This window comes from Labeo rohita, chromosome 15 (genome assembly GCF_022985175.1).
Source record: "Labeo rohita strain BAU-BD-2019 chromosome 15, IGBB_LRoh.1.0, whole genome shotgun sequence".
Lineage (NCBI taxonomy): Eukaryota > Metazoa > Chordata > Actinopteri > Cypriniformes > Cyprinidae > Labeo > Labeo rohita.
The window spans coordinates 12,412,740-12,556,918 of record NC_066883.1 but is presented as its reverse complement, the minus strand read 5'-3'; the positions used below and the strand labels follow the sequence as shown (position 1 = coordinate 12,556,918).

The following is a 144,179-nucleotide window of genomic DNA, read 5'->3' as shown; positions in this document are numbered from 1 at the left end:
CACTTACACTACGAAAACAATCTGAACAAATTCATTTTCGACTAAAGCTCAGTTTAAATTTTTCAGATCCCATTTACACCAGTATTTAACAATGTGCACTTGTGATTGGACTGACCAAAAAGCATCTTAATGCCAGGTGTAAACAGGAACTTTGTTACCGTCTTTGCAGCTAAGGGCTAAAAACATAATGTAAAGGAATTCACAACATCCTATGGCTGCTCCGGTATTTGGATGTAATCTCTGCTTTTTAGTTAAACAACTTCTGAAAAGGCCACTTTCATGTTTTACAACCTCAAGCAGAAGGAGATCATATCATGTCCGCGATGTCTCTGGATGATCTGACATATACTAAAACAAAGTGTGAAACTGGTTCCAGTCTGGTGCGAAGGGCAACTTCAAATCATCTCAGAAGGTTAGAGGCTTAGGGTTCAGCAGTGTTTACTGTACAGGAGGTCAGCGGGTCTCTAATGGTGTGTGTGGCAGCAGATGTCCTACTGAAATCTGAGAACTCCACTGATCTGCCAAAAACAACACTGACCTCAGATCAGAGAAGCTTGCTTGGTTGTTGTTGCTGAGAATATTGCTATGGTCATTCAATCATTCAAGTATTAGGCCTATTTTGTATTCAAACAGATCAGAGAATTATTCATATTCATTCATTCAGATATCCTTTTATCTTCTTTGTTGGTAAATGTAGTTGCTAGGATGTCCTTAAGTGTGGTGGTTGCTTACTGGTCTCCATTAAGTCTCTATGATATTCTTGTTCCTAAATGTGGCTCAGGTCGTTCAGTCCAAGCCTGAAGGATATTTTATATCTACCAGTCAAAAATCTCCTCAACAAGTCACTCAATTTGCAGTATCATTCATTTCCATAGTGCAAACTGTGCATCCTGGAGTTTGACACTTTTGAGTTTTGAAATAGTTGGAGAAATTGTAATAGATGATTGCTTTAGCAGGCACAACTAATAATAGTAATGACTCTGCTGTGAAGTAAGGAAAGATCTCGGTCTCCCACCAAGAGAACAAGTGTTGAAGTGCAATGTTTACGCTCCCACCAGTTTTGTAGCACCTCACACCTCTTTTCCCACCACTACACCTTCACACTTGTTGGTCACACACTCATCTCCCTTGTCCTTATGAGATTTGCATGTGGTAGTCTGAGGTCAAATTCTGACCTGTTCAAATGATTAAATTTGACAGTGCGTCAGAGAACTACATAAATCATAATTCATGTGTTGTTTTGCAATGGAACTACTCTTGTAACTCTTTGTTCCTTGTGGTTGTATAAAAGATCAGCACAATAAGATGTACAACACTTCTTTGTAACTTAACTCGCTGTGACAGTTGGGATTATGTACAACCTCTTATCACTGGAAACCAAAAAAATACAATCGAAACCATACTGCAGTGCAAAAGCCTCCTGCAATCAGGATGATGGAAGTCCAAGGCCTCCACTTCCACAACAGGCCATAAAGAATGGTGCTGTTGCTCTTTGAAGCCAACTGATTGTTTAGCAGTTTGATGGAGCAAAGTCAAGGCTATCAGCTGATGAAGAGCCCTCTGTCAAAACCAATCCCTTATCCCGCCCTTTCGCTACCCTCTCCCACCTTCCTTTTTTTCACACAGCTAGTGCTTCAAAGTGCCGTGGACAGATTCTGGGACAGAGATATTTCTCACTAAGCCTGACAGATTGCCTTTATGGCATGTATCTGTTTCAATGGCCCAGGATTTATGAAGCTTCCCTTCCCCCAAATCTCAAGCCCTGCAAAGTGTCCGAGGAAAAGGGGGGGTTTCCATCAACAGGGCCTGGATCCCTGAATGATGTCACTCCTCAGCTGGCAGCCGATGGGGCCCATGAGTCAAGGGGTCATAAAGAAACATCTGCTCCGTTCTGTACAGTGCTGTCTTGTCTGGAACAGTCTCGGCTATTAGTAGAGAAGAAGTTGTCAACAGTAAGACATCAGGTCAGAGGTGTGAGAGGAAATGTTAGAGTGAAACTTAATAGATTAAAGAGCTGTTTTTCATTTTCTTCATTTTTTTTTCAATTTTGAAGCAAGAGTCCCCTGTGACAAAAAAAAAAAAAAAAACTGTCAAATTAATTTTGATTGATCAAATTGAGGCAATTAATTGTACAACCAAACCCAAATAGCACATGTAGGTCTGAAAGATGTCTGTTAAAGATCACTTGATCTGGAAAGCATTTGCTGTGTACAAACATCTGACAGACACCTGTAAGATGTCAGTTTTACATACATTGTAAATCATAAACATCTTAAAGACATCTAATAGACGTCTATTTGTAAATGCAGACATCAAATAGACGCATCAGTGATGTACGTGTGCTATCACGGAATACACACAGATTTTCTATAGACACATCCCTGATAGCACACATACATCTTGGAGATGTCTATTTGACGTCTGCATTTACATCTGCAAGATGTATTTGTTCATCTGCAATGCATCTATAGGACGTTAAGATGTCTTTAAGATGTTTATGATTTAGAATGTATGTAAAACTGACATCTTAAGGACATCTGTCACATGTTCGTTCACAGCAGATGCTTTCCAGATCAAGTGATTTTTAACAGACATCTTGCAGACATATGTGTGCTATCATAGTGAGAAATGCTAACATACACTTAAAGGAGAAGTCCATTTCCAAAACAAAAATTGACAGAGAATGTACTTACCCAAGTCATCCAAGATGTTCATGCCTTTCTTTCTTCAGCCATAAAGAAATTATGTTTTTTGAGGAAAACATTTCAGGATTTTTCTCCATATAATGGACTAGTATGGTGCCTCGATTTTAAACTTCCAAAATGCAGTTTAAATGTAGCTTCAAACGATCCCAAATGCGGTTGTAAACGATCCCAGCAGAGAAGAAGGGTCTTATCTAGCGAAACAATCGGTTATTTTCATAAAAATAATAGAGTTTATATACTTTTTAATGTTGAACACTCGTCTTGTCTCACTTTGCCTGAACTGTTTTTTTCCAGTTCATGACAGTTAGGGCATGTCTAAAAATTCCCATCTTTTTAAATATAGTGTATAAGACATACTGACTACTTATCTTTTATGCTGTTTGTGGGCACTACTGAAAAGAACTGCTTGAACATTTTACCTAACATTTTGTGTTCATACAGGTTTGGAACAACATGAGGGTAAGTAAACGAAACAATTTTCATTTTTAGATGATTTCTCAAAAGGAGAAGGATTTTTGTTTAGTATCCATTTCAGCACTGATTTTACAAGCTTGGCGCTAGCTCTTAATTCCATGATAAGCACATGCTGTTTTCCAGTTAGCATCACATGGTTTGTCCATTGAATGTTTTGTAGTAAACATTCTGAAGTGTTTTGTTTCATAATAGGTTGTGCGTTAGAAATGAGCTCTAAAAATGCTGGTAAACAGTGGCAGGGATATTTGGGTTAGATTAGGGATGTGTGTTCCTATGGCGGAGAGACGTTTAAAGACATAGGGAAGAAGAAAGAGTGCAGAGGGAGGGTTATTTGTGCGGATGTCTAAGTGTCTAAATTTGGGGTGTAGTGTGAGTGATTTGTGATATTTGTGACTGTCGGCGAGACTTTCTATCTCTAGAACCTTGTTTGTTTATCCATGTGTCTAAATTTGTGTGTGGAGTCTATACTTCTGGGCTCCATTTGTGCCTATTTATAGGGTCAGCTGCAAGTCTTTTTATTTCTACCTGTTAATGTCTGCACATGTGGGTACAGTCACTGACAGTAATCAGACATTTAAGTGTCCGATTAAAAACAAAAATAAAAACAAAGAAGCTTTTCTGAAAACTAACTTGACTTTTCTGAGCCATTTCTTTAAGTCTCTTCCAATATGCTTTTAAATGGATGTTTAAAGTTGATTCCTTCTAAAGGAATAGTTGATGAAATGAAAATTCTGTCATTATTTACTCACCCTCATGTTGTTCCAAACCTGTACGAGTTTCTTGCTTATGGTGAGATGATATTTTAAAGAATGTTGGTAACCAAACAGTTCATGGTAGCTGTTGACTCGCTGGGCTTGTTTTCATATTTTGTTATACATTTATAGGTCTTTAAATGTAGCTTAAATGTGCAAATACTTGGGCCTCACTAAGTATACGTAGGTCCTTAGTATGCCTATGTAGGTGTATAAATAACATGGATAATTTTTAGCAGATTATGCACTGCCATAGATAAATTTGCAATGTCAAACATAGGCCCTTCTTCTTCTCTTCCATCAATGGGCCTCATTCACAGCCACAGAGGTTTCTCTGTCGTCATCACTTTTTTATTTCTAAATAACATTCTTGAAACCACTTCTATTAGCATGTGTAATCTGAAGCCAGTGATTGGGCAAGCGGTCATGTCATGTTTTAACATTTATTTAATCAGATTTTAAATTACGTGTTGATTCTGATGCAAACTTTAACGGTTGCACCACAAGGAGCCATTAATTACAGTGGATTTATTAGAGTTAATATTGGCTTAGGCACTCATGTTGGTCATTAATAATAATAAAACACTGTAAAATGGGGTTTTGCTTAATTGTATAAAAACTATATGGCATCAGACAGGCTCATTACTGAGTGTTGAATGAATCCATACTTACAACAGAGATATTTCAGAGGGAGAAGAAGAGACTGTTAAATATATGCTGTAAAATGTACAGTGGTGTCTCACAAGTACCTCTATTGTTAGATAAGCTATTTTAGCACATGGATACAGCCATTTCAAAAGAAAGAAAAGATTTAAATATAAGTTGCCCCTGACATCTGTTTAAGTATTGTATGTACTCAGTCACTGGGCAAAATCTTTACCAAAATTACACCCAGGAGACAAACCTAGATCACAGCAGAATAGACCAGCCCCGAGAATGATTAAGATGTGAAATGTCTTGCGAAGTTTTTACACACATAATATTGGGTGTATCATAGATCATAACTTCATTTTGTGCAGGTAGAGGCTCATGATCTGTTATGCAATAGCAACTGTGTATCACAGTGTTTAGATTTTGGTTACGACTCAGGCTGTGACATGCACAAAGTTATGAAGCACTTCGCAATCCACCTTCATCTTCATGTAGAACTAGATTTTGAAGATTTATTTTGGAGATTCCTCAAGCGATAAATTTAATTCGCCTCTTTTTTTTTTTTTTTTTTTTTTAATTGCAGTTGTAGTAATGCACTTTTAACATTAATTCACAGCTAATATTATTGGTTTCTATTTATATAATATAATATAATATAATATAATATAATATAATATAATATACAGGCAGAGCCCCACAGGGACTTGGGGCAAAAATGCCACCAAATTGGGCAAAAAATGCCACTGCACAATTAAATTAAATCTATTAAGTCTGTTGCTAACAAAGTGAAAATGAATGAAAAGTGTCGATTGAATTAAGATCTGCTCATGTTAAGATGCATCTTATTACAGCCTTGCGCATTATAACCAATCACACACGATTCTGTTGAGCTTAGGAATGCAATGGCCAATCAGAATCATTCAGATGAGTCATCGCTGAAACTCAGTTTTGTTGAGTGTGTGTGCTGGCTGACTGAATTCTGCACTCTCTGTCATCATAAACAACAAAGCGCAGATGTACTCAGAATGTAAGTAAGAGATTTATTTCACAGTGTAGACAGCTTCAATGATAATAATGATAGTTGTTTTTTTAAGAGTGTCAGATCAAAGTTAGTGATGATGTTCTTTGCCTGCTTTCTGTACGTAACATATTCAATGTTTGAATAACTGTGGAAATCAAAACGTTATAATTAGCAATTTACTGTTTTTTTTTTTTTGTTTTTTTTTAATTATTAAATTGTAGTTTCTGTAATATTTTGGAATATTCTAGGTCTTTCTGGGACATTTAAGAACATTCTGGGGCTAGTCATAAAAGAAAAAACACTTCAGAAGTTTTGGATGACTCACCATTGGTAACTGTTTATATAAACTCTTGTTAGCTCAGCGCCATGAGTAATGACAGATTAACTTGTGTAAGTTGTCAACAATTTTTTTTTTTAGTTTTCACAAACACTGTCAATGATACACATAGGCTGTGTTCACACTGCAGGCAAATGTGGCCAGAATCTGACTTTTTTGGCCAAGTCTGCGGTTTTCCCGCGGAACTGGGGTACTCTAAAGCAGTGGTTTTCAAACCCAGTCCTGAGGACCCACCGCTCTGCACATTTTGTATGTTTCCCTTATCTGACACACTCAGTTCAGCTCATGGAGCTCTCTGCTAACAAGCTGATGATCTGAATCAGGTGTGTTAAATCAGGAAGACATACAAAATGTGCAGAGCAGTGGGTCCCGAGGACCAGGATTGCAAACCACAGCTTTAAAGGTGTCATATGATGCGATTTCATGTTTTCCTTTTTCTTTGGACTGTTAAAAGCTGTTTGTGCATATATAAGATCTGTAAGGTTGCAAAGGTTAAAGTCTCAAACCCAAAGAGATATTCTTTATAAAAGTTAAGACTTAGCCACGCCTTCCAAAAATGGCTCATTCAAACACGCCCCTACAAATTTACGCCACTGTGTGGGAAGATTTGCATAACACTGCCCAAACATACACACAAAGACAAAAAAAAAAAAACATAACTTTTTTATTCTCACTGTAGCATTGTTGCAGCCACACGGCATATCATGAAGACGCTGTTTGTTCAGTTTTGTTGCAAAGGAGAAACTATTTTGTTTGGTTGTCCAAATGAGTACACAACTAGAAATCAGTGGTTAAATTATATTTACAACACTCTTCCAGAACAGTACAATGCAAATATTCGAGTGCATGCAGCGTATTTAATGGAGGATTGCTACTGACTATTCAAACACGAGTTTTAAGGAGCGTAGAGTAGTGCTTGTTGTTTGCCATTTCTACGATCACAAATGCAGACATGGTTTTATGTCTGTGTGACACAATGCAATGTGTAAAAAGACAGTATAAGTCGTTATAATCAGTAATTATGTCCCCACTGGATGCAACAAATATTTTTTGTCTTGTCGCACGGCATCACAACATGGTAAGGGGCGTAACATTTCAGTCACACTTTTGAGGTGTTCGGCCAATCACAAGCACTGGAGAGCTGGCTAATCAGAGCACACCGTGCTTTTCAGAACTATGAGCTTTGTAAAAATCGATGCGTTTCAGAAAGGCAGGGCAGAGAGGAACAACAATAATGTACAGTATGCGTTAAATAATCAGTTTTTTAACCTTAAACTGCATAAACACATTGCATTACACCAAATACACAAAATAATGTTCTTTTTTAGAAAACATCATATGACCCCTTTAACACTGTTGCAGCACGGGTTGTCTTTCATGTCTGTGGGTTGCATCAACCCCAATAATATGATATTTAGCCCCTGGAGTTTGAATTTTACAAGGGGAATCACACCAAAAAATGTGTATTTTACCCCCCTAAAATTAATTTTTAATCCGAACAGTCAAATCGGAATTCATGTGACTTTTACGTCACTCTATATCAACATTCATCACGATTCTGTGTTAATGGGAGTCACTATAAATATAAATATTTTATATAGCCAAAGTTATCAGGACAGTTGCAAAAGTCAGTTGAAGTACAGTGATGTGTCAGAACTCATACATATTACAGTGACAACACTATATACAAGCAAAACATGAGGGCTCGTAAGGTTTTGAAACTCTTCTGTCACATCCTTGCCTTTATTTTTCATATTGCCTGTGCATAATTTCACTGGCTTCTGCAGAAGACCTAACTATAAATAAATGTATAACCGATCCATGTATACTTCCGTATGACGGCAAGCTGCGCAAGTGTTGCCAAGTCCACAATTTTCCTGCGGACTTGGGCTACTTTTTCACAGTTGCCGTGGGTTGAAGTGACCCCATTAACATGATATTTACCATGATATTTGGGCTAGTTTTAGACTAGTTTTGAGAAACAACTAGGCAGATTTTGTTGTGAAAACCTGGCAACCCTCTTCATATTGTTTTTTTGTGCATATGGGTCAGTTCAGAACCATGATCTGTTCACACTGGAAATCTGATATAGGCCACATTTAAAACAAAAAAGTGAACAGCTATATAAAATTATAAAGAACTAAGACTTGCAGTGTGAACCCAGCCAAAAAGTAATGTGATTTTAATATTCAGCATTTCAGACTTCATAAAGAACATTAAAAATAAAATTGAAACAAAACCTTTACATATATAATATAATAATATAATGTTCACTTTATTTTAAGGCCCAGTTCTCGCTATTAACAAACCATTAACTACGGATTTGCCTCAGTAAACTCTTAATTTGCTAATCGCATAATAATTAAAGTAGTTCAGGTATTGGGTGGGATTAGGGATGTAGAATATGGTCATGCAGAATAGCTGCTTTATAAGTACTAATAAACAGCCAATATGTTAATAATAGGCATGCTAGCAAGTAACTAGTTAATAGTGAGAATTGTTCCCTATACTAAAGTGTTACCAATATAATAATTATGTTGAATTATCATATTTTAAAAAAACATTACTACGTGGCAGATAAGAGGGAAAAAGAAAGAATAAGAGGCAAAAGTTGCAGCTCTGTTTGTGTCCATCAGGCAAGCCTGTAATCTAAAGAAAAACGACGAGACAGCCACAGACAGCTGGAGATCTCAACAGCACCAGAAGGAGGAGGAGGAATCAGGCCACCCTGAATCTTTTTAACAGCAGCTGCTGTCAGGACACTGCCATTTACATTTGACTTAATGCATGCTGTACTTGAACTTCAAACGCTTTAGATCTTAAAACTGCAGGATGCGTGTCAAATTGCTCAGGCCTGATGATGACCTGAGATTTTACAGTTTTAGGAGGAGGTGGACACTTCGTGATTGTTTGGTTTGACGTCATGTGGAGTATCGGTGAACCCACTTGTGTGCATACTTACATAGAGATGCACACTAGCGCACGTTTCCTGACTGAGGGGCCGGTTGTTCATAAAAGGGCTCTGTTTTACATTTCAGAGGCCAAGGTCACCAGACATGCTCGTATGAGGAAGTTCCTCACTAATGAGCTCAATTATCAAGCTGAGCGAGGGGCGAATATTCCTCCGCTGTTCACGTCTGTGATGTCAGGACTTGGACTTTTTCTCTTAAGTATGTTTTTAATGCCGTCAGCTAGAACTCATTAGAAACATTAAAGGCAACAAGTGTTTTTCTCATTACTAGACGTGAGTTCAAATTCAGTTGGTCTGAACATTCAAGAACAAAGTGGCACTTGCTGTATAATCATATATTTTGTGCTTGGGTTTATATTTTAGGTAGAAAGCACAAAAAACATAAGTTTGGTTTAGGGTTAGGGTTACACTTTAAACATCATTATATGTCATATTATTAGCTAAACTGTGCTTTGAAGGAATAGTTTATACAAAAAAAAAAAATCTATGCTGTTATAGTTATACAAGTTTATACAAAATTATACAAAGTTAAGTTATATAAAATTATACGAAGTTTCTTCTTCTAAAATTAAAAGTTTCTTAGTGTGAAAAAGAAGCACATTTTAATATATTTTAAAATACGTATTACAAAACTATGTTGAACTGAATGCTATGTTAGCACTTAATGTAAAAATGTATTATACTATAAATGTATGTTTTATGTATTGTTAAAGTGTGTTTATGAATGTGCTTTTGAGCATTTATGGTAAACTGAAATATACTTTAATGTCATTTCTACTTAAATCTGTATGTCATGTATTTAAAACTATTTGGAGTTACACATTTGTAATGATGAAGATAAAATGTAGTACATTTAAAATATGTAAATAAGATGTAATATTGAATAACATAGTATAACATAAAAAGATTTTAAAGACTATATTACATGTACTTCAGTAGTCAACCCAGCAGAAAAAGTGTAATTCTTTAAAGCAAGACAAAAATATTATTAAAACATAATAATTTAGAAGGTACTTTTAAACTAAAAATTTAAATTGCCGTTATTACAAAATGCACTTTTAAAAGCTAAAGTTTTAATTATAACATGTTTATAATGTGTTATTGTAACATATTCATCAAAGTGTACTATTTTTAAGCACACTTAAGTTGCCTTTGTTGGTCCCCCTTTATTTTACGTGACCTTAAAGGGTTACTCCATCCCAAAATGAAAATGTTGTCCCCTAATGGCCCATCAGTGTGACTGTCACTATGAGGCACTATTTATCATATCAAAAGCAAAAGCAGCTCGTGGGCGTGATCACATTAAAAATAATTAGCTCTGAGGGCAAAGCTATGCATCGATGGTTTCATACTGATTACTTTAGCACAGAATATTTGTTTGATTTATTTAAAAGTAGAGATATCAAGCTTTCTATAGATATATCTCTCCTCCCTGGTGAAAAAACCAGCATATGCTGGTAGGTATGTTTTGATGCTGGTTTAAGCTGGTCCTTAGCTGGTTTATGCTGGTCCTTTGCTGGTTTTTGCTGGTCCTTTGCTGGTTTATGCTGGTCATGTTGCAGGTCAACTACCAGCATCAACCAGCAAAGGACCAGCTTAAACCAGCATCAAAACATACCTACCAGCATATGCTTTTTTTCACCAGGGCTGTCTGTGTGCCAAGTATTCACTGAGTTTAGGTTCATTTTATTGACGCACTTCTAAAAGCCGTTCGCGGAGACACTTAATGGTTTCTAATGATGTCTAACACTTATTTGTGTGACCAAAATCGACAGAGTAATTTTTAGTGTCTTTCGCACTTATCTTAAAAAATGTGAGCTGGTCACGCCGGGTCACCATCGACCCCAGGGAGTTGATCACTTACCCCCATGTCGTTCCAAACCAATAAAAGCTTTGTTCATCTTCAGAACACAATTTAAGATATTCTTGATGAAAACCGGGAGGCTTTTGACTGTCCCTTTGACCGCCAAGTAAATACCACTGTCAAGGCCCAACAAAAGTGTGAAAGACATCGTCATAATAGTCCATCTGCCATCAGTGGTTCAATCAGAATTTTTTGAAGCCACGAGAATACTTTTTGTACGCAAAGAAAAAAACGACTTTCAAAAATGTGTCTTATCTGTGTCACCGTAGCAACATTTTGGAGAATCCAAATGGCGAGAATCCAAAATGGAGAGTAACTGCTGGACGCAAACTGTGAATGCTGTTCTGTGTCAGCCGTACTACAAGGATACATCTTCTGCGTTTATTTATGCTTTGATCTGAATGAAAACAGCGTATCCATGTGGTGCAGCTGATAGAACAGCGTATGCTGTTTGAGTTCAGCATATATCCAAAACTGCGCTATGGTGATGCAGATAAGACGAACTGTTGAATAAAGTCATTATTTATATTTTCTTTGCGTACAAAAAGCATTATCATTGCTTCATAACATTCTGATTGAACCACTGATGGCAGATGGACTATTCTGACTATTCTGTCTTTTATACCTTTCTGGGTCTTGACAGTGGTATTTACTTGGCAGTCAATGGGACAGTCAAAAGCCTCCCAGTTTTCATCCAAAATATCTTAAAGGGGTCATCGGATGCAAAGTTCACTTTAACATGTTGTTTTATACCCTATAATGATAAAACTCCATGCAGTGGTTTTTAATTAATCTGTGGTTTTTATTAAATCGAGCCATTTTCACGATAGTTCCTGCTCACACGATCATTGATTGACATGAGCGTCTTACTTTAGGCCCGCCCTAAATCAGCTGTAACGGTCTGACCTCCATTGTTTGCCGGAGCAGGGATGTAAGTTAGACAAGAATATCTCTGATTGAGTGATTGAGGTGTTGTGTTGCTGGATGTTATAATAAACTTAGTGGTCGTCATTTACTCCCTACATCTGAGCCGCTGAAGATGCAATGGATTACATTTGTTTGTGAAGTGAAGGCACATCCCGATCTATATATATCCGTCTATGTTCACGCAAATCATTTGTGATCCAGCCTCACATACAGCAGAAGTGAGTATAAGGGTTTTTTAATGAATCTCTGCAATCACCTTTCTAATAAAATGTTAGTTAGCAAGTTTCGTGGCTAAACATGCTAAATGTGGATAAAGTAAACAGGCTCGTCACTCCACAGAGAGAAGAGAGGGGCAGGGCAAGCAGAGCTCATTTGCATTTAAAGGAACAGTCCCTCAGAATGGGATGATTTTTGCAGAGCTCATTTTGAAAAGGTAAAAAGGGTGTTGTTTTACACTAACATTGAGAATTTTTAACCAAAGTATATTATAGACTTTTCATTAAGACCTTAAAGAATCATATCAACTGGAAAATGGGCATCCAATGACCCCTTTAAAATGTGTCCCCGAAAACGAATGAAGCTTTGTTTTTTTTTTTTTTTCATTTTGGGGTGGAGTAACCCTTTAACTGCTATGTACTTACATTTAAATTAATCATTTGATACAGTGTGCTTATGTTGTACATACACGTTTTTACATTCTACTTATGTGTGACCCTTGACTGCAAAACCAGTCTTAAGTCGCTGGGGTATATTTGTAGCAATAGCCAAAAATACACTGTATGGGTCAAAATTATTGATTTTTCTTTTATGGCAAAAATTCATTTTCATCAAGTAAAGATCATGTTCCATGAAGATATTTTGTAAAGTTCCTACTGTAAATATATCAAAACTTAATTTTTGATTAGTAATATACATTAAGAACTTTGTTTGGACAACTTTAAAGGCAATTTTCTCAGTATTTTTATTTTTTTGCACCCTAAGATTCCAGATATTCAAATAGTTGTATCTTGACCAAATATTGTCCTGTCCTAACAAACCATACATCAATGGACAGCTTGTCAGAAACTGACAATAAATAATTTTTTCTAGCTATTAGATTGTGTTTTATTAACGTCTACATCTATCCCAACCCTAAAACTGTCCCCTTACAATAATACAAAAACAGTAATCATGGAGCTGTAATCATAACTGTGGACGAAAATGATTACAAGTGCTCGCTGTTTTACTGCCTCTTGTGTTCATTTCTGTTGGAAACTGCAGTGATATGTACTTATTGGTACGTATTTCCCGTGTTGCAAAAAAAGTTCCCACAGGTATGTTTTCATCATGAGATCAGGTTGGAACATTTACATATCATGAAAGACAACATGGCAGAATTTACGAGAGTCAGTAATGACACAATTTTAATTCTTCATGAAATAACTCTTTAATTAATCCTAGAATGACACCTTAGACAGAGTAGAACATTCCTTTACTGTATATATTAGCTTTTCTCTGCTTCATTGGATAAACTCTGTCCATCTTCCTCCCTCCCCCTCACCTCTCTATAGTGCTTATCCTCCTCTGACCCTGTGTGTGACCCTTATGACCTCTTGATCGTTATTCTCTGCAAAAAGAAGACAAGAAAGTAATCCTTTAAAAGAGACCAGCCTAAAACCATTAGTTTGGGTAATGAGAAAAAGAAACTCAACTCCAAATCACGAAACAACTATAATAACAACAGAAAATCTTACAGCATGTGATCCACTTTTGTGTTATGTGGTGAAATTTAAAATTGACCACTTCTGTGATCTATACTTGCTTAGTTAATGCTTAATATCTTAATGACATAGTACATGCTAGTTAGTTATTTATTGATTGCCACACTAACTTTAGTTTCTCTTTTAATTTCTAATATTTACTGTAATTTATTACCTTTGAATGTTCACATTTGCACTGCAGCGATGTCTGTTCAGAGTAAGCATGCTATTAGTCATAAAAAAATCAAAATATATTCATAAATATCAGAAGAACAAAAGATAAGAAAGAAAGAAAAGAAAAGTTTTACAAGCACTCTAAGTGAACATCAGGGAAAAAAGTCAAATAAAATTATTGAAAAAAGAAAGAACTAGGACCCCCTTAAAGAATGCTGTGAGTGTGTAATAGCAAACTGAAGATGTAATAAAATAAAGAGGACATTTAGAGCACTGAACACAATGCAGTGAAGAGTTCTTTGATGTGAACACACACACCCACTCTTGGAATGGAAACGCTCTCTTTCTCTCTGCACTAATGTCTCTGTCAACAGTCACAGAAGAGAGCAGTTAAAAGCAAATGAATTATATGGATTCACATCGACCAGTTGCATAATGGACAAACAAGAAGAACAAGGGATTTTGTTCATATGTTCCGTACTGGCAATGACTAGCAGCATTCAAAGGCCGAAACTGAATGTGGGAGGGTTCATGAGTGGGGGAGAGACTGAGTGTGTGCACTGGCACAAGAGACAGCAGAACAATAATACAAACTCTGTTCATCTGCTCTATATCACCCTAACCAGAAACTAAACGTCTGACAGAACCGCAGCGCAAAAATGTACAGCAGTTACACTACCAGTCAAACATTTATGCATATATACTAATTTTTTATTACTGTTACTATATTTTACAGTTTAGATAAGTTATTAAAACGATGAAGTGACACAAATGGAAGTATAGTAATTATGCATAATCAAAAAATGTTACAATTTCATAACATCAATATTAAATCACATTGTAAACTAAACAAACTTCTGTTTTGAATATTCTTTCATTCATTCATGCATTCAAAAATATCAATATGACATTTGAAATTTCACACACTGAACTAACCTAACCTGACATTTTAGACTTATTGACCTTGAATTTAATTTAATTAAATTTAATTAAATTTATTTTTTTTTTTCACATATTAATAAGTAAGCAAGTAAATAATAGTAATATTTAGTAATATATTATATAATATATAGCAATATTTTCATCTAAGATAAAAATGGCACACTACTAAATGGTTTTTCTTTTAAAGGTTTTAGTTCCAGGGTTATTGTTGTTGACTAATACCAAAATTAAAACTAAAACCATTAAAAATATTTAATAACTTGAAATTAAACAAACAAACAAACAAACAATAAATAAATATTATTTTATCTAGTTGCCAAGGCATCATTTTATATATATATATATATTTATTTATTTTAATTTAACTTAATGTATTACAATTTTTGGAATTTTTAAAGTAATAATGTTGTAAAAATGGTATAAATGTTTAAATGGTATACAGTACGTAACTATATATGGTGAAAAACTGTTGATCGTTCTAATGTTCACAGTAATGTACAAGTTTTGGAAGTAAACGTTGTAGGTCCCTATGAAATCTGGGTGATTTTAACCCAATTTCTGTTTTCGTTTTGTCCTGTTTTCGTTTTGTCTGAATTCTGTTAAATTTTTTCTTGACTTTTTTCTTGTTTTATTGGTAGAATAAATTAAATCCAGTAAATTTTTTTTTCTTGTAAATATTCCTTAAAAAAATTGTTTTTTAATACTAATTTTAGTAGTAGTAGTACTATCATTACATTAAGTAATATATTTCTGTCACAGTTTCTTCAAGTTAAACCAAACTTTTATTTTGACGGGTTGCTGTTAAGATCTTCAGGTTTCTGTTTGTACAGGATATGACAATACTTTTGCTCATAAAGTGACTATCAGAGCAATTCTAGAGATTATGTTCATGTGTTAATGTACTCATATTTTGAGGCAACAGAGGCTGAAAACACCGCAAACATCACCCAGAATTATATTTAAATAGTCTTTTTGCTGCTTAATATTTACAGATACTACTCCACATTGTGTACTGGCCTATTGTTGATTTATCCATCCAAAATTTGGCAAATTCCATGACATTCTAATACTCATCAATCTCATGATCAATTCATACATATTTTACGAGGTGGCTAATTCATACGAATTCATACAACTTCACTCGTACAATTTTTCTAGACACCAGCGATGGGTAGGTTTAGGGGTGGGGTCATTCGTACGAATTCATACGAATTAGGGAACTTTTAAAATACATACAATTTAGCAAAAAAAATGTACAAATTCGTACGACCTCACTCATAATTAGCCACCTTGTAAAATATGTATGAACTGCCATGAGATCGGGGACATTTCGGGTTATACAGTAAATTTCATTTTTATAAATGGAGTCCAGGATTCCATCCACGTTTTCCGTATTGTGTAAATCATAGGGCCCAATTTTTGGTTTTAATGGTTTAAAATGTTGTTTTGATTTTTACTGAATTTTTTACAGAATTATTTTTTATTTTATTATTTTTTACAATGTAATTATAGAATATTATTAATAGTAGATCTATAGATGTAGATCTTCTTTGACCTCACACATCGTTTGTTCATTCTAGCAGGTTTATGAACCGCCTCTCTAAGCATAAACACCCTCTCCAAACCGTCACTTTTCCCTAACGAAGTCTTTATGTTTAAAGCAGACATGCTGTCTGGACAGTGTCTCTGTCCAATGGCCTCCAACCATGCTACCGGTGAGGGCACATCCTGTCCCGGAGCAGGGGGAGCTCTGGTCGTGGGAGGTGAGGCAGGCAGGTTAAAGGTTAGCACCCCTCTCTCTTATGTTTTAAAAGGCTAGGACACTAGTTATAGACCTGGGTCACTAGCCACTGACTTCTAGTGAGACTGCTGAGCCTCAAGCAGACAGCGCTAATGGCTTCCGCAGCTATAAAAGGCTGAAAGTGGAAACGATTAGCTGGCTCATTTGAGGGGCTATGCATGCTACTGCAACAACATGTTGGGCAGCATCATGGTGAAGACATTATACACACACAGAAGCACAATTGGACTTAACAGCCATGGATTGATTTCCTCATCAATCACCACCACAGTTCACTTAGCATTTGACCTATATGAGCAAACAAGGCCTCTGTGTGAGCTCACTACATACCTGAGCTGCTGGCTATGGCCAATTAGAGTCCTTACAGAGTGACGAGCCCGTTAGCATCAAAAGAGAGATGTACAAGGAAGAAGCTTTGTGTTTCATTTGTAGTTCACTCATTAGATTATAATATTTAGAAATAAGCAGCTGCAGTATTGAGGCTATTTTAAGTGAAGTGACGTGTGGCCAAGTATGGTGTTGCACTGCATTTATCCCATCCAAGTGCAAACACGTAGCAGTGAGTAGTCAATGCCTGCCCATACCGAAACTCAAACCCATGACCTATGATTTCTGATTCTCTAACCATTAGGCCACAGGTGCCCTTTTGAATTCAGATACAATCTGTGAATGGAAAATATCAAATCTACGCAAGCAGATTATGCTTTTCTCTAATTACCAAGACAAACACATTATGAGACACTCTCAGCATTATAAACACAGAACATACTCCTGTGAACAAATTATTTATAAAGTTAATAGAGTTCTAAAAATGCTGTTTAACATGCTGAAGTGTTAATGAATGAATGAATGAATGAATATGACAAAGATATGTACATTAACCAACTGTGTAACTATAACTATAAAGCTATATTTTGGTAACGCTTTACAATAAGGTTCATTAGTTAACATTAGTTAACCATATTAGTTAACATAAACTAAGAATGAACAATACTTCTACAGCATTTATTAATCTTAGTTCATGTTAATTTCAGCATTAACTAATGCATTGTGATTACAGGTTGTGTTTGTTAATAGTAGTTAATGGACTCTGTGAACTAACATTAACAAACAAGGAATGACTGTATTTTTATTAACTAACATTAACCCTTTAACTGTCCCCCAGGTGGGACGCCTAAGTTTACTTCACCATATTACAAAAAATCCTAATCTAATCATGACAAACTACACATCGTTGGAAAGGTCTAAGACTCCTAAAGAGATATTTTACCATATTTTTGTGATAGAAATTATGTAGGAAAAGTAATAGATTAATATATGTCAAGAGTGCAATTAAAAAAAATCTACATCATAATATGAGTTCTGACCTTTGTCACAAAAGACTTTCTTTGTTGCCTTTTCCCTATCACGCAATAGAAATTATAAAAAAATTATATATCAACTGAAAACTTAAAATCTCAAAATTCATCCTTTGAAAGGCATTTTAAAATCATACATTGCATTACCACAGAAGTCTGGATAGTGCATTTGTATGTTTGTTTTAAAAAATGTGAGTGACAGTTAAAGGGTTAATAAAGATTAATAAAAAGTGTAATAAATGTATTGTTCATTGTTCGTTCATGTCAATAAATATATTAACTCATGTTAACAAATGACACCTTAATGTAAAGCGATGCTGCTTTTTACATTTTAACTGATTTTTAAATGAATTTTCATCAGAATATCAGACAATGTTCCTGTCTCGATTAAAAATGATAATTTATTAGGTTATATTAATTATATTGTGTATCAACTAGTGCTGTCAAACAATTAAGTGATCAAACACTAAGTTCTAAATTAAATATAGATCTTAAAGCTACAAAAGTTATTGATTTCCTTTTTTGTTGTTGTTCTTTGATTAACAGATATCACAGCAGCTGGGTTGTTAGGTTATTTGCTACCTGGTCTCATGACGAAAACATACCTGTGGGAACTTTTTCGCAAGACATGAAATATGTACTAATAAGTACATATCACTGCAGTTTCCAACACAAATCAACACTAGTGGCGGTAAAACAGCAAGCACTTGTAATCGTTTTCATACACTGTTATGATTACAGCTCCATATGTTTTGCGTTCCGGGCGTGACAAGTTTGCTCGGTAGCTCAGGACTTAGGATGCGGAATCCTTGGGTACGAATCCTGTGAAAAACATGACTCACGATGAAAGAGCTTTCATGAGAGATTAAAGAACAAGCTAAAACTGCATGCTTGCGATTGCATTTTTATGCCACATTCGCTATTGTTTATACTATTGGGTACACATGTGTGTAGTGCAGTTGGTACGTTATTTTAAAACGTCACAAAGCATTAGAGTTATAGTGCCACTTAATGGACTTTTCAAGTCAGAACTGCGGTGAAACATACAAAACCAACATCACATAAAAAGTACCATATGTACCTTCATCTGGGGAAAAAACACTCTTTTAGTCACGAAACGTACATGGCGTACATATTTTACATCTTATGAAAAAGTTCCCACTGGTACGTTTTCGTCATGAGATCAGGGTTACGTTTCCCAAAAGTATCGTAAGCCTAAGTTGATCGTAGCTCTACTGGTGGCAATGGGGCTACGGTGTATAGGCTTATGATTGGCCCAGGTTGGTTATTTGGCTGCTATTACTTTAAGAGCTGCTGCTGCTGAATGTGACACAGATCTGATACACATGCTCACAGTTTCACTCACACTTTAATATGAAATAATACAGGCTACAGCACAAGCCACCGCATTTGTGTGTAATTGAAGAGCATGTGCTACGAGCACAGTATAACGGCTGGCAGGACAGGAAAATTAGTTTTTACTGACAAATAGCCAGACAACATCTCATCTCACTGATGTTCTACTGAAGCCCCTTGTTACCTGTACCTTTCCCACACTAGTTTGACTAGATTGACGTGGTCGTAATGAAGTTCTGGGACAAAATAAACACACTTCTCAAAAGAGACAGAAGCAGCATTTCTGAGAGGGGTGGCCAACTCTAGCTAAATATTTGTAACGACTTTAAAATGGAAAAATGAATCGCCTGTGTTAACGCGTTAATTTTGACACCACTAATATCTACCTGTATGTTACATTTATACCTCTATTTTGGTTTAATTTAATCATGTTTTTGACTTAAACTTAAATATCATCATTTTTATTTACCTTGTTTTAATGCTTACTTATGGACAGATTTACTATCAGCAAAAGTTTTGTGAGCGAACGCAGTTTCTCAGGCAAAAGCAATATCTTTGCAAGAAAACACAAAACCATTACAATATAAAATAAAAGGTAATAAAATTAATAAATAAATAATAGAATATATATATATATATATATATATATATATATATATATTCTATATATATTCTATTATTTATATATATATATATATTAATCATATTATTTTACCATCACCATGGTTCTTAAGGGCTCTGTATACCTGACAGAATGATTTCAATCAAATAAAGTTTTATTTTATTTATTTATTTATTTATTTTTCTTACAGTATTTATACATTTTTAATTATGGTTGCAAATATATGGACCTCTAACTATAACTCTGTTATAGGTAAAATATTACAGTGATCAGTGATATATTTTTACTGTAAATAGTGTACAGTAGCTTGATGCAATAATATTTTCTAGTTTTTGTCACTGTTACCATTTTCACTCTGGAAAAAAGTTGAATAGAAAAAGGGAAATATAATGTAGAAATGGGAAAATATAAGAAATAGGGAAATACAGAAATGGCAAAATATGATTTCTTGAAAATCCCATAGTCGCTTTAAATAAATAAACAAACAAATAAACAAATGAATTGAATGTTTTAGGCACAAGTGCTACTGTTTTCTTTTAATACTTGACATGAGTTAAGAATATTTTATTCATACATAACAAGAACTTCACTAGGGAAGGATGTCTTAAGGTTACATGTTTGTACTTGCTGCCAGTACCAACAGTTTGTTTTATCAGTGTCTTGTTGTGATGTGAAGAGTGAAGTCAAGCAGTTCTACATGTGTTATCTCACAAACAGATAAATCCAGTTACTGAGAACAGCCTAAAAAAAAAGCCGCACATAGGGAGACGGCCACGCTTACGTAAGAAAAAGTCCACTCCAGTCTGAACATGTCATAAACCATCTAGCCGAGTTCTGATCCAGAACACCTAATCCTGCGTTTAAGTGGGTTATTCAACGCCAAGGACACAGAGTTCTTCACCCGCTCACAATGATGATTTTCGTCTTACAGTACCCAAAACATCTAACACCGAACCTCTTACTTTACGCCAGGCCATTATTTTAATGAAGTGTAGAGCTTTACCCATTCAAACCTGGCGGATCCCCAGTGTTTCATTGAAACCACAAGATCCTGAGTCATTTTTTCATCAGTTTAGCATGGCCTATATCTTTTGTGAATGAACTAGCATGTAACAGCACACTTCGGGTGAAAGGGGCGTGATAAGGAATGGACTTGTGGCTGGTCAATGTTTAGCTTGTGTTTTTCAGAATACACCAACATATGATCAATGGTTTGGTTTGTGCAACAACGGCAGTCCTGTTGCCTTTCTATCTGATTCACAGACAGAGGAGAATGTCTCGAGGGCATCGGGAACTTGCAGGGGCTGAGGTGCTATCAGTCATCATATGGGAGATCAAAGAGCAGCCTAGAGACCGTCAAACAATGGAGGAAAACTAACAAAACTGACTGAGGGAGGAAGGGAGAGAGCAAGAGATAGAACAGAATGAGGCAAGGAGAAGCAAAATCAGCAGGTCACTGAATATTAACTAAACCATGGTGTCTCGATTGAGCCAGTCTGAAGGATAAGTCTAGGCTGGCTGCATGATAACCCAAAGGGATTTTGCTTTTTCCAAACACAAATGAGATTAGACCAATGAGCTCGAATGCATCTCAGATGTTTCTAAAATATGGCAGATAATTTCACATACGTCTTCTCTGGAGTTTTAGAAAAGACAAACTGTACTCCGATTTTCAAAGATACTAAAGTCTCAATCAAACGTTGGACTTTTCTTTAATCAAAATTAAAAAAATATATGAGTTTTGTGCTCTTACTGATTTTTAAATCTTGTTTGTTTATTTATTTATTGAGTAAGTTATTTAGTTAGTAGAAATGATTTCTTAGTAGTTTTTACCAAGGAAAACTAGGAACGTAGGAAACCAAACTAAATAAATGATTAAAAGAGATAGGATTTTATGTTTAAATATGACCGTCACATTATATCCTTTTTTAAATAATTGTCTCAGTTTAAATTAATATTACTTACTAAAACAGGAAACAAAAATGGAGGGTAGACACGGAATTAAAGGAGAAGTCCATTTCCAGAGCAACAATTTACAAATAATTTACTCACCCCCTTGTCATCCAAGATGTTCATGTTTTTCTGTCTTCAGTCGTAAAGAAATTATGGTTTCTGAGGAAAGCATTTCAGGATTTTTCTGCATATAATGGACTTCATTGGTGCCCTGAAGTTGAACTTCCAAAATGTAGTTTAAATGCAGCTTCAAAGGGCTCTACACGATCCCAGCTGAGGAAGAAGGGTCTTATCTAGCGAAATGATTGGTCATTGTTTTCGAAAAATAAAAATTTGTATGCTTTTTAAGCACAAAAGCTTGTGTAGCACAGGCTCTGGGATGCGCGTCCACTGGTCATTCTTGAACGATTCATTCATTTTGAACGAATCTTTAATGTGACTCGGGAAGAACGAGTCATCTCGAGGAGTGGTTCATTTAGTCGCCCATGCGCAACATTCTATTAGGTTCTGTACTGGAATTAGTTCATCTGTTTCGAGTCTTCGGGTTTTCTGAGTCGTTCGTTCATCTTATGGGCCTGTCACGTGATGCTGATTTTGCTAAAATGAACAAAATGACTTGAAAAAAGATTCGTTAATTTTGCTGAATGAGACTCAAAGGTCCGAGTCGGTAAAATGATCTGAACTTCCCATCACTACTACGAATCATGTCTTCGAATCACCACAAGTTTATCGTCTGTGTACTCCGGCTCAAAGTATGTTGAAAAACTCCATGTTATTTTCTTCTACAACTTCAAAATCGTCTGACACGTTGTACCTTTTTGTTTGTGAACAGCGTTTGACTTACTTGCACTTTCTTAGTCTTTGCGCGTTCGCTTTGTAAACACTGAGTCTGTGGTTCCACCTACATTCCGTGTGACCTTTCGACGTTATTCAATAGTACATGGACGCGCATCCCAGAGTCTGTGCTACACAAGCTTTTGTACTTAAAAAGTATACTAATATTTATTTTCTGAAAAAAATGACATTGTTTCGCTAGATAAGACCCTTCTTCCTCAGATGGGATTGTTTAGAGCCTTTTGAAGCTGCATTTAAACTACATTTTGGAAGTTCAAATTCGGGGCACCAATGAAGTCCATTATATGCAGAAAAATCGTGAAATGTTTTCCTCAAAAACCATAATTTCTTTACGACTGAAGACAGAAAGACATAAACATCTTGGATGACAAGGGGGTGAGTAAATTATTTGTGAATTGTTGTTCTGGAAGTGGAGTTCTCCTTTAACTGTTGCCAGTAGGGTCTTCTGTCACGTAACATTGTTGCTGGAAGCACACAACAGCCACAAATAAATGTAAACAGTCTTTAATAATAGAAACGCAGGGGTAATTCCACAACAGAAACTGGCACAAACACGTACACAACTAGTAGACCCGACAGCAGACAACTGAACAGACAGGAACTACAAGGGGTAATCGGGGAAACACAGGTGCATGGGATAATAATTAAACTAAATGAGGACAGGAACATGACCAAATAAGCAAAAACAGCAACAGAGATGGAGCAAAACAAAACAAAACAGGTCCATGATCCTGATAATTATATTATATTATATTATATTATATTATATTATATTATATATCATTATACTATAGAATATCTTTGGACTTGGACCACTATAGCTACTGCCTAAAATGCTTAAGTGACAACACAACAATTCTCTGGAAACCACCCACAGCACCCTACCACTGTGGCAAGTTTTGTACAAAACTATTCTCAAATTTTCTTCAAAAACAAAAATATGTAATGTATATAGTATATCTTTATAGTACAAGATGATTAAATTCCACTTTGCAGAGAAAAGTCATTGAGGTTTCCTCAATATGGCATTGACCATTTGACTATATGCAAGTTACACGTGTCACTCCCTCAGGCCGTGTTGACAAAAGACAGGGAAACACAGCCTTATGTGAGACACAAACACATTGTGCCTGCATGTGAGTCTGTGTGCCAAAGACTGATGGGTTTTTATGGCCTCTTGTGTATGGCAGGAAGTCAAAAGCTCCTGCCAATGAATCTATGGAGCAGTTTATCAGGGATTATCAAACAATCATATCAACATTAAGTCACTGCAGAAACGCTGAAGTCTGGCTCAGCTCCAAAAAGCTTCTTAAACATGATGACAGGTTTAAATAACTAGATTTTTTACTTTTACTGAAGAAAATGCAAGCAAATGGAATGTTTTTGGTCCACATAGTGAAAGTTAACGGGGTCCAAAATGGTTTGGACTTTAATTTTCTTTGCTTACTCTTCTTTTGTGTGTTGCAAAAGAACAAAAGTCAGACAGGTTTGTAAACAGATGCAACAACAAGGTGAGTAAATGATGACTTTTGGGAGAACTATCATTTTACTGACTGTAAGTCCTTATGCTATTCTTCATACAAAAACCACAGACATTTGATGACATAAAACACATTTTTTCATTTCGCATTTCCATTGTTTTTCTATGTAAGGAGATGATAGATGGACATTGCACCTGTGTCTTTTGCAGTGTGTCTTGCAGCTCTTAAGTTAAAAGCTGGACTTAAAAAAGTAATAAAAAATTATTCCAGAGGTCTACGCCTCACAATTTGCATATCGCTTTTCCATTGTTTTTCTATGTAAACATGCAATGGACAGACACATTTGACTAATGCAGATGTGTCTAGTGTCTTCTGCAGTGTCTTACATTTCTAGACATTGAGTTTTTTCCCTTCCACTGCTCTATGTTTTGTGGTTTTGAATGCAAAAATTACCACCCTTTAGGAGCCGTTCACACAATGATGATTTTTGGTTCACCATTCACACACACGTAATGAAAATTTTTTTTTACGTTCTCATCATCTTAAAAGCTACACAGGTTTGGAGCGACATCAAAGTGAGTAAATGACGACCGACATTTTATCATAATTTGTTCCATTTGATTTAATGTTTTTGTTCTAAACTTTTAAACCTAAATATGAGTGATTCTAATAATGATGCTTGCCTTTGCAAACACCACTAATTATTGCAGGAAATGATTTGGCCTTTAGAAACCAACATTGTGGTATTTAGAAACCATCACTATGTGTGTAATGAAATTTAATTTATCTTAAGCAATGTGCCCTCAAGCCTCCAGACGTACATTAAAAGCAGATTTGTGTCAGTGCTTCAAATGAGACCACACCACTGTTGGATTTAATCCTATCAGCCTTCCCGCTAAAGGGGCCCCGACATATTGCGTCACACACACATTACAAAGGACTTCAGGCTGTGCAAAATTACACGCACCTTCCAGAACAAATCACATCAATAGGCAGAAAGAACTTGCACCAATGTGCTGTTAATCTCTTGTCATCTCTGGAATCGTATTATTGTCATACCACAGTGACAGAATCCAACCACGACATCAAGTCGCCATAACTTATTACCAAAGTCCATTTCAGGATATGTCAAAGTTCAGGCTTTCAGTTACCTAAATGTTCCCAGAATTACATAAGATGTGTGAAATGGGTTCATAACCCAAAGATGATTGACTAAGCATGCATTGGTCACACCAAGGTCACATGGTGTGCGTTCAAGTCTGCTATTGTTCATTCAAAGACTCTTGCGAAAGTGATTTCATCCACAACATAACCTTTTTTCGCTATGTGATGGTTATGAAATGTTGTTTCTTTAGGGACCTTAAGGGACGTTTATTGAAAATCCTATTTTCTTTTAGCATTTGTAGAGCATGCTGTGATTTTTTCGACCACAAGACCGTCTGAGCACTACCATATCAAATTGGCTATCTTGCGTTGTAAAAGTACACATTATGGTTTAAGAGTAACTGTTGTTTATTCCAGAGTGAAATGCTAGTTATGCTAAGCTAGGCACAGACTGTGTTCACTGAAGCTGTTGTCTGCGCAGTTGGCTTTCCTGAGAGACAAAACAAATCCTTCTAATGACGGGTTACTGTGAGACTGTTGCAGACATAATTATAATCAGAATTTTATCTGGTTGCGCTCAACCAGAAAAAGGCTGCAAGTTCTCTTTTAGAAACTTATCCTTATGTGGCGAAGTGACCTGCATTATTAAAGTCATCCAGCTCAAATAATTATGTTATGAATAACATTTTAAATCAAGCCAACATCAAAAACCAAAGTACTAACTCTAAAATGATCAATACTCAACCTTCTTATTGTAATAGTATTAAAATTTTAATAAACATTGGAATTAGCTTACGTTACAACCATTAGCATTGAGGTTTTAACAATTGGATAATTCCTTTTTAATGTTCTCTTAATAGTGCAAATTATCTAAATGCTTACTAATGTTAATGCAGTTTTTAGAAACGGTCTCTACTAACTTTAGGGGAGAGTGGGGTAAGATGAGCCATTTTTGCTTAAGTGGTCCTCAAAATAAGGGAAAATAGGGTAGAAGTACAATGAAAGTATCAGGATGTTTCCTATTATTTTAAATTATCAGAATGTATCTATGACGAAGTGTTCTAAAATTATGGCTTCTTATAAAAAAGTGTCCCTGTGGCTCAATTTGCCCCAGGTTAGGGGTAAGTTGTCCCGAGTCAGTGGGTAAGATGAACTATCTGTGTGAAAACTGACCATCTTACTGAAGCTGATTCAAACCCATGTGAAATTTTAACTTAACAATCATATTTCTTAAAGCTAACTTAAACAAAATAAAACCAAAATCAAACAAAGTTTAATTTTCAGTCTTCTGAAACATTTCTGAAACAATATGTTGAACACCAAAGTTTTAACATTCCCAAAAACAGACTAAACAGAGAGTTTGTTGAGTAAAATGAAATAAGAACTGAATTAGAATGAAGGAATAAATGTCACTGAAACTATTAAACATTTTAGTCAAAAGATTCTTGGCATGGTAGCTCTCCTGCAATGTTGAACAGACCATTAGGGACTACAGGGGGAAAGGTATATTTGATTATAATGTGAAGAAAAGCATCTCCTAGTTCTCAGAGAAAGAGTTGTACACTGTCCCTACAAATAAACAATAAATAATATGTATATGATAAACTAAACTAGTTACGTAATATCACATTAAAAGAGCAGTTTACACTTCAGAGATTTAACTTAACTTCAGTGCCTTATGATGGGATAAGTTACAATGTTGGCTCACTTTGCCCCATAACTGGCATTTTGGAGAGGAAAAAAAAAAACTAGCTAGCTTACCAATTCAGGCTAATATTTAGCTAAATGATGCATGTTGCTAAATCACCTATATGCATCATAAATATTTTTATACCTGGATAAATTTGCTTTGATGTAACCATGTAACCATTACATCTGTTACGCTAAAATTTTACATTGACGAGCCAAAAACAGGTAAATGTTTTTAAGGTAAATGGGTGCCTTCCACTCCTCTCATGTGTTTCTCCTTTTCACAGTCTTCATGGTCACATGACAGTAAAAGTGTACAGTTGCCAAGATACAGGGGGTAGGTCAACTTACCCACTGGCTCAACTTACCCCACTCTCTCCTGTCTACCCTATATACTGCTTAGCTAGATAGCTAATATTACCAGTCAGATTTCTTACAGATTTATTACAAAATAGAACATTTCTATGGTGCAAACACTCATGTTCTTTGTGTTTTTTCACTACTCTGTCTGGCTGTCAACAGCCAGCTACTCTATATAGTATATTCTATATATTCACTTCGTGAAGAGTAGGAAGAAATCAAGTTTCAGTGCAGAATCTTTCTACTTTAGACCGGTCCATTCAAGACTCTCTGTGTTAGACCAAACAAGTCGTATGCTATGAGCAGGTTTTGTGATTTACTTTGTTGTTTAGCTATTGGCGTGTAATTTGGTTGGGTAGCATGAAAGTTACTACTCTGATAACATCTCTCAAGGAAGTGCAATCAGTGTCTTTGATGCTCACTTGGAATAGCTAACATTCTAATCATTAAAATGCTACAATGTTCCTTCTCAGATCAACAATTTTTTTCCCCCCAACTTTCCCTGCTGAAAAAAAAAAAACATCACAGAAATTCAAATGGTTTCCACTACAGATACCATTACAAACTGTACAAACCATCGACTTTTAAAACCATTAAATAATGGTTTCGTGTAGTGTGTTTTGAGACATACTCCACTAGGATTTAGTGGTTTTAACAAGCCACCAATAGAAGGCGACCAATTACCATTAGAGACCAACAGGCACCATTACAATTTCCATTAAAATCAATTCCCATTATAACCTGTAAAGCGATTACCAATTCTGTGATGTTTTCTATTGTTTTCTCAGCAAGGTTGTGACTCCACAATGTTATTACGCAAAGTTGATTTCTAATGGTCTCTTTGCAAAAAACATGCCCTTATCAGATATAGTTTATCAAAGCTATTACTGAGGTATTGCATTTTAGGGTGTGTTCACACTTTCGGTTTGTTTTGTTCATTTGGTCTGGACCAAAAAGGAAAATGACACATTTGGTCCTGGTCTGCTTAGCGTTCACACTGGCATTTTTGACAGTGAACCTAAAGATAATGAACCTAAAGGCGTAGTGATGCATTCACAATAAGATTCGGGATCAGGTTGAATGACGTATATTTCTTGACGGGACTTACCGAATAACGCTTAAAGTCAAATACACCTAATGCCGTTTGCTGGACTAAGCACTCTCATTGTTCTGTGTACATATGATTTTATTGTCACCACCTGCAAACTCACAAAGAGCTCATAAAAGGCACTTTACTTCCTGGTTACTCCACGTTTGCCCTCTGCTCACTTGTTTTGGATAAGCCTCTTGTTCCCTTCCTGAAATCATCGCATAGCGTCGCATCTTGTCATTACATCCTGTTTTTGGTTTGTTTAGAACTATTTGGTTTGTGTTGCATTCATATTTCACTCCAACCGCACCAAAGTTCATTTGGAAGTGGACCGAGACCCATCTTTTTAGCAGCCTCGGTCCGCTTGTTTGGTGCGCACCAGAGCTTGAATGGCAGCGTTCATGGACCGCACTAACAGAGCAATCGCACCAGAGTTCATTTTAATCAAACCAAACATATGTGAACACACCCTTAAGCCTTGTACGGTGTTCATATTTTTGTTACTTAGCTAGTGTTCATGGGTCTAATTCAACACAATTAAAAAATGTATGTTAAAATACTCAACAGATTTTATTTCATCCCAATTACAAGCGATATAAACAGAATGTATGACTGATATTAGCCCTTTTCCTTTGTTAGATCACATTTCTGAATTAAAGTGTTACAGCCTTGTGCAGAAGCACACAACTCACACTTACACTCACGCTCTCACAGACTCTCTCTCACACACATACTCACACATACACATACTAATAGCAGGCCCAGACAATAGAGGGACAGAGTGAAGTTACACAGGACCTAAAATTTCCACTCTTTTATTAGCCCCGGGTCCAGTGGACCCGAACATCCTGTATGTAACATAAGTGTGTAGGGGGGGTGTACAGTGGTCACTGAAAATTTGTTCTGATGTATGTTCTTCACAGAAAATGAGCCAAGGCCAATGAGTACACTGTAAAAAATAAAAAACACTATTTGTTAAGTCAGCTTAAAATAATTTGTTACCCTGTTGCCTTAAAATTTTAAGTTCAGTCAACTCAAATATGTTTAGTCAACTTGAAATGTTAAGTTGTACTAAGTAACAACTTAGATATTTGTGTTTGCTAAACTTAACAGATGGGTAAGTAACCCAGCTGCCTTAAAATTTTAAGTTGATTCAAATCTAATATCTAAGTTGTCACTAATTTAACAACTTTTTTTGAGTTGACTGAACGTAAAATTTTAAGGCAGCCAGGTTACAAATTATTTTGTTAACTCAACAAATTGTTTTTTACAGTGTATGAGCTTGAAAAAAAGAATTTATCGTATCGTTTTTCTTTTGACAAAAAGTGAAAATGGGTCCCACAGACCCAAACACCATACAAGGGTAAAAGTCATCATGAAAGCAAAATAATAACCCAATATGCTCTTGGTTATAAATGGTGCTGTTGTAGGTGATTTTATTGAACGTTAACCCTGATAGCACACATACATCACAGAGACGTCTATTTGACGTCTGCATTTACATCTGGAAGTCATATTTTTTTAGAAATACGTCTATAGTTAGTTTCCTATCAGATATCAAATAGACGTCTATTAGATGTCTTTTAGATGTTTATGATTTAGAACTGATGTAAAACTGACATCTTACAGACCTCTATCAGATGTTTGCACACAGCAGATGTTTTCCAGATCAAGTGATCTTTAACATATCTTGTAGACGTACATGTGCTATCTGGGAACTGTAATGCAAGCAGCTACAGGCAGACATAAGATTCATTTGAAAGAAACAAAGCCAGGTTTTAGTTATGTCACATTTATTTTCCATGGAAAACATGGATAGCAGTCGGCAACCAAAACATTCATACACATGGTACCATAAACAAGAGTGTTTATAGAGTAGGATCAATTTAAATGCAATCATAAAATGTATAAATCTAAAAGTAGATTACCCTGATAGTGTTATCGTGGCGGCAATAAAGTACATAAAGAACAGAGGCCACTTCCTTATGTGTGGCTGTAAGGAGCGCAACAGTGACCAACCGCTTTGTAAGTCCTTGGTTCCAGAAGTATTTTCCCAAAGCATTTTCCCACTCAGAGTTAATTTTTTTTTTTTAAATATCAAATAATAATGCAACAGAAAATAAAATAAAGAAGCATTTAAAATAATTGAACCAAACATTCCAGCTTAAAGAAAAAAATAATAAAACAAAATAGAATTTGGAATGAACTGCACACTATAAATACAAAGTTACTGTTTAAGTGGGAATTTGGCAGTTAAAATATTGATTCTACAGAAATCCTAACTGTACAGAAAGAATTTTAATTTTGAGTGATATGTTGGGAAAACTAATGGGATTTTTACTTCCTGAACCCTACTGTTGCGCTCTGTCATTTGTGGCATATCTCTGAATGACTCTGATTGGGCTTCTGAATAATGAGAAGCAAATTCAACATCTCATTGGCTGATCATCTCCATCACTGCTGGTTAAACAGAAGGACACATAGCCAAAGAATTTTGTACAAGAGTTTTTACAACATGGCACGTTAGTGTTGATCAAATCAAACGTAAAGAGACCGCAATAGGGATTAGCAAGAGATCACAAGTGCAATGCACTGTATGGCATACAAAGGTAATGCGGTTCTGTGACTTTCTGTGACTAACAGTACACAAGAATTCACTTAACACCATCCATTTCCTGTTTCAAAGGCAAGATTGTGTTAACCAGGACAGAAGAGTCAATTACACTTTAATTTTTGGCCATCAAAACGATCATAAGGTGGAGGTACAAGTAGGTTCAGTTACAGACTGAACACTTCAGCAAGATGGGACCACTTGGAGTGGGTGTAAATGGCCAGAGGCCTACTATAAAACCGCCTTTGTGACCTCAGACACGGAGGTTAAACAAACAAAAAGGGGCTTAATCACCAGTGTTAGCATGCTAGCATCATTAACGTGGTCACATAATTTTCTATTCATGCATTTATGCATTATTTAGGTAGAAGACATGGGTAAATAAATAGAAACTGTGAAACTGTATTTGGTTATAAAAGTAAAAGCAGTAGATGATTTTTAAAACCATAAACCGAGGGTTTTGGCTGCGGAAGAGGTCAACAGTGTTGTTCACTATCCAGTTGAGCCATTTCAAATGTTCATACTGTACAGTCGGGGTTGTTCACCGGAGCGCAGTTTAAACATTGTCCCAGGTTTTGTTATGGAGGGACTAAGTAGCAATGTTTCCATCTAAAGTTGCAAATTCGACTGGAATATTGCATAAAACGTTTGCAAATAAAATACCATGTGTTCCAGAGAACAAAATAGTCACTTCTTGGGAAACTGGTGCAAAGTATCAGTAATAAAATATTAAAAGTTGCCAAAACCATAGAAGCCAGGGACTCTTTTTTCCTTTGTAATAACTTGCGCCATACGCTATATGCGTTTTCATGTTATCTTGCATTAGGCGGAAGCTTTATGTTTGGGAAGACAATCATGTGAGATAATTCTGGGAGATAATTATACCAAATCTTGACAGACTTCAGATATTTTAAAATGACGAAACGATATTTTAGATGATGTGCAACGAAACTGGTCCGCTGGCTAGTCCAGTTATCCAGTCACACAACATGCTGAGGCACTTTTTTGTTGCGCAACCAAGAATTTATTCGCAAATGCATTATAGTCTGTGCATATTTTCTCAAATTTTAAAGGGGTCATCGGATGCCCTTTTCTTTAGGGTCTTAATGAAAAGTCTATATCATGCTTTGGTTTAAATTTCTTAGTGGTAGGGTAAAAAACATCCTTTTTACCTTGTCGAAATCAGCCCTGTTTACAGCAACCTGTTTTGTTGTATGTCCCTTTAAATGCTAATGAGCTCTGCTCACCCCGCCCCTCTCTTCCATGGGGTGATGGGCAGCACTGTTTACTTAAGCCGCAGAACTTGCTAAATAGCACATTATTAGGAAAGATGACTTGCAAAGATTCATAAAAAAACCTTCTTCTATAGGTGAAGCTGAATCATGAATGATTTGCATAAACATAGACTCATTTAGGTAGATCCAGGGGTGCAATACCTTCAAAAACAAACGTAGTTCACTGCATCTTCAGCAGCTCAGATGTCGGTAAATGAGTAAATGAGGATTGCTATGTTCATAACTACATCCATCAACAAAACACCTCAATCCTTTAGGAGCCATTCTTGTCTACACCTGCATCAAAGTCGACACAATGGCGGACTGTTACAGCTCACTCAGGGCAGGTCTAAGGTAAGACGGCCGTGTCAATCAACTATCGTGGGAGTGGCCTTGGCCTGTGTGATGTCACATAGACAAGAAACTGAGAATGGCTTCATTTGAGAAAGGGGATATTATTTATAGAGATGAAAAAGAACACTGGGTGGATTTTTATCATTATAGGGTAGATGTGTACACACCCTGCCAACACACATTTATGTTCAAACAACATGTAAAAGTGAATTTTGCATCCGATGACCCCTTTAAGACTTTACGCACAACTTTTATGTAATTTCCATCTAGTGTTTATGCAACATACCAAAATTTGCATGAAATACGTGGATGGAAACAGCTAATAAGGTCCTCTATGCCTGCTCAATGGCCCCAGGGTGGACAATCTTTATCATGGGTCCTGTGACTTTTAGTGACGGCCCTCCATACAGTAAACTTTGGTTACTGGGAAGCTAGCTGCACCTTCTGCAACCATTCACATTGTCCTTACAGTAGCAACAATGTCCTTTGTTGATCCACTTGACGAGCGTGATGCTAAACAAGAGTTTATCACGTTGTTCATGCCTCAGAAGATCAGTTGCTACTGAATGCAGATATATTTCTTCCACCACGACTTTGAGAGCATTTTCATTTTATCAGCAGTACTGTGGACTTTTCGTTCTCGCCTGGCTCTTCGGTCAGAGTGTCGGAGCCCGACAGAGATAGCGGCGTCAAACACCTCCTTAAGGTTTTTCTGTGTGAGAGAGGAGCATTCTATGTAGGCAACCGCTCCTATTTTGTCCGCCAGGGTGCGGGCATCCTCTTCCAGGACGGGTCGCTCTCGACGCCGCGCCAGTTCGATGAGGACCTTGACGTCTTGCCGTAGGTCGCACTGCGTGCCCACCAACAGCACGGGTGTGAGCGGACAACGGCGGCGGATCTCCGGCACCCATTTTTCACCGATGTTCTGGAAGGATGCGGGGCTGACGACGCTGAAGCACAGGAGGAGGACGTCGGTCCGCGTGTAGCAGAAGTGACGCAACTTATCGAATTCGTCCTGAGAGTGAAAAAGAGAAAAGTGCATCGTTACTGAGGGTTTCGTAACACGAGGCCTCATGAAGCCTTCTCAAAAATCATTTGCGGGATTCCAAATTGTTATTTGAAATAATAAAACTTTTAACTAGCTCTTGGGGTGTTTTATAATTCCCTGAAGCAATTAAGTGAAATTATAGGTTGGCGCTCACAAAGAACATTGCATGTGGAACACGCAGTGCACGCTTTAATCTTTTAAACTCGGCCAAAGTTTTCAACTCTGGCACACCCTGTGCCTGCACAGTGAATTGAAAGTATAAATCTGTTGAGCTGTTGAGCAGGGCCTCCACACAACTTTGAGAACACCAATTAAGCTTGAGAGATAAGAACACCAAACCTTTTTAATGTCTATGCTACGTCTGCTTTTCGTTATGAAACAATAAGATTTAGATGAAATGTGAGACATGATAAAAGAAAAATCTGGGTAAATCTATACTGCTAACAAATATACAATGTTGTAAGTAAATAAATAAATGCTGCTGAAATGCTATTTTTTATATTGTTATATTTACTTGTACATATTTAAGGTTATCACATATTAATCTTACTGAATGCACATGAATTTGTGCTTTTGAATCTACTTTAATTTATGTTTGTTAGTGTAATTGTTATTTTACTGCATGTAGAAATTATACAACAAGTAAACTGCAGTTCAAAAGTTGGGAATCAGTAAGATTTTTGATGTTTTTTTAAAGACATTTCTGATGCTCATCAACAGCATTTATTGATCAAAAATACAGAGAAAAAATGTAATTGTAAAATATTATTGCAATTTAAAATAACAGTTTTTAAATTTAATACACTTTAAAATACAATTTATTCTGTGATGCAAAGCTAAATTTTCAGCAGCCATTACTCAAGTCTTCAGTGTCACACATATATTTCCTTCAGAAATTGTTGTAATATGATTTATTATCAATGTTGGGAAAAGTTGTGCTGCTTTTTCATTTATTTATTTATTTATTTATTTGTTAAAAAAAATAATAAAATAAGTTGTTATAACAACAAACACTACTATTCAAAAGTTTGGGGTCAGTAAATGTATTTCTTTTTTGAAAGAAATTTCAAATATTAATTTTCAATATTTTATTTAGCAATAATGTGTTAAATTGATAAAACGTGATAGTAAAAACTTTCTATTTTAAAAAAAGATTTCTATTTAAATAAATGCTGTTCTTTTGAACTTTTTGTTCATCAAAGAATTCCCGAAAAAGTATCACATTTACAAAAAAATATTAAGTAGCAAAACTGTTATATAATCTATAAGCATATTAAATAATTTCTGAAGGATCATGTGACACTGAAGACTGGAGTAATGGCTAATGACAATTTAGCTTGCATCAAAGGATATTAAAATAGAAAACAGTTATTTTAAATTGTAATAATATTTTGCAATATTACTGTTTTTCCTAAATAAATGCAACAGCATTAACACTTGATACTGTATAATTTCAGTTTTACAGTAATATGCTTCAGCCATATATATATATATATATAGTCATATCACCCAGCCCAACAATTATCACTTAATTATGTCATTAAAAAGCACTTAATATCACTCAGACGATGATTTACTGGCGCACAGATGTCGCCTGAAGGACTTTATCAATATCAAACAATGCCTGTTTTCTTTTGTTGACACAGACACCTGCACAACATAATGGAAGTACATCCAAACAGGCTGAAAGCAGTAGACTTTTGTCATACCAGCCTTTGTTTCTCCACTTTGGGCAAAGTGCATTTGTTCTTTCTCTTTGAAATCTATATGAAAGCCTGCCGTACTATGACTGGAAAACTGAATTCTTATCTTCCCGTGTTTGCCTGAGCTTGCCTCTGCATGGTTGTGTAAAGGGATTATTAGTTATGTACAAAGAGGGTAGAGTCATTTATTTGTTAACTCATGTAATGCATGACAAAGGAGTGTCAGTTTCTGAGGTTCAAAGCCTTAAACATAACCCTACAATGAGACAATATAATATTCCAGTGTGGAAATCAAAATGAATGTACAGCCAGGGGCCTTTTCAAATTATGTTCAGCGATATGTGAAGGTAGTTACACAACTGCAGAGTGAAAACAATCAGTGCTGAAAAACATTTGGCATCAGAAACATCACTTGGAGGCAAAACCGCTGGTTACACAGTACCCTGTCCAAGCCTGCATGGCTCAGAAAGCAAGAGGGAGATCCAATGACTAAAGTGCCAATAGCTTGAGGATTGTTCTTTTCGCTCTTTTTACGATTTCCTCACAGCATGACGTCCCCATTCTAATTGCTAAGATTTTGTTGTGCAATCACTTTGTGTTCCAATTTCCAAATCATGGTTCCAGAGAGTGACAGAAACGCCAACTCCAAACAAAAAGATCTAATTAGATCTAACATAGTTCTCTGGGGTTGATTTGAAATGAATAGAAATCAACATTATGCAATGAGCATCAGATAGTTGTGTTATGAAACTAGGAGGACGCAAGTGGTGCAGGACTCTTACCTGTCCTGCGGTGTCACAAAGCTGCAGTCTGACTGGTTGTCCGTCCACCTGTACGACCGCTGGAAAAAAAAAAAAAAAAAAAAAAAAGAGGGAAAGGATGAGTCATTTTACTGCCAACACACACCTGTTTCCATTTAGTCACCTGACAATGTGAACAAACACAACTTCACTGGACTTTATGCACTTAAATGAACGATTTAAGCTTTTTTTAAAGAGGTTTTAACATTTACAAGTTTATTTTAATATTTAATTACAGAGCTAAGATGTACACTTTCTCTTACACACACACACACACACACACACATAATATAAATATAAATATATATATTTTTTAATTTTCAAATATCTTTTTGTAATAAAATCGTAATATAAGACAATAATAATAATAATAATAATAATAATAATAATACTGATTAATATTGTTTTTTTATTACTTTTATTTTCAGTGTGTAATTTTTTGTAATTAATCTCAAATAATAATAATAATAATAATAATAATAACTATTATTCTTATTATCCTTTTATTATCTATGTAATAATAATAATCATAATTGACAATAATAATAATAATAGTCATAATAATAATGTGTAATAAAATAATCATAATAACTGTTTATCATTATAATTAATAGTCAAATCATTATTAATAATAAAAATAAAATTATTATTATCACTATCATTATTTCAGTCTGTAAAGTAATAATCTAATATAAACAAAGGATCTTTAATAATAACAATGATAGCAGTTATGCTTATTATTCTTATTCTATAACAACAACAATAATAATAATAATATTTTTTTAAATATTACTGTGTAATAAAATTACTTTATTATTTCTATTATTTTATTTAATTATTTTTAATAATAATAAAATCATTAGTATTAACAATAAAAGTTTTTTTTTTTTTTTCAAACAACAGTCTGTGAAGTAAAAATCATAATATAAACAAAGGCTATTTAATAATAATAATAACAATGATAATTATTCTTATTATCCTTAATTTATAATAATAATAATAATAATAATAACAATAATAATAATAATATTAGTGTGTAATAAAATAATCTTAATGTCTTTTTATTATTGTTATTATTATTATTGTTGTTATTATTATTATTACTACATTTTATACAGCCCCATTAACAAGTTAATCAACAGCCAAGATATAATTGAGGCTAGTGCAGCTCAAACAGCTCAGCATTTCACACTTTGCATGTTCAAATGACTGTACATGCTGTTAAAACCTGTGAGAATGTTTGTTCCAACATGCCACGGTAAAGTGATCTCGTGAAACACAGTAACACTGAGGCCCTGGCGATGGTTTGCCACTTCAAAGTGTTCTGCCCGTCAAGCGCCTATTGTGTAATTGTCTCCAAATCCCCGTCATATGATCTGCCTTTAATTCAGCCCCTTCCCCCTCAAAGTGGCACCTGTTGAATTGCGTAACTGCGCTCAAATCAGTGCCGAGATTTCTGATCTGCTTCCATGGAGAGAGTGAGTGTGACATCATCACAGGCTCCAGCACACAATATCTGCTTACAGATTCAAACAAATGGACCCAACGGATTTTAGGGGCCAGATTTTCAGGTCAGGCATTTTTGCGTAAGGGCTTTCTAATTACAAAGACATGCTTGTGGGATCTGACCACTGACTGGCTCTTGTTTGAGGTCCATTCACAAATTATGAAACACTTCTTTGATTGAAAACTGTTATAGTACTACGAAATGAGACTAAAGCGCCGCTTTAGGCTCCACTGAAAATGTATGGGACTAAAAATGTAACGTTACGGGCCCAAGTTTGGACAACTGCATTGCTACTTTTTGTCAACACAACCAGATATTTATAAAAACTAATAAAATCAGTAATCAAATTCAGTCTTGAATTTCGTGGTCAAACATTAATTGCGTCCATGCTCATACCAGTTACGAATTCAACATCACACAGGCTTTATTTTAGTTTAAACGCCTGACATGTTAGTGATAAACTTCATTTATGGTTTCTTTGCTAAAACACCTGTTTGAACTTGTGGAAAACTCATACATCCACTGAAAATCACTTTAAAATTAGAGGTTTATGCAAAAAGGTAAACGTCACTTACAAAACTGTTGGAAAAGTGAAGTTGTTTCTGTGAAAATCTCGCTGCAACGCGCTATTACGAATTCCAAGACTCACCTGAGAAGTCGTCAAACGCTGTCGGGACGTATTTCGTTGGATATCCATTGGTTGTGTAGCTGACAATGAGGCTGGTTTTTCCCACAGCTCCGTCCCCGAGAAACACGCACTTCAACAGGCGTCCCTGGCAGTCTGAAGGCCGGGGGGATCTGGGTTTGTGTGGCGGCACCGGAGGCGCCATCAGGTTACTGTAATCCATGACGCGCTGCTCGACCGGACCGCAGGTGAATCGCACACTCCTGATGGAGTGACCCAGGAAAAAACCATCAATAAGAGCACTCTATAACGACTGGGCTCTACGAGCACTGCGTAAATGCGCTTGATCCGGTGCAGTGCGCGCAAACCGTCAAAAAAACTCAGTATCTCCACAGAAACTACAGTCTGGCAGCATCTACAACAGCTGGGTGAGAAGTGAGAGAGGCAGCTTTTATAGTCAACCTTCATTTGACTAGCTCCTCCCTTCTCACGTGGCTGCTTCAGCATATTCATGAACGCTTGTCCCACTAGAAACAACAGCAAGTTTGTGTGTTAAAAACGAATAATTAGGATGTTGGTACTTTAGCTTCAGAGTAGCTCTCCTATTTTAACAGTTTTATATGACACTGGCTCTTTTTGCTATAATGTCATACATTTTAAATAAATGTGTTATTTATTGCAAGCATAAGCAGTCATATTAAATAGTGGCTTCGTAGCATTTTAACTTTGATGAAAGGTAATGTTTTCTTTTTGTTCAATGCATCTTTTTATTTTCACAAAAATTATTTTAAGATTAAAACACTGCAAAGGTTCTTTCGAGGTCTGAGAGCACCTGTTCTACTTTAAGGGATTTGTAAACTTAGTTACATTAAAAAGTCATTTTAAATATTAATCTAACAGGAAAATGTGCAAATTCTGAATGTTAAATGTGGCTAACAAAAAAAGGTTGATTATAAAAAAAATAAATAAACAAATAAATAAAACGTTGCGTTTCTAAAATATAACAGATCAGTTTTTGTTAAACTGAGCAGTTAATATTTACACACTTTAATAATAATTTGTATTAGACGTTAGGAGTAGAATTGCATAATGTGCTGTTATTTTACATCTGATTGATCACATTTACCTTCTGCGTTTGGCGACTTGGTATTAAACTGAGCTTTTCTGCCACCTAGTGGTCAATATTTACAATTGTGCTACTTATAATTTATTTTGAGAAATTAATGCACAATAAGTATACATATTTTGAAACGAAGTGATGCCACGTAACGGACAAACAATATCATTAAGTACTTTTTACTTGAGTCTATGAGTCTATATATAGATGTAGTAAATATATGTTAGTAAAACATAGCATATATTACATACCAGTCAAAAGTTGTTGAACATAAGATTTTTAATGTTTTTCTTTAAAGAAGTCTCTTCTGCTCACCAAGCCTGCATTTATTTGATCCAAAGTAGAGCAAAAACAGTAACATTTTGAAATATCTTTGCTATTTAAAATAACTGATTTCTGTTTGAATATATTTTAAAATGTAATGCATTACTTCAGTCACATAATCCTTCAGAAATCATTTAGATTTGCTGCTGAAAAAACATCTATTATTATTATTATTATTATTATGTTGAAAAAAGCTGAGTAGAATGTTTTCAGGTTTCTTTGATGAATAGAAAGCTCAGAAGAACAGCATTTATCTGAAATAGAAACCTTTTGTAACATTTTAAATGCCTTTATCATCACTGATCAATTGATCAATTTAAAGCATCCTTGCTAAATAAAAGTATTAATTTCTATAACTGAATCCAAGCTTTTAAATGGTATATATAATGTTACAAAAGCTTTTTATTTCAGATAAATGCTGATCTTTGGATCTTTCTATTCTTCAAAGAATCCTGAAAAACATGTACTCAACTGTTTTAAATATTGATAATAATAATAAAAAAAACTATTTTAAATAGTAAAAATATTTTTAAAAATTACTGTTTTGCTTTGGATCAAATAAATGCAGGCTTGGTGAACAGAAGAGACTTCTTTAGAAAACCTTTGACTGATAGCATACTCTGTATATGTAATAGAAGATGATTGCTATTGAGTCACCATTTGGAATGTAGAATGTATCATTGAAATTGATTACTTGTCCAGTTAAGGCTTCATATCTGCTGTAATTGGTATCATCACTTTAAACCATACTATCAGGTGATAAGCACTGAAAAGGATTTTATGGTCAGATGAAAGGCAGGGGTCAGAGGAAAGTTGCACTTAAAGACAGGACATTTCTGGGTAAAGTACAGCAGTCAGCTGTGACCTCATCTGAACAAACTCCAGAAGTGATTACAATATTCTAATCTGACTCTAACCTGTTCAGTTTAGTGATGTACTAAAATTGAATTAAACTGACTGTATGAAACCAGAGCTATATATTCAAAAGACATAGTTTGTTATTGAACTGTATGAGAAAGAACGATTCTGCTTAAATAAATGCAAAACCAATTGTGTTTCTGAAGTCACATTTGTCTGTAGCTCAGTGGTGAGGACATTAGGTAATGCATGTTTTCCTGCAGCAAGCCTGACACAAGCCAACATGGACACAAGACAGTATATAAGTTTTATGATATTTTTATGATGTGTTTTTAAAGGCAACCCTTGATTGGCTTAATATAATGTAATGATGTATCTTACCTAAATATGTAGCAGTAAAACCATAAAATATTTAGGCTACATTATTTTAAAAAATCAATATTTTTTTGTACATATTTTAAATAATGGAGGGCGCCATTATTTCGATGATAAAAAATAGTTGCACTTCGTGAGCTATTGACTGACACAACCTGTTACTACTTTTTTACTTCATCACAGCCCTGCTGAAAAAGAAAAGAATGGCTAGACCCAGCCTAGGCTGGTTGGCTGGTCTTAGCTGGTTTAAGCTGGAAATAGCTGGTTTTAGCTGGTTGTTCCAGCTGATCTCCCAGTCTGACCAGCTAAGACCAACCTGGCCAGCTAAGGAAGTGGCCAAAACCCCTCTAATACCAGCCTGCTGACCAGCTATGACCAGGCTGGCTGACCAGCTAAAACCAGCCAACCAGCTTAGGCTGGTTTTAGCTGTTTTTTGTTTGTTTGTTTCAGCAGGGAATGTGGTCATCGTATCAGTATTTTATATTCTGAGCTGTGTTGCGGTAAATATAGCAACAGGTAGCACCAGTAGCTCACTGAGTGCAACCATTTTAGATCATTTAAATGATGATGCTCTGTACATTCCAAAATATGCATAAAATGATGTGTGTGTGTGTGTGTGTGTGTGTTTTAAATAACGTAACCCTTTCATAGGTTTTCTACTACATTGTGGTATTCTCCATAATGGAGCTAGGGTGATGGGCAGGAGAAGAACTGTTGAATAAAGTCATTGTTTTTGTATTCTTTGCACACTAAAAGTAGTCTCATAGCTTAGTAAAATTACATATGAACCACTGATGACACATGAACTATTTTAATGATGTGCTTACTGCATTTCTGTGTCTTGACCATGGTAGGAACTTGCTGTCTATGGAGGGTCAGAGAGCTCTCGGATTTGATCTTAATTTGTGTTCTGAAGACGAACAAAGGTCTTAAAGGTTTGGAATGACATGAGGGTGAGTAATTAGAGGTGCAATAGGTGATTGTCTTCAGAAACATTTTTTGTTATGCTGGTTGAAAGTCTCTTCACATCCCTATAGCAAGAAATGTTCGTCCAATCAAAATGTTGACCTGAGTTGGATGTATGCTTGTGTACATTTTACCTCGCTCGTTCCCCATGTATGTGGACGAGTGTGTCGGCGTGTGAGGCGGTTTAAATTAACTCGGGGAAAATCCGCCATCTTCTCATCTCCCGTGCATTATTAGCACCACGCAGTTTTCCTGTCTGAGTTGGTGAACATTTCAACTCGGTGTTACAATGTATTGTAGTAATGTTGTCTCTGGTCGTCTAGTCTGTGTGCGTAGGGCGCGTCGCTTTGGACAACGATTTGCAGGGAGGGTGGGACATTCACTTTTAGTGCTATCAGGCTAAAGTTTGCATTTTGCATCTCCTATTGTACCTTAAATGACAGAAATTAAATTTTTGGAGAAAATGGTGAACTATCCCTTTAAGTATGAAAGCCCCAAGCAGTCACTATCATGACATGCACAAAGTGATGGTCCAAAAATTGTAATCCTGTCTTGTGTGTTCCAGTTTTTGTATATGCTTTTGGCCTAAAACAAAGTATCAGCATCCACTCAGGCCTGTGTCTAAACCTTTTAAGACTTAAAGGCTTCCTGATATTAACAGGAAGAGTGCAGAGGGAAGAAGGTTATTATATGGATAGTCCTCATTGTAAAATGGCCCATTTTTTAATGGCCTGTGGAAACACTGTAGTATTATTGCATTCAGAGCCTTTATTCAAAAGGGCAACCTGTAATTGGTGAATCTAGTAGACCGTTAGCAGTCATACACATGCTTTCCCCCTATTCTTTTATTATGATTTTACCAGATAGTAATATTCAAAGTCATTCACTATTTTAGCTAGAGGTTATCGTAACAAATGTAAAGACTATTTGCAAAAACCAAATAAATGCTAGCCTGTTCAGAGTGTTGTTGTTAGCTGTTAGCATGTGGCTATTCACTTGAAGTCTACTTAAAATCTTAAAAATATTTTTAAAAAACTGCACTTCCAAATAATGTACTAATCAAATAAAAGACCATTTGAGAGTAAAACCCAAATTAAGGGTTTTACCTTAAAGTACATTTTAAATCTTTTGTTGTGATTACAGAAGTACACGTATTTTAATGCATTGACTAATATAATGAAGCACACATAAGAAGCTTGATTAGAATTTTTACAGCAGTGTTATTCTATATTTTAATAAGGTTAATATATTTTACAAATGTGTAATTACAAATATATGTGACCCTGGACCACAAAACCAGTCTTAAGTAGCACGGGTATATTTGTAGCAATAGCCAGAAATACATTGTATGGGTCAAAATTCTATTTTATATGCCAAAAATCATTAGGGTATTAAGTAAAGATCATGTTCCATGAAGATACTTGGTAAATTTCCTACTGTAAATATTTCTAAATATTTCAAAACTTAATTTTTTAACAGTAATATGCTTTGGACAACTTTACAGGTGATTTTCTCAATATTTAGATTTTTTTGCACCCTCAGATTCCAGATTTTCAAATCTCAGTTTCAAAAAAATAACAGTAGTTATATCTTAATTTAAAACAAATTGACCTGAATGACTGTTTTTGTGGTTCAGGGTCACATATTTTAAAAAATGACAAACAAGTTTTCATAGAAATCACATTCAAGTATATTTAAGTTTACCAAGTCATTGTACATTTGGCAGTACATTTTAAACTATATTTGAAGTATTTTATTTCCGTAATACTCTTTTTATTTATTTTTTTTTAAAGTATGCTACTTAAAGTGTACTACTTTCTCATTGTTCTGGTCCCTAGAATATGTCTTGGGTCTTAAATGGAAGTACCGTCTGTCACCTTTACCGTCTGCTTGGCCAAGGTGTCATGTACTGTTCTCTCTGGAGCACCATAAAAGTGGCCCAGATATCTCATACAGTATATTTCATGCCTTCTGAGGTCATACAATAATTTTATGTGCCAAACGAACTAAATTTAAGCCATTAACCCCTTGAAATGGCATTTACTATTTTAGGAATGTTATGATTCAAAAGATAGTTGACTGATTCATTCTGCCACATGAGGTCAAAAGCTCAGCTGACCTCAGTGATAAGCCACATGGTGATTCCGCTGATGTGTTTTTGTACAAAGGTCAGCAGTCAAGTATGTGGCGCAGTCAAGTTTTGGTATAGGGTGGCAGGAGTGATTCGCTTTGATGGGAAATGAAACTGAATCAAACACTGAAATGATACCAACGAAACAAAACATTGGAAAAGAAAATAACATTGTGGTTTTAATAGCTCTTAGGTACGTTAAGAGGCTCAAGCTGCCCACGCATACACACACACCAACACAATTCGTTATTTCGAGACTGTCAGAAGTAGAAACCCCATTTGGAAACTGGTCCTGCGTTACATTTCTGGCAGGCGAACTGGATTCAGAAAGCTCTCATTCTCATTTTCACTGCTGTTACTTCATTGAAGTCATCCATGTTTATTCAGATAACTCTCAAGGGGCTGTTATTGTAGTGGCGGCTCAAGTATCTTAGTGGTCTTTGTTTCATTCATTCACTCATACTGACACTGAAATGTGGAAATGAAAACGTGTCTTTAACTTCTCCGAATCTCAAAGCCTTTGATTTTCATCCAAGATTGTTCTTTGCATGGTCCTCCCTTAAATCCGTATCTCCTCCTATATAAGGCCCCGTCTCATTAGCCCCTCCCCCACTGCTGCAGAGGCGGGACTCTGAGCACAAACTGCTAATTAAGACATTTTTGAGTGACAGCATGTAGCTCCTCCTCCTCTGTGAGGTGTCTCAATGGGCTTTGGGTTTAGCTCCACCAGGAGTGGGGTCCGGGGGTGGTCCGCCACCCTGGGCCAGGCGATAAAAGCTGTTCAACAGACAAAAGACAATTAAAATATAATTGGTTATTTATTTATCGGTTATTTATTATGATAGTTTATAAATATCATGAGTCATACTGAAGCTGTGATATAAATGAAGATATAAATGACTGCTTGCAGCAGATGGCGCTATACTCACAAGTCCTTTATGTTGTCAATACGGGCTTGCACTGCTACAGAGCAGTTGTCCACTTTGTCCTGTAAAAGAAGAGAATTACATGAGCTGCAACAGCACTAGTATTAAAATTAAAATGAACAATACTTTTACAGCATTTATTAATCTTGTTAATCATTTACTAAAGCATTATTAAAATCAAATGTTGTGTTTGTTAACATTAGTTAATGAACTGTGAACTAACATGAACTAACAACTGTTTTTTTTATTAAATAATGTTAACCAAGATTTAAAAACACTGTAATAAATGTGTTGTTCATTGTTTATTCATGTTAGTTAATACATTAACTAATGTTAGCAAATGACACCTTATTGTGAAGTGTTACCAATGTATGTTTTATAGAAAATTTTATAATTTAGAATTTCATGTTTAATTCAGTGTTTCTTTATAATTATTTTATTTAAATTTATTAGCAATTTCTGAGCCACATTTGCTTTTTAACTAAAACTAAAATTAATTTGTTCATTTTAATTAAACTAAAATTATTTGCTGAGAAAATGATATATAATAAGTATAACTTTAGAAATCAGTATATTGTTTATTTCCATATCATTGCACATAAGCCATTACCAATTTATAAATTAATCACTGGACTGTCAATATTTTTGTGCTAATTCATTACAATTAATTATTCTAATGAAATTATATAAATGTAACATTCAGTCAGGAAGACTTTCTCCTCTGTCAGTCAAAAACCATTATTATTTGCACTACTTGTATTGCACTGCATTATTATTAGTATGGTGTGTATTATTACCAGCATTATACTATACATTTTTTTTTTAATATTGTTAAAAATGTAATAAATGTTTTATACTATTGTTTAAAAATTACTATACGGCTGGCTTAAAATGAACCCAAAATAGGTTGTAAATTAAAAATCAGACAAATAATTACTAGAGGCATCTGCAATATTCAAAAGGTGAACAATTATTAGCAAGCAATTAAAAAATGTTTATTATTGAATTATTATTTATTTAACTTTTTTATTATTATTATTGAAAAGTTGATTTTAAAGATTCAAAATAATATATTAATAAACAATATGAGATGGTAGTTCCACTAAAATAGTTTCTGGATTCAATTACAGATGATTCACAATGCCCGATGTCACTGTACAGCATGGTTTTAACATCTGTGACATTTGTAAACAATGTTTCTTATTATACCCAGTAATTAGGCTTGAAGTACACTGAGAAATACATAGAGAATATGAATGTCACTGTTTTTAGAGCCCACAGAGATTGTGTTACCTGGTGCCTTGTGTAAAACAGAGGGACAGAGAACACAGCAATCACACCTGAACAGCATATGATGACAAGAGAAGGAAGAACTAGTTAAAGAAAATACCATAAAGCACCATAATATATGTCTAACCTTTTAGGTTTAAAATTTTGATTTACAGGACCAAGGATATGCAGTGAGCTCAGAACATATGCAGACACTTCAAATATGGTCACTGGACAAACTACATGAAAACTGTGCCTTTGCATTAGATAACAAATTATGTAATGCAATAGTGGAATGTTTAAATTAAATGTAATGTAACTGAACACAAAAATGTCAGAATCTTTTTGAGGCCGCTATACACGTGTAGAATCTGGTTAAACACTGTAGATTAACTACCGAATGCATAATTTAAAAAAAGTGAAAAAAGTTATAAAACAGGACATCATACCAATGATGAGCAAGGTAAGGCCATTGCAGAGGTTTCCCAGGAACGTGACAAGATACATCAGCAACAAGAACTGGAAATAACAACAAACAATTACTTACTCAATTCCTACAGTAAATGTTTGCATATATGGTTGCAGTGTACAGAAAACACAAATCTGATTCCTCAAGCCACTTCAGCATCTATCAAAACCCAACATCAACAGCAGGATGTGATGATTCTGAGATTATCTAACACTGTGCTTCAGGCCCATAGAGTAAACATTTCCTCTTATATCTCACAGTGTGGAGTTTCTAGTCACCAAGTCTGAAACTCGAAACCGCACTCAGGATAAGAACCTCTTGTATCCTCCCGTCTCACACTACATAAGACCACATGTGTCCCATGTCACATTCCACACAGGTCATAGTGCGACTCTGTGACACCCCGAAACCTGAGGGCTATTAAGAGTTTCAGCTGAAGACTTTGCAGTGCTAAGTAACTGCTCCTCCACTATACTAAGTCATCACTGTATTTATGACATAAATAACTAAAGACATAAAAACAACCTGAGAACTAGACTTATTAGGATTTAGCTCATAGTGAAAATAAAAATGCATTTACAAAATCAGAAAATGTTTAAAAAGAGAGAGAAATCACTTTAACATCTCAATTGTTTTTCCTAGACATCATTCCAGGACAACTCTTAGAGAGTTTTATTGTATTATTTTATTTTATGAAAATTACATTTTATAAAGCAGATCTAGACATGTGGAGTTAGGGAGGAGGAGGGTTTTGTTCCTGTTTCTCATTTTTTATCACCCCCTGAGCAAAAGACCCAATCTCAAATGTCTCAGCTAGAATCAGAAATCTGCAACCAAATGGCAGAGATCTAAATATGAACTCAAACACTTCAAACACTTAAATATAATCATTATGCAGAATATTATCATGGATTCTGTAATTTTGTATGGTAATGTCTAGGACACCCTCCATGTCAAGTCTCATACAGACCACACATGCCTGAAAATACACCCTAAAACACTGTCAGAAGTATTTTATGTGGTAAGCCTTGAGAGTAATTAGAGTGACAGCTGTGAGTGGCATTATTTTAAGTGCACAGCTGAGAGGCCTGAAATAATGCAAATCATTTTTGTCCTCTGTAGAGGACCTTTTTTAATTGCCATGGTGCTTATGCAAAAACCTTTGGATTTATGAATGGAAACAGAAAGAGAAACGGGTATATTATTTTGCAATCGTCATTAGTATTTGATGTATAATTAGTCTTTTTTTTTCATGTAAACAAACAAGCAAGAAGAAATTAGTTGGTTCTTTATGTTGGGGAGACACTACATGTCAATAGGATAAAAAAAAAACATTCTAATGAAATATAAGAGCTTTCTATAAAATATTTCAAGGGTGTTTCTCATAATAATCTGTTTCTAAGGGATTCTCAAGTTGTTATATAAAAAGCTTTTTGGGGTCTCAGGAGGATGATGAACTAAAGCCACAAAAGCCACATTCAAGTATTGAATATTGAGATGAGAGCAAAAAAGATGAGATGAGAATTTAATACACTGAAACGGGCAGAAAAAGAAGAAATGAAAAGAATCTCTTATGACAGCTACTACAGAGCACAAAACTATAAACGGGAATGTGTGCTAGCAGTGTGATACATACTGAAAGAGAGATGTTCCTTCACAGAGAAAAAAAATACAAATACTAAACTAAACATTCAAAGAAAGTGATTCTTTTCATTAATGGTACCTTTCTGGGCCTTGAATGTGGTAGTTCAGAAAGCTCTCAGATTTCATCAAAAATATCTTAATTTGTGTTCTGAAGATTAGTGAAGGTCTTACGGGTTTGTAAGGGTGAGTAATTAATGACAGAATTTTCATTTTTGAGTGAACTATCCCTTTAAGATGAATGAATTTTAAACAGAATTATTATCAGTTCCCAGGTCTCACCTTAAGTGAGTTGAACAGGTTGCCCACAAAAAAGAGGTTCCTCAGTGAATCGACAGCAGAGCAGGACAGAACAATGGCTTTCTGCATGTAGTGCTGAGCCTCTTCCCCACTTAAACTGATGTCCAACTCTAGATATGACCTGCAGCACATCGATACATACAGAGACACAGCCTTACACATAGACACTTACAGTAAAACTGTATATGGTACAGTTTTGTGCAGTTTTTGTTATCAAGAAGACGCATTTATCACAATACAATTTACTATCACTTATAACTATACCACAACATCATACAGACATGTGCTTTAAAAAGCTTCTGGAAATTGTGTTCACCCCTTGTCCCGCATATTGAGAAAATGTCCCGCATTCATCAGTCTGTTGGTTTTTGATTATCATAAATGAAAATGTCCATGCGTTCTTTTGGCTTTTTAAGAAAACTTTTTGTTTATTGTTTTTGCGGCTTAATTTCTGGGCAAAGGATTTGCGGACCTCGTCGAGTGATCTAGGACCACTGACGGAAATGGTCGAGTGCACATGGAAAAACATGATATTCTCCATTTGTTTTAAGCAATTTTTAAAAAAAATCGAGGCAGCTTTTACACACAACTTTCTTCTTATTTTAATAGTTTGTTTGATGCGGTTTATATGGCATTATTTTAATGACAAACGTCTAGGGTTATTGTAATGCGGGAGTGCATCAAAATGCGCAAGCACAAATCTCTTCTCTCGCACCTAAGATTCTCCTAACTTGCAATAAAAAAGATGCGCTTTCTCTCCTTACATGTGTGCGTTCAGAAACATAAATCAGCGCATATGATAACGGATGTAATCAGTATTTACATAGCATAACATGTATCTTTCTCACGCGTGCCCCACATTATCCCGCAAAATCACATCTATGTCCCGCAACAGATCTGGAAATGGTATTACAACCAAATGCTCTGCTCAGGGCGTGTTATGGTCTAATTCTACTAAAGGTTTTTAAAAAGTATCTGACATCAGCTAATTAAAAACCAAAAAAAGATTGGAGAATAGGTGAGAGACTCACTGGAAAGGGTGAGCTCCATCTCCCAGCTGGAGCACATGCAGCAGTTTGTAGTAGATTCTGACTGAGATGGTGAAGCACATGATGGCCAGGGAGAGAGTGGACACCACAGTGATGATGCTCAGCTGGAACAGGGACAGCAGCCCCACCACCAGCCCCGTGAGTACCATCCCCGTCCGCTCCATATCCTTCCAGTAGATCAGGTCCATTACTGCATGGATCGAGAAACAGAAAAAGGTGTTGGGTTTCCTACTGTGAACTGTGGTGGACAAACAAATCTTCAGTGGTAGAGGGTTGTGGGTGGATTCCAGGGTGTTGCTTTGTGGTGGCATAAATAAAGTCTCTGACTTCATTTTACTCCTTCAGTATTCTCAAAACTCCAGTGTGCTCTCACAATGTCATGTAGAAACACAGTAGTATGTTTCTCCTCAACAAACTACCCCATGATTGCCCCATGATTTACTCATCCTCAAGCCATCTGAGGTGTATATGACTTTCTGCTTTCAGATGATTACAATCAGAGTTATCTTTAAAAAAATATGTCCTGGAGCCTACATTAAGTCTACATAGGATTACGATTTATAAAATTTTAAATATGTGACCATGGACCACAAAACCAGTCATAAGGGTACATTTTTTGAAATTGAGTTTTATACATTATCTGAAAGCTGGATAAATACGCTTTCCAGTGTTGTATGGTTTGTTAGGATAAGACTATATTTGGCTGAGATACAACTATTTGAAAATCAGGAATCTGAGGGTGCAAAACAATCAAAATTTTGAGAAAATTGCCTTTAAATTTGTCAAACGAAGTTCTTAGCGATGCATATACATAATCATCAAAAAAAAGGCTTTGATATATTTATAGTAGGAAATTTACAAAATATCTTCATGGAACATGATCTTTACTTAATATCCTAATAAGTTTTGGCATAAAATAAAGAAAACCCATACGGTGTATTTTTGGCTATTGCTACAAATATACCTGTGCTACTTAAGACTGGTTTTGTGGTCCTGGGTCACATATAGATATTTCTCTTACACAAACGTATTGATTCGCTTCAGAAAGTCTTTATTAACCCCCTAGAGCCATGTGGAGTACTTTTTATGATGGATGGATGCACTTTATTTTGCTTCAAAATCTCCATCCACCATTCACTGCTATTATAAAGCTTGGAAGAGCCAGCACATTTTGTAATATAACTCAGATTTTATTTTTTTTTCTGAAAGACAAAAGTCATATACACTTAGGATGGCTTAAGGGCAAGTAAATAATGAGGTATTTTTCCTTTTTGGGTAAAGTATCCCATTAAGATATTATAAGATATCATGTCTACATCACAAACGTGTGGGATTCGTGTCAAAGTTTAATACTTAGGATTGAGGTTTTGAGAGCACCTCTAATAAAATGGATGAGAAGCTTAATGTGATTTGCTCAAGCAGGACATGCTCTTGAATCAGCATCCTTGATGGACCTGAAACAACATTTAGATCAACCAATCAGATCTTACGGTTAGGCTTAACTCTGGAGCAACACCCTTTTCAACCTATACCATTAAGTTTAAGGATAAGGTAAGGCCATTCATTTGTAAAAGGTATTTTTTTGTTAAAGAGTTAAAAGCCATGAACCAAATCACTTACATGTGATGTGAATCACAGCATTACAAACTATGATTTGAAGCAAAAACGTATTGGAAATCTGACAAAAAGGTGTGTACTTACAGCTTTAACAATGTAAAGAACTACAGTACAATGAATGAAGCATTGCAAATTATATAATCAAAATAAAAATAATGGATAAACGTAAAAATATTGATCTGAAGATGTTTAACATGTACACCTGAGGTCAAAAGTTTACATACACCTTGCAAAATCTATAAAAATGTCAATTGTTTGACCAAAATAAGAGGGATTATACAAAATGCATGTTATTTTTATTTAGTACTGGCCTGAATAAGATAGTTCACATAAAAGATATATACATATAGTCTACAACAGAAAATAATAGCTGAATTTATAAAAAATAAGCCCCGTTCAAAAGTTTACATACAGTAAACTTGATTCTTAATACTGTATTGTTACCTGAATGATTTTTTGTGTTTCAGCTGTGTTTTTTTGTTTGGTGATAGTTGTATATGAGTCCCTTGTTTGTCCTGAACAGTGCCACTGTTCTTTAATAAAAAATCTTTCAGGTCCCACAAATTTTTTGGTTTTTCAGCATTTTCATGTATTTGAACCCCTTCCAACAATGACTGTTTTCACATTGAGGACAACTGAGGGACTATTACAGAAGGTTCAAACACTCACTGATGCTCTAGATGGGAAAAAAAAACAATGCATTAATAGCCAAATGGTAAAAACTTTTTGAATTTGAAGATCAGGGTAAATTTTGTCTTATTTTGTCTTCTGGTAAACATGTAAGTATTTTCTGTAGTTTCTGAAGGGCAGTACTAAATGGAGAAAAAATATGATATTTAGGCAAAATAAGAAAAATGTACACATCTTCATTCTGTTCAAAAGTTTACATCCCCCGGCTCTTAATGCATCGTTTTTTCCTTCTGGAGCATCAGTGAGTGATTGAAACTTCTGTAATAGTTGCATATGACTCAGTGTGAAAAGATGGATCTCAAAATCATACAGTCATTGCTGGAAAGGGTTCAAATACACAAAAATGCTGAAAAACCGAAGAATTTCTGCAACCTGAATTTTTCTGAAGAACAGTTCAAGACAAACAAGGGACTCATTTTTATCACTAAATAAAAAAAACACAGCTATGGATCATTCATGTAATAACACAGTATTAAGAATCAACTGTATGTAAACTTTTGAACAGGGTCATTTTTATAAATTCAACTATTATTTTCTCTTGTGGACTATATGCAAACATCTTTTTTTGTGAAATATTATTCAGGTCAGTACTAAATAAAAAACACAACATGTATTTTGTATGATCCCTTTTATTTTGGTAAAATAATTAACATTTTTTCAGATTCTGTGAGGTGTATGTAAACGTTTGACCGCAACTGTATATAGAAAAATATATCTTAGGTTTGTTGCAAAATATACATATATACACAAATATTTCAGTAGTTGACTGACTCATGTCATTCACAGTGCTTGATGGCATGATTTGCTTGATTCGGTTTTCTGATTGGTGGAGATTTGTCTGTGGAATTATGGGTAATGTAGTTTTTCACAAGGAATTCTGCTGTTAAACACGATTATGTAAAAATTTGATGAAATAATGCAGGTTAAATGGCTTCAAGAGAAGCATATACCATCAGTTACCAACCTCATAGCTCACTGTAGATCTGTCTTTAAGAGTTTAGAAGTTAAAAAAATAATTTTCCTATGGGGAAAATGAATGAAATTTTAACTTTATGAACCAGGTTGTTATAGAGATTATCTATATAAGAAAAAAATAAAAACAGAAGGAAACAAACCTTTGAACAGAATCTTAAATTTTAAAGTATAAAGTTCAAGGAAAATAAATAGTATTTAATGATAACATCATAAAAAAATGAATAAACAGTTAAGGCAGCAGATGAGGTGACATGCTAGTGATGTAAGCAGCTGTTTATAGGTTATATCCTTGCATAACGATTGGTAAGATTAGATTAACTAGCTCCTCCCAAACCTTTGTTTAGAGCTCTATTTTTTAGCAAATGGCAAAATGGAATGTTACAATGACGAATACTAATAGAGTGATGCTTTACAAGCACTGTAAGAATTGAAGTAGATACAGTAAATGTGAAAGAAACGTTGAGGCTACAGTAAAAGAGTCAGCGGGTAAGTTTAAGTTATCGATGACAGGGAGACAAACTGCAAGGAGTCTTTTGGGCTGACCTCGGCTATTTTTAGTCAGTGTAAGAAGGAAGAGAAACTAAGAATTTAAAGTGGTCTCTTAAAGCACCTGCTGACAGCACTCAACCTATATCCCATTTCCTATCAATAGTCTCAGGGCTTCAAGAACTGTATAACTTACTCTTCTAGACTCTCAGGAACGAGAACAGCCCTACTTCTCAATCGCAAGTGCTCCTCAGTGTTGCTTGCCAGTTTTATTCACTAGGAAAACATTCTGTACCCTGTCTAAAGGGACCCGTATAAGCAAAGCAATAGCTTACAGGCTAATACTGTGGCTAATCCATTCAGAATTACCTCAGCGCTAATGCCATTCATGTCTGTTGTGCGACTCTGAATGGTGGACCTAGCAGCAGGTGGATGGACTATTTATAACATAAACGTAATCTATAACAAGCTCTTAGCTTTGGACAAAACTGTGTATTGTTAAGCCAGGTGGTCCAGCTGACTTATTTCATACAGTTAGCCTTAGCAAGCTTGCTTAGCTCAGGCAATATAAACAAACGCAAAGCTAATGATATTTTAAACTAGTTTCCTAAATTTCTAAGTATGACTAACCACTTTATCTCACGTATTACACAGCTACCAAACAGTAAATAAATGGATAATGAAATATTGATTTTAGCTGAAAAAGATACAAGAGATACATGAAGAGATATAGGGTCTATAATATAATATTTGACTAGCGAATGCTGAAATGAAGCAATTTCAGATAGCTAGGCGAGAAGCAATCAAATATAAAGTAAACAAAACAGAATAACATCTAGATTATGTATTATGAAGTTAAACTTCTGCACGAACATAACGTTTTCATTCATTCTCAATCTCCTACACAAACTTTGCCTCATATTATGAGATACCATACATTTATTTCGCTTACATAATCAAAAATAGTAAAAACAATAGACTCAACTCACATGACAGCACAGGATTAAACTCTTAACTCTTTGCTGTGTGGTTCAGACAGGAATAAAAGTTTACCTAGCCCATGTCTCTAAGCTTTCTCTGCACAAATGATCCTCTATAGAGATGATCATATTCTGAAATCCCCATTTCATGCTCCCTTACCTTTACTGGTCATTTTGTAGTCTTCATGGGCCGATCCCTCTCTCGCCTGTGTCTATGTCCCTGATCTTCTCTGAAAACCCCTCTAGCTGTTTTTGGCTGGGTCTGCTCTGTCAGCAGCCCCCCGGCCCAACAACCCAAAAATAAATCTGCACAATTGCGCCCGCCCCATTAAAGAAGACAGAGGCAGTTAGACTGACAAGTACACTCACTCATAAAAACACTGTACATACTGTACATCTGACTAACTGTGATCAGTTCTGATAGATTATTGATGTAATCACATATGTACACTACACTATAATATATTTATTAGACATGATCCTACAACTAAGAAGACAAATCATACTAAAGCAATGTACAAACACCTTTTTCCCATTGAAATCATAATCATGCATAAAAGACCCCCCTTTATATATAGTATACCTTTATAATATATTCTTTACAGAATATTATAATTCTATGCTCACTTTCCTGTCTTTTTGCCAAATTGCATATTTTCTTTGCCTTACTGGTTAAGCAACACCTAAAACAGGATACTTCTTAGAAGGTTATTCAGGTTTTGGATTTCGTACGACAAAGGTTGAGTCGTGTACTGTTTAAGGTTCTAAAGCTTATCCTGAATTTTGAAAAATATTATGCACAAAAGGTAATAGTAATTACTTAAAATAGTCATTTTAAAAAAATTCTTAAAGGGATAGTTCATCCAAAAACAAGAACTCTAAACCTGTATGACTTGTATAGAACCATGTTTGAAACAGCATTGACTTTCATAGTATAGAGGAAAACAAACAAAAACGTAAACAAAAACAAAAAAATACAATGTGAAATTTTTGGGGGGCGGTTCTAATGATTTGTTGGATGGTCTTTTTAATTTAATTTAATTTAAAAATTATTTAAAAAATAAATACTTACTTTCAAATAGGTATATACTTTTTAATTTAGTTTAGAATAATTTTTGTTTAAAAATAATTTTAATGAATTAATATTTATTAAAACTTGCATAATGGAATGGAAATGCATAATGGAAATTTACATAATTGAAAAAACCCACTGTGAAACATATGTTAATTTTTTAAAACTGAATTAAATAAAAAACTATTAAAGAGTAAAACATTTAATAGTTATTATATACTTATATGTTATATGTTTTTAATATGAATATACGTTATTTACTTATAAATACTTATATGCTTTTTAATTTAGTTTAGAATATTTTTTATTTAAAATTGAAACTTACATAATTGAAAAAACCCCACTGTGAGACATTTTTTCATTTTTTTAAAACTAAATAGTTGTTATATACTTATATGTTATGTTTTAATATGCAAATATTTATATACTTACAAATACTTTAGAATTATTTTTGTTTCATTATTTTTATGTTAATTATGTTTAATAGTTATTATATACTTACATGTTATTTTTTAAATGCATATACTTTATATACTTAAAAACATTTTTTTTTAGATTTTTATTTAAAATTTCATTAAAAATTCATTTTTTTCCAAACTGAATTAAATTAAAAACTTTTAAAGAGTAAAATGTTTAATAGTTAATATATTCATATATGTTATATGTTTTTTAATATGCATACTTACTTATATGCTTATAAACACTTATATACTTTTATACACTTATATACTTTTTGATTTAATTTAGAATAATTTTTAGTTAAAACAATTTTATGAATTCACATTTATTAATTAGAACTAAAAACGCATAATGGAAATGTACATAAATAAAAAAAAATCCACTGTGTAACATTTTCCATTTTTTTCCAAACTGAATTAAATTAAAAACTTTTAAACAATAAAATGTTAGTTATTATATGCTTATTATGTTTTCAGTATAAATTTACTACTTTATATACTTATAAATACTTATATACCTTTTTATTTAGTTTAGAATTATTTTATTTAAAAATAGTATTAATTAGTAAATTATTATTTTGGTATTTAGTGATTAATTAGTATTTATTAACTGAAATGTAAATAACTGGAAGAAAACAAAAAACACTGAAACTTTTTAAATTTTATTTTATATTAAAAAATAAAATATTTTTTAAATGTTTTTATCCCAACCAAAGATTTGTGGGAGGATATTTGGAGAAGGTTTGAAATGTGGAAATTTTATGTGGAATGTTGGGGTGTTTATGTGGAATTTTTGGGTGGACTATTCTTTTAAGAATTTTTTTTTTTTTTTTTTTTACTTTATTTATTTTATTTTTATGATCTATTTACTAGTAATTTCATTTTATTGTATTATTTGTATTAGTATTATGTTCCTTCTGTGCTTTTCTGTGGAGAACAATGTATTTTAGGCTGTTTTCCCTACAATATTTTAGATTATATTATAGAAAATAAAAAAAAATGTATGTGGTTACTTTGAGAATCAGTGAATAAACAGATTTATTGTGCAGTTTATGTTTTTAATATGCATCTGTTTCAGTTCCAAATGACTGTGAAGTGTTATTGACATTGTGAACATCTGTTGATCTGCATGTTGACAATTTCCGTACTGCTAAAATGAAATCCCAGTGTTTTAGACACAGATGGCTCTCAGTCAATATTCTTCAGTGCACCACAGCACATGAGAATCCACTTTACCGCCGCCCTTCAAACCTCCATGCTGGAAGCACATGCCATCCATAATGGCTCTGACCCACACAGCACATACAGGCAGCATGACTCTGCTTTTACTGCTCTGTGTGGAATAATGAAGACAGACTGGCCAGGAATCCACTCAGTGGCATCAGCCCATTATAGTGCGGCCCCTGGAGTGTGTTACCATGGCGATGGAAACTGTATTCTCCAATAAAACACGAGCATTTGTGTGAACACGTGGGAAGCCCGTGCTTCTCGTGAAAAAGAGAAACCATATCCCTAGGATCTGTTTTACGTATTGACATATTGACGGATGAAGTGCTGTCTTTAAAGAATATGTAATTTATAGCAGAGAACAGGAAGAAGATAATTGATTATAAAGATGGGAAGCGATTTCTAACCTGCGATCTGGATGCGAACTGTTGGCCCCTCTGTTAAGTTGAAAGTGGAGAACCACTGCTTACAGAGCTGTTCTTCCTGAGTGTTTTGTCCAATGGCAGGAGGCGTTGTATGTGATGGCTCCACCATCTGCAGGGTGGCGGTGGTTGCCGTGGCAACAGAAGGGTCTGACCCATGAAGCTGTGGTACTGCGGACATAATTCGCAATTAATCACCATGTAATCACCAGTATGTCACTGATTCTATGCAAAAGATGAATTAACTAAAAATTATAAATAATAAAATTCATATAATTAATTTCATTTCTATTTTTTTTATTATTTTACAAAATTACTAATAAATTATTCACAATAGTATAAACAAAAAAAAAGATAATTACATATAGATATATACACACCCATTATAAAATTAATAATTCTAAATTGGAATAAAAGAAACATATACATATTATTTATCAATTATTTTTTAATAAAAAATAAAATTAAATATTACTTATTTATTAATTAAAACAAAAAATGTACATTTCTAAATTGTAATTTTTTACAATTGCAATTTAAAAATTACTATTGGAATTATGCATGTGTGCACATGTATATATGTGTGTGTGAGAGATGTAATGTAATGTCATTTTAATTAATTTTATGAATTATTCAAAAATATTTTAATGAATAAATAATAACATTTTAATTTATTATTGATGAAATTAGATGAAATTAACTTAAAAGTATTAAAAAGTAAAAAAAAAACAAAAACATTTATTTTTAAAACAAAATTGTATTTATTTTAATAAAATTATTTTTTTTATTTAAAATAAAAATAACATTGTGTTATTAATTATTAATTAAAAAGAAATGTACATGTTCAATTTGTCATTTATTTACAATTACAATTTACAAATTACTATTGAAATTATGTATGTGTGCGTGATGTCGTCATTTAAATTAATTTATTAATAATGTAAAAAAAAGGTTTTACGTTATAAATAATAAAATTTTATTTTATCATAAATGTGATTAAATTAAATTTTAAAAGTATAAAAATGTAAAATACTTATATACATATATTTTTTAATTATTTAATGTTAAAATAAAATAATGTTTTATTATTAATTATTTAACAACCAAAAAGGACATTTTTAATTGGTAATTTATTGATTTTACTTTTATTTGAAATTACCATTGACGTGTGTGTGTGTGTGTGATGCAAATAATTTAATTTTATTCATTATAATATATATATATATATATATATATATATAATGTAGAATTAATAATAAAGAATTTATCATTCATAATAATTAATTAATTAATAATATTTTATTTTAAATAAATAATTTAATTTTTAAAAACAAATCATTCTAAATTAAATAAAATTAAATAATTAAAACAAATAAATACAATTAAAAAATTTGTAATTACATTTTTAATCATTGTTAATGTAACATGCTTAAGTATGTATGTATGTGTGTGCATATATAAATGATACGTTAATAATCAATGTTTCAAAAAAAAAAGTCTGCTTTAGAATATTTGAGGAGTGAGTGGGATTTGCCCAAGTAAAACTGCACCATCACCATCGGTGCACCATCCTTCTGTGTTATTAGTAGCTGCTAAGAAATTGCTATGTGGTTATTAAGGTGTTTTGATGGTGTTTTAGCGTGTCTATGGATTTTCTGGGTGCTTACTTACTGGCCAAAGCCAAAAGACTCTATGATTTTCTGAACATTAGATATAGTTCAGGTCAGTGTCTGCTTAGAACATAGCTATGGTAAAATGCATCATGCACACATGCAAACACACATCTGTTTTCATCTGCACGTGACAGTAAATACATTAGCACCTGTTATTTGCTCATCTTGATGACTGCATGTTAAGTTGTGTGTTTGGATGCCTGAGATCTCCTCCGTCGCTTCCCACGTCCCTGTATCTTTATCCTGAAACTCCTCCACCCTGTGAGTCTGTGGCTCTAGAGTCCATTGCAGGCTCTTCTCCTCTTCATCTACCTCGCCTTCTACAGTCAAGAAGGCATGAGGGTCCCACTCCACAGCAGGAGAGTCCGGAGGTGCCTGGGTCTCCAGAGTATCCGTGCGGTGCAGTGAACCGCGGCTGCCCCTCCCGGCAGTCCTGCGGCGTCCAGAGTCTCTCCGCGATGAGCCATCGCTCTCAGAGAAGGCAATGTAGGAGAAAGTGAGCTCAAAGGAGTTCTGACGCGGCGTGCCCCACAAAGAAGAGCTGCTGAGACATGCGTCATCACTCTCCAGGCCTTCATCGTCGTCAGACCATTCCCTGGCCGTCTGCAGTTCTGGGAAGTCAGATTCCTCATTTCCACCTGAGGAAAAACGGTGTATGTTTAGGGCTATGCATATGATGGCCTTTAAAGGGACAGTTCACCCAAAAATGAAAAGCCACCCCCAAGCCATCCTAGGTGTATGACTTACATCTTTCAGACGAATACAATCTGAGTTATATTAAAAAATGTCCTGGCTCTTCCAAGCTTTATAATGGCAGTGAATGGCTGTTGAGATTTTGAAGTCCAATAAAGTGCATCCATCCATCATAAAAAGTGCTCCATGCAGTTCTGAGGGATTTATAAAGGCCTTCTGAAGCAAATCGATGTGTTTGTGTGAAAAAATATCCATATTTAAAAGTTTATAAACCATAATTTCTAGCTTCCACTAATTGTTGCACGCATGCGGAAGTGCAGAGGAGAAAGCAAAACAAAACACTTTACAAATTAGAAGTACAAAATGAGGATTTGTAAATAAAAAATGTCAGAGGATTTCGATATAAGCCATAAGGAGACTGGTTTTACTTCGCTGTAAACAAAACTTGGTTCTAGTGAGACTAGCATATTCCCACTGTCCTACGTCATCCACTGAAACGCTACTCTCTCGTGAATGCATGTACGACAGTTAGCAACAGTTAGAGATTACAGTTTCTAAAGTTTTAAATATGGATATTTTTCTTACACAAATGCATCAATTTGCGCAGAAGGCCTTTATTAACCCCCTGAAGCTATGTGGAGTACTTTTTATGATGGATGGATGCACTTTATTGGACTTCAAAATCTCACCCATTCACTGCTATTATAAAGGTAGAGCCCAGACATTTTTTTTTTTTTTTACATAACTCTGTTTATATTCGTATGAAAGAAGAAAGTCATATACACCTAGGATGGCTTGAGGGTGAATGAATCATGGGGTAATTTTCATTTTTGGCTGAACTGTACCTTTAAAGGGCTAATTGATGTGGATATCAGGAAAACATGCAAAGATAACTGAGGGACTCATATATTTGAATATGTGTAAACATTACCATCTGAGCAGGGAGGAGTGGAGTCAGGCGTTGAGCTCACTGTTCCGAATTCCTCTGAAATGAGAGAGCAATGTGTTTATGATTATTATTATTATTCCTCATATATTTCCATCATCTGGCTGGTCAACAAAGAACACAGGAAGAATTTTGTAGCAAGTAAAATGTGGACATTGTCCAGCGATGTGACTGTTCAATACAGAGCATATAAAGAAATGAGCAACGTAAAAAGCAGTACACTTAAATATATGGTTGACCATGTTGTCCTAAAAATATGAAATGCTGTTAATTCAGCTTGTAGAGTTTATATGAAACTAATTCCATATCATAAAATAAGTTAAAAGATTACTCCACTTCCAGAATAAAAATTTCCTGATCATTTACTCACCCCCATGTCATCCAAGATATTCATGTCTTTCTTTCATCAGTCCCAAAGAAATTACATTTTTTGAGAAAACATTCCAGGATTTTTCTCCACTTCAATGGTGCTCAATGGATTGAAGGTTAAAAAAATGCAGTTTCAACGCAGCTTCAAAGGGCTCTAAGCAATCCCAGCTCCCATTTAAAAACTCCCATTTAATTTTCTCCTCCAACTTCAAAATCGTCCTACATTGCCGTTTTAACTTTTTTTGTAAAAGGCCTTTGACCCTCTTTGCACGTTCATTTTGTAAACACTGGGTCGGTACTTCTGCAGCGATGTAGGGCGGTTTTAAAGTTAGGGAAGAAAATGCGATGGGAGTTTTTCAACATGCTCTAACTGTCTTGAACTGGAGTGCACAGAGTATGCATACGCATCACAGAGATGGACAAGATGAGCATTTGAGGTTAAAAAGTATAGAAAGTGTAGAGCCCTGAAGCTGCACTGAAACTGCATTTTTAACCTTCAATCCACTGAGCACCATTGAAGTCCACTATATGGAGAAAAATCCTGGAATGTTTTCCTCAAAAAACTTAATTTATTAAACTTAATTAAGATGAGACATGGGGGTGAGTAAATTATCAGGAAATTTTTATTTTGGAAATGGAGTAATCCTTTAAATAAATAATATACAAAAAAAAAAAAAAAAATTGCTTAAAATGTACTCACTCTCAGGCCATCCAAGATGTCAATGAGTTTGTTTCTTCATCGGATCAGTTTTGGATAAATTTAGCATTACATCACTTGCTCACCAATGGATCCTCTGCAGTGAATGGGTGCCGTCAGAATGAGAGTCCAAATATCTCATCACAATAATTCACAAGTAATCCACACAACTCCAGTCCATCAATAACATCTCATGAAGCCAAAATCCAACCCAGGGCCATTAGAAATACATGCCTCTACATACATTTCTGCAACACCGTAATTACGTACCTTTACTGCATGTTTCGCAGCAGTTTCAAAGTGAAATGTCCAGAGAGTGGTGCTAAAACACACGTTCAATACATGACCTTGGCACGTTTTTATTACGTTGGTTCAGGCACATATTGCTGCATTTTTATTATGCTGCTTGAGATACATATTGCAGCTGTATTCGGGGAGTGTCGCTAAAGGTTAATGCTCTATCTTATTGGAAATATCACCCACACCAAACCCAAGCTTAAAACCAAACCGTTTTTGTTAACAAATGCAAAACTGATTAAACAATATATTTTGTGATGCAGCCATGGTATTTCTACTTTCTCATTTAGATTTTAGTTGTTTTGTCAAACCGTAGTTTCAATGGATTCGAACTGGAGCTCTTCATCACCTAAATGCAACACCATATCACGTGAGCTACCAAGCAAAAACTCATGCATGTGAAACGCTGCCAAGTTTCACATTGTTGCCAAAATCTGTGTTTATAAGAAACAAACTCATCATTAAGGCATTTTGTACGTGTCCATAATCTATAACACTTTCTATAACTTCTCTTCTTATTCTGACGAGATAAACATTTTACTGAAGAAAGCAATATTATGGATAGAGACCTTGTATTTTAGCCACACACAACGGTTTGAAGTTAAAAAGGCCTTAATCATGGCTTTGTTTATTTGTTTCTTACAAACATGAATCTTTCCACTTCACAAGATGTTAATTGATGGACCGGAGTGGTGTGGATTACTTGTGGAATGTTGTGATGTTTTTATCAGCTTTTTGGACTCTCATTCTGACGGCACCCATTCACTGCAGAGGATCTATTGGTGAGCAAGTGATGTAATGCTAATTTTCTCCAAATCTGTTCTGTTGAAAAAAACTCATCTACAGCTTGGATGGCCTGAGGGTGAATGAATTTTATCTTAGTATCCATAGTTTTCACAGCAAGACAGAAATTTTAGTCCACTATTTTGTGTACTCTGTTTACATCATGTCCTCTATAGTATTGACTATTTCAGAAAGCTACCTTTAAACGCCACATAAAAACATAACAAACTGTATTGTTGGTCATACAGACCTTTTCTTTAAGCGTACAGTTCCTGCCGAGAACAAACTGCAAAATGGAGCAGGCTTAGGCAGCTCATGTCTATTTGAATATTATGGGCATCCATAAAAGAGACCTGTGATAAAAGCCTCTGAGCCTCCATTTCATGTTTTGCTCAATGGGATGAGTTGAACTGAGAAACAAAGCTCTGTTCAGATCTTTAAGTCAGAGGTTTTCTATTCAGCTTTCTGTTATACTGAACAAAAATGAGTGATGCATTTCATGTCTGGTCTATAGAAACGTGTTTAGTACCTTATTATATGATATTTACATACTTGCATACACACTCTTAAAAATAAAGATTACAAATGATGATTCATAGAAATGTAATAGAAGATGCAACAGAAGTACTTTTCAAAGTATATTGAGGGTTATGGGCCAAAACTAAATGTTGCATTATATCCAGCTATATATAGATATATATATATACTGGAACTATTTTAACATGATTTTTTAATCAAATTCAGATCAGTACTTTTTTAATGTGCTGTATATATATATATATATATATATATATATATATATATATATATATATATATATATATATATATATATTTTTTTTTTTTTTTTTTTTTTTTTTTTTTTGTCTGTTCTTGTGATATAGCATAACATTTTGGGTTCCCGAAGAATATTACAGTGAATAGTTTTTAAAAGAACCATTTTTGAAGAATATTTTAATAATCCAAAGAACCTTAGAACCTTTTGTTCCATGGATGTTAAAGATTCTTATTGGAACCATTAATACTAATAAAGAACCTTTATTTTTAAGAGTGAATTGCAAAAGCCATTACATTAATAATTTTTATATATCAATCATATAAACCAATTTAAATGAATTTAAACATTTTTAATTTGTTATTGGTCTACCTTTTTGGCTTTGGTTAAAGTTCACCCTTATACTGTCTTTTTGTTTTACAAATACTTTTTTTCCCCCTCACAAAAACTAACAATACAGCTCAGCCACGGACCCCTGATTTAAATGATAGAACCAATTCAATTCACCTTCAAACATCCCTATCACAACAAATAGATACTAGAATCTACTAATAACAATAAAAATTACATTGTTTTTCTGTGAAAACTAAAATATTTGCTGTAATCAGCAGTATTCAATGTTTACACTCACATTCTATAGGACAAATTATACAGAAACAGCAACTGTAGCAACTGTTACACCAAATCATGCCAGATTATTACTAATGACAACAATTTTCCATTTTTTTCCATTGTTCTCCCCTCAAATACATTTGTAAACAGCATGAGTCTCACACAGATGCTGCATTCATAGGTACAGAGCTAGTACACACTGCAACATCAGCAGAATCCAGCAAAACAGAAAAGGGTGAATGAGTACTGGAGCCAACAAGCAGCCGAGATGATGCGTCAGACACAAAGCAAGAGAATACGAACACGTCAGCGGCACACAGAGAGAAATACAGAGACAAAAGAGAGACTCACTGCAGTGGGAGAACCCTAAAACCTGACCCATGCTCCATCAAGGCACTGCTGGGCCCATCCAGTCTGGAGTCCCCCCTCTCCTCCGCGCTGTGGCACTCCTCTGCTGGATCGCTCCCTCTCTTTTTAGCTCCCTCACGCTCTGTGCTCTTCATGCACCCCTCCCTCCCTTCCTCCTTTAGTGCACTGCTGTTTCTCTTTCTCTCACCCTCCCCACTCTCTATCAGACGGCCCCTCCCTGGTTCACTCGCTCTGTCTTTCTCTGCTGCAGCCAATAGACTCAGAATGCCACTGTGTGTGTGTGTTGTCAGTATGAGTGCATTCATGTGTGTGTGCTCATCTCTGCCTGCTCTCTGCCATCTCAGATCAACATCCTCTTTATGTCAGTGTGTTATGATTTAACAAGGATGAACATGCTGCACACTTAAAATGACCCAAGAAACATTCACTTTAATAAGCATCTTTTAAGATGAATAAAATAATTATTAAAAGAATTAAACATTTAATTAATTAATTATAATAAATATTTAGAAGTAATATTTATATAAATTAAATGATTGTAGATAATATTCAAATAATTAATTATATTATTTTAAAGAGATAATACAAATTAAATACTTTAATTATTATTTATTTATTTATTTATTTATTTATTTTTTCATTTAAAAATACATTTTGTAATAAATAAACCTTGCACACCTCAGTGGTTGCAGGTTGACACAATGGACTAGAAATTAATGTTATAAATATGCAGTTATGGTGATGCAAACTTGAAATGATGATTAAATACACTAAATGATAGTGTGTGGAGTATAAATGCAGCAACATAGATCATTATATTTCTAATGTCTATTTCACTATAAGCCTTCATTTAAGTGTCCACTGCCTTTAGCAGAGCCAAAGCCCCATGGGTTGTGAGGTACTCTAGCAAATGAGAAACACTCACGTGGTCTATCAGCTACTGTACATCACAATATAGAAAGAGTACAGCAGCCCAGACAGGTTCACGTACAGACAAATCAATACAAATCAAACTAAAACCGAAGACTTTACTTTTTTAACAAAAATTTTATGTACCGTAATATATATACAGGTGCATTTCAAAAAATTAGAATGTTGTGGAAAAGTTCATTTATTTCAGTAATTCAACTCAAATTGTGAAACTTGTGTATTAAATAAATTCAGTGCACACAGACTGAAGTAGTTTAAGTCTTTGGTTCTTTTAATTGTGATGATTTTGGCTCACATTTAACAAAAACCCACCAATTCACAATTCTCAACAAATTAGAATATGGTGACATGCCAGTCAGCTAATCAACACAAAACACCTGCAAAGGTTTCCTGAGCCTTCAAAATGGTCTCTCAGTTTGGTTCATTAGGCTACACAATCATGGGGAAGACTGCTGATCTGACAGTTGTCCAGAAGACGATCATTGACACCCTTCACAAGGAGGGTAAGCGACAAACATTCATTGCCAAAGAAGCTGGCTGTTCACAGTGCTGTATCCAAGCATGTTAACAGAAAGTTGAGTGAAAGGAAAAAGTGTGGAAGAAAAAGATGCACAACCAACTGAGAGAAGCGCAGCCTTGAGAGGCTTGTCAAGCAAAATCGATTCAAGAATTTGGGTGAACTTCACAAGGAATGGACTGAGGCTGGGGTCAAGGCATCAAGAGCCACCACACACAGACGTGTCAAGGAATTTGGCTACAGTTGTTGTATTCCTCTTGTTAAGCCACTCCTGAACCACAGACAACATCAGAGGCGTCTTACCTGGGCTAAGGGGAAAAAGAAATGGACTGTTGCCCAGTGATCCAAAGTCCTCTTTTCAGATGAGAGCAAGTTTTGTATTTGATGATTTAGGGTGCAATGTCATCTGCTGGTGTTGGTCCACTGTGTTTTTTGAAAACCAAAATCACTGCACCCGTTTACCAAGAACTTTTAGAGCACTTCATGCTTCCTTCTGCTGATCAGCTTTTTAAAGATGCTGATTTCATATTCCAGCAGGATTTGGCACCTGCCCACACTGCCAAAAACACCAAAAGTTGGTTAAATGACCATGGTGTTGGTGTGCTAGACTGGCCAGCAAACTGAACAGACCTGAACCCCATAGAGAATCTATTGGGTATTGTCAAGAGGAAAATGAGAAAAAAGAGACCAAAAAATGCAGATGAGATGAAGGCCACTGTCAAAGAAACCTGGGCTTCCATAGTACCTCTGCAGTGCCACAGACTGATCACCTCCATGCCACGCTGAATTGAGGCAGTAATTAAAGCAAAAGGAGCCCCTAAGTATTGAGTACATATACAGTAAATGAACATACTTTCCAGAAGGCCAACAGTTCACTAAAAATGTGGGTTTTTTTTTTTTTTTTTTTTTTTTTTTTTTGGTCTTATGAAGTATTCTAATTTGTTTGAGTTGAATTACTGAAATAAATTAACTTTTCCACAACATTGTAATTTATTGAGATGCACTCTCTATATATATATATGTATATATATATATATGTTTGTATATATATCTATCTGTCTATATATATATATATATATATATATATATATATATATATATATATATATATCTATGTATGTATGTATGTGTGTATATATATATATATGCACATACACATATATATTATTATTATTATTATTATTATTATTATTATTATTTTATACAAATTGAATATTATTTAGTATTATTTAAAGCTGCAGTCCGTAAGGAATGGAAGGAAGTTTTGAGCAAGTGCATAACCAGCCAGGGTTTAAAACTATACCAGGGTTATGAACTATTTGAGTCACTTCACATGAACATCTCTGAGATGTCTATTTGACGTCTGCATTTACATCTGCAAGACATATTTTTTAGATTGTTTGCTAATACATCTATAGGATGTTTCCTATCAGGTGTCAAATAGACATCTATTAGATGTCGTTAAGATGTTTATGATTTAGAATTGCGTACAAACGTCTACCAGACGTTTGTACACAGCAGATGCTTTCCAGATCAAGAGATCTTTAACAGACATCGTCAAATAGACGTCTCCAAGATGTGCATGTGCTATCAGGGAAGTGACTGAAATTAAATTATATTTCAGTTTTAAATGTGCATCTAATTACAGATATGTTGGATTATGCATGATTTGTATTTTTAAAGAGAACCAGTTCTAAGGAACAGAAATTTGCTTTTTGGGTTAGAAAGAACAATTTCTTTAAATGAAATTTGAATGGTATGACAATTAGAGATTAGACTGTACAAATCTGAAATCTACAGGTAATGCTAATACACACTACAAGTAGTCAAGCAATGCTAATGTTGTTATCATTAACAATTTGAGAACCAAGTATAACAATAATAATAATTTGCACGTTTTTAATGTGATATGAGTTAAGCAATCATTAGACCTAATCACCACTGGTAGCGCAATTTATTGTAATTTTTTGTATTTGTTGCTTTTTTTTTTTTTTTTTACCTCAGTTGGTCAGAACAAAAGTTGCAGACATGTTACTTACTTGTTCAAATGGCAATACCCAGTGAAAATTCTTATTTGATTCCTAAGTACAGTATCGTCAATGGTGCGGTGCTTTTGAGCCGTGTATCGTGCTCCTCCTTAATTAGCAATTTCTCCAGCAACATCGTTTCACTTCCACAGTTTTCAGCCCCACCCTGCTTCAAGTCTTTAATACATTAGCTCATCAATAGACATGATTTATGCCCAAGTCCCAACGGATTGCATCAGCTGTGAGGACGATGAAGATGACAACTCCCATGACCTAACACTCACTCACGGTGTCATCAAACTTCGTTTCGTTTCTCTGTTTGTTTTGACTACGCACCCTCTAATAGCGAAAACTTACATATTGTGCCTTTAATAAATTTTTCCCCACTAAATTTTATCAGAAAGTGAACACAATAAAAACAATCTGACATCAGACAAGAGTCAGCTATGAAGATGAAGAATTAATTACATTTTTCTGTCGACCAAAACAATGATTTTAGACTTTTGTTGCTGTTTTACAGTTTTTAACTGAAAATGTAATTGAAGTTTTCACAATGACATCTTACCCTGCATAGTGCAATAATTCACTTTAGTGAAAAACTCACCCTAGTGAAAAATGAATATACTAAAATGTATTATTATTTCAAGTATGATACAAATATATTTACATATTATGTACTTAATAAAATACCCTGCAATTATACTTTTAGTATACTAAACTGGTATATTTAAAGTCTGATAAATTGGAACAGGTAATTTTGTACTTAATGCACTTTAATTGTGCAGAAGTAGTGCTGAAGTCTAACTAAAGATATACTTAAGTGTGTTTGATTGTGTGAAAGTGGAACTATTGCAAGTATACTTTAGGTACACTTTAAATATTTTGCATTTAAAGACTGATATTATTTAAAGATCACGCAATCCTCATCAATAGTAACATTAAAACATAATTTAGGCTTAATATTAAGAAATGTGCATTGTGCACAAGTAGTACTCCAAATTAAGTTTAATTGCAATTTTTATATCAGTAAGTCTCAAGTGATATGTCAGTAATTATGTCAGTAGACTTGAACTATACTTAGTATAAAATAAATGCATTTTTAAAAGTATTAGTTTTTTACTAGAGCATATACAGTGTGTGTTAAGTGTCTCTTTTTATAAGTCAAAAAAATTATTTGACATTATTATTTAAAAAAATGTAGTCCAAATATCTTAGCAATAGCTGTGTATACACTGTCACTTTGGTGGTACTATTTCAAAAGGTACACTTTTGTACATTTAAGTACAAATATGTAGACTTTAGATACTGTGTACTTTTAAAGTACCAATATAGACTTTACAGGTACAAAGGTTTACCTTTTAAAAAGGTGCCGTCCAAGTGACGGCTTTTTTTGTTGTTGTTGTTTTCTGAGAACATATGAACTTTATTAGTGTAATTGTGAAATCAAACCTTACAGTCAAGTAAACATTGTTATATAAATAGTGTAATGATAACATACAAACGCAAAAAAAAACTGAATTTCTATAAAAGATTTGCAATTGTATGCTATGCAGATTTGAATGTCAGGGTCGTGAAATGCCCTTGCTCACTTTAATCACTTATTGTGTATAAATGGCACAAGTCCAAACGTCACACACCTACGCTACTTAAATACAGGTAATCTGCAAGCCTTCCAAGAACTGGGCCTTCCTAAGGAGGACAGTTCCTACTATTTATAAAGACAAAGAGACAAACTGACCATTCAACCATCCAGACTATCATTTTACTCTTTCAAACAATTCATAGTAGTAAAACGCAGTGTTTACTTAAAGTCAATTAGAAGTTTGTGTGACAACATTTGGTTCAATTAAGCAGTTGGAAAATCAAAATGATATCTAAAAATCTGTTTAAGCCCACAGCAGGTATGAGCAGGTACAAAAAGTGGGCTTTTCAAATCACTAATATCAAACTGTATTAACGTATTATACAAATACACTGTTAAAAACCAAACCCAAAACACGTTCTAGCAAGGCTCATTGTCAATAATGTACATGATATTTAAATCCGTCCTGTTTGGATGCTCATTATTAAACACTGTGTAGTTCATCAAGTGCATGTGTGGACACTCACTAATCCAGACACATCACGAAGCAGGGATTACATGAGGGCGTACCAATGAAAGGAAAGACAGAACACTGTCTGAGGATGAGTGAACATAAATAGATCAGCCAATCAGAACTTGGCAAGAGAAAGGACAAGGCTTGGCAAATGTAATAAACACACCCAATTCACAATACTTCATACCACTAGAACAGTCCAATGGATTTCACTGGAAACAACAGAGGCTTGCTTCAACATATTTAGAACACCAAACTAATTGCACTGTTTGTCCAGCAACTGTGCCTCCTTTTTTGGCACACCTGAACGGGAGGCACTGGGTCGGCTTCGGAGAACCAGAAAGAGGAGTTTGAAGAACAGTAGAAGATTGAAGCAGCAGATCCGGGTGGCCATGAGAACCGCGAGGCGGGCCAGCACCATGGAGGTGCCCTCATTCCTGAGGCAGCTGGTGAAGGAAACCGAGAAGATGGTGACCTTCTTTTTTAAGGGTGGCCGACGGGAGCAGGGAGTTGATGATGAGTACTTTGAAAATGAAGAGGATGTCGGCAGACCCTACTTAGACAGGCCCATTTTGGAGAAAGATACGGCGGAAGGTGGGTCGAAATGGGGCATTAACTACGGCATGGCCAGTATGCAGGGCTGGCGTGCACAGATGGAGGATTCCCACACCTGCATGCCAGAGATGACCAATGCCTTGCCAGAATGGAGCTATTTTGCCGTGTACGATGGACATGCGGGGAGAACGGTGGCTCAGTACTGCTCCAGACACCTGCTGGATTTCATTCTCCACACAGGTACTCATTATACACAGATTATTAGTCATTATCACTCTTTTGAAGATAAAATGATGGAGTTTGTACATGCAAAGTTAGTGATGTTGTGCTTTTACATGTCAGCAATTTCAAAATGTTAACAACGTAGATTTTCACATTTAAAAATGTTACCACCACCACAATATTTGCTAAGCACAATAATTTGCTAGTGTCCTAGGCAGTGGTTGTGTTATTGTTAGCCAGTTTCTTACTTTAAACTGCTGCAGGTGATTGCTTATTGGCAGTAAGTAATTAAAAACAGCTGTGAGGTAGTTTTAATAGTTTATACATATGTATGTATGTATATATATATATATATATATATATATATATAAATATGTGTGTTGTCCAGTGAAAACCTTTAAAATGATACGTTTACTTAAAGATACAGTAATTTGGTAACACCTACCTATACTTACTAAAAGCAAATTATTCATAATTAGTGTACAGCCAAACCCTACCCTATAGAAAGTACATGTTAATACCCATATTACTCAGTACTTATTGTGTATTCACATAGTAACAAGGACACCTTAAAATAGAGTGTAACTGATATTTTTAACTTTAAATGTAAGCTGTGGCAAATCTACAGTGCAGTAAGACTAAATATATTTGTATTAAAGCCACATTAAAACAGCTTTAAAGGAATGGTTCACCCAGAAATAAAAAATAAAAAAATATTCACCTTCAAGTTGTTGTAAACCTGTACTGTATGAATTTCTTTTAGCTGATGAACACAAAAGAAGATATTTTAAAGAATGCTGGCAATTAAACTGTCAACAGTAGTCGTTGACTTCTATTGCCACTGACTTGGAAAAAAATAGTCATTCCTCAAAACATCTTCTTTTGTCAGCAGAAGAAAGAAACTCATACAGGTGTGGGACAAGTGAGTAAATTATGACAGAATCTTTATTTTTTATTTTTTATTATCTCTTTAATATATTTATGCAATAGTGTTGATCAAATGTCTGAGTCATAAATAGTGATGCTTTACATGCTAGTACACTAGCAGATAAAAAAATTAAAAAGAAGAAGAAATTAATTCTTTTTATATACAGTTATGAAACAAAAAATTAAGTGACCACATGAAAATACACAGTTTCTTTGGATTTACTGGTTTGAGTAAAATATTTATTCTGTTCTATAAAGATCTGATCACATTTCATCCAAACTTCTGGCGCAGGCTGATGGGTGTTAACATAACTGATGACATTCACAGCCTTATACGACTTGGCACAAGCTGATTGGTTCATGTCGCGTACGCAGCCAATGAGTTTGTACCTTTATCTTTAAATGGCTGGTTGGCATTCACTCGAGCCTTAAGCAGCAGCGCACTTTTTCAGAGTTCCTCTGAAACCCTCCACCTTCCCCAGCTCCACCTGTATAGGTCTGCTATGGGTTATTTTATATGCTATTTGTGCAGCAGCAGTATGTCTTAAATACTCACAGCACCGTATCGACAAATGCTTTGGCAGTAGCAAGTTCCTGTACTTGCAGCAGCAGCAGCAGCATCAATAATCTACAACTACAGCAATAACCAACAGCAGCAGCAATTCAGCAGCAGCGTAGCAAATCTATTCCGCCAAGACCAAATACATTAACATTATCATTTACATTACCATGCTAAAATCTTCCGAGAGTTGTCATAGAATAAATAAGAATTGGTCACAAAATCTGTTGTGATTGAAAATCAAGGTTATTACACCAAATATTGATTTCTTAACTCTTCTAAAATTAAAACATTGGTTTGGTGTTGTCTAAAAATAAATATACACATTTTGACCTATATTGTCATTTCATGCTCTAAATTACATTTTTTATCAGTAGTTTACAAAATAAAACCAATATATATATACCTATATATATATATATATATTACATTTTACTCAAACACAAAAATTATAACTATAATTTTAATGTGGTTTCTTTTTTTTCTCCATAGATGTGTAGCATAATAAATGTTATTATAATATGATTAAAACATTTAAACAAACTAAATTTGCAACACTTGTAACGTGTAACACTTTACAATCAGGTTCATTAGTTAATATTAGTTACAGTTAACATGAACTAAGAATAAACAATACTTTTACAGCATTTATTAATCTTAGTTCATGATAATTTCAGCATTTACTAATGCATTAAAATCCCAAGTTGTGTTTGTTAACATTAGTTAATGCACTGTGAACTAACATAAACAATGAACGACTGTATTGTTATTAACTAACATTAACAAAGATTAATAAATTGTGTAATAAATATATTGATCATTGTTAGCTCATGTTAGTTAATTGTTAGTTAATACATTACCTAATGTTAACAAATGACAGCTTATTGTAAAGTGTTACTGTTTTCTAAGAGAAATGGAACAAAAGTACAACATAACACTTCTTTTGAAGTGACTAGTTGTCTACTAAGATTGGTTATTTTAATAATAATTAAAAATGTGATCTTTGTTCATATTAAAACATTTTTAAACATTTAAAGCTTTTAAATCAATAACATAAGTGTTATAACAAATCCATATCATCCTAAAATGCATATTTGTGGCTAATTAATAGGCCAGTCAAATATGCTGAATCACAATGTTTGGGACACACTGGGGTCCATGGAAAAAAAGTTCAAAGAAAGATTGTAAAAAAGTATATAACAGTAAAAAATAAATAAATAATGATTACAATCAATAAGTTGTTTAATACAGTTTTTCAACTTTCTAAACACTTTATTTTAAAATAGTATTGTTCTATTGAGCGATAATATTTCAGATAATAGTTTACACTTATTTAGAACCATAATATTTCTCACAGTATAAATACATTTATACTGTGTCTTTCACAGTATAAACTTTTATATATACAATAAATATAAATAGTAGCTGCTTTTAATTTTTTTTTTTTAAATTAAAACTGCTGAGTTAATGTATTAATTAAACATGTCCTCAGAGTTAGTAATGGAAATCTTTCAGATTATAACAAGCTTTTCTCAAGCAGGTTGAAAGGCAGGTTACTGAGCAGATTGAAACGTCTCATGTCACTGTGCTTGACCCTGTTATATGATTGTCTAATCAGGCTGTGTGACGGTGCATGAGGCTGTAGACCAGGTCAAAGACGGCATCAGAGATGGCTTCCTTAACATAGACCGCCACATGCACTCCCTGGCCCGCAATGAGAGCTGGGACCACAGCGGATCAACAGCAACTGCCGTTATGATCTCTCCACGAAATATCTACTTCATCAACTGCGGCGATTCACGAACCTTCCTTTGCCGTGACGGCCAGGTGGTCTTCTACACGGAAGACCACAAACCTATCAACCCACGTGAGAAAGAACGCATCCAGAACGCTGGAGGCTCCGTCACCCTGCAGCGCATCAACGGCTCGCTGGCCGTGTCTCGTGCTCTTGGCGACTTCGACTTTAAGGAGGTGGAATGGAGGACTCAGACTGAACAGCTGGTGTCGCCTGAACCAGAGGTGTACGAGCTGGAGCGAGCCCCAGAAGATGAGTTCCTGGTGGTGGCGTGTGATGGCGTCTGGGACGCCATCGGGAATGAGGAGCTGTGTGCGTTTGTGCGCAACCGCCTGCAGGTCTGTGATGATCTGAGGGAGATCTGCTCACAGGTCATTGACCTCTGCCTCTATAAGGTTGGTAACAGTAGTGAGAGGATCACATTGGTTTGGCCAGTGGCCATATGTTTAAGCTCCAATGAGATTTCCTGAAGCCCTGGAGTCAAAGGGCACTGTGCTGTTAAATAAAGATCAAAATAAAAGAAAAATATGAAAAAAGAAAAATAAAAAAATGTTCAATTTTAGCTCACAAATACAGTCATTTTAATGTGAAATGAAAAAAATAATGACTATCTACACTAGTCAAAACAATTTAAAATAAAATTTAGTGTTTTTTAAAGAAGTTTCTTCTGCTGCATTTATTTGATCCAAAGTACAAAAAACTGTAAAATTGTGAAATATTTTTACTATTTAAAATAGCTGTTTTCTACTTGAATATATTTAAAATGTAATTAATTCCCGTGATTTCAAAGCTGAATTTTCAGCACCATTACTCCAGTCACATGATCCTTCAGAAATCATTCTGATATTCTGAGTAGATTTTTTTAGGTTTCTTTGAAGAACAGCATTTGTTTGAAATATAAATCTTTTTTAACGTTATAAATGTCATTATCATAACTTTTGATTAATTTGTCAATTGATCACATTGAAGAAAATAGAAATTTAGCTTTGATCACAGGAATTAATTACATTTTCAAATATATGTAAATGGAAAACAGCTATTTTAAACAGTAAAAATATTTTAAAATTGTGCTAAAATCTTAAATAAATAATAAAAATTTAAATAATAATTAAATGAATAATTAAAAATTAAATAATAATTCAATAAATACTCCTACTACTAATAATACATAAACTGCAAAGGTAAACAAACAAAACAATGTTGTTGTTGTTGTTGTTACAGTTCATATTAAAATCACAAAACAAAATGACAAAACTTAAATTAAAACTAAAATTAAAATGACATCTGAAAATATAAAAACAAAAGCCAATTAAAAATATTACTTAATAATATATAAATAATACTAAAATAACACTGGCTATGTGCAATGCACAGTACAATTATATTACATTATGCTAATGCAAACAATACCCTAAGTGATGGTTTGTCAAAATGCATTTTATTCATTTATTCATTCATTTACATGTTAGCAAATACATTCATATGAACAACAAAAATGGTATATTCCGTTTCTTTTGATGCAGAATATTTGGTACTTATTTCTACAGCACTATTATGAAGTCTATACACATTTTCCACTAATTTTGTACAACTCTTACCCCTGAATGTCTCCTAAAAACAAACAATCTGTGGTTAGTTTAAATGTTTCCTCTTGTCTAAGTGGGTGATTCTTGGTAAAACTAAAATGAAATAATAAAATAAAATAAAATAAAATACACGTCACATTTTTTTCTCACAGTATGAGAATCACTGACGAGAATCAGTATGCTTTTTTTTTTTTTTTTTTTTTTTTTTTATTGCTAGTCATTAATTCATTAACCCATGATCGGCAAGACAATAACACAAGTGTGATGCAAAGTCAGTATTGAATTGCCAGTAATACCGTCACCTTCTAAAACATTAAACAAGTTTAGAAATCCCTTGTTACTTCAAATGATTAGGCATTTGGGTTACATAATATTACATAATGATATTTCCCTGTCGCATGTTGAGGCGAGGAAGATTACAGAGAGCATAATAGAATCAGCTTGAGCTGTTCTATGTAGATACTGGTCTTTAAATAGAATGATTACAGGAGACAGTGAGAGGAGATTACAACTGCTGTGTATGAACATACTGATCTTAATTCATGAACTCAGTAGCTGTATTTATGTATATTTATAGTATTATTGAAATGCATTAATCTTCTCTAACTTATGTATTTAGTTGATTTTTGTGAGCAGGATTTTAAATTCTTATCTTGCAGGGAAGTTTAGACAACATCAGCATTATCATTATTTGCTTCGATGGCGCCCCCAAGGTGACACGAGAGGCACTACAACAGGAAGCAGAGTTAGAGCGCGTCATTGAGCAAAAAGTGGCAGGTAATTTACTAATTCATTTGATATAAAAGATTTAATGTTATATAAAACGTCAGGTTTTATATAAAAGTCTACTTTTTCACGTTACACAGAGATCATTAACGTGATCAGATCTAAAGATGAGGAGCCTGACCTACTCTATGTGATGAAGTTCCTGGCGTCTGAAGATATTCCCGGCCTTCCACCAGGTGGAGGAATCTCATGCAAGTAAGTGATACTGGACACTAACATATCGGTGACAAATGTTTACACACGTTTTCTGAATCTCTGTTTTGTTTGTCTGCAGGAGAGATTGCATAATTGGCGCATATCAGAAATATGCAGCAGCCTTTAGATCTCTTGAGCCAATGGTATGTATGCATACATACATTTTAAAGCTGTATTATATTTAAAGCCGTATATATTTAATATGATTTCAATGTGTCTTTAAATATAAAGCGCAAAAGTTAATTTTACAAACATCAACACCAATATTTTGTCGTCATTTAAGGATATTGCCTGCTCTGATGACTCCACCTAGTGGCCAATATTGATGGAGATGGAATCAAGCCTTGAATCTCTGTAGATGTAATGATGCCAGGAGGATATAAGTGTGCCACCTGCTTTACAGAGGTCAAATTGTTTAGCCAAACTATTTCTTTTTTAAATTAATGTTGTGTACTGTAAAATTAGTAACAGAAATAGGTGGATTTATCAAATGCTTTCATGAAGGTAAAGCATCTGACACCATGTAAAGCTTCTAATGGAAGATATAAAGATTTTACTTTACTTAAAAGTGAAATGAAATTGTTTTTGATTAAATATCTTAAGGGCACATGAAAATGATCATTTGCAATAAACACTTCAATATTCTATTAAATAAATACATTTCATGGAGACTTTAAAGTGTCACTGAATCCAAGTTTTTAGTTAAATTAAATTAAATGAATGACTTGACAGCTGGGATAAATGAAATTGCACAAAATTACACAAATCACTTTTAAATGAATGTACTTTGTTAGCTTTTTAAGTAACACTTTTCTAAATGTATTCAAATAAATGACTTTATGTAACATTACAGTTTTAGCTTGTTTTACGTTAGACTTCACGACTGACCAAAGATTTGCAAACAGATTTAAAATACTTCAATGTGTAAGTGTATTATAAATGTGTTTCTTGTACTTCTTTATGGATATTAAGCTCTCTTTACTTACAGAGAGCTTAGGTTTATATAACTGAACCTGTACAATATATTAAATCTAACATCTGTAAAACTTTTTAAATGGTACTTGAACTATAAATTCACTTGTCTCTCTCTCTTTTTTTAACTAGAGTACATCTGCTAGTTCTAAAACACATGAAAATAATGCTGTAAATAAGGATCCATGTTTTGTATATAAGAACTTAATGCCTGTCTGTCATTTTGTGAGTGTAAATCAGTATGAAATCATACATGAAGACTTGAGAAGTTGTGTTTTACAGTATACAGTATGTAAATTAGTGATGAGTGAATGAATTGTCCAAATACTTTTTTGCGTGCATTGTATCCTGCCCATCACTATGCAACAGTTTACAGAAATACATGGCATTAGTTAATATGCATTGAAATATTCTACAAAAAAAAAAAAGTTTTATTGGTAATTGTCACGGGCAGCTTTGACAACAAGTTTCTGTGCTTGTGAATGTTTGTGTGTGTGCGATCATCTATTATGTGCATTTGCTATAATGAAAGCAGCATTAATTTTAAAGCTAAAAAGGGAATATACAATGGTAAACACTTTAATTACTCCAGTTATTTAATAAACTTACCCAGTGCTACTTGGCCTCAGTGAATGTACCATAACCTCTATAGAATGTGTGACTGGAGTGTCAGGAGCCATGACACCTCTATACTAATTACTGAAAGCTCATCTTTGGTGTTACTGTCATGCTTTAATGTTCAAAGAGAGTTAAAAACAAGAAGTTAAAGGATACAAGAGCATTTGGACCTCACTAAAGTTTAACCTGTTCTCCCCTGTTGTGAGAACAGGTTATTGGTGTGTTTGTCATAACAATAAACTGAAAACTGAAACAAAAAGAAGAAAGTCGAAGAGAGCTTGCGCTGTCAGACGTTCACAACAGGTAAGTAAAAATGCTCAAATATCTTGTGTTTCTGACTAGAGTTCACAGTTGGGAGGACTTTACAGTCTTCCTACAGTGTCATTATGTTATGTATACAGAGTGGACCAAGAAATACAAAATATTATGTAAATGCATAACACTGACATTGTTATGTAAAGTTAGTGACACGAGGACTAAGGTTGTGGCATGAAGGAACATACATTAACTGATGCAGTTTTCTGACTTGAGATATTATGTCTTGTTTTGTTATCAAAATGATCAAGTTATCAAAATTGTGTTAGTTTTTGCTTAAAACAAGCAAAAATATCTGCCAATGAAGTACTTTTATATATATATATATATATATATATATATATATATATTAGAAAACTACTTAATATCTTAAGTGATTTTACTTGTCAAGTAAATGCATTTGATTCAGGAATATTTATGTATTTGTACTAGAAAAATACAAAAAAAACTAAATAGGAAAATCCAAATTATTGCAGTGTAGGAAAATTAAGTTTATATGACACTATTATAGTTTTGCTTAATATTTTAAATATTTTCTGATTACATGTTCATTGTATAAACTTTTTAGTCACTTTGTTTTTATTAGTTTTTTATGTCTATATATAGTTTTCGTAAAGTTTTTGTTTATTTAATTTAGTGCTTCAACTTAAACTAAATGAAAATGCGAAATTTGTTTTATTTCAAGTAAAGATAATGTTTTTGTTTGTTTGTTTTAGTTTTAGTTAACTATAACCTTGATTATTAGTTATGGGAAGCAGTTATATTTTGATTTCATATGATTTGGAAAAATTCTATATAGACTATATTATACGTTAAATCACAAATGATTAATAATAATTATCTGAATGTACTCATAAATACAACATACATTATTAATATTACATAAATGTGTCTTGAGTTCTGTTGTCTTTTGATTTGAAGTCTGTACCAACCATCCAAGCAGATCAAATATAAATACACAAGAGACACTGAGTTTGTCAAAAAATTGAGTTTGTTTGAGTTTATAGTTGTACTTAATGTTTGTTGCACCAGAAGACAACATTTTTGTAATGTTCGTTAATGGAGAAACTTAAGTGATAGTTTCAGGGATTTTGATCAGCTACAAAAACAGAAATATTTTAAATGTGATAAAAAATTACACTTTTAAATAAAGGTTCTTTATTGGCATTGATGGTTCCATTAAAAACCTTTAACATCCACGGAACCTTTACATTCCACAAAAGGTTCTTAGCAGTTGAAAAAGGTTCTCTGCACTTTTAAAATGTTCCTCACACTAAAAGAAAATTGTTCTTTTAAGAACTGTTTACTGAAAGGTTCTTTGGCAAACCAACAATAGTTCTTCTATAGCATCACTGCAAAAACATGCTTTTGGAATCTCTATTTTTAAGAGCGTAGATTAAATATGTTGCTGTGGTTGTTTGTGTTGATAGTGGTATTGCGAGATACCTACACTATAAAGACACAACCAAAACTTAAACTTATGGTTTTTCTTCTCAACGGCTTCTACGATCCAGTGAGACCAGATGACACTGAAGGTTGAAGGTGATCCAGGCTATGGCAGCGTGTCTGCTGGAGGTCGATTCACCGATCTGGACAGCTCAGAGAGCGTACCTCTCCTTATCCCTGACATTCAGCAGCGCCAACATGTCTGGAAACCCCTGAGCAAAGAAGAGCTACTGAAATGCGCAGGAGGACCGGGATGGAAGAAGTTTCGCTCTCGTCTGGTGCTTTGTTTCTGGTTTGGTTGGTTGATAATGCTGGGCACTGCAGTCGCAATAATCATTCAGACACCGCGGATGGAGTCTCCTTCACTGCACTGGTGGCAGAGGGACGTGTTTTACCGCCTGCAGCCTGCACTCTTCATGGATGTAGACAGTGACGAGGTCAGCCGTATCAGCAGTAAGTTAATAAAAACATCATTTGCAGTAGTAACAATAATGGTAGATTGCATCTACTGCTGTCAAAATATCCAAACTGTTTATCCAGTCATCCTGGGGCCTAAAATTACTCCTGCATGTCAAAATCTAAGACATTGTTGGGTTTCTAAGCAGTTTCCAGAAACTACAGCACAGAACATTTAACACAATGTCAACACTCATAAAAACAAAGGTTCTCTGACATCTTTCAATATTTATTGAATCTTTCCATTGAACAAAAGATTGTTTATAGAAAAGGTTTTTTTAGATTATTAAAATGTTCCCTACATTAAGATGTTCTTTTTGTATTTTAACCTATATTTAATTGACTTTTGTACAAAGTACAAAGAAAAAAATTCTAATGTTGCCAGTGGCCAACTTTTCATTTTATTTTACAAATATAACCAAATTTAGATTTTCATGGATTTGCAACACACTCCAAAAAAGTTGGGACAGAGGCAAAATGAAAGGAAAAGTGAAAAGGTTATAGAATATCCCACTTAAACTGTTTTGAAGCAGGTGAAATGGAAATAGGTGAGGATATCATGTTCGGGTATAAAAGGAGCATTTCAGTCTTTGCAAGTGAAGTTGGATCATGTCTCATCACTTTGTAATCACAAATTTCACGACAAAAGTGTCAAACAAATCAAAAATCACATTTCTTAATAGAAAACCACAAAGAATTTAGGTCGTTCGCCAACTACCACACATAATATTGTGTAAAGATTCAGGGAATCCAGAGAAATGTCAGTCTGTGTAGGGCAAGGCAAGACACCACAAGTGAGTGTGCATGACTTTTGAGCACTCAGATGGCATTGCATAAGAAACCGTCATGCTGTGGTGTTAAATATAGCCCCATGGGCTCAGGACTTGGGAAACTGCAGTGACGCCATGGGGTTCTCTGATCCAGAGCTCATCTCGGAGATTCAGACTCAAAAAGACAATGGAAATGTGTGCTGTGGTTAGACGAGTCCATGTTCCAGCTTGTTTCTGGGAAAAATGGATGCTGAGTTCTCAGTATCAAAGACCAAAGGGACCATCCAGACTTTCATCATTATGACAGATGCAAACGCAAACGACTGTCATGGTATGAAGGTGCAGAAGAGCAAATGGCATTGGTGACAGGAATATGTGCGAAGGCACCATTGAAATGGAGGCGTGTATTGGAATTGTACAGACACATATAGTACTATCAAGATGACGTCTTTCATAGGAAGTCCATGGTTATTAGATCAAGACAATGCCAGGCCTCCTTCTGCATGTGCTACAACAGCGTGGTTTTGTAGACACAGACTGAATGTACTAGACTGGCCTGCCTGCAGTCCAGATCTGTCGCTTATTGACTGGTGGGCATCTAAAGTTTTTTATCAAACCAGATTGGACAACAATTCTGCTTACAAAGTCTTAGTATCCTCAATTCCCAAATTAAACATTGTAATGGAAAGTTGATGTGACACAGTGTTAAACATGCCTCTGTCCTAACGTTTTTTTGGAGTGTGTTGCAGCCATGAAAATCAAAATTTGGTTATATTTACAAAATAAAATTAAACGTTGGTCACAGAAAACATTGGATCTTTTTTCTTTGTACTTTAGTCAGTTAAATAAAGGTTAAAGAGAATGAACAGATAACATATTCTTAATTTTATGGCATTTCACAAAACATCCCAACTTTTCTGGAATTGGGGTTGTATTTAGTACTACTGATATTCCAATGAATATTAAAAAACAAAAAATTAGAGGGGTCCTATTATGCTCTTTTACAAAGTCTTGATTTTGTTTTGGGGGTGTACTAGAACATGCTCTCATGCTTGGTGGTTATTTTTAACATAATTTACACTGTTACAATAGAGGGTATGCACTGACGCCACTGGGTGGCAAAAGAGCCTTCAGCGTGAATGGATTTATTAGGGAAAATGCGAAAACTTCAGTAAAACAAACGATAATCAGTTTAAACTAAAGGTTGCTGAACTTGATATAATGTTCATAACAACTTAACAAATATCCAGTGGTCAGTGGATATTGATGCAGCCATGAATTGTGTTTTCTAACACTTACATGCGTCTGATTTTGACGTCGGGCAAAATAAATAAAAGCAAATTTGCCTGTGAACTCATTTTGTAAATACAAAATAGGTTGGTCTAAACCCCGGTGATCACTTATATCAATGTTATATATACTGTCACATCATCCAGCTGAAAAACGTATATAGTTTATTTGAATTGCAGCGATTAATTTGCTTCTTTTTTCAGTAGCTTTCAGCAGCCTGTAAAAATATACCTCAGGTTTCTTGTCGAATCTATTTGTACAGTCAATCGCAAAGCTCGTTCTGGTTTTAGAGGTGTTTTGTGTGCTCTGTCGCAGCATTCACATTGAAACCAATGCTGCCATTCAGTCTTTTTGCCACTCAGTGGGCAGAGCCGGACTTTGACGTCACATGCATACCCTTTATACCTTTCTCCCCAGCCAGGCACAAATGCCTCGATTAGTTCCGGGTTTGATGAAGGCCCGCCTTCTGAAAAACAAAATGTGTTGTGATTGGTTAGCTGTCTCCAGGAACATGGTTGGGAACCACTGATCCACACTGTATAATGAATACATTTCTAACCACACACTGGCTCTGACACGGCCACCGGAGCAGATCGAGGCCACTCTAGTCAGTGCTTGTGTTTACACCAGCCGCACCTCTCCATGTGTTTCAACCCCCCATACTGCACACGTCTGCGATGCATTACAGCTCTGACGCTCTAGTCAGTGCTTGTGTTTATACCAGCTGTGCTGCGGCTCATTGAAGCATCCCAGAAGCAGCTCTCCACGCTACATCGCTAATGTTAGGTTAATCGACCATCTTGTCCCTACCCACCCCCCAACCATTTGAATTTCCATAGCCGCCTATGGAAATTCGAATGGTTGAGGGGTGGGTAGGGACGAGATGGTCGATTAGCCTAACATTAGCGATGGAAAAGGTAGCACAATCCTGTTCCATTTATTTTATTCTAATGGGCCACGTTGTCACATCCCAGCACCTGGAAAACCACGCTGCAGTCCAAATTTCAATTTTTTAAAAACAAAATATCAACTTCTGGAGCGGAGATTTGTAGTTTTTTTTTTTTTTTAATGCCCAAACATACACACCACACACTGATAAAAATTCAAAAAGTGAAAAAGCATAATAGGACCCCTTTAAAATGTATTTCATGTTTCAGTTTATTTTTTTTTTTTTTAAATATAATTGCAGTTAAATATATGAATTCTTCCATGTATTTAGTACTACTGATATTGCAATGTATGTAACATACTTTATACATATAGTATACATGTGGTACAGTGACTGAGTGTGAGAAGCACAGAATGGACTGTACAGTTGGGCTAATACATGTAAACAACAATGAAATTCAAGTAGTGAAGCCTGAAATTATCATATATAACTCTCATTCAGGGGTATCAGAGCACCTGCCGTATCTGAAGTCACTGGGGGCCGGGGCAGTGATCCTGGAAGGGTTGTTTCGGCATGACATCTCTCCAACCAACCTGACAGAGATTGACCAAAATCTGGGCACACTTCCACAGTTCACACAACTTATCACAGAAAGCCGCAAAGCAGGTAGGTGTTTTTTTCATTAATAAGGATTCACTTGATTTTATTCTGCTATTTTACTAACATTCTGCCTTTTATAGAAATTAAAAGTGTGTTTTATCTGCATGTAGGTGGAGCAGCTACCTTTTACATTCACTAGATGGCGCTGTTTAGTTATAATGTGTCAGTCTTCTTTAGTCTCACTGTACACTGGTCTCAAAGTATTTGCCAAATCATTGCATTGAAATACCAAAGATATCAAAGTGGCATGTGCAAACTAATTATGCACATTTGTCTTAGCTAATATGAACTAATTACTTGTAACAAACTGCCCCCGGTGATTTATAATTGATATACAGTATGAACGCAGTTCACCTCAAGTTCACACAGTGTCCTTATGCTTTTTGTTTTATCTTTTTTTATATAAAATAATTTTGTACTTGAAATGTGTGCTTTTGTTATCTAATGCAAAGAGAGTCATACATTTTGAGGTGTATCCTAACACTATGGGGGGCTACTGTAAATCCCTTTGTGCTTGTTAAACGATGGTGAATTTTTGCACATAAAAATATTAAGCAATATTAGGCTATACTGGTTGTATTAAAGCAATATTAACTGATCCAGTGGATTTGTATATGGTTCAGGTGTGAGAGTGGTGCTGGACCTTTGTGAGCTGGATCTGTTTGAGCAGGAGTCGGGTAATGAAACCAATGTTTCGTCTGGTCCATCAGAGCACATTCAAGTAAGGAATATTACATATATACTGGATATATATTATGCAAGATATCAAAAAGAGTGCGTAGTGTGGATTGTTTTTTCAACTTTTCGACTCATTGGAAAAACATGTATCTCCAAAAACATATACATATAGGTCACTATATATATCCTCCCAACGTACCCTATAATTACATGGGCAGTTTATTAATTAATAAAGACTTATTTTTGTAAGGTTACTTGCACAATACTATGTTATGAGTCTTATGACCTCAAAACATTTTTACAGCAGTGCATGATTTCTAAACTAAAACAAACATTTGCATCAGACAACCAGCTCCATCGCTTGTCTGATTTAGTAAACTTGCTCGGTAGCTCACCTGGTGCAACACAGAGCGCTTGACTATGAGTCCCATGAAACACAAGTCACGATAATAGAGCGTTAGTAGAAGCTTGTTTATTTGTTAACACCATCAGTTACATTTAGAGAATGGATTTAATGTAGGTGGGACATTATTTTTAAATGTGATGAATGAAAAATATATTATTAGGATTTTGTTTCATGCCAGTATTTCTGCCTACATTTTCCTCTCCAGTACTCATTAAAGTATTGGCTGGAGCATGGCGTATCAGGCTTTGGGATCTGTGACACAGACACAGCCTTCTCTGCAAAGGTAAAACTGTCTGAAAAAACACTGACGTGTCTTGGTTTCTGGAAAATGTGTGTTGGTTTTTCTTGGCAACATGAAGTGGTGGGCCCATGCCTATTGTCTGCTTAAAAGCTGATGTCTATTTATGATTCACAGACCCTAATGGAGTGGAATGTGCTGATGCAAGAGTTTAATTCACAAGATGACGAAAGGTATCATGTTTGTCAGCTGAACTCATACTGGCGATCACACAAAGTCAATTCCTGAAGGATAAAATCCTGTACCGTTTAAACTTGCTTAAGTCTTGGTTACATAAAAGAGGTCTCGTTATCTCATTGTAGAATACTGATGGTGAGGCAAACAGGTAACACTCTTCCAGCACTCAATGCGTCCAGCATTGTTGTTAATGGCTCACTGGTGGAGCTGGTTATAAAGTCACTGATCCCCCCATCACACCATCCGCTATCTCCCGCTGAGGTGGCTGAGGCCATGGAGGCCAGTCTGCAGAAACCACAAGGAGACTGGCCGAGCTGGACCGTGAGTTGACATTTCACTGAACTGACTCTACTGCTTATTGACAGCAAAATCCCCCAAAAATTACTGAATTAAAGCCAATTATTGCTAGCCATGAGACTGCTAAGCTAACATTCCATCATTATACCCTCTAGTTAGCGTGCTAAGTTAATATGGCCGGTGCACATTACTTTGTGTAATCATGGTGTTCAAGAGGGGGTGGAATTCTATAGAGGACTTAATCTTGCGCATTGATTCTTCTACGTAATTTTTCTAAAGATTTATTTTGCTACAGCTCTCAACCTGTGGTTACCCTGTTGAAAAAAACTGCATATGCTGGTTAGGTACAGTCAAACCAAAATTTCTTCAGACACACTTCAACATTTCTCACATCACAGTTTATTCGCTATTGTTTAGTAAATGGTAATAAAATATGACAAGAACTCAGAGTTAAACAGTGCCTGAACAAATTCTTGATAATGTCAATTTACTGGTAGTCCACTGTATGAAGAATTTTTGGGTATAATATGTCACAGTTTACTTTATTTTGCTATCCTCACTTACATAAATGAACTATAGTGTCCCGCACCCACTAGTAAAAAAATATATATCTGGTGTCTGAATCATTTTTGGTTTGACTATGTTTTGAAGCATGGTAGCTGGTTTGAGCTGTTTAAGATGGTCCTTAGTTGGTCATGAGCTGGTTTAAGCTGGTCCTGAGCATATGCAGCTATGTTGCATATGCTGCCCAGGATCAGCTTATACCCAGTTCAGGGCCATCTTAAACCAGCTCATGATCAGCTAAAGACCAGCTTAAACCAGCTACCATGCTTTAAAACATACCTAACTAGCATATTTTGCTCAGGACCATTTTATAACCAGTTTAGGACCAGTTTAAACTAGCTCATGACCAACTAAGGACCAGCTTAAACAATCTCAAACCAGCTACCATGCTTTAAAACAGAACTAACCAGCTTATGTTGATCAGGACCATCTTAAGACCAGTTTAAACTAGCTCATGACCAACTGGACCCATTTAAACCAGCTCAAACCAGCTACCACGCTTCAAAACATACCTAACCAGCATTTGTTGATCGGGACCATCTTAGGACCTGTTTTAAACTAGCTCATGACCAACTAAGAGCCAGCTTAAACCAGCTACCATGCTTCAAAACATACCTAACCAGTTTATGTTGATCAGAACCAGTTTAAGACCAGTTTAAACCACCTCATGACCAGCTAAGGACCATCTTAAACCAGCGCAAACCAGCTACCATGCTTCAAAACATACCTAACCAGCATGCGTTGATCAGGACCAGCTTAGGACCACTTTTAAACTAGCTCATGACCAACTAAGAGCCAGCTTAAACCAGCTACCATGCTTCAAAAGATATCTAACCAGCATATGTTGCTTAGGACCAGCATATAATCAGCTCAGGACCAGCTAAAGACCCGCTTAAACCAGCTCAAACCAGCTACCATGCTTCAAAACATACCTAACCAGCATATGTTGCTCAGGACCAGCTTAGGACCTGTTTAACCTAGCTCATGACCAACTAAAGACCCGCTTAAACCAGCTCTAACCAGCTACCATGCTTCAAAACATACCTAACCAGCATTTGTTGATCAGGACCATCTTAGGACCTGTTTTAAACTAGCTCATGACCAACTAAGAGCCAGCTTAAACCAGCTACCATGCTTCAAAACATACCTAACCAGCATATGTTGCTCAAGACCAGCAAATAATCAGCTCAGGACCATCTTAAACCACCTCATGACCAACTAAAGACCAACTTAAACCAGCTCTAACCAGCTACCATGCTTCAAAACATACCTAACCAGCATATGTTGCTCAGGACAAGCTTAGGACCTGTTAAACTAGCTCATGACCAACTAAAGACCAGCTTAAACAAGCTCAAACTGGCTACCATGCTTCAAAACATACTTAGCCAGCATATGTTGCTCAGGACCAGCATATAACCAGCTCAGGACCATCTTAAACCATCTCATGACCAACTAAGGACCATCTTAAACCAGCTCATGATCAATTAAAGACCATCTTAAACCAGTTTAAAAAAGCTACCATGATTTAAAACATACCTTACCAGCATATGTTGTTCAGGACCAGCTTATAAACAGTTTACAACTAGTTTAAACCAGGTACCATGCTTCAAAACATACCTAATCAGCTTATGTTGCTCAGGAACAGCTTATAACCAGCTCATGATCAGCTTAAACCAGCTTATGACCTACTAAAGACCAGCTTAAACCAGCTACCATGCTTTAAAATATAACTAACCAGTATATGTTGCTCAGGACCATCATATATACAGCTCAGGGCCAGCTTAAACCAGCTCATGACTAACTAAAGACCAGCTTAAACCAGTTAAAACCAGCTACCATGCTTCAGAACATACCTGATCAGCATGCTGTTTTTTTTCTATGGGGTACAAGTATTGTTTTTTTCCGGTAGTAAAACAGGTGGACTTGCTATTGGGCATAATAAGCAGGCTAACATGCAACGCTTCATTATTGTTTTATACTGAATCATTTTATATTTCACATTTGCTTTTTATCTGGCAGAAGAATTTGGCAAATCCATGATCATGGTCTCATTTTTGTGACGCATCAAACTGGAACACCTGTATTTACAGTAAATAAGACTAGTGTAAATCATAGTAGCATGAGTTAACTAGAGAAAATGAACAACATGTAGAATGCAGTTTGATTTATGGTTTAGTGAACCATGATACAACTTTCATAGAGAGAATTTATATTATTTTATACAATAAGTAACTATATTGATGTGTCGTTCATCAAGAATTTACTTTTAAAAAAAAGGTAAAAATCATGGAAAAGTTATGGCAATACATTGGTCAAAAGCAGTACATTTTGATGACTTAATGCTTCTGGCCAATAATGCATTGAACATTGAACGTTGAATAATGCATTTTGATCCACAGAAACCATGTTTATCACTGCTGTTTTTAAAGCAGTCTGAATTAAATTTTTTATAAGACAAGTTTCTGAAAATCCTGTATGCTTTGTATGCAATGTCACATGTGTTTGCACCAATCACAGGTGGGTGGAGGAGTACCATGGGAGCTTCAGAGAGCAATTCTAGTCCTGATCATGACTTTACCTGGGACGCCCATCATCAAATATGGAGATGAGGTCAATCCAGTTCAGGTGAGATGAGAAAACCATCTTCACATACCATTGCTGTAATTACAGTTTGAAATGCACTCTTAAAAATAAAGGTTCTTTATTGGCATCTCTGGTTCCACGAAGAACCTTAAACATCTATGGAAGCTTCCCATTGCGCAAAAGGTTCTTTATAGTGGAAAAGGTTGATGTTCTTCACACTGAGGGAAAAATGGTTCTTTTAAGAACTTTTCACTCAAGGAACCCAAAATGATTCTTTGAAGTGATGGCATCACTTTTGGAACCTTTATTTTTAAGAGTTTAGGCCTTTTTGAATCTGGTTGTTTGAATTTGAATGTTCTGGATGATTATGGGTCAATGAAAGTTTTGTGGTATGATATTTCTATTTCTATTAAAAATACATTCTCAGGATCTGGATCAGTTGAATCAACCTCTAGCCCTCTTCCATTCTCTGAGTCAGTCGCGTGCCCGTGAAGAGGCTCTACACTTTGGCCGATTCACCTTTCTTTCCTTCAATGCCAGCATGTCATCCTCCAGCCTCAATTCTACAGCCACACCTCCTTTAGCTTTCCTGCGCTCATGGGGCTGCGTTCACTTCCTGGTCCTATTTAATTTGGGTTCTGAACCTCACACTCTGGACCCGGACTGGGCTCCCAGCCTACCTGAAGGTGGGGTGTTTGTAACCAGCACAGGTCTTGACCGATTAGGCCCTGTGTCTCTAAGATCAATAAAAATGCAGCCACATGAGGCCATTGTCATAAAATTGTTTGAATCTGACAATTTTTAAGATAGAACGGCTTGTGTTTGCTTATTAATTAAAGTGAGTTAAAGTCAAAAGTTTAAATAGACCTTGTTAATTATTTTACCATAGAGGCATCGTACAAAATGCATGTTATTAGCTCATATGCAACTATTACAGATGGTTAAAACGCTCACTGATGGGGGTGTAAACTTTTGAACAGAATAATGATGTGTACATTTTTCTTGTTTTGCCTGAATATTTTTTTCTTTTCTTTTTTTTTTTTTTAATTTAGTACTGTATTTACATGTTTCCCAGAAGGCAAAATAAGTTAAATTTACTCTGATCTTCAAGTTCAAAAAGTTTTCACCCCCAGTTCTTAATGCATTTTTTTCTGATGGATAGAAAGGGTTCAAATGCACAAAAATGCTGCAAAACCAAAGATTTTGTGGGCCTAAAGAATTTTTCTGAAGAACAGCAAGCAGTTTCATTTTGCAGATTCTGCAAGGTTTATGTAAACTTGTGACTTCAACTGTATACTAATGATGTTTATTTTGGTTAATTAAGAGTAAGTATTATTAAGTATTTATACAACTAAATAACAATGAATAAATATTGGCAGTGGGAATGCACTGCACTTTGTTCCTTTGCAAATAATCTAATAAAGAGAAATTAATACAAATTTAAATTACTGAATTGTTTATATTAAAATGGGAACCTTTTTCCCCTTATTTATTTTTGCTACTTTTCAGATACTGTGTATATATAATATTAGCACATTTACAATGCATTTTTTTTATTAAAAAGTAATGTCTTTCTTTAGAATCAAGAAGTGTTCAAGGTGTCAGCAAAGAACTTAAGCTGAAATAAGATGTGATGTATTATTTAAATGTGAGAGATTTTTTAAGTTTAAAAAAAAAAAAAACTCTCTTATGCTCACCAACACTACATTTAAAGTGATGTGCAAATATTATTTAATTGTGTGTGTTAGGATACATACGTTGCTAGTAATTTATTATTATTATTATGATTTTTTGCTATTATAATTTACTATAATAATTTTTTTTACTATTATACTATTATAAAGGCATAATGTTCCATCGCAGAATACCATAGAATATATATAATAAATATATTTATATTTGTTGTTTTTCAGAAAGATTTTATTTTCTAAATGGCCAAAATAACCATCTTGATTCAATAAACTTCCAGGGATCAAATGGACTCTTACCTCTGCACATTATGTGTTGTAATACAGATGAGAACAATCTTAGCATTCTTACCAGAATGGAACAGAACATTTTGCTCAATTATTTTATTTTATTTATTTATTTATTTTTTATTTTTTTCATTTCTAATAAAGCCAGGGCAGAGAGCAAGACTTTCTTTGGGGTTTCTCTATAACATTACACTTGACTGGTTATTCATATGCTAAATGAATCAAATCAGACGTTCATAAATCAAAAATGTTGTGGTGGGAAGCAATTCCTCTGTGACAAAACACTCCAGTATGCCATCTGCAAATGATTATAGATGACAAAATTCAGTACATAGAAATAAATCAATTACTTTTGATTTGCTTAACTTTTTGAGTCATATTACAACACGGTGTTATGTTATGAATCAAGAAAAGGATAATCATACATGAATCCAAAACATTTTTCAATTTCAAGCTCTAAAGAAACAGCAAGCACCTCTCCCTCTAAGCTTTGCATTCTCTGTAGGTCATACAAAAAAGAAAAAATGCTGTAGAATGTGACTGTACAGTAAATACAATATGTATTAAAAACTGTTAACACGTTGTCATAATGTGAAAAGCAGTTGCTCAGCTATACAAACAGTCACTGCATAAACAAGTTCTGACACGTCTAGTGTATGTTGTGCATTAAGTGCTCAGTGAGATCCGTTTTTGGATTATTCCTGCACTCTGCCGTTCCAGACCAAAACGTCAATTTACCCTGTAAATCAATATCACTTTGAAATTAAAAACCGCATTTTCACAAACATGCATGAGACTAGAGCCTTAGTTCATCATTCAGAGATTCTCAGATTTTACGTGTCCTTAAACCAACACACGCCCTTATTTGGATGTATTAATCGAAATGGACTGGTCCCTTGAGGAAATTTGTTTACAATGTGTCCAAAATGCTGAAACATATTTGGCCTGTTAGCATTATCCTCCTGTGTCCCAGTTGATTGTTTTTGTTCTTCTGTAACTAAGCTGCAGCTGCAGAAATTGTATTACTGTCAATACAACAGACGAACACCCTCATACACCTACCCAGCACTGGGTCAGTGTAACCCAATGATGGGTAGTCCGTGCTAGACCGGTTAAAACTGGATACATTTGTCAGCAGTCAGCGGTGTTCTGTCCTGAGAGAAAACTTGACTGACGTGAAACTTCCGGAATGAAATTAAGATTTATTACATTGTATTCCTATCACATTATTACTATATACATAAGAAAACATGTAGTCTGAGTTTTTTTTTTTTTTTTTTTTTATATACGTCCCAGCTAACTTCTGCTTGGAACGTTAGCCTTCTACACTGACCAAAATTATAAATACAACACTTTTGTTTTTGCTCCCATTTTTCATGAGCTGAACTTAAAGATCTAAGACTTTTTCTATGTACACAAAAGGCCTTTTTCTCTCAAATATTGTTCACAAATCTGTCTAAATCTGTGTTAGTGAGCATTTCTCCTTTGCCGAGATAATCCATCCACCTCACAGGTGTGGCATATCAAGATGCTGATTAGACAGCATGATTATTGCACAGATGTGCCTTAGGCTGGCCACAATAAAAGGCCACTCTAAAATGTGCGCTTTTATCACACAGCACAAAGTGACCAGGTCTAAACAGGCCCAAAAGCTGGGTAAAGATAACCCAGCATGTGCTGGGTTGCCAAATAACCCAGAAATGGTTATTTTTAACCCAACATTTTTTTAGGAGAAAAGAAACTTAGACAAGTCTCTCATGATTTCATCTTCTACATTACAGTTGGCCCCCAAAATAAAGCATAATGTATGTCATGCCCATTTTTGTACTTCATATGTACACAAATTGTGTTAAAAATCAGGAAAATTAAATGTTAAAATAAACACCTTTTAAAAATGCTCATTTAAAAATGCTATATATTAATGAAATTTTGTGTGAAACCTAAAAACTGATTTGTAAATGAAAAATATGCCATAAGTCTACAATCAAATCCAAAAATCTACAGATAAAATACAATACAATAAATGATCATGTTTTTCTGGATTTTATGAGGGTTTACAGGGTGGAGGGCTTTTAGTTTTGGTTTTTGGGTGGGCCTACAAGCTAAATTAAAAAAAATAAAATTGTCTTTTGCTACAACACATCATTCTACGATTCTTCTTTTTTAATTATTTAAACAACGTGTACTTAATTTCACTTTGAATATTTTACATTTTTATCTAAATACTTTGATTTAGGTTTTTAAGGAAATACAGTACATTCAGCTTTCATATCAGATGTAGCAAAACAGCATGACAATCTATTGGGAAGGAAGAGCGATGACACTTTTATCCCTGTTATATTCTTTCCATTAACTGTGTTTAAAGTTGGATGCATATAAAAGAATGAGCAATCTGGTTTGTTGTGTCATTGACCGTGATGATTTTTGTTGCCACTCTACACGTTTCCAAACAATGAGAGTGAACTCTGATTCATTTGCTAAATGTGTTTTCAATTGATTTGTAGGGAGGTAACAGTTTAGTGAATGAGATAATGCACATTTTCAGAAATGCGAATTTCAGCCAAAACAAGTAATAAATTATAGTTCACATGTGGAATTTTTAATTGCAGTAGCATTATTCATGTTTTATTCAGATGAAAGATTTCTCAACCACTTTTAGGGGGAGATAAACATCTGGTTTAACAAACCAGCAACACCAAAGATAATTTCATATAGATTGTAAATAAATACTTTCATTGATTTGCCCTTGAGGACCAAAATGAAGCTATGAAGCAAAAGAGGCCTGTCTGAACAAAACCAAGGGTTTGCATGAGACACATTTATGGGTGATTTTCGCCTTGAGTGTGTTAGTAATACAGTGCCATAAATTTTCCCCACTGAGGGGAGACTTAATCTCATATCCGCTTTTCCAAATCTACTTTGAGCTTGCTATTCTGCCCACAAAGAAACATTTTCATGAAGTCTTTAGGGCGAAGCCATATTCCTGAAGAGGCTGACAGCCTAATCCCAGATTTTTAGGAGTGCTGAGATAAAAGTCCTAAGATCTTTTTGCTTTAAGGTTAATTGCGAGGTTGTCGATATTCTGTTTATAGCTGTGTTGTTCTGGTAGTGGTTACCAGGCAAACTGGAATCTGGTTTGTCATAAGCAGAAGATCAGATCAAGGATGAGACGTGGAAGGAAGCCAAGTACGGTTGCAGTCTTTCTCTCTCTCCCTTCGGCATGACCCTAAGAACTGTTTTAAAAGAATTTTTTTTTTTTCTAAACATTCCTCACACAAAAGGAAAAAAAGGAAATCCAGAAAATGAAAGACAGTGGAATTTCCTATACAGCATTTACACCAAACGTTCCCATACTTTTTAAAGAGATTAAACTTCAGCTATTTAGAAAGAGACTGTTTGGATTACTGTGAACTGAGATGCAGATATAAAGAGCCAAGGAACTTTCACCTTAAAAGTAATCACCTTTCAACTTCAGAGTGGCGTGTGGTGAGACTCTTCAAACGCTTGAAGGGGTGACAGAAATTGTGATGGCAAAAAAGATACAACTTCATTTCACCATTTCAATAAAAACATTATGTATTTAATAAATAAATTCCTTATTCCTCTCTGACAGAAAGTGTCAAAACTGTTTTTTTTTCCCACAGTGCATAACTATCATTTCCAGTCAAAACACATTTCACATCCCTGGTGAAAAAAACAGCATATGGTGGTTAGGTATGTTTTGATGTTGGTTTAAGCTGGTCCTTAGCTGGTTTAAGCTGGTCCTTAGCTGGTTTATGCTGGTCCTTAGCTGGTTTAAGATGGTCCTTAGCTGGTTTATGCTGGTCCTTTGCTGGTTTATGTTGGTCATGTTTCTCAAGGACCAGCATAAACCAGCTAAGGACCAGCTTAAAGCAGCATCAAAACATACCTAACCAGCATCCCAGCATCAAAACGATTCAGTGTTTCCCGAAACCATAGTTCAAACGAACATTCGCAAACAGCGTCATAAACCCTGGTGAAAAAAACAGCATATGCTGGTTAGGTATGTTTTGATGCTGGGTTTAAGCTGGTCCTTTGCTGGTTTATGCTGGGCATAACCAGTCAAGGACCAGCATAAACCAGCAAAGGACCAGCTTAAACCAGCATCAAAACATACCTAACCAGCATCCCAGCATCAAAACATACCTACCAGCATATGCTGGAAAGTTATGTGGTTGGAACTACAGAAGCATAGTTTCTAGTTAGTAAGACATATGGGCTCAATAAATTATGCTCTTGGGCACAATAAGCAAGCTAACATGCGGTACAATCTATATCTTCCACTCGATCTAAATATAAATGCATTTTAATCTATTTATTTTTAAGATTCCTCTGCAAGCGACGTTTTTGAATACTGCGCATGAATATGGGAACGCCGGAGCATGACATAAGAGAGAACTTGGGATGAATCAAACATCAAATAAAGCGAAATGACATGGGGAAAAAAAATAGTAAATTAGTCATCAGGTGCCATGTTTAATATAGCTGCATTTTAAAGATCTCTAATAAGTTAAATAGCATAAATTATTACTCACTGACATCATTAACAATGGCCAAGCAGTGTAGTATATGATGACCTTTTTTAGTAAATATAACCAGAAACTATTTGAAAAATTAAGTTTATACTGTAGTAAACAATACGCAAGTATTGTTTTTATCTATGGGATGTTTTTCATGTCCGTGGGTTGAAGAGACCCCAATAACATGATACTTAGCCCCTGAAAAGTGTCTCTCACACTGTACCACAGCAACATTAAAATAGTGTAGATTCATTTAACATTAATATTTGGGGCATGCAAGTTATTTGACATATTTGAACATTAAAAAAAAAAAAAAAAGTAACACAGTTACTTTCCCTGGTAATTTGCTACTTTTTTGATGATGTAACTTAGTTACTAACTCTTAGGTACTAACTTAAGTTACTATTTGTGAGAAGTAACTAGTAACTATAACTAATTACTTTTTTAAAGTAACGCCCAACACTGCTAAATACTGTACCTCTCTCAGACATCTGCAACACATCAGTGCTTCTCTTAGACCTCATCTTTAAAAAAGCAACCATTGTTCACTTAAACAAGCATTGATTTGTCTCTGATTTCTGGCAATTGTCTGCAATCTCCATTAACTCTTGATAAGAGTCAAAGCTAAAATTGTGTAGTGCACATAGGCATTGGTTTCCCATGTACAAAAACAAAAACAAAAAACTATGCCAGAATTAGTATACTTCAAATGCAATAAGGCTTACTGATATAAAATTATAATTAAACTTTATTTGGAGTATACGATCGGTTATTTTCATTTAAAAAAAATACAATTTAAATACTTTTTAATCTCAAACGTTTGTCTTGTCTTGCTCTCCCTGAACTCTGTGTATTCTGACTCAAGACAGTTAGGGTATGTTGAAAAACTCCAATTGCATTTTCTCCCTCAACTTCAACAATCATTTCAAAATCATCCTACATCGCTGCAGAAGTACCGACACAGTCTTTGCAAAGTGAACATGCAAAGAAGATCAAACACCCTTAACAGAAAAGGTAAAACAGCGATATAAGACAATTTTGAAGTTGAGGGAGAACATGAGATGGGAGTTTTTTGACTTAAAACAGTCCAGGCAGAGTAAGATAAGATGAGCATTTGACATTAAAAAGTATATAAATTGTGTTATTTTTATGAAAATAACCGATCCTTACGCTAGATAAGACCTTTCTTTCTCGGCTGGGATCGCTTACAAACGCATTTGGGATCGTTTGAAGCCGCATTTAAACTGCATTTTGGAAGTGCAAAATCGAGGCACCATATCAGTCCATTATATGGAGAAAGATCCTGAAATATTTTCCTCAAAAAACATAATTTCTTTACGACTGAAAAAAGAAAGACATGAACATCTTGGATGACAAGGGGGTGAGTACATTATATGTGAATCTTGTTTTGGAAGTGGACTTCTCCTGTAAGTCTGTACAATAAGTACAATTGCAGGGGATTTTTATTAAGTACATATTGTAGTGCAAAATTGATGTATGTCAAATACATTTTAGTATTTTTTTCACTAGGGCTGTCATAATTAGACACATGACATACACTACCAAAAGTTTTTGAACAGGTTTTTAATGTTTTTTAAAGTCTCTTCTGCTCACCAAGCCTGCATTTATTTGATCCGAAGTACTGCAAAAACAGTACAATTTTGAAATATTTGTACTATTTAAAATAACTGTTTTCTATTAAAAATATATTTTAAATGTAATTTATTCCTGTGATTTCAAAGCTGAATTTTTAGCATCATTACTCCAGTCACACGATCCTTCAGAAATCATTCTAATGGTCTGATTTGCTACTCAAAGAACATTTATTATTATTATTATTATTATTATTATGATTATTATTGTTATGTTAAAAACAGCTGAGTATAATTTTTTTCAGCTTTTTTAGATGAATACACCCACCCCGAACCCACCAAAAAATAAATAAATAAAAATAAAAAATACTGACTCCAAGCTTTTAAATGTTACAAAAGCTTTTTATTTCAGGTAAATGCTGATCTTTGGATCTTTCTATTCATCAAAGAATCCTGAAAAATGTTACTCAACTGTTTTAAATATTGATAATAATAATAAAAATGTTATTTGAACAGAAAATCAGCATATTATTATGATTTCTGGAGTAATCACAGTAATAAATAAAATATATTTAAACAGAAAGCGGTTATAGTATAAATATTTCACAATATTACTGCTATATATATTTTTATATATATATATATATATATATATATATATATACATATATTGGATCAAATAAGAGTAGACTTGGTGAGCAGAAGAGAAATCTTAAAAAATAAATAAATAAATGAATAAAATAACATTAAAAACTGTTCGCTTACTGTTCAAAAACTGTCGATGAGTAGTGTACAGTACTTCTGCCTGTGTATTCAAAAAATATTCAGAATTTAGATTTTGTCTTGTTTTAACTCCACCAGAACTGTGTTTGCGAACAAACCGAGCAAAATGGCGTTTTGTTTTTGAAAGTCAATCAAACACAATCCAAACGATCACCATTCACACAAATCCGTGAAAATGACTAAAAACACTGTATTATGCATGCCAGGCCAGTAGATGGTGATGTCACTGTGTAAATAAAGACTACATCTGCTCAAATACCTACAGACTGAACACAGAAGAAGTGTATGTCATCACCGCTTTCACAAATTTGCATTTTTGTAGTGTACATGGAGATAATAAACACTTGCACTTTGAAAACAAGTGCAAGCACCCAAAACAGTACTGTCACGTAAATGCACAGCCAAATCCTATAAAAAGTTTTCTCAATTCAAGTTGAAAATGATGTTGTGTAAACGCCCCATTCAAAGTTGTTAAACGAATTGGTTGAATGAATGATTCAGTGACTCACTCATAACACCAGTGTATTTTTGCACTGAACTTTTGACCTCTGGCATTTCCTTATTCTGGCTGGATATTGACAGTGTTGGCGCTTGTGCAGCTGAGCCTCTGTCAAAATAGATCCAAAATAAATGTGATTATATTGAAGCGAAAATAGGCCTACTCATCACAAATATTATGTTTATATGTGACAAGTAAGACCAGAGTCATAAGATCAGAGTCACAGCTGTTACTCAACTGAACTGAATCAACACTGAGCTGATTTGAGCTGAGAGCTGAACATAGATTCACACACATGTACAGTTATTGCTGACGATGTGCTAAACTCCAAGAGCCATTTGTCATTGTGTGCTAGTTGCTAGGCTTATGTTATGTTATGTTAACCGTTTGAATTTGCTTAAACAAACACCCTGAAGAGATTGATAGTGATATAGTGTGAGATTGCACAACACTTTCTGTCACGTTTAAGGATGCATGGGTTATTTACTGCAATATACAATGTTTCCTAGGATCTTATCGGAGGTTTCATAGTCATGAGACACAAAGTGCTGACTGCTGCTCTTCTGTTTATTTAAAATGCCCACTGTGTTTTAGTTTATGAGGCCTGCATGCTTCGGTAACAAAGCTAAGTGGATATTGAATGCAGCTTTGAAAATGATGTCTGAATTAATCATCAGCCTTTTTCCACCTGAAAACTTTTAATGCTTCCAATAAAAATGTGTCGGATTAACATATACTCACTACAAATTCCTCAGCGATCAATCATACCCACTCAAAATGTGCGTGTGCTTTGCTAAGAGCAGTCTGGCAGTGTTCGTAAGTATGACGAGACCAAGTTCCAGCCACGAGTCTGTCAGGTTTGAACAGACAGGCCTACAGCAAAGACAATGTGAAATCAGCACCTGAAAGTGACTCAGACGATAGACACATATGATCTAAACAGATGTGCTTCAACAGATGTTTTTGAAGTGTAATGCAAAAGTAAAACTTCTTATTTTCAAAAAAAAAAAAAAAAAAAAAACACACATATATATATATATATACACACAGTATATATAAAGAATATATAAATATATTCTTAATAGGTAACAATATATAACAATATATACATACAATTTTGTTTTAACAGGACTAAAGACTGAAGTACACCTTTAATTTCATAATTACTTCTGTTGTCTTTGGAATATAATAAAATGTATGATTAAATGTGCTGACAATCATTTATGGTAATTAAAATATACTTTTCATGTCTGTGTTCAATACTCTGTCATGTATTTGAATATATTTTTAAATGCACATTTGTAATGATGACGTTGCAGTTTGGTATATTTTAAAAATTAACATTAAATCTAATATCCAATAACATACTTAAAATTATAAGAACTTAACATGTGCTTTAGTATGTGCATACGGTTTTTATTAAAAAGTAAGTGCACTTCTGTAAACACAACAAAAGACTTGAAAGCAAAACATTTAATTTGACTTTGAACTTTAAGTGCATTTAAGTGGCCTTTTCATTTCATAAATATTATATTATAAGCAAGTACCATTTTTAAATATACTTTTAAGATTTAAAGCACAATACAAGTGTGCATTTATTACATCAAGCACTCTTTTAAGCAAACAGCAACTGGAGATTTATGTCAGAAGTCATTTTGTGTCCGAAGGCGATATCAACATGGTCAGTCTTGAGGACAAGAGAATATGGTACCAGTGCTCTCAGAAAAAATTGTAAACAGAGACACATGTAAGTGTTTGGGATGAACAGATAAGGCAGGCCATTAGGTCCGTGGACAAAGAATTCTGTTTGTTTCCTGTAGAAAGTGCTGTGTAGTTATTTCTCGTGGCTCCAGGCTACTTCTCGAATATTCATAATGCATACTGATGGACAGGAACAATTAACATCCCAGGCAACTCAAATATATGCACTCTGTATACACAGACATACACAGACACACACAATAAGTGGCTAAGCCACAACATATGCATCCAAACATTATCTAATTTCAGACTTAGACTTGTTTTCATTTGCTTTAATGGATGCTGCATGCCATCTAGACAATTATAAAAAGCATGTGAGTTTGTTGTAGTTAATTTTATTTGGACTGCAGTCTGACCACAGTTATTTCTGAGGATCTTCTTTTACATAACAGAGTTAGCACAGATCCACTGAAGCGGTTTGGAAGTAAATCTTGGTGAAGTTGAGGGGAAACACATTCTTGTCCCTTATTCACTTTTAAAACTAGTGGTTCCATTCAGAACCCAAAAGTGATTTACAGCTGGATATATTAATACGATTTTATAAACATTTCACATTTAATACTAATACATTAAACATTGTTAAAATAAAAAAATAAAAATATATATATTTTTAAAATATACTAACAGTAAGACTTTTAGTGTCTTTAAAGAAGTCTTTTCGGCTCTCTAGTTCTGCATTTAAAATGTTGAAATATGTTTACTATTTAAAACAACTGTTTTCTATTTGAATGTGTTTTACAATGTAATTTATTTCAGTGATTTCAAAGCTGATTTTTTGTATCATTATGCCAGTGACATGATTCTCAGAAATCATTCTAATATTCTGATTTGCAGAAAAAATCTATTATTATTATTATTATCATTAATGATTATTATTATTATTATGTTGAAAACAGCTGAGTAGAATTTTTCAGGTTTCTTTGATGAATAGAAATTTCAGAAGAACAACATTCATCTGAAATAGAAATCTTTTGTAACATTATAAATGTCTTTGTCATCACTTTTGATCAATGTAAAGCATCCTTGCTAAATAAAAGTATTAATTTCTATAATTTATTTCCAATAAATCAATAAATAAAATACTGACAAGCTTTCATATGGTATAGTGTATGTTACAAAAGCTTTTTATTTTACCTAAATGCTGATGTTTGGATATTTCTATTCATCAAAAAATCCTGAAAAAAAGTACTCAGCTGTTTTAAATATTGATAATAATAATAAGAAGAAGAAGAAATGTTTCTTGAACAGCAAATCAGCATATTAGAATGATTTCTGAAGGATCATGTGACACTGAAGACTGGAGTAACGATGTTGAAAATATAGCTTTGATCACAGGAATAAATTACATTTTCTAATATATTCAAATAGAAAAGTTATTTTAAAAAGTAAAAATATTATAAGATCTTTTGTTGAACGTTGGATCAATAAACGCAGGCTTGGTGAGCAGAATGCACTGCTTTAAAAAAATATTAAAAATCAGACATTTTTGAAAATAAGACAATCAGCATTTTCAATTTTGTGCTCTTTGCTTTAACAGCTAAATTGTACGCTATTTCAGTTGATCTCTCCTAATAAGGTATTGAATGACGCGTCACCATTATGTAAATTCTAAACGTAAACTCAGTAAATACACATTATTCTTATCTCATCTATGCGCTGGTCTGTTTGTCAGTAAACAGCGCGTGTGTTATGCAGATCATTCACACGTTTAATAAGTGAGGAGGAACAAAGCTGTCAGATGCTCCTCCTATTTCTTTTCTCACGTCTATTTTATCAGCCACAGGAGGGAAGTCTTATAGTAGTCTTACAATCTTACATTCACAACGAGCGGGTCAACACGTTTCTTACAGTTTTGTTTGGTATCAAACGGAATAAACTCTTTAATCGGAAATTGTTTTGAGCCGCAATCTGTTTCTGGCCAGAACTAAACAGACTAACAACTAAACTAACAACTGTTTATGAATGAAACAAAAGACGTCTACTGAAGAAACGGAAACCAGAAGACCTGGTATATCGACTTCGCTTTTAAATATTATGTTTGGAGTGACTGAAATAATCCATTTATGTTGGTTAGTGAGTGTTGTGGTCGGGAGGAATGGCCAAGCGCAGCAGTGATGGACACTCCGTGGACAGGTGCGTACTGACTTGATTCAATATTGATGCTTTATTGCCATGACAGCGTACCTGTTATGAAATATCTGCAGTGTGATTCAGTTGTCCAGCATAGGAACATCGTAATACACTGTGATAAATAATACATAACACTTAATAAACGCTTAATAAATAAAATCATACAAATAATGCATTCATTTGAGTCTTTAAAGATGTACTTTAGTCTTTAAAAGTCTGAGCCCACACGTGAAAATGCTTGTTTTCTAATTTTAAATAACAAACGAAAACAACTGCGTACAAACTGCATTCTCAGCATAGCAGTTTGAGAGAAAAGTATTTGGTTTGTCCCATTTTTGCTTTAATGGCTTCAACTTTAACTCCACATGTTTGCATAAAACCTGATGATCATGTTCTTTGGCTTGCATCTCATGCTTCAGATGAAACAAGTACATCTCACTGTCTTTTCAGTGGAGTTCACATTGCCAAACTTGCTTATTTTTACTTTTATTTTTATTTTTTAAAGTAGTGACTTAGAATTAGTAAAAAATCCAAATATTTGTGTACTTCCAGGTTTTAATGTAAAAGAAAATCATTTAAAATCCCGTTTGCTCATCACTGTACATTGCATACAAAAATAATTAAAAAATAAAAAATAAAAAATCACCACATACAATATTAAAAGTGAATAAATGTGCCTGTGCTACCTCAAGGAGCTATTTTTGCCTGAGGTGACATAAAAATGTTTGTTGTTTATGCACCGAAATGTGTTAAGGTTTATTCACGCATACCAAATATTTGAATATCTAAATCTGCATCCAAACATATGCACTCTACCAAGAGAGCGGATAGGTTTTCACCTTTTCTGCTATAACAAGCAATGGCAAACTAAATAGCTGTGAGCTAAAATAAAGTCTACGGCTATTTAAAACAGGGGACAATATATGCTGCCAATTTCCTGTTTTTAATATAAAATACATCTGCACAGGAAAAGAAAAAAAAAGTGATAATCGGATGCTTCAGTCATTAAGCAACTATGGGTGGGGTCTGTTGTAGACATTGATTTTAAAGAAATGTTCCTTTTTTTACAGATCCTCAAAGAAAAGGAACTGCGAGTCTTTCACGATAGACAAAGTTTCCATTGCCCGATCCCTGTGCCTGGGCTCAGGGTTCAAGGGCAGGATCATCTGAACATGGTTTCAAACAAGTCATGCGAGAACATCACCAATATTGATGTGAACGGGAATCCGGTGATGAGCACTGTGATGTTCATCGCTGGGGTGGTTGGCAACCTGATAGCTTTGGCTATCCTGGGAGTCCACCAGAAAGAGCGTCGCACCAAGTCCTCAGTCTTCTGCATTCTCGTGACAGGCCTGGCTTTGACAGATCTGCTGGGAACGTGTTTACTCAGTCCGCCGGTTTTCATTTGCTATGCCCAAAGAAAATCCCTGGTGGGTCTTATGGGAAACCGGTGGCTGTGCGGACTCTTCGCCTTCGCCATGACGTTCTTTGGCCTGGCCTCTATGCTCATACTGTGTGCCATGGCGGTGGAGCGATGCCTCGCCATCAGTCACCCGTATTTCTACTCCAAACACGTGCGGCGAAGCTTCGCTAAAATCGTCCTCTTCCTCATCTATCTCTTCACTTTCATGTTCTGCTTGCTGCCATTCTTTGGATACGGACGGCACAAGCAGTACTGCCCCGGCACGTGGTGCTTCATCAAGATGGAGGCGGAAGGAGAGAGTGAGGATGAGGAGAGGAGAACGCTGGTCTTTTCGTTGTCCTATGCCGTGCTCATGGCACTGCTCATCGCCATTGTGTTCTTGTGCAACGGTTCGGTTATCGTCACCCTGTGCCACATGCACCGGAGCCAGCTGACGCGCCGGGGTTCGGTGGTGTCGGCTGGACGAAAGAGGAGGCTGAGCACCTGGTTTGGACAGGGAGAAGAGGAAATGGACCACTTACTACTTCTGGCCTGCATGACCTTCATCTTCGTCATTTGCTCCTTACCTCTGACTGTGAGTATGGAACATTTTCTGTTCTAGTCCAAAGCTAAATCTCTGTTTTCCAGCCTGTTTTCCAGAGACTCATTTTACAGCTGCTCTGGTTCTCTTAATTTTATTGGTCATGTGCTTTCAAAGGGTTCAGATCTTTAATAAAACAGTCCAGACCAGAGTATGCGAGTGGTACAAGTTCTTATTTTCTCTACACTCTTAGAAATAAAGATTCCAAAGGGTGTTTTTGCAGTAATGCCATTGAAGAACCATTTCTGGTTTCCTAAAGAACCTTTTAGTGAACAGTTCCTAAAATAACCATTTTGAAGAACATATTAAAAATCTAAAGAACCTTTTTTGACTATAAAGAAACTTTTCTGCATTTGAAGGGTTCCATGGCTGTTCAAGGTTTTTCATAGAACCACTGATGTCAATAAAGGACCTTTATTTTTAAGAGTGTAGAGTGAATAAACTAGCAGCGTTTTTGGGAAACCTTTCCGTCCCACTTAATATTAGGTGGCTTTACTACACTACTGTACTTACATTTAGAATGAATCATTTGGAACAATGCACATTTTGTGTAAATGTGTGTTTAACATTGTATTTTTAAAAATTGCACTAATTACATCTATAATTAATTTCTGTAATTACAACTCAACCCAAAACATACCCATGCCACCAAACCTGTCCCTGAACTAACCTAACCCGTATCCCACCTCAATAGCAGCAAAAGTGTTTTGCAATACACTATGAACACAAAAAAGTACATTGTACTTATTTTTGATGCAAGTACATAGTAGTTAATATAAAGTGGGACCAATCTTTCTGTCCTTTAAGGCTTTACAGCACCCATAGTCCAGTATTTAAAAACACTTTGCAATAAAGCTTTTATTTCAAAAAACTCAATAGAGCTTTATAGGCAGTGCTAGTTTTTTACTTTTTCAATTCAAACAACATCAGGTTGGTTAAAAGGTGAGAAAACGGAGTTTTGTTGAATCAACTGAATCATTTGCTCACCAAACGATTCATTGTTTAGAAGCACTGCCGCTGGTTAAAACGGTGTAAATGCAACAAAAACACAACCCAAACATGTATAATTATACCTTTTACAAACCGATTACAAATGCTTTTATTACATTAAAATCTAATTCAAATAAAGAACTAAATCTTTTGGTTAAAAACCATTGTCACTCTTCCATCGGTTTACCAGATCAGTGGCATCTGAATGTTTTAAAACCATCAAAGTTCAAAACTGACATGACAAAGCCTCATTTCCTGAAACTATGTGACTTGGCAATTCTGAAACAAACTCCGAAACACAAATTTAAAACAAAAGACTTGTAAATATTTTGAAGCATCATGAAGCATTGTTTCGAAAACGCCCATCACTACAAAAGGCATTCTTCTATGAGGACACGTCAAGATAGAATAAGCAATTGTTAAAAGAATTACCATTATTGTCAAATTCCAACGCATACCCAATATTTATAAACAACCATTACCATGCACAGACTCTCTTCATGACCAGTCATAAGGGTCAGTTTTTTGAAATTGAGATTTATAAATCATCTGAAAGCTGAATAAATAAACTTTTCATTGATGTATGGTTGGTTAGGATAGAACAATATTTGGCAGAGACACGACTATTTGAAAATCTGGAATCTGAGGGTGCAAACAATCAAAATATTGAGACAATCACCTTGAAAGTTGCCCAAATGAAGTTTTTGGCAATCCATATAACTAATCAAAAATGAAGTTTTGATATATTAATGGTAGGAAATTTTCAAAATATCTTCATGGAACAGGATATTTAATGCTTTTTGGCATAAAAGAAGAAAACAATCATTTTGACTCATACAATGTTTTGTTGGCTATTGCAACAAATATACCCATGCTGCTTATGACTGGTTTTGTTGTCCAGAGTCACATATTCTAACACACATCATGGAAAATGTCGTTTTGTTTTTTTTTTAAGCTTGTTTTCAAAAAAAACATTTTCAGTGACCTTTCAATGAGTCACTTTGCTGATGACTTTGAGTTGGTGTTACCGTTCAGCCAATTTATTTAAGTCAACCAGATGCAAATTGCATGGATAATCATTGTATTTATGTCACTGCTCATTTGCATAAATTTAACTTTAATCAACTTTATCACATCACCAACAGTCACCAACAGCGCCTCATTCAGATTATGAAGTCTGGTGTCCTTGTTACATATCCCTGTCCGTGTGAATGCACTTTCCCAGCCCTTGTCATCTTTTTAAATGGATGCGGTAGATTGGAAATAGCCATGCTTGAAGTATAATTGCTTTTAAAACAAATGATTCTGCTTTAAAAGGTCATGTAGGCTATCTTTTGCAATTTAGTGGCAAATTATTCACAGTTGTTTAGTCTAAGCTCTTAGAGTTTAAGATCTCCATAAGAAACCAAATCTTTTACCTTTAAATTGCCTCATGCTAACACTACTACTAATCATTAATTTTATGTGACTAAAAAAGAAGTCTGTATTTCACAAATCAACCAGCTGCAGTGAAACATATCACGTATTTACCTTCTATAACCCATTCATTGAGTTAAAGGTGAGGTTTTGTTGTAGTCTTTGAGTCGCCTGTAGCAATTACTGGGCGTGTACGTGCTGCGGGGGAGCTGGGACATGTATGACATAACAGAAGCTATTATTTTTGGATTGTATTCCCAAATGCCAGTTGATAGTCATAGTTGGCTTTTAATTTAGATGCACGTTTCAAACTTGACAACCCTGGCAGACTGGATTAGACTAACCGTTTTTTTTCTCTATGCCAGTTTAAAATAGATTAGTAGTGTTTTCTGAGTAGACAAGTTCAGGTTTGTTTTTGCACATAGTAAAATCATTTTCGCTATGTCATTTTAAGTATAATACCCTAATTATATGTTGTTTATTAAGTGATGCTTGCTCATATTTGCATTAGGATTTACAAAGATTTTCTTAGAAACCCTCTAAAGAAAGTTATAACTAATGTTGTCAAACAATGCTCAGAGAATATTAATAAATATGCCCCGGGGGGGAGGGGTTGGATTTGTGTCATCACAAAACCTTTTGGCATTAAAGATTTTTTAGGATTACTAAAGACACACAATTAAAAATTTGCAATGAAAAAGCATGGGCATGTTTGCGGCTGACCTTATTGCTTTTGTAAAAGTTTTCGTTTTAGACGCAAAATTTATGGTAGGGGAGTATTTAAATAATTAGATAATACTTAAAAATGTGCCAATATTTAATGGCCACAAAAACACTTTGTACTTGATATGGCTAATTTGGGCTGCTCTTGGTAGATTGCGTTGGTCATTATGGAATTGCGCTGGTTGCGACTGTTTTCTTTCCTTTTGTGCATTGTCAGCAAATCACTCGCAGAACTTTCCACTCCCATCGGCACTTCTATGGGATTACAGTCTCAAGATAATTTGTCCCGTTTAGTACATGTGGCCCTAATGCATTAAATTGACAGCCCACTTTAAACTCCCATTCTCTTGTATTTTGCATCTTTGTCGTGACCTCCCAGCCGTTTTGTAGACATCAGCATACACTCTCTGCAGTGTATTGAAAGATGACAGATGACACTAATGGTATTCCTTTTGTGTCATGAGATGCTCTGTTTGTCGCCTGGAAATAAACACTAGATACTTTATCCAAAGCAAATAGTTTACACAACCAGACCATTGTGATTTTCTTTCCATACACACAGACTCAGAATGACATGTATTTGCACCCACCCAAATGTCATATATAACCTCTGTCACATTAAACGGCGGGGCACGTCTCCATTCAGAACAAGCACAGGGTAGAGCTGGACATTTCCTGTTAGAGAGGCTGCATGCAGAAGGAGATAAAAGAAGGAAGGAACTGTGTCACAATATCGGATAAAACCTGTTTTTTATATTTTGCTGATTTAGATAAGGACCAATGTATATGGGTGTATGTGTATCTCTGACCACATTTCAAGGAATATTATTAAACCTGCATAAGAGGGAGTTTTTCAGCTGCGGACACTTCAGGGGTTGATTGTCATTAAAGCTAAAAGATTTCAACTTTTTTTTTTTTCAAATTGCTACATGAAGCTGCATAAATCATTTATTGGTCCCACTTTATATTAGGTGGCCTTAACTACTATGTACTTACATTTAAATTAAACATTTATGAAACATTTTGTACAATGCACTTATTGTGTACATACATGTTTTTACATTGTACTTATATTTTAAAAAATACCTGCATGTAATTATATCTGTAATTAATTTCTATAATTACATTATTAATACCACTGACTTGTCCCTTAAACCTATAACCCACTCTTAAACCTACCCATACCACCAAACCTGTCCCTAACCTTACGTGTATCCCATGTCAATAGCACCAAAAGTACATTGTACTTATTTTTTATGTAAGTACATAATAGTTAAGGCCACCTAATATAAGGTGGGACCTTTTTTTTTTTTTTTTTTTTTTTTTTTGACATGATTTCATCTTTTGTTTTTGCATTGTTTTCTGCTAAGGCCCTAACTGTAAATCTAGAATTATGAAAATAATTAAAAAATCAATTTCCCCATTTTTAAAGGTTGATAATCTGTAATGATAAAAACATCTTAAGTATTTACAGAGTGAAAAAAACCTACCATAAAACTATAGCTGCCCCTCATTTGTGGCATCATTTCTCTCTCTCTCTGTCTCTCTCTCTCTCTCTCTCTATACATACTGAATTTTCAGTATCATTTTCAGTACTTCATTCTTCAGTGTCACATGATCTTTCAGAAATTCTAATTCTTCATTCTAATATGTTGATTGTTGGAAACAGTTGTGCTGCTTAATTATTATTATTATTATTATTATTATTTTTTTATTTTTTGGAACCTGTGAAACTTTTTTCAGAATTCTTTGATAAATAAAACGTTAAAAAGAACAGCATTTATTTAAAAAAGAAATCTTTTGTAACAATATACACTACCTTTCAAAGGAGTAATTTTTTTCTTTCTTTGTTTGAAAGAAATGAATCCTTTTATTCAGCAAGGATGTGTTAAACTGATAAAAAGTGGTAGTAAAGACCTATATTGTTAAAAAAGATTTCTATTTTGAATAAATTCTGTTCTTTTTAACATTCTAATCATCAAAGAATTTTCAGAAAATTATCATAGGTTCCAAAAAATATTAAGAAGCACATCTGTTTCCAACATTGATAATAAATTTGCATATTAGAATGATTTCTGAAGGATCACATGATCACTTTTTTGTATTTTTGATCAAATAAACTTTGATGAGCATAAGAGACGTCTTTAAAAAACATTAAAAATTGTACTAATCCCAAACTTTTGAATGGCGTTGTATATATGTGTCATTTCCAAATAAGTGTGAAAAAACTCATTGTATCTATTTAGTTGGATATATGAAAGTCTAGCTATAAAATTAGCTGTATCAAATCATATGAACATTTGTTTTACTGTTTAAAATGTCATTTCAATTTCCAAAGAAAGTGTTGAACATTGTTAGTAGATAACTTAAACAAGTAAAAGTGTGAAGAGTGTGTTTTGTTTATTTTCTAAAAGTGCAAAAGGTCCCACAGTAGAAGAAACCCCCATTGGTGTCTGTACTATTAGCAGTTTTCACAATAATCTAGTTGTGGCACTGGGCATTTGCCAAAGCTTGTGATATCTACCGCAGCACACAGGGTAGGAAATGACACGCTGCCTTTGATCACTCTGTCATCTGAATTTAATTTATTGCGCGACTGCTGTCAGACCTAAATGTTTGCTCAGTAAAGGTACAGTAGACCTTGAATTTCATGTACATGCAATATTTCAGCACTGTTAGTTCATTGTAACTGTAATCCGCACCTGTTTATAAGGTTTAGGCTCATATATGTTTTTTTTTCTTCTTTTATCATTACAGCTATTGCACTCATCAGTCTTATTGCATTACTGCGTGACTCATTATTGTGTGCAGAAATGTCACAAAGTTAAACAGACGAACTGTGTTTGTTTGAGTTCTCTTTGACCTTCATCCAGTGTACTTTTAAAACCCCAGTAGAGGCCTGAAATTTTTGGTTCTGGCTGAGTAATGGTACATTTTATTATACAGAGGTACTTTCCTTTTATGAGTAAAGAATTCATTTTGATTTTATTAAATATAAGGCCATGTGCTCAATCTGTCCTTCTTGAACCGTGTACAGTCGGACCTGCTCAAAACGTGTCTGTGAGCACATTGTTATGACTGTTTTTGGGTATGGCACAAGTGAGCTTGTCAGTGAACATTCATTTTTGCTATCTTAAAAGAAACGAGAATACTTTTCAATAACAGTACATAGTTAATAATGTACTAATACCTAAATTAAATATTAGTTTAACATGATCTAATGATGAGTCAAGGCATGTACTAATCAAGAACAAACCTCAGCTATGACATATGAATTCATTTGTGTAAACTTCCCCTAAAATGTTAATTGATACATTATCTAACAAACATGTAGTTAAGGGGAATGTTATTCTCACATGAATTCATATAATTCCTGATTAGCACATGCCTTAACTCATCATTGGTTCATAATAAAGTAATATTTAATCTAGGTATTAGTACATGATTATTCACACACTGTTACTGTAAGGTGCTACAAAGGAAAAGCCAATGAAATAACAATGTATCAAACTTTTACAATTACTTTTACAAATACTGTCAATCATGTGCATTAAGACTAGAAACACGTAAAGTAAGCTGAATCGATTTTAATGTCATGCTGACCTTAAAGAAAAATTCCAGGTAAGCTGAATTGACAGCACTTGAGGCAAAATGTTGATTACCACAAAAATCTTTTTTCACGGGCCCTCTTTGGGTTACAGTTACACACTTACTAGTTTTCCTCCTAAGTTTCAAATTTAAGCTTCTGAACATCTGCAAACAAAGCACTGTTTCCATTTCATGTGTTTAAGAGAACAAAACCATCACTTGCTGGAAAACTGCCACAAAGTATCAATAATAAAAAAAAATTTGCTGCAACTGCAGAGGCCACTGTGGCTCTTTTTTCCCACATAAAAAATTACTTGCGCCTCAAAACAAACGAAGCACAGAGACAAATTCTGTCATGTTATCTTGCATTTGGAGGCAGATATTTGATGTTTAGGAATACGGTTGGGCCGACAGACGATACCATCATCCATTGCAGATTGAGCCGACATCGTGATTCCTCCTGCCACCCGCAGAATCTGAATACTGTGCTCGGAAATACTCCTACGGAACCCCTAAAGGGAATAAATATGAGATAGGAGGAAAAAATAGATTTCAATACTTTCTCTTGCAATTACATTGTAATTATATTACAGTAATTATACTGTATATACAGTTGAGGTCAAAAGTTTACATACTGTACACCTTGCAGAATCTGCAAAATGTTAATTGCTTTACCAAAATAAGAGGGATCATACAAAATGCATCTTATTTTTAATAAGATATTTCACATAAAAGACGTTTACATATAGTCCACAAGAGAAAATAATTGAAAAAATACATTTAAAAAAAATGACCCCATTCCAAAATTTGCATACACTTGATTCTTAATACTGTGTTGTTACCTGAATGATCCACAGCTGTGTTTTTTTGTTTAGTACTAGTTGTTCACGAGTCCCTTGTTTGTCCTGAACAGTTAAGCTGCCTTCAGGTCCCACAAATTCTTTGGTTTTTCAGCATTTTTGTGTATTTAAAATGCTGTGACTATGTTTTTGAGACAGCTGAGGGACTCATATGCAACTATTGCAGAAGGTTCAAACACTCACTGATGCTCCAGAAGGAAAAACCATGCATAAAGAGCCAGGGGTGTAAACTTTTGAACAGAATAAAGATGCATACATTTTTCCTATTTTGCCTAAATATCTTTTTTTTTTTTTTTTTTTCATTTAGTACTGCCCTTTAGAAACTACAGAAGAAACTTACCTGCTTCCCAGAGGACAAAATAAGTTATTTACCCTGATGCTGAAATTCAAAAAGTTTTCACCCCCCCAGCTCTTAATGCATGGTTTTTCCTTCTGGAGCATCAGTGAGCATTTGAACCTTCTGTAATAGTTGCATTTGAGTCCCTCAGTTGTGCTCAGTGTGAAAAGATGGATCTCAAAAACATACAGTCATTGTTGGAAAGGGCTCAAATACACAAAAATGCTGAAAAACCAAAGAATTTGTGGGACCTGAAGGATTTTTCTGAAGAACAGCAGACAGTTTAACTGTTCAGGACAAACAAGGGGCTCATGAACAACTATCACGTAATAAAAAAAACAGCTGTGGATCATTCAGGTAACAACACATTATTAAGAATCAAGCATATGTAAGCTTTTGAACGGGGTCATTTTTATAAATCCAGCTATTATTTTCTCTTGTGGACTGTATGTAAACGTCTTTTATGTGAAATATCTTATTCAGGTCAGTACTAAATAAAAAATAACATGCATTTTGTATGATTCCTCTTATTTTGCTAAAATAATTAACGTTAACAGGTGTATGTAAACTTTTGACCTCAACTGTAAATTGAATTTCCATGTAGTAAAGACAACAAAGACAAGTGGTAATTATGTTTTGTATTAATCAACATTATCCCTCAAGTGCTGTCATTTGTCCTGTCAATAACTTGTATTGAACCAGGAATATTCAACAGGCATCAAAATTAAGTCTATACTTTTAACAGGTTTAGTGTGATTGTATAAATGACAGGAATGTCTTTAGAGCTGAGATAATGCTTTGTAACCCTTTTAATACGTTTTTAACCCCATTAATGTAAGTGCTTTTTGAAAACTCAAAGCTTCACATTTGTGCTTTTACATCCTCCAAAAAACCACCACATTCACTTCCCTTGTAATAACTGTTACAAAGCAAATGAGGGATGAGCCAAAATAAATGTAATTAGTTTTTCAGCATTTTATTGGTTATCAGCAAAATGCTGATGATTGAGCTTATCTTGTACTGAACCATGAATATTTCTTATAATATGATTTTGCTGTGGTTTGCATTCTTGACCTGTTTGCTGTTTTTGGACATATGTTGTCGAAGCATTTAAAGTGATGGATTATAAACGCCCCACTTTTCCTAATTAGTCATTTGCATCTTTAAACCATCCTTGAATTCTTCTCGACTCTTGATTATCTGAGCTGAAGGAAGTAAAGGCCACCGTGAAAGCACTGATCAATACTGAGATCAATAGTGAGTTAAGCTTGTACATTACCGAGTCTCCAGAGGTGCTGACCTGGAGTCAGTAAAGAACACGATGATACCTGAGACTCGCTGCAGTAACCTCTGAAACTAACTGAGGAATCAAAATCAAATAAGGTCAGCATGTCTATGCAGACCAGATAGGCTCATGTGAAACCCACATTATCATGGTTATTCATGGATCGCAGATATTCAACCAGGCCTGAGACAGAACATTGAGTACAAGCCCAGTGATAAATTACACACTTTGTCAAGATTATTGATTGAAACCTTTGAAGGAAAGGTGACCCAAACATAATACTCATGTCTCCTTTGGGAAAAGGTCTAGATTTAATAGCCAAACCAACTTTTGGATTACTTTGTAAGCACTGTTGTTGCTTTTTATCCAAAAATAATTCTCTCTCTCAAGCTCTTGGAAAGGTATTCATAAATCCTCATGTATTTGGGAGTGCCCATTTTCCACAGGAAGCTTTTGATTGCAGTTTGGGTTATGTAAGTAACTTATGGAGGGAGTTTGATGAAAAGCGGAGTGCCTTTTTGCTCTGGCCAATAATGCCGTCAAGACAGATTTATGCATCACTGGTTTTCATTGCACCAAAACTCATAAAATGCAGATAGGCGATGAGAAATGAATACTGTTGCATGGCTGAATTTGTCTGGGCTTTCCTGTTTGTCTCTTCAAGTCTTCAAACCAGCCATTTTCATAATAATCAATTATTAAAATACCAACGGTATTAGTTACCATGAGCTCATCTGACTCCCTTTGGTCTGAGGGATATATCAGGATGAGCTGTTCATTAGCGATAAACTATAATTACAGCCCTAATTAGACAAGGAGAAACAAGATGTCTTCAGATCTCACACTGTAAAAAGTGAAGTTGGACATTCTTTGTTAAAGCTGTGATTTAGAAATCCACATTTTGTTTTGTTTTGTTCTTTTCTTTTCTTAATTACCTTGTTAACTTCAAGGTCGAGCTGTAATATTTTCATTTGAATTTAGTTTATAGAGTGTGTTATTCAGAAGGTATAAATATTTTGAGATCATGCACTCCAGACAAATGTCTTTTTAGGTAGAGTGGGCCATCCCTGAAACAATGTATTATATAATATCATATCATATAATATCATAAAAAGTACTAGGGAAGTATAGTGATATATATTAGTTAAAAGTTTACCCAACCATAGTGCAACCATTTACTGTAATTATACCAGCTGGTCTAGTAAAGTAGGCCATCATCTCTGATTTATTACAAATGATCCTGTATTTTAATTAGAAATTATACAATTTTATTTATTTTGTGTATCTTTATTAACACATATTTTAACAAACAACCATATTTAACAACATGCCTAAAAAACCCCAAAAAACATTCACTCAATTCATGTTTAAATTCAAAACAACTAAAAAAGTGACATGTTGTGTTAACATTAAATTTCATGAAATCTAACTAAATATTGATAAGAACTCTACAACATATTAAAAATGTAACTACAAGCAAACATAATGAACAACATACCTAACAACTTATTCAACTTTAAATGTTAAATTATACTAAGTGACAACTTAGATATTTGAGTTGAATCAACTTAAAATTTTAAGGCAGCTGGGTTACTTACCCATCTGTTATCAAACACAAATATCTAAGTTGTTACTTAGTACAACTTGACATTTCAAGTTGACTAAACTTATTTTAGTTGACTGAACTTAAAATTTTAAGGCAGCAAGGTAACAAATTATTTTAAGCTGACTCAACAAATTGTTTTTTATTTTTTACAGTGTAGACTAACAAAAAACTTGAGTGTGCAGATGAAAAAACAAGGAACATTTCAAATGTATTTTTGTCTGTTTACTTCAACTTTCGTTTTTTATTTTTTATTTTAAAGCTTTTTACTCTGCAGCTACGTTTTGTTCTTTTCCTTTTTCATTTCAGATTCAACTTCAAGCCTTGCCTTCCTTTTATATTTAAACAAAAAACATATATAAAAACTTATGTAAAATTGTAAATACAAAACATGTCTTAATATAATCAACTTGGCAAGTATGGTGTTATATTGGTTAAAAGTTTTATCCTATATGCCTTAAGTGACTTTCCTTAATAAAATAAAAGCAATGATTTTTTTTAATGTCATTTACTTTATTATTTCTTAACTGAACTTGATGATTTAAAACATGCAAATCCTATGTAAATTTCTTCTGTTTAGATTGAAAACATTTGTTATTATGAGCTTTATCCCAAGTTTCCTCTGAGAAATGTTCTTTACATGTCTGAAAGGAAAATGTTAAATAGTCAAACACAGCAACCATAATTATTCATGCCCCTTTGCATGCTGGGTAAAGGGAAGTGAAAGTCAAAACCACAAAACCATGTTTCAGTGCAAACTTGTTTGAACGCAAACAAAAGCATTAATCCAACTCACCGGCTATGTGTTCCTGAACGTTGGAAGTTCTAGGAACTTCATTTACATTTACATGTTCCTGTACATTTACATGTTTTTTCAAACATTTACTGGATGAAGTACTTATTTACAGTATGAAAGATGCTCCATGTAAAAGAATCAAACCTCAACATCAGCTCATGATTAACGGTCATATTGTCAAAAGATGTGTTTCCTGTCCTACCCTGCTGAAAGAATCACAAAGTGAACATTATTGTACTCTAAATGCTTGTGATTTTCAAATATTGTGGCTTGTGGTGTTGTGGCTTAATGACTGAATGCTCTAAAGTCTTGAAGGATGAGTCTCGAAGGCTTCATAAAGTGTTTTCAGTTACTGCTGAACCCAGAGCCAACCAAACATATGATCATCTCCAGATCACTTGAGTATCTATAAATTTGCTTTGATGAGACTTATTTTGTTAGTTGACACCAGAGACCTGAGTCTTCAGTGATGCCAGAGACCCTAACATTTAGTTTCTTTGCAAAGAAAAGCTATGAATGTATACAGTTATGTTATTGCTTAAGTACGAAATTAAGACATTCAAGTGGCTTAACGGATAAACGAATTTTAGAAGTGCATCAGTGGTAAAGTTAATAGCAACAAAGAGGAACATTTGGTTAGCTAAATATTATTAGTGTTTGAAACCCCCTAAGGCCATTCGGAGTGTGAGTTTCACAGTACACAGGAAAAAGCAGGTCTGTAGCCTTATCTTGGACAAAGGTCATGAGCTGACTCTCATTGTAATTCAAATGATTTATCAAATTAAAAATCTGAGTCTATAGCCAGCAGCCTTGTATACCTACAACAGACTTTCCAAATTTATGATCTCTTGTAGCATTGCACCAGCTGTTGTTACAAACCACAACAAAAAAATTGAATAATGTGTGCTTGCTGTCTTATGCAAACATGTTTCTCATGAATTTTGATGGAGTGATCTCAAATGTTAGATATTTGTCTTGGATTCTGTGAGGAGGATTAATTCATTTATTTTTTTAGATGTGTTTTTGTTTAGTACTCTTTGTGTGGTATGCTTGACCTCATGACATGCTCTGTAAGAACACGAACCCAGGAAAGAGTACCGTGTGCTGTTCAAAAATTGTTTTTATCTCTCGGGAGTTGAAACATTTGTCTTTTTGTTTTTCTTGTTTACATGAATAATCATTTATGATTTAAAATATAAAGACCTAAAATATAAATGATATATTTGAATGGTTTATGATGTTCAGCCCTACTTTTATCTGAAATACTGCCTATAGCTCAGTACTCCCTGATCTTTATCAAGATGCTGTTTTTCTTTTTCTCTTAGAATGACAGTCTCAGCATTTTGTAGAAACAAAAATAGCCATGAGAAACCATACTGAGATAGGCTGTGGATTTTTTTAACATTTTCAAAGGCGATAACATTAGGGGAAATCCATTTGGTACTCAGATTGAAGTTTTATCTTTTTTATACCAATACTATTGTCCTGCAAGATGGTATAGATTTCTTTTTAAATTACTTAAACGTTTTACTCCCTCAGATTGTTTTACTTTGCATTGTACCATGTCTTACCACAAACAGTTTCTGTTGGCAGAGCTTTCATCTGTTTTGGCTAACAACTGACTAACAGAGAAAGTAACATGAGAAACGTACACTGAGGTACCACAACATTAAAACCACCTGCTCAATATCCTCCTCGTGCCAAAACAGCTTTGATGTGTCCAGGCGTGGACTCCAAGATCTCTGAACATGTCCAGTGATCTGCAGCACTGAGACATTAGCAGCAGATCTTTTAAGTCCTGCAAGTTGCGAGGTGGGGCCTTCGTGGATCAGATTTGTTGGTCTAGCACAGGGATGCCCAGATTTGGTCCACATAAATAAATAACAGAACTAGGGTTGGGCCCATGGGCCAGTAAACGATGCCATCGTCCATCGCCGATAGCTGATAGACATCACGATGTTGAGGCGACATCATGATTCCCCCGCCCCCATTTCCCCCGCAATCCGCCGCATCCCAATACTGTGTTCGGGAATAAAATGACTTGTTCTACGGAACCCCTAAAGGGAATAAATATGAGATGGTAGGAAATATATATTTATAACGTTGGGTAGTTATACTGTATTTAAATTGCGGGCATCAATAATTAATTTAATTTAGCTTACTGGTGGAGAGGAGACAAAGTGATGAAGCCAATCAGTATATGGGGAAGGTTGGGAGGCCATGATGGTCAGAGGCCAATGGGCAAATGTGGCCAGGAATGCCGATGTCACACCTCTACTCTTTTTGAAAGACATCCTGGGATTTTTTATGACCACAGAGAGTCAGGAACTCGGTTTAACTCATCCAAAGGACAGTGCTTTTTCACAGTATAGTGTCCCCATCACTATACTGGGGTACTAGAACCCACACTGGCCACAGGTTAAGCACTCCCTTGCTGGCCTCACTAGTGCCTCTTCCAGCAGCAACCTAGTTTTTCCAGGAGGTCTCCCATCCAGGTACTGACCAGTAGGGCTGCACAATTCATTGAATTTATAATTGTAATTACAATTACAGATGCCACAATTATGTAATCGTTCAAAAGCACAATTACAAAAAAAAAAAACAAACAAACAAAAAATCATTATTACATTATTATTCTGCTTTCTTAAGATGTGTGTGTGTGTGTGTGTCTGTATGTGTGAGAAAGAGTGTGTGTATTTTTCCTACAGATCTTAAGGTTTTTTCTCATTGTTTTAAATTTTAAATTTTTACTTTTTTATATTTAAACTATATATATATAAAATGTGGCAGTTGCTTCAAACTATGGTATAAAGCTGTTTAAAACATCATTCAGTGTAAACTGTGATAATCGTAATTAATGAATCACAATTACAATTTCAAAGGAATAATAAACAGTTATGATTTTTGTCATAATAGTGCAGCCTTACTGACCAGGCTCAACCCCGCTTAGCTTCATTGGGTGACCAGTCTTGGGCTACAGGGTGATATGGCTGCCGAAATCGCTTTTTACTTTCACTTTCGAGTTTTGCGATCAAACGTGCTCTCTATATAGTACTTACGGCAGTACTTACTAGGGGTGGAACGGTTCAACTTACTCACGGTTCAGTTTGTAAATGTAGAATAGCATTGCATATTTTACTGTACTAAATTAAATATTAATCTTTATTAAAGTTACCAAAGCTATTCAATCAAGAGCAGTGAGTGATTTTCTTGTTGTTTCTGTACGATTAATATTAAGTGCTGTCACTTTAAGAAAATGCACTGATCCAGTGAATTGATAGAGTACATTCAGCCGGCTATTTCTGTTATAGGATTCCAAGACGGGCATTTTGGCGATTTTTGTGTAAATTTGTCCATTCAAACACAGTACTTCAGAGAGTTTAATATTTGTGTGGGTTTGTGTGCCTCGAATGAGCGCACGCACAAATCTTCTCACTGCGTGCGCGAGCTTGCATCTTCTGGCTCTTAAATGTTTAAACTGGCAAGGCTTAAATGAGTTTAGTTTAAACACAGATAGCAACGTGTCACCAGCAAAAGCTATGTTTTGCATTGCTGGTTTGTTGGTCCCAAGCATGGTAAGCAGGTGTGCTGGTGGACCAGCATATGGTATGTTTTGCATGCTGGGACCAGCTTGGGATACTGGTGTGCTGGTGGACCAGCATTTGTTTTCTTTTTGTCGTCAGCAAGACCACAACAAAACGTGTATGTGTTACATATCATGTTTCTTTTGAAACTTGGTTTGTTTGTAGTTAAAGACCAAGAACAATTTTCCAAATTAATTTTAATAAATTATTTAATAAAGAAAAACATGTTCCTGGTTACGTTTACACAGTAAAATCCCCAGTGCTAAACAAACACTGCTCTGTTTTCACATGGTCCTGATCTAGAGAGAGTAAACGTAACACTGAAGCAGTGTTGCAGTTAGTGAAATAAAGTAGATTCACTCTACAAGTGATGACTGAGTATTAGTGATGACAGCTATGATTAACACTAAGAATAAAAGGAACAGCAACAACAGAAAAAAAGTGTAGAGGTGAGCAGAAACACATCAAGTACTTACAGCCACACAGCCTTATATAAAATCAATATCACCAGAGAACGACTGAACAACTGCAAAAACAGAATTAGCACATTCACTTATTGTAAACCAGTTGGCTTTATTTTGTTGTATTTTCCATGTATTTCCATGTACAAAGGTTGCTGAAGTCTTTTACCATTATGGTAATTAGTGTTCCTTTTAGTTAGGCACCTGGCCATTGACTTTGGTTGAATTAACTCTATTTCAGCAGTTGTATTTCGTGGTCCTCACTGCACTGACATATCTTTTACTATGTGTACTTTTTGAAATCAGTGACTGACAGCTAGATTTGGACATTTGTAGTGTAAAACAACACCCTTTTTTACCAAAATCAGCTCTGCAAAAATCATCCTGTTGTGGTCGAGGTTGCTTTAAATGTTAATGAGCTCTGCTCGGTCCGCCCCTCTCTTCTCTCTGTGGAGTGACGAGCCTGTTTACTTTAGCCACATTTAGTCGCTAAACTTGCTAACTAGCACATTATTAGGAAAGGCAATTTCAAATATTCTTAAAAAAAACTCTTATACTCACTTCTGCTGTAAGTGAAGCTGGATCACAAATGATTCGCGCAAACATAGACGGATATATGTAGATCGGGAGGTCCATTCCATTCACAAACGTAATCTACTGCATCTTCAGCGGCTCAAATGTTTTTTCTGTTGCACCCTTACTGTGTTAAATAGAGAAATATGCATGCATGGAAACTATGTTTGTCCTAAAAACACTACTTGCATAAAGACACCTGGCCTACTGGTACTCAACCCTACAAAACCATTGTGGTGAACCAGCATCACCTGCTCCACTTTGCTTGAGAACAGCACGGATATGCTGGTCCACTAGCTAGAAAAGCACTATACCAGCACTAACCAGCGTAAACTAGCACTGTACCAGCTTGGACCAGCACTATACCAGCACTAACCAGCATAAACCAGATTGGAATCCATGATGGTTTATGCTGGATTTTTCAGCAAGGCTAGCCACTGCAAACCGAGAACATTACACAAGACAAGTCATTTTGGAGATGCTCTGATCTAGTTGTCTAACCATCCTTATTTGGCCCTTGTCAGAGTCACTTAAATCAGATCTTTTTCATCTGCTTTCAATTTAAGAACTGACTATTCACTTGCTGCCTAAAGGCCAGGACACACCAAGCCAACGGTCGGCCATCGGCTAGCGTAGGGCCTTTGGTGAGCGTCTGTCAACCTAGATTGTTTGGAGTTTTCCTCATGTTATTCAACTCATTTGTCAGCGATTTTAATCTTGTGGCTGATCAGTGTAGATTTGTGTCTACTATAGCGCCCCCTGTGGCAACACTAAGCATGCAAAGCATACTTGCACTGGATTGTAAATTGCATTCTGACACGTTTCAAAACACAAGAACGCATGGAATTGAGAGCCTGTTTCAGGTCAACAGCAGCTGTTTCTCTGATCTCTCATTCTCTGAAAGCAAAATCACATACATACAGCCGTAAATTCTGTAAGTGTGACTGCGTACTTGCTTTGATCTGATATTTTTGCTGCGCTAAACTGTCTTCAATGTACACCATTCAAGACATTCATACTTCAGGAACACTAATAACAAAAAATAAAACAGGAAAGTTCATCTAAACAGACTTTGAATTTTGGCTTGCCAGAATGTTACAAAAGCCTTGAAGGTCAACTTTAAAAGTTTGTGTGTGATGCAGATGCATGTGGATAATGTAGTTCAGATTATTTGGACTACTATTTGGAGAGGTCAGTGAGAAATTTTTATATTGAAATGTATTTTTGACGTCTTGACAAATATAAGCACCATTTGAGATCTCTAGTAACAAATAATTATAATAAAAATAAATAAAAAAAAAAAAAACATATTTTGCATTGATATCAGGGGAAAACAGCTGAGAGGTCTCATATGTTTTTTTTTTTTTTTTTTTTTACTTTCCTAAGGGAACCTTTTATTTTTGGGGGATGTTAAGGGTATATAAATACACTATGCAAGTTTAATGGTGATTTATTTTGGCATGTGGTTAGTATATAATACGACTTGACTGATAAAAATAAAAAAATAAAAAAATGAGTTGAATTGCATCAACAGAACTGTTTTGAAGTGTGCAGTGTGCCTTAGTGTATCCCTTGACATTTGGGGCCTGTGGTATTCTTTCTGAGGAAGTTTGCAAATCTTGTATTTACTGTACATCAGAGAGAAAAGTTCATCATCAGTATGTTATGATTTAGTCCTGCTTTTGTTTTCTTGGAAGTGACAAAAGATTCTTGAGAATTTAGAATTTTCCAAAATACATTATTAGTTTTTTTTTTCAGTTTTGGGGGGGTTCAAAATATGTTTTTGATGAGACAATAGAATACCATGTGGGCTGTTCCAGAAAGTTCAGTTGGCTGTGGTTGCATGCAAATTCTCATACTTTCAGAGTGTGTAGTGAGGCAACTTTTCAACTTCTCAGAAGTGTTCAGTGACATATTGCTTTTTGCACAATGTGCAGCATGAAAGCATGTATATTTGGTAATTGTGTGCATGTTTTGTTCTTGTGTCTTATCTCAGGTGTAACAGCTGGAAACTTGATGAATAGTAAATGGATTGCCCTGGTCTTATTCTCTTTAAATATACACAAAGAGATTTAATTAACTTACTCTACAGTTAATTTCACTTCCATGTCAACCAAAACATCCAACTTACAGGACAATGTTATTGTTCTTTCATAGCTTAATTGAGTTCTCGGGTGTTTACACAATACCATTTTCTACTATAAACCTTTCTATCTCTTTATGCCTTTTGGTCGTTCATTTACACAACAATTGTGTTTTGTGGGCCTGAAAACGCAAATTCTTGAAAACGGGTTTTAAGGGTCTCTAAGTAAACTTGTTTCAACAATGTTGTCATCTGTATGCCAATTTTTTTTTTTTTTTTTTAATTGAAAGGAAAAACTGTTTTGTTTTTAGCACAATCATTGTAGTGTAAATGCACCCTTACACTCTTAAAAATAAAGGTGCTTCACAATGCCAAAGAAGGACCTTTTTTGTTTAAATGGTTCCATAAAGAACCTTTAACATCTGAAGTGCCTTTCTGTTCCACAAAAGGTTCTTTGTGGTGAAAGAAGGTTCTTCAGGTTATAAAAAGGTAAGAAAGATATATATATATATATATATATATATATATGTACAGAATTTCCAAAACACAATTGAAGAAGAAACCGAAACGACAGATGCTTCCACATGTAATCTAACAGGATCATAAGACATAAAACAGCATCAAAAGCATAGATATGTAAAATTGTGTAATGTCATTGAATAAAATGTTGACCCATGAAGAGTTAATAATGACTGTCAAGCTTTGGGGTGTTGATCAACTCCATCTACGTTTTCATTATCATGAATAGTCTTTTTTTTTTTTTCAAAATGTTGTTTATTTATTTATTTTTATTTTTGAAAGTTACCTACAACTGTTTATAAAAAAAGAATGCATGAAGCTAGAATAAAATGTTTTTGTTTAAAAACATTTTGTTTTGTTTCTTTGTTTTGATGTTTTTATGTTCAGATATTCATATAACAAAATATATACAAAATTAATACCTAAATAGGGACATAGTAGTATACTAATGTATGATGTAAAGTCCACTTAAAGAAAACTTACTAGTATACTTGCAGTATAAAACTACTAAACTAGTAATTTACTGAGACTATACTTCAAATTGTGCTAAAATGCATAAAAGTAATAAAAGTATTTAATTAGTAAATTATCAGTATACCTATAAGTTCACTGTTAGTATATTTGCAGTACAAACTAAAAACATAGATGTAAACTAGTTGTGCACTCAAAGTTTACTACTGTTATACTTAAGGTATACTTAAAAGTATACTTTTATATACTAGAAAGTGGGCCAGTTTAGTCCCAATGAGTATTGAAATAGTACACTTAAAAGTATACTAATAGTACACTGATATTTGTATACTTACTACATAAAACATAGTTAAAAATTTACTTGAACTTTACTTAAGTATACTCAATAAAATAAACTTGAAGTATACTTCTTTTTGGTAAGCGTAGACATTATTGCGATCTCATATTGAGACAAATGTGAGATAAATGTCAGGAGATTTGATTTGTCTATTTTACAGGAACCTTTTCTTGTCTGAAATTCAAACTGTTGGATGTTCCAGTGCATCTCCTTACGTTAAAGCTTCTGTTCAGAACATGTTGAGAATATTTTTCTCTTGTTGTTTTTCTCTTGTTTGTTACATTTTGCAGTTGGCGAGTCGTCTTGGCTTGATATAAGCAGTTTTGTTTGATGTTATCACACAGGGTCAGTTTTCTCCTCCAGACGTTTTAGCTTGTGTGGTGACTCTTCTCTCATGTGAGTGCTTACGAAGATTGTTTATCTGCTGCACTGCGGCTGAAATTTCAATCAAATTCAGGTCGCGTTAAACCTCTGTTCTCCTCCTCTTTCCTTTACTGAAACGGATAGTGTAGGTTAAACTGCTTTAGTCATTTCCTGCCTGAACTTTGTGTGTAGAGTGTCACAAAATCAGCTTCTACTCTTACCCACATCTGTGAGATTACACAGTGATATCGGCAGACATATAGCATAGCATACTGTACGTGTTATTTTAGTATCAGGATAAGAATCTTTTATGTATATATTTTTTTATTTCACTTGATAAATGTCATTCACATCCTACAGAAGCTTGTTTCCACTTAAAAAAAAATGCGACAAAGGTCATTACGACTTCATTTGTTACATTCATATCATAGAATGTGGCTTTGTATGATGCAATGTGATATGTTACAATGTAACATCATTTCTTGTAATTTTAACTTCATTTCTTATAATTGCCACTTTGTTTTTCATAATTGTGACTAGGGCTGCCCCCCCAATAGTCAACTAACCATTACACTGTATAAATAAGAAAAAAAAAAAAAAAAACGCAATTTGTTGAGTCAGCTTAAAATAATTTGTTACCCTGCTGCCTTAATATTTTAAGTTCAGTCAACTCAAATAAGTTTAGTCAACTTGAAATGTTAAGTTGTACTAAGTCACAACTTTGATATTTGAGTTGACTAAACTAAAAATTTGGTTTGTTAAAATTAAAAGCTGGGCTTACCCATCTGCCTTAAATTTTTTAAGTTGAATCAACTCAAATATATAAGTTGTTACTTCCAACTTAACATTTTAAGTTGACTAAACTTTTTTTGAGTTGAATGAACTTAAAATTTTAAAGGCAGCCAGCTAACAAATTATTTGACTCAACAAATTGTTTTTTTACAGTGTAGTCAACAAGAAGAAGCTTGATCGACCAAAATTTTATTAGTCGCTTAAAATAATGAAAACAAACAGGATGTGTTTTCTGTTGTCTCTTTGAACTTCAGCGCAAAACTTCGAAACTCTGTGCATACTTGTTATATTGATACAGTTTATCAATATATTATTAAAACGTTAATGCAGTCTCCTTGCTGTTTTTCCCTGAAACATTCAGAATTATTATATCTACCAGTGTGCTGTGGCAAGCTTTTTTTGTGCGCTTGAGCGCTTATTAGGCTATGTGTGCAACTAAAGGCTCATTATTATGATTTATATGGTTTACTAATAAACGTGTAACTACTAGTCGACTAATGATTAAAATTAACAACTACAAGTCGAACTATCTTTAGACGAGGGCAGCCCTAATTGTGACTTTATATTTCAGAAGTCTACATTTATCTCACAATGTGTCTTTAAATTTTGCAGCTTGACTATATTTTGCAGTACAACTTTAACTGTAACTTAATTTCTTGAAATTCTTAAATTTTTAAATCCTGCAACATGACTTAATTTCTTGAAACTGCAAGTATTTCTTATATATTTTTCCACAACTTTTTTTTTAGTTGTCTTGTCAAAACCACTGATTTATTATTATTATTATTTTTTTATAGATGTGTAAAACCACTTTTGCTGAAGTGTGCTCATTTATATGTATTAAAAGGTCTGAATTTAAAGTCCTCTCAAGACTCAAGAACAAAGAAACCACATGGAAATTTGTGTTCAGGTGCTTGCTAATGAGTAATGTTGATCCAAAACCATGCTCACGGTTGAGGTTTGGTTTTTTTTTGTTTTTTTTTTGAGGTCAACTGTCAGTCACAGAGCACAGTGTTTTCTTAAGATCATCTGTTATAAGGTTTTCTTCATCTATTTTAGCCTCCTTTTCTAATATTTTACAGATCACAGTAAAGCAAATGAGATGATCTGCTTACACCAATGATTCAAAAGTGCTGCTTTGTGTACTCAACATTTCCAGGCTCTAATTCTTGTTTTCTGGAGATCATTTTTCAGCTGACACTTTGCCTAATTGGAGTCCCATTTGTAAAAGTTTCAGAGCTGATCTTTGAATTCAATTTCCTAATGCATTGAAGATTCATCTACACTTCAGTGGAAAACATTAATGGTTCTCAGAGCAGTGTTTTGTTTCTCAGAAGTATCAAATAGTCTAGTTATATGCTAATTATAAAAAAAAGCTTGTTTCAGTTCATCAGTCATCCTTAACACTTTGAAATGTATGAGTTTTTTTCTTCCAAAGTGACATCAAGATGTTTTTCTTTGTGATGGTTCACGTCTTGCCAAATCTGATGATTGCTATAAATCACATGCTTTATCTGTTGAGTATTTTAATTAAAACAACACTGTTTACAGCCGCCAAATGGTAATTTCAACACAAACATTGCAAAGAATTTACCATTAATAGTTTAGCAGATTTTTCAGGTCACAAACGGCAAAGTCTGCAATATCAGTGATGTGTGGCGGTTTTCTGAAATGAGGAGGCAAAGCCCTCAGTCCTTTTTTTTTTTTTTAAATCAAATGTAAATTTATGTCTTAGTCACATTTTCTAAATAAACAGTCATCAAAGCTTGGTAAATACTGGTCACAAACACAGTGTCACATCTATGTTCTTTCTTAGTTCCTGTTTTCCTTATTTGGTCATGTTCCTTTCCTTGTTAAGTTAATTGATTATTCCCTGCATCTGGTACTTGTTTATTATCCTCATTAGTCCTTGTTTGTTTAGTATTTATAGCACTATTTATTATATTTATATATAATTATTCATATATATATTTATAATATTTATAATTTCTTGGTCCTGTCACCGTTGTATTATGTTCATCTTCGGAACACAAATTACGATAGTTTTGATGCATTCTGAGAGCTCTCTGACCCTCCCATAGAAAGCAATGTAATTAACACCATCAATGTCCAGAAACGTAGCAAGGAGATCGGTTAAATTATCCGTGAGACATCAGGGGTTCAACTGTAATTTTATGAAGCTATGAGAATGCTTTTTGTACTGTGAAAGAAAAATTCATTTTACTCATCTATGTGCTTATGGAACATTGTGTAAGGGTCTGCTTTATTTAAACCTGCTCTAAGAATGACATAAGAGAAGGGTGTTAGGGCCCTAAATATAAAGATTTGATTCTTGGGAGTATGACATAGCAGAATGTATTTGTTTGACTCTTACTATGTGTGGAAAGTTACCAGTTAGGAGATGTAACCTTGAAGGCTAGAGAAGAGATATAAATTGGAGTGAGCCCTCCCTTCTGGGTCGCACTCTGCAGTAACCTGTGTTTCTGTATGACTGTCTGACCTTCTTTGCAAAGAAAAAATTATAAAAGACATTTGACTGAGTTTGTCTCTTACTTTGGTGAGAGTTGGTTTTATTTTGCCACAACAGTACACAATGAAAAAAAAAAACACTTTATTCAACAATTTGTCTCCTCCGCATCATTGTAGCTGCATTTTGGAGAGTATCCACTGAATGCAAACAGAGTATGCTGTTTTGTGTCAGCTGCACTACACAGATACACAGATTTTCTATGTTTATTTATGCTTTGATTTGAGTGAAAACAACATATCTGTTGAACCCCTGATGTCGCATGGATTATTTTACCGATCTCCTTGCTACGTTTCCAGACGTTGATCGTGTTAATTACATTGCTGTCTATGGGAGGGCCAATGAGCTGTCAGAATGCATCAAAAATATCTTATTTGTGTTCTGAAGACAAACAAAGCATTTACGGGTTTGGAATGACATGGAGGTAAGTGATTAATGTTTTTAAAGGATTAGTTCACTTGCAGAACAAAAAATTACAGATAATTTACTCACCCCCTTGTCATCCAAGCTGTTTTTCTTTTTTCAGTTGTAAAGAAATTCTTTCTTGAGGAAAATATTTCAGGAATTATCTCCATATAGTGGACTTCTATGGTGCCCACGAGTTTAAACGATCCCAGCCGAGGAAGCGTCTTATCTAGCAAAACGATCGGTTATTTTCTAAAAAATGTACAATTAGTATGTAGTAGTAATAATAATAGTATGTACTGTATGTACGGACATCTGTTCTGTGGAAACTGCAGTGATTTGTACTTACTGGTATGTATTTCGCATCCCGCAAAAAGGTCCTACAGATAAGTTTTTGTCATGAGATCAGGTTGTCCTGTCCGTAGGGTTGCAAAAATGCGGAAAATTTAAAGTAAATTTTGGAAACATTCCAGAAATTTTGGAAACTTTCCAGGATTTTTTGGAATCTTCCAGGGATTTTTGGAAAGTTTCCAGAAATTTACTGGAAATTTTACACCCCTTTGCAACCCTACCTGTCTGTGTTCTTCCATGGTTTTAGATTTGAAAATTGTCTAGTGTGTGGCCAGCCTAAGACTGATCCATGAATGCGAATGTGCACAAACACAAGAGGCGGGATTTATCGCGTGAGTCAATCACAGCCGTATAACCAGTCATATCCAATCATATCCCAATAGAGGCATTGCCTCCTCTCACGTGACTTTCCCCCATTCATTCTCAATTACCCCCCACCAAACTCATGGCACGCTTTAGGGAGTCAACTAAATGGGCTCAGGGGAGGCGAGAGAGGCGCGGACTCCCGCTGTAACTTTACCTGCTAGTGTCGCTGTTGGACTATGTTTCTTTGGAAAAACAAGTGATTTATACACTTTTTAAATGTTATATTTTGTAATATTGCCATTGTTTAATTTTTGCAGTACGATTCTCCTCCAGTATTTGAGGAGGCACAGCCTCCCTTGCCTCCTCAGAGGAAACACCCCTTGCTAAAATGTTGTGTTTTTTTGGGCCATGGCCAAGGATTCTCTATATGGTTGCTGCTTACTAGCTCAAGTCATAAACTATCAGTCTTTATGATAATTATGACTTTTTGGTTGTCTTATTCAATGGAAGTTTATGTGTTGTTGTTGTTGTTGTTGTTGTGTTTTTTTTTTTTTTTTACCTTTTGTATTGTTCGGCAGCAAGATCTGAAAGTGTGATCCCTTGTTTTGGGTTACAGGTTTATTCTAAGCACTGAAACATACTCACTCTGACACAGAAATAGATATGTATTTCACTTTTGTAATGGTGCCAGTAAAGGCTTGGTACATATGGACTGACAAAAAAAAGTGAAAGAACAAAAGAGAAGCAAAATTGCGCAAGGAGTCATAGACAGGCAGGGTTATGAAATAAATGGTTGTCCCTTTCTTCTATTTTAAGTGGTCGAACAGGCCTGGGAGGATATGAGAGTTTGAAACATTCCTGTTTTGCTGATGGCTGTTGTTAAAGTTTGCACATGGACATTCATCCACCTTCATTTGTGTCAGTATTACCTGCATTGACTCTGCAGTAAACTTAATTCATTTTATACTGAAGCACAATCTAATTATGAAGGACAGAAAAGCTTAATGTGTTACCGACCTGCTGCTATTTAGGGAACTGTGAGATGCACACGGTGGATTAGATGTTATCTTATATTGAATCTGTGAAACTTCTCATGACTTCTAAGATCTTCTGTGTGCGTCAGAGGTGTAGCATAAGGCTTGTGCACTTCCTGGCAGTCAACGCCTTTACAGAAACACTTGTGGTTTAATTGATATTGACTTTTTTTTTTTGGTCTCTTACCACACATTGCTAAGTGCCGTTTCATTATGCCTACAGCTTTTCAAGAATAGATGTAATACTGAAGCAAAACATGTAGTTACCTTTGCCCTGTGTTTGTACATTGAGGCAGAGGTGCTCAAGGGACAAAAATCAAACTTGATTGATGGCTGTGGGCCAAAAGTAGATGTTGCTTTATATCCAACTACATTACATTAACATTTTGATAATTGCAACTGTATATGTAATAATGATATGTAATAATAATGTGTAAAGCAGTAGGTGTTCACGCATTTTAGGGTTATCTTTGGCAATAACAATAAGCAAAGCGTTCTAACTGAAATAGGGAATTTCATAGTTAACCTAGCTCTAGCAATGCTCAGATTTTCAGAACTGCTCATACACACTGGACTTTGTAAGTCCATAGGTAAAATACAAGACATATAGTTGTTTAAAGTAGGTCATGAATATATAAGAACAGGAAATAATCACTTGTGGGAGTTTTTCTGTTTCTTAGGTTGTTTCGGTGAAATGAGCGGATTCATTTCTTTCTTGAGAACAGTTTAGATGAAGTCAGACTCCTCTGTTTGAAATTATCTGATCTTTTTAATAAACTGCTTGTGGGAAATTGTTCTTCCTTTACAGTCTGTGCACTTCACAATTGTTTTATGCATTGATAAACAGATCTATCTGATGCTTCCACGTTTGGCCCTTTCTAAATTTGCACGCCAAATACCTGAAACTCAAGTAGTGGATAAATAATTAAGTCTGGTAACAAAGCGCTGTGGAGGAGTAAAGTGTTGCAGCTGTTAAGCTCATGGGTCTGAGAGAGGGCTGTGTTTCCTATTATTGGATTATCTCATGTAAGTGAGCTTTGTCCTCAGGGTTTTATATAAATAGTTCACCAAAATATGAAAATTCTGTCATCATTTATTCACTTCCATGTCGTTCCATGTCACTTCCATTTCTTTGTATAGCACAGTATAGAGTATGAAAAATTTCCACAACGTTTTCAACTTATAATAATAAGAAATGTTTCTTGAGCATCAAATCGGCATATCAGAATGATTTCTGAGGTGCGTAGGCACCTCTTGTGTACATTCGATTTCTTACTGTTCTTCTGTTTCTCCCACTATTGAGTCTATGGCAGCCCATAGAACCGCTCACTGGAAAGATATGAAATTTGGCACACTGGTAGAGGACAGTCTTAACATTAACCATAGCAAGCTTGGAGTCTCTAACTCAAACTCTTTAGCGCCACCACTTGTCCAAAATTTATCTCATGTTTATGCTTAATAACTTTCAAACTGTAAGGTCTAGAAGGAAAATTCTTTTTTTCCTCTGAATCCTTGGCTTGTATTAACACAAAAATGTAAAAGTCATAAGGTTTAGTTTTTTTTTTTTTGCTATTTTTAAAAGTTCATAAAACCTACTTTTCAAACTCCTCCTAGATGGTCTGTCTGATTTTCTCCAAAATTGGCTCAGATCATATTCAGACCATGCTGGCAAAAAGTTATGGAATTCAAGTTGATTAGTCAAACCGTTCTTGAATAACATGTGAATGAATAGTACGAAGAGCAAGCAAAAATGGATGTCAGGCTATATCTCCGCAATGGTTTGGCGTACTGTGACCAAACTTGGTGTGTGTAATAACAAGCATGACCTGAGGCTACCTGCACAGTTTCGGAGCAGCACCGCCTAGTGGTCAAGAGATATAAAAAATGGCTCTTTTTGCTCATGACTTAATGGTTTGGCCAAAAATCACAAAGCTGGTCTCTTTAGATTCTATGGAACATGCCGAGTCAAACCATACCCAATTTTGGGTGTCTGCCATTTAGAATTTTGTCATAAAATGCTATAATTTACGAACACATCTCATGCCGAGAACATAGCTACCAATTTTCAAAAATCAACCGAACTTCCTGTCCGCCATTTTTAATTTATGTCAAAAACCTACTTTTTCAAACTCCTAGACCGTTGGTCTGATTTCACCAAATTTGGCTCAGATCATCTTCAGACCACGCTGACAAAAAGTTATGGATTTTGTGTCAATATATAAAACGGTTATTGATTAACACATCAACGAATTTGCTGGAAGCATGCCAAACTGCCTCTCAGGTTGTATCTCTGCAAAGCTTTGAAATATTGTCACCAAACTTTGTGTGTGCCATTGTTACCTCACACTGACCACACCACATCAATTTAGTAACAGCACCACCTATTGGTCAAAAGTAATAAACCATTCACTAACCATTAATAAAAATAAAAAAAATACAAAAATGCTAATAACTTTTGATTGCATTAGCTTATTGTAATTAAACAGGTCTCAAAATATTCCTTGGGTCATGCCGAGAACATAGATACAAATTTTCCCATAGTTGGTCGAACTTCCTGTCCTTTTTTTTAATTTATGTTGACAACCTGCTTTTTCAAAGCTAGACTGTTCTTCTGATTTTCGCCAAAATCAAGTCAGATCATCTTCAAACTGTGCTGACACAAAGTTCTGGATTTCATGTTGATAGATGAAACCATATTTGTACAGCACCACAACAGATGTGAGACATGGTGCCAAACTGACATATTGAAACCAGAATTTATCTGTGCCATTGTCACCTCACTCTGACCACTCACATCAATTTCGTAACAGCAACACCTACTGGTCAACAGTGATAAATATTTTAATCATATTAATAGTGACTGTATTTGATTTTCAGTCATTTTGCTTAAAATTATAAACAAGTCTTTCATTTCTCTTTGATGCAGTTGGTCTATTGCTGCCTTTTTTTTTTTTTACTTCATTGTAATAGTAAGAAGCTTCGTAAAGAATTGGGCACTTGCTACATGAAAAAAAAAAAAATCATGGACATGATTTGAAAAGGTTAAATGGTCCTGGAAAAAACAGTCATATTTGTGCTGTTTGTGGTTAAACATGACCACATTGGAAATGAATGGGAAATGAATTTCATTTAGTGGCAACATTTGGCACTGCACCCTAACAAAATCTTACTGAAAGCTCTTTTTTAAAGACATCAATCTCAAATTCGAACTTGTTCAGATTTAAATTAGGCTTTGATTTTCATGCAGTTATAGAGTAATATATGATTTGGAAAATATTATATTTCATATAAAAATTAAAACTAGTATTTTTCTGCTTTTTACATAGAAATTAATTTTTTGTTTGTTTGTTTGTTTGTTTGTTTTTCACTTCAGCAATAATCTGCCAAGAATCTTCTAGAAAAGTAGACCAACTGTGCTTTAGATTGGAAATGTAATTTTCAGGTCTATGCTATAAAAGTGGTGAACACATAATAAATAAATAACTATTCCATAAACATAATTTAATACCATAAAAAAAATAAATAAAACATTATCAAACCTAAATATAGTATTCATTTAATTGAAATAAAATAAAATGATTAAAATAGATCATCTTTGACTGCCACGTGAGCACCAGAGTGTTATATAATATTTCATAATATTACATAAATACAGGCTTGGTAAGCATAAGAACTTCTAAAACATTAAACAAAAATCTAACCCCAAACATTTGAACAGTAGTGATGCAGACCTGAGTCAGTTTTGTTGTTTGTTTTGGGTGCAGTTCATGTGAAGTTCTTCTAAACAAATTAACCACTGCTGGCTCATTGAATCTGCATGCTCCCGGCTGTGCTTTTTTCCAAATAAATCGCCTTTGGAGAGCAACTTGCATTCTCACAAACACAAATGCCACTGTGTGTGTTTGAAAAGTTTGGGTGGTAAATCCAAAAGGACATCACTTCAAAAGCACAGTCCAGCTGGCGTCGTTTGAGTGTGTGGCGTCTGTCACGGTGTGATTTGCGACCCACCGGGATGAGTATCACAGTGCTGGAGGACCATATGAGGTCCTAAGGACATGTAGGGGAATGTTGTGGGGTGCATTTGCTGGGGTGTTTTGACAACGAGTGATGCTGACGAGTGATGACATCCAGAGCCGGTGGTACCGGGTGGCAATTTATTTGACTCATCAGTGACAGGGTCATTAGCATCACTCATGGCTTGCTTATATGTTTTATATCATGATCGCTGGATGAAACAGCACAAAGAACAGCCATTGTGCTGATCTATCAAGGATTTTTGGCTCACTTAGCATCCAGAACACTTTGTACTTCAGAGTATCAGGTGTCAGTGTCGAGTCTCAACACATCTGTGATGATGGAATATAAACAATGACATCATCACAGCGCTGCAGCTGTAGACCGTGATAAAGATTCCTTCTAAACAGAAAGAACAGTAGCAGTTCTTGCCAGGAGTGAAACTATGCAGGTCTTCCCAGATCTGCTTGTCTCGTATATCTGGTTCAAATATGATGTCTGTGAAGTGTTTAAGGATTTTTACACTTGAAATGATAAACCTAGTGTCATTATGAAAGTAGGGATGCATCGATATTATGACGCAAATGATACTGATTAGTTATTTTCATGTTACAGGCGAAAACACTAGAAGTAATGCTAGTTACATAATCAGATTACTTTTTTTGAGTAACTAGAAAAGTAATGCATTATTTCTATATCTAAAAAAATATATATATATATAAGTTTGACATAAGTAATGCAAGTTACTTTGTTTTACCATTAATTTACTGACACCTTTTCCTGTCCCAATGTTGAAAGAAATTGGGTGAATTGGGAACTCCAGAGGCAGGACTACCTTCAGCCTGAGGCTCATTAATTTCACTTTTGGTGTGAAATGGTCTTTTTATTATTATTATTATTATTATTATTTGTTATTAAACAAAAAAAAAAAAAAAAAAAAAAAACAAGTTCAGCCCACGCAATGCATTACTTTCCAAAAAAAGTAACTAAGTAACACAATTAGTTACTTTTTATTGAGTAACATAATACCGTAATGCATTGCTTATGTAAGGGAGTTCACAATGGGATGTTTTTAAGACTTTAAGACCTTTTTTTAACTTAGGGTAAACAAAGGTTAACCCAGGGTTAAGTGTGGTATGAGAAATCACAGGTGTTACCTGAGAAAAACAATCAGTGCAATCAGTTTCATCTGGCTGTATATTAAAGCTCTGAAGCAAGATGTTGTCACACTAAGAGGAAGGCAGCATCTGGACCTTAAATATTAGCTGATACTTTGGCGTCTCTGATCTTGATATTTCATCAGCACCAAAGCCACATATGGGAAATAAAATAAATTGCCAGGATATCATTTGCTATCAATCTCTTGGCAAGAAAAGAACAACAACGTGTTCAGAAGGCTAATGACCATTTAGAGCATCTAAACATACTTTACTTGGCATAGATGGTTGACGCTTGAGTTCAAAATTCTATTCTGTTGGCTATCCATTGTTTAACCTATAATAGTAATTATTTCTATTGGACGTTTGCCGATTATGTCAGATAAAACAATGAGTTGATTATGTCCGTCAGTCTAAAGGCGGTGGGAAAAAATCTTTCTGTGAAAAAATTTCTTTGGCAGATTTGCAGCATGACAAACAATATAATTCAAATTATGAATAGATTACATCAAAAAGTGAATAATGTGACAGTACTAGATTATTAAGCACTTTTATTTTCCATATTTCAGGTTATCTTTAATTTCATAATGAAGTAATTCTAAATGTTTTAGAATAAACGTAAATTGAATGATTTTACAGTGTACTTGTAATAATACTAATACTAGTAATCATAATTTATTGGCAGCAGCTATTTGCACATTGAAATACTTGATTTAGAAATCACACAGTCAAATCCCTCAATGAATTCCACTTGCCATATGCTTGTTTCGCATTATCATAATTTTAAGCGATCGTTAAAAAGGAAAAAAAAAAAGAAGAAGAAGAGCATTCACTCAGTGTCAGCCAATGCATAGCTTATTTATTAAAATGCAGAACAATGGAAAAACAATCAATAGCCTGACAGAATTCTTCATCTTTATATAATGTTAACCAACATATTAAAACAAAGTCAAAAACAATAGCAAAGTTTATCAAGAAATAGCATTAAAACAGCTTTTAAAAAGTCTAAAAGTAATAGTCTAAAAACTACACAGTGCAACAATGCCCATTTTAATTACTCGGACCATGCATTTTTATTTAGTGAAATCAACATGGACCTGAGGCGATTAGCAATTATTCCTGCGCTTGGCAGGAACCGAAGTCGCAGGCATGCAGAGATAACAAAAAACAAGCTGATAAAGTTTCAGAAAGCGCCAGGATATCCCACACCACTACGGAAGTGAGTCTTCTATTAGAGGCGGGTTGCCTGGTTTTCACAACAAAACCCACCCAATTGCTACTCAAAACTAGCCCAATCGCGAATCAGCCTTCCGGGGGATAACATACATGTTTTTTGGTCGGGGTTCCCTGGTAAATTCGTATTTCAGGGGCTAAATGTGATGTTATTGGGGTTGCTTCAACCCGCAGCAACAGTGTTAAAGTAGCCCAGTTCCGTGGGAAAATTCTATTTACACTAAAAAAATAGGAATATTTGGTAACACTTTATTTTAAGGTGTCATAATACAGAGTAATTACCTGATTAAGTACTTAGTAGTAGCTGTCGTACTTTTGGTAACACTTTATTTTAAGGTGTCATAATACAGAGTAATTACCTGATTAAGTACTTAGTAGTAGCTGTCGTACTTTTGGTAACACTTTATTTTAAGGTGTCATAATACAGAGTAATTACCTGATTAAGTACTTAGTAGTAGCTGTCGTACTTTTGGTAACACTTTATTTTAAGGTGTCATAATACAGAGTAATTACCTGATTAAGTACTTAGTAGTAGCTGTCGTACTTTTGGTAACACTTTATTTTAAGGTGTCATAATACAGAGTAATTACCTGATTAAGTACTTAGTAGTAGCTGTCGTACTTTTGGTAACACTTTATTTTAAGGTGTCATAATACAGAGTAATTACCTAATTAAGTACTTAGTAGTAGCTGTCGTACTTTTGGTAACACTTTATTTTAAGGTGTCATAATACAGAGTAATTACCTGATTAAGTACTTAGTAGTAGCTGTCGTACTTTTGGTAACACTTTATTTTAAGGTGTCATAATACAGAGTAATTACCTGATTAAGTACTTAGTAGTAGCTGTCGTACTTTTGGTAACACTTTATTTTAAGGTGTCATAATACAGAGTAATTACCTGATTAAGTACTTAGTAGTAGCTGTCGTACTTTTGGTAACACTTTATTTTAAGGTGTCATAATACAGAGTAATTACCTGATTAAGTACTTAGTAGTAGCTGTCGTACTTTTGGTAACACTTTATTTTAAGGTGTCATAATACAGAGTAATTACCTGATTAAGTACTTAGTAGTAGCTGTCGTACTTTTGGTAACACTTTATTTTAAGGTGTCATAATACAGAGTAATTACCTAATTAAGTACTTAGTAGTAGCTGTCGTACTTTTGGTAACACTTTATTTTAAGGTGTCATAATACAGAGTAATTACCTGATTAAGTACTTAGTAGTAGCTGTCGTACTTTTGGTAACACTTTATTTTAAGGTGTCATAATACAGAGTAATTACCTAATTAAGTACTTAGTAGTAGCTGTCGTACTTACATGAAACAAAATGTACTTACCATGTAACTAAGTTATGGAACAACCTGTAGTTACAGTTTGTAATTATGTACATGTAATAGGCAGCCACTGTTACACATATGTAACAGACCGAGTCTGTTACACAGCTACATATGTAACCAAAAGACTGTTGTGTTGCACACTTTATACAACGCAATTAAAAATGTAAGTACACAGACATAAGCTACTTAAAATAAAGTGTATCAAGATTGTACTTAAGTGTACTTCATGTGTATCTATACTGTACATTTTATCCAGCTGCACCTTAGTTTGATTTAACCCACCAGTACACAGCTTAAATACATGGAATACTTTTCTAATTACATTACAATTACAGAATATTACACAGGCATAAGCTACTTAAAATATAGTGTATCAAGATTGTACTTAAGTGTACAAGTAGCTGTATAACGGACTCAGTCTGTTACATATGTGTAACAGTAGCTGCCTATTACGTCTACATAATTACAAACTGTAATTACAGGCTGTTCCATAACTTAGTTACATGGTAAGTACATTTTGTTTCATGTAAGTACAACGGCTACTACCAAGTATTTAATTAGGTAATTACTCTGTATTATGGACACCTTAAAATAAAGTGTTAGCGAATATTTTCTTTGCAACAACAGTAGTTACATGCTATTTATACTACTTAGTGCAAAAAGTGACAGATATCTGTACCTCAGTATTGTAGTACATTGTGCAATAACAATGTACTGAGTGTTAATTACAATTTTTATTAGAATTATTAAATTGATGCCGCTTTAGGACAATAAAACCCTCCCAACACCAAACTCTAATAGATAAAACACCCGTGAGGCACATTATTATGAACTTTTAGATTATTTCCTTTAATGCGTGATTCATGCAATGTTGTCTAACCCTACCACACGTTGCTAGGCAGAGCTAGTGTAAATAGCCTCTGCCAACAAGGCATGCTATTTGCAAATAGAAACTCTTATTTGATTATATCCACCTTTTTCTGAACACGGAAGTCTCGTTTCGACTGGAACAGTGCTTTATATTTCCAGACTCTGGTGTTTCTAGTCAAATTAACATATTTTCCAAGCTGATAATATAACGTTAAACCTGCACACATTTTTATATTTAGTTATAACGAAAAGCTTTGGATTTAGTCTTCTTTTTTGCCCCATTTTAACATGGATTTCTATGGTGACCAGAAGAGGAAAGAACCTAAAGGGAAGTTAGAATCCATTATGGCACTGCTCATCGGTTACTCAAGAAAAAAGTAGATAATAACACATTGCAGTTGTGTTTTAAAACAAGGTGGTAGAAAAAAAGCAAAACACACTGCTGGTATTGGTATTAGCAGATGTTGTTCTGCTTTCGGTATGATGATGAAATATCTATTCATGGCATTTCCACAATGACCACATTTCTTTGCCATTTCCAGTGTCATGAATGTTATGCTTGAAGCAAAGCTGTATTTAATTTGGCTGGATGTGAAATCTAATGTAAATTTGATTGAGCAATGAAATGTCCAGAATTTGAAACATGCCTTGATTTTCTCTCTTGAAGAAAATGTCATATTTGAGGAAATGGATTACTTTCGTGCATTGGATGTGTGTAGAACAAGTTCTGCGCCAAAGGTTTAACAACTGCTGTTAAGCAATTGATAGACGATATTTCTTTATACATCCTACGCAACGATTAAAATCATAGCTGGTGAAGTGTGGGAATTTGATCTCTTGAGAACAGTGGAATGGGGTGCTCCACATCTGCTCTGTTTCCTCTCATCTACAGCAATAGTGCTGGATTGTGAGATTTAGTCGAAACACTTGCAACCTGTGCCAACAGACATGTTTTTCCAGAACGCAGCCTTAATCAAAAAACGAATCTGCTGAGTATTTATTGCGGGAAATGTGAAACTGATAATAACAGAGAAGGAGTTTCTGCAGGGAGGTTGTGCCATTCCTCGTGGTTTTTGTTTTGTCTTGAAATTGTGTCATTTTGACAGTTCCAGACAGCACAAACCATGCTACAAAAAAATAAAAAAGAAGAAAGGTGTTTTCTACATTTACTACCTGAAATCATGTGGTTATTATTATTACTATCACACTTTACTATATCATTATACATGTCAAACACCATTACACACACATCAGTTTGGCTTCTACTTAGCTAATTTATAATTAATTTTAATACTGTGACTGGAAACAGATTTGATGCATTATTTGGACTTGAGACTTGACTTCAGAAACTTGCAAACATCCGATTTCACAAGTCAAACATCTACAATTTATTTTCCATTCTGATCTGTCATTTTAATCTTTGACAATTGCGACAATGTTCAACTTGCAATAAATACTAAAGTGCTTGCAGCTGTTTGGGTGTAAGGCACTAAAATACGGGACAAACAGTTTCTTGATACTGAATAACACAATTACGTTAGAATTCTGTATAATATGTGATAGTTGGCTATGGTCTTGTTTATCTCCCTGTTCTAATCGCACTCTCTCTCCTCCTCAGATCTGTGGTTTCGTGAACGCTATTAGCCCGGTTGGGAATGATAAGCAGAACCTAATGGCTTTCCGCTTCTCTGCATTTAACCCCATCTTGGACCCCTGGATCTTCATCATCTTCCGTAAGGCGGTCTTCCACCACATCCGGGCATTCTTCCGCTGCTGCTTCCCCAGAGAGGCAGTGAAGACCACAGCTCAAAACTCCCTGGCTTTCCCCATGGAGGCTGGAGATGCCAAACACAGTGCCAGCATCCAGTCTAAGATCTACTGCAGCCTCCCCCAGTGAGGCCTTGATGAGCGACGATGCACTTATTGACAGCATGCACTGAGATATACAAGACAATGAGACAAAAGACTGCCTGAATGTATCTAGCGATACTAAGAACCAAACATAAATGCATGGATGTCGAAGAACCTGTTTCCTCTCCATTAGTGATGGAGGGGAAATATCTTGTAAATATGTGAACTAATGCTCATCACTAAACAGGCTCGTCTGTGCAAGTAAACCACAGACTTTGGTTGAGCAAAAATGGGAAGCAAAGTTGACAAATAAACAGAATGTAAAGACACAAACAACCAGTGCCCATTTGGGGAACTGGCACATACCACAAGTTTACCAATAATCACCAAGCATAGAACATTATGAACTTTGAGAAGATGAAGTTGGCCACCAACTTGCTGAGTAATATACTAATGGAAGGGAAAGTCTTAATAATTCATAGCAGAGCCACTGGATATATTAGCAAAAGTTAATAATGACATACAACCAAAATGTAGAGTGGAAAACACTTCCAAGCGGGCACCTTGATATAAATTTGATGTCAAATATTAGTCAAAACTTTTTGATGGCAATTTATTGTAGATCAAATCAACATCGTCAAGTTTGATTTGCATATTTGACCTGTTTTTTGACAAAAATGTTGATGTCAGTTGTCTTTTCAACATCAGTTGCCCACTGGGTTAGCATATTACTTTAAAGTATAGAGTTTAACGTCCTGAATTCAACACCCTTTTTTGCAAACCCAAACTGCAGTGTCAGAAGTGAAAGATGTCACAAAATATGTGCTAGACTGTTATAGCAAGTTGTTTAGCAGCAAACAACCAAACGTTTTGTTTGTCTCATTAAATATTTACACAGCTTGGTTAGTTTTCAGAAACTGAGAAACAGTTAATGCATCAAACAGTGAAGGCAATCACATTAACTCACGAAAAACAATTTCACATAAGTTATTAATCAGTTTATTAATTATTGATAATTCATATTTCAGCAAATTAGCACATTAGCCAACATGCACCAACATGGTCTCATGACAAAAACGTGGGGAACTTTTTCACAAGATGCAAAAAAAGTACATATTACTGCAGTTTCCCAAAGAAATAAACACTAGAGGCGCTGACACAGAAAACAATTTTAATCATTTTCGTACACAGTTATGAATACAGATCCATATGTTTCGCAGCCAGGCTAGAGTTCCAAAGGGCAGGCGGCAAAACAGACAAAACAAGAAAACCAGGCATAAATTCAAAACTCAGAGAACTAGACAAGAACACAGGTGATTTGGACAAGGCTTCGTACGAATCGGCACAGAATTGGACTTAGGATGCGGAATCCTTGGGTACGAATACTGTGAAAAAATGACTCGCAATCAAAAAGAGCTGAAAGATGAGAGATCGAAAAACAAGCTGAAACGGCATGCTTGCGTCTTTCTTTCTTCCATTGTAAAGAAATTATGTTTTTTGAGGAAAACATTTCAGGATTTCTCTCCATATAGTGGACTTCTATGATGCCCCAGAATTTAAATTTCCAAAATGCAGTTTAAATGCAGCTTCAAGAGCCAAGGAAGAAGGGTCTTATCTAGCGAAATGATTGGTTATTTTCTAAAAAATTGACAATTTATATACTTTTTAACCACAAATCTTGTCTAGCTTTGCATGAACTCTGTTTATTCCAGTAGGGTATAAACAGAGGGTAGGTCAAAAAACTCCTATCTCATTTTCTCCTCCAGCTTCAGAATCATCCAACATGACTGCAGAAGTACCGACCCAGTGTTTACAAAGTGAACATGCAAAGAAGATCGAATACCCTTTACAAAAAATAAGGTAAAACAGCTATGTAGGATGATTTTGAAGTTGGAGAAGACAATGAGATGAGAGTTTTTCGACCTACCCTAACTGTCAAGAACCGGAATACACAGAGTTCACGCAGAGCTAGACAAGACATGCATTTGAGATTAAAAAGTATATGAATTTGTAATTTTTTTAGAAAATAACTTCGGCTGAGATCATTTAGAGCCCTTTGAAGCTGCCTTTTGAACTGCAGTTTGAAAGTTCATTTTGGAAGCACCATAAACGTCCAGTATATGGAGAGAAATCCTGCAATGTTTTCCTCAAAAAACATTATTTCTTTATGACTGAAGAGAGAAAGACATGAACATCTTGAATGACAAGGGGCTGAGTAAATCGCTGTAATTTTTTTTCTGGAAGTGAACTTCTCCCTGAACATCTACACCTACCCCAACCCTAAACCTATCCCTTAAAGTAATGCAAAAACTGTAATTATTGTACAGTACATCTGTATACCATTTAGCTTTTGCGATATACACATTCATCTGTTGCAGGGGAAAAAACCAAACACTTTTTTAGCGGCACTTTTAGTGATATTGGTACGTATTTCGCATCTTGCAAAAAAGTTCCCCCAAGTACGTTTTCACCATGAGATCAGGTTGCAATGTACAGTTTAAAATAATTCAGAACCCTACTCAGAATTACTTAATCAAGGGTGGCATAACAAAACAGTGAAAAACAAAGATTAAGATGACCATGGATTCTAAGTTGGCTATTTCAGATGTTAAAAGACTATTTGGTATTAACTTGAGCAAGTTATAACACCAAAATAGGTTTTTGGGGGGGTGTTGTTAAGATCACCTTTTTGTTGAAAATGTAACATTACATTTCACATAGCATAGCGCTACGTAAGAATAGATAATTTTATTTAACTGTCATAATTTAATGTAAATAGTAAAAATAAATAACTGCAAGAAAGCATCATAACCAGATGTGATTTTTAACTAGTAGGAGTTTGGACCAATAAGATTGCACTGTGGGCGGGTCTACCCAGCCACCAAAATAAAAACCGAGTGATCTGCTTGATTAGAACAAAATATTACGTGGAAGAGATGGCTTTTATCTCAATGCTTTAGCATGTCACGTGTGGTGTTACAGGAAAGGCTTCTGTATAGTGTAAATATGTTTGACCATACAGTATGTTTCTAATGCAGCTAATGTATACAAACTATTCTAACACAATGCATGTAGGCTTTCATACCTGCTCTGCTGATATCACTTTAAATGTTTCATTTAAAAACATCGATATCTGTCACATTTGCAAATACATTTGCTTTTACTATATACGGTATATGGTTATTATAAACAATTATAGACTCTGTTTAAAGCGAAAACTGTAGCTATAGTACACTGGTCTGTTATAAAACAAGGATAGCAAAGACAGACATCATATGCTTTACTAAGGTCATTCTCAGGAAAGAAAATAAATAAATTATTTCATTTGAAAATGTTACTGTGAAACCATATTTTCCCACATTGTAACCCCAAGTGGGGGATGCAAAGTACTACTTTATCATTACTAGCCCAAAGGTTAACCATAAAGTGTTTTTTTTTTTAACCAGGTCACAGAATGATTGTAATTTATTTAGAATTTTAATAAATAACTGAATATATTCTGGTAGTGTTCCTCAGTTTTGTTGTGCCTTGAAATAAATAATACATTAGGCTAAACTGAGGAAAACCCACATGATAATTCTTGTTTTTTTATTTTTAATAAAAGCAAAAACTTTGATTATTTTCTATAAAGACTAATAGTGTTGAATGGGAGCATTCAAATTCAAATCTCTTTTAAACATGTTTGTGCTAAATAGGTAAA

At 34.8% G+C, this 144,179-nt stretch overlaps 5 protein-coding genes across 7 annotated transcripts; 3 read left to right on the top strand and 2 right to left on the bottom strand.

The window, feature by feature from the left end:
* Positions 1–32,831: 32,831 nt before the first annotated feature.
* On the bottom strand, positions 32,832–38,556 carry rhoub (ras homolog family member Ub). Its single transcript, XM_051129854.1, has 3 exons — positions 38,173–38,556; positions 35,999–36,057; positions 32,832–33,480 (listed from the first exon to the last, which is right to left on the bottom strand). The coding sequence occupies exons 1-3, from the start codon at positions 38,369–38,371 to the stop codon at positions 33,025–33,027; spliced, it is 714 nt and encodes a 237-aa protein (XP_050985811.1). The 5' UTR covers positions 38,372–38,556; the 3' UTR covers positions 32,832–33,024.
* Positions 38,557–44,438: 5,882 nt separating this feature from the next.
* rtn2a (reticulon 2a) lies at positions 44,439–64,837 on the bottom strand. Of its 2 annotated transcripts, XM_051130134.1 has the most exons (10): positions 64,696–64,837; positions 60,798–60,851; positions 59,323–59,811; positions 57,486–57,671; positions 49,556–49,763; positions 48,507–48,645; positions 46,564–46,633; positions 46,139–46,185; positions 44,849–44,907; positions 44,439–44,696 (listed from the first exon to the last, which is right to left on the bottom strand). In XM_051130134.1, exons 1-10 carry the CDS (start codon positions 64,724–64,726, stop codon positions 44,621–44,623), a joined length of 1,359 nt encoding a protein of 452 aa, XP_050986091.1. In that variant the 5' UTR covers positions 64,727–64,837; the 3' UTR covers positions 44,439–44,620. The 2 variants fall into 2 exon arrangements, with proteins under 2 accessions (XP_050986091.1, XP_050986092.1); XM_051130135.1 differs by lacking the exons at positions 57,486–57,671; positions 59,323–59,811; positions 60,798–60,851; positions 64,696–64,837 and adding an exon at positions 54,482–54,612.
* Positions 64,838–70,435: 5,598 nt separating this feature from the next.
* ppm1na (protein phosphatase, Mg2+/Mn2+ dependent, 1Na (putative)) lies at positions 70,436–78,609 on the top strand. The gene is made up of 6 exons (XM_051128613.1): positions 70,436–71,078; positions 74,165–74,736; positions 76,587–76,704; positions 76,794–76,908; positions 76,988–77,051; positions 77,192–78,609. Exons 1-6 carry the CDS (start codon positions 70,676–70,678, stop codon positions 77,219–77,221), a joined length of 1,302 nt encoding a protein of 433 aa, XP_050984570.1. The 5' UTR covers positions 70,436–70,675; the 3' UTR covers positions 77,222–78,609.
* Positions 78,610–78,739: 130 nt separating this feature from the next.
* si:dkey-202g17.3 (4F2 cell-surface antigen heavy chain) lies at positions 78,740–90,747 on the top strand. 2 transcript variants are annotated; one of them, XM_051129764.1, is made up of 9 exons: positions 78,740–78,801; positions 80,328–80,712; positions 84,166–84,330; positions 84,948–85,045; positions 85,614–85,691; positions 85,824–85,879; positions 86,009–86,204; positions 89,262–89,369; positions 89,755–90,747. In XM_051129764.1, exons 2-9 carry the CDS (start codon positions 80,337–80,339, stop codon positions 90,130–90,132), a joined length of 1,455 nt encoding a protein of 484 aa, XP_050985721.1. In that variant the 5' UTR covers positions 78,740–78,801; positions 80,328–80,336; the 3' UTR covers positions 90,133–90,747. The 2 variants fall into 2 exon arrangements, with proteins under 2 accessions (XP_050985721.1, XP_050985720.1); XM_051129763.1 differs by lacking the exon at positions 78,740–78,801 and having other exon boundaries at positions 80,318–80,712.
* An 11,510-nt stretch (positions 90,748–102,257) lies between these two features.
* Positions 102,258–143,647, top strand: ptgir (prostaglandin I2 receptor). The gene is made up of 3 exons (XM_051129615.1): positions 102,258–102,612; positions 103,680–104,606; positions 140,247–143,647. The coding sequence occupies exons 2-3, from the start codon at positions 103,782–103,784 to the stop codon at positions 140,523–140,525; spliced, it is 1,104 nt and encodes a 367-aa protein (XP_050985572.1). The 5' UTR covers positions 102,258–102,612; positions 103,680–103,781; the 3' UTR covers positions 140,526–143,647.
* The last annotated feature ends 532 nt before the right edge of the window (positions 143,648–144,179 follow it).

Excerpts from the sequence above, each read along its gene's own strand:
- ptgir (XM_051129615.1), top strand. The coding sequence starts at position 103,782 with ATGGTTTCAAACAAGTCATGCGAGAACATCACCAATATTGATGTGAAC. Across the intron at positions 104,607-140,246 it reads TTTGCTCCTTACCTCTGACT|ATCTGTGGTTTCGTGAACGC; the intron begins GTGAGTATGGAA and ends TCTCCTCCTCAG.
- ppm1na (XM_051128613.1), top strand. The coding sequence starts at position 70,676 with ATGAGAACCGCGAGGCGGGCCAGCACCATGGAGGTGCCCTCATTCCTG. Across the intron at positions 71,079-74,164 it reads GGATTTCATTCTCCACACAG|GCTGTGTGACGGTGCATGAG; the intron begins GTACTCATTATA and ends TTGTCTAATCAG. Across the intron at positions 76,705-76,793 it reads CATTGAGCAAAAAGTGGCAG|AGATCATTAACGTGATCAGA; the intron begins GTAATTTACTAA and ends CACGTTACACAG.
- rhoub (XM_051129854.1), bottom strand. The coding sequence starts at position 38,371 with ATGGATTACAGTAACCTGATGGCGCCTCCGGTGCCGCCACACAAACCC. Across the intron at positions 36,058-38,172 it reads AGCGTTTGACGACTTCTCAG|CGGTCGTACAGGTGGACGGA; the intron begins GTGAGTCTTGGA and ends TTTTTTTTCCAG. Across the intron at positions 33,481-35,998 it reads TTTGTGACACCGCAGGACAG|GACGAATTCGATAAGTTGCG; the intron begins GTAAGAGTCCTG and ends TTTCACTCTCAG.
- si:dkey-202g17.3 (XM_051129764.1), top strand. The coding sequence starts at position 80,337 with ATGACACTGAAGGTTGAAGGTGATCCAGGCTATGGCAGCGTGTCTGCT. Across the intron at positions 85,692-85,823 it reads ACACAGCCTTCTCTGCAAAG|ACCCTAATGGAGTGGAATGT; the intron begins GTAAAACTGTCT and ends TATGATTCACAG. Across the intron at positions 85,880-86,008 it reads AATTCACAAGATGACGAAAG|AATACTGATGGTGAGGCAAA; the intron begins GTATCATGTTTG and ends ATCTCATTGTAG.
- rtn2a (XM_051130134.1), bottom strand. The coding sequence starts at position 64,726 with ATGGGTCAGGTTTTAGGGTTCTCCCACTGCA. Across the intron at positions 60,852-64,695 it reads TTTAGGGTTCTCCCACTGCA|AGGAATTCGGAACAGTGAGC; the intron begins GTGAGTCTCTCT and ends CTCTCATTTCAG. Across the intron at positions 46,634-48,506 it reads ACCTGTTCAACTCACTTAAG|TTCTTGTTGCTGATGTATCT; the intron begins GTGAGACCTGGG and ends TGTTATTTCCAG.